The following is a 115,050-nucleotide window of genomic DNA, read 5'->3' on the forward strand; positions in this document are numbered from 1 at the left end:
AGTGATGTTGGTTGAGGGATAAATATTGGTCAGGTCACAAATGTTGTTTATGCCAGTTTTGGGGGCAGTAGCAGATCTTAATTATTTGAGTATAAGATGAAGGAGGTGTAGCAAAGTGTCCCATTCTGATTGGAGGAGAGGCTTGTGTAGTGGGGGAGGGGAGGATTGGTAGTGTTGGGGATAAGTGTGATGTTGCAGGGTTGTATTCAAAGTAAAAGACATATGAAGAGGTCTTTGGCAGTTCTGGCAAGCACATTACATTTTTTTCTGTGCTGTAGCCATGTCCTGGAAATGCTCTTGGCATTGACGTGCTCAGCCACCTTTCTCCATGCCTGCTGACTTATTTGGTATGGCACCTGTCTGCCATCTGAAGGAAAGAACATCCTTCCTGGTCCTAAATTGTTCAATAAGGACCTTCACAGCAGTATCCTGAAATCAGGGTGCCTTGGGCATTGATAGTGTGCCTGCTGCTTTAGAAACCCACTTTTTACACACCACCAATGAAAACTTCACCTTCCCTTTAAGAGGTGCAGGCTGGCTTTAAGAAGTAGCAGGTCTGCCAGATTTGCCATCCTCCCAAATAGCAAGCTGCCTATAAGCAGCACAATTAGCACTGGCAGCCTGCCAATCAAATTTAAACGAGGCCAACCACCAAAATGGATCAGGCCTCCTGTTGGCATGGGGCGGGCGTAGCGATCGCCTTGCCCACTGCCTGCCTGATGTACGCCATTAACGAAAATCAGCCCTATGGTACTTATAAAGAGTCAATTCAATGTTTTCACATGCCTGATAATTTCTTGTGAAATTAGAGCATGGTCTTCACAATGAATAGAACTTAAATACAAAAATGTGAGTTTGAAAAGCTAAGTTGCCAAATCTAATAATTTACCTCGTTCCAAAGAATCTCCTGTATGAAGAACTTGCAAATACTTCAAGGTTGTTGGGCTGACCTAAGCTCAGGTTTAAAGATGTTTGCAAGAGGGACTAGAAAGCTTTCAACATCGATACCACAAGCTGGCAACATGTGGCTAATAACAGGAAACACTGGAGGGCTGTGCTGTATTCGGGAGCCAAAATGGCTGAGGAGAGGTGGCTGAGAGAGAGGAAAGAGAAGAAAGTAAAGAGGAAAGCGTATCAAGTCTCACGAGATAATACTGCGTGAGTTTCATCATTTGACCTTGTGACTTACGTCTGTATCTGGATTTCTGGTCTGTAGGTCTTGGTACCCACAGCCATTGGCTCTCATTGACTCCCGTACTGCATGACTCTGATCAGAAACTCGGCAAGTGGTAAAAGAATCTCATTTAAGTTTCTGACAATAGAATTGTATGATATTCATACCAAATGTTGGCAATAGTCTAAACTACCAAATTTCAACTGTCTCGTTGTTACTGAATTGAGCTACAGGATGGAAATGAAAATCAGGCAGTTTCTATACCGGACGGCCAATCCACAAAGTCTGTTTTATGTCTAGGTGGCAAGTTGAAAATCTACCCTAATGATATCAACATGCACACACTCAAATGGACAGAGTGTAATAGCAAGGCTTCACCAAAAATAAATAACCTGACATGGCACATTACAGATAACGAATCAGCTTGCAAAGAATAACAATTAATGACTTAGCCTTGGATGGATTATTTAGCAGGTCAGCTCATGCAGTGCATGGTAGTGAATTATTTAACAGATAATACAAATACTGAACTTATGAGCTTCTGGCTGTCATATAATTTGCTGTGCCTGAGGCGACACAGTCCTGGGTCCCTCCTTTCTAGAGGCCCATTTAATGATTGCTACCATTGAAGGCAATATACCCTTCACTATAATGATTCCTTTTGGGATATAATTGGGGCCAAACTTCAGTTGTAGTCATTTCTTTCCTGGTGATATTCACTTTTTCTCCTTTAAATCAATGTAGTATCTATGGTCACTTTAAGCTTCTTAGATGGTAATGTTCTTTCCTGCTAAAATTATAGGTGAACGACCTCAAATATGAGCTCTCGGCTTGCATGTGAACCTTGCCTCAAGTAACACTATTATTTTGTTAATTAAGCTGATATCATGGGGCCAGCTTTATTCAGGAACTGTGAGTTCTCAATTGGACTATATTTCTAACAGGAATCGGCATGTCAGGGGAACTCAGATAGCAGCCATAGGATACTTTGATTGGGTGAATAAGAGAGTCCTGAGAAAAAGTCACAGTACTCAAAGGGCTGATGTTATAGTGGCTTGAGGCTGGTAGCTCTTTAGAATGACAAGTTATACTACAACTAGCCACCCCCTAACTAAGCTGTTCCAGTAAAGCTACAACACTGGCATCTACCGGACAATGTGGAAAATTTCCTAGGTATGTCCTGTCCACAAAAAGCAGGATAAATCAAACCAAATACCACCCTATCAGCCTACTCCCAATCATCAGCAAAGTGATGGAACATAGGGACAGGAGTAAGCCTTTCAGCCCCTTGAGCCTGTTCCACCATTCAATTAGATTATGGCCGATCTGTGCCTCAACTCCATTTACCTGCCTTTGATCCATACACCAAAGCTAAGAAAAATCTGTCGATTTCAGTCTTGAAAATTTCAATTGAACTAGTCTCCACAGCCTTCTGGGGAGAGAATTCCACATTTCCACTACCCTTTGTGTGAAAAAGTGCTTCCTGATTTCACTCCTCAGTGGCCCCTTGTTTTGGATTCCTCCATCAGTGGAAATAGCTTCTCTGTATCCACCCTATCAAATCCTTTTATCGTTTTAAACAGCTCAATTAGATCACCCATCAACCTTCTAAACTCAAGGAAATACAACCTAAGTTTATGCGACCTGTCCTCATAATTTAATCCTTTAAGCCCTGATATTATTTTGGTAAATCTGCGCTGTACCCCCTCCAAGGCCAATATATCCTTCCTGAGGTACGGTGTTCAGAACACAGTACTCCAGATGGGGTTTGACCAAGGCTCTGTAAAACTGGAGCATAACTTCTTCTCTTTTGTATTCCAACCTTCTTGAGATAAAGGCCAACATTCTATTAGCCTTTTTGATTACTTTGGAAGAAGTTGTCAGCAATGATATCAAGTGGCCCTTACTTACCAAGAACCTGCTCACCAATTCACAGTTTGGGTTCCACCAGGACCACTCAGCTCCAGACCGCATTACAACCTAGGTCCAAACATGGACACAAGACCTGAATTCCAGAGGTGAGATGAAAGTGACTGCCCTTGACATCAAGGCAGTATTTGACCGAGTGTGGCAACAAGAAGCCCTAGTAAAACTGAAATAATTGGGGATCAAGGGGTAAACTCTCCAGTGGTAGAGTCTTACCTAGCACAAAGGAAGATGGTTGTGGTTGTTGAAGGCCAATCATCTCAGCCCCAGGACATCGCCGCAGGAGTTCCTCAGGGAAGCGTCCTGGGCCCAACTATCTTCAATTGCTTCATCAATAACCTTCCCTCCATAATAAGATCAGAAGTGGGGCTGTTTGCTAATAATTACACAGTGTTTAGCTCCATTCGCAATGCTTCAGGTATTGAAGCAGTACATGCCTGCATGCAACAAGACCTGGACAACATCTAGGCTTGGCTGATAAGTGTCAGGCACTGACCATCTTCAACAAGAGAGAATCTAACCACTGCCCTATACCATCACAGAGTCGCCCACCATCAACATCCTCGAGGTCACCATTGACCAGAAACTCAACTGGACCAGCCACATAAATGTCTTGGCTACTAGAGCAGGTCAGAGGCTGGGTATTATGCGACGAGTTTCTCCCCTCCTGACTCCTCAAAGCCTCTCCACCACTTAAAAGGCACAAGTTAGGAGTCAGATGGAATATTTTCCACTTGGCTTAATTGGTGCAACTGCAACAACACTCAAGAAGCTCAATACATTCAATTTAAAGCAGTCTGTTTGATCGGTACTTCATGCACTAGTCCAAACATCCACCAGCATACCGTGGCTGCAGTGTGTACTATCTACAGGATACACTGCAGCAATTTGCCAAAACTTCTTCACCTTCCAAACCGTCACCACCTAAAAGAACAAGGGCAGCAGGTGCATGGGAACACCATCACCTCCAAGTTCCCCTCCAAGTCACACACTATCCTGACTTGGACATATGTCGCCATTCATTCATTGTCGCTGTTTCGAAATCTTGGAACTCCCTACCTAACAGCATTGTGGAGGACCTTCACCACACAGACTGCTGTGGTTCAACAAGAAGGTCCACCACCAGCTGCTCAAGGGCAACTAGGGATGGGCAATAAATGTTGGCCTTGTCAGCGGCACCCACATCCTGAAAATGAAATAAAAAAACGTGCATTTTTATACTGCCTCCCATATAACAGAATGTCCCAAGGCACTTTATAGGGCAGCTAGGGTCTTGAGCAAGAAGAAGGCAAGAATTATGGAGTGGGGGAGAGGGGCAAAAGTAGCTTCAAAGAGAAGGAAAAGGGTAGCAATATGGAGGGATTTAGGCAGAGGGAGTTAAAATTGCCCGGGTCTCATGCTGAACATGTCATGGGGGTTTACTGCCCGCCCTGCAGGCCTGATTCCCACTGGGTTAAAATCAGGGCTTTAGTTCGTAGGCTCATGTATGACGAATGGCCACTTGGGTGAGTTATCATACTGTTGCCATCATCTGTAGAACCATATTCCAGCAAGAATCACCTACTTAGGAGGAGAGAAAATTGGAAAATAATATTTGACTTCAATGGAGCATAAAATCAGGTGGGTTTTAAAATGGGCATCCGACCTGAACCTGACCGTTTCTACTGGGCAGGTTAGTTTAAAATTACCCCCATAGTATCACACTAGTGTTCACTTTCAAGGTATAATCATTAACTACTGATGTGTACTGGCTAACATTGTAAATTTTGAAACATGCCTCTGGGGTTTGAGTCCTAAATGTCGCAATGGCAAATCAAATTAGGAGTGATGTGTTGGTTAATAATACAAAATAGAAATATCATAATGTGATATATAAGCATGCAATATAGATTATATAGAGATGTATGCATTATAGTTGACGTATTATAAGATAAACTCAATCGTTTATTTCTATGGAATCTGCTGCTTAAGAAAAACAACTTGTGACGCAGTAATTTGATACCATATAACTTCATGTCCTACATGACTAACAGCTCCGTTACACTTTAACCTACATCACGTTGCCTTTACCTCACTCATCGTGCCTGCAGCATAATAGTAAGAAAAGGAAAGAAAACAAAAGGGCACTGTTTTAAAAATAACAGTTCAGTAGCTGCACTGAGTTTAAGACAGTAATTCAATTTCAGGATTTTGCATATGTTCATAAACAACTCAAGCTTCACTTATGGTGTTATCAAATCTGTTTGATAGAATTACTTATATAACATACTGCCAGGTATCTATTGTCATATATGTAATTAACTACCAGACATTCCATTGCTTTATATGTACCTCACCACCCAGCCCTCTGTTATCCTTTACGTAATTTACTGTTAAGTTTTATGTTATTGTTTTTGTTTTTTTACAGGGACACTACTGACTTTTAAAACAATAAATTATCCTGATTAGGTGGCAACATTGAATTCTGAGCATAGTATATAAACAGAAACTTACTAAGAACAAACAAAAGGACTTTGAACTTGGTACTTAAGATATCAAAGCAGTGTGAAGAACAAAGGACGGAATTATGCAATTAAACAAGCAATATTTGAAATTAGTACTGATGAAATTGCAACTCCTGGAAGCAATATTGTACAATGTTTTACTAACATGAAAGAACAATCAGCTTCAAGATGTCCAGACTAGGAATAAAAGAATAGTCAAAGTTCTTCCTCATCATCTTCAAGGAGGAGTTGGAGTAGATACATCCCTACGAGGGGGAAAGGAAGGGCATCCAAAGCTAGAGCTCCCTGGATGACTAAAGATATAGAGATCAAAATGAAACAGAAAAAGGAGGCTTATGACGAATGTAAGGTTCATTATACAGTAGAGAACCAGGCTGAATACAGAAAGTACGGAGGAGAACTAAAATAGGGAATAAGAGGGGCAAAGAGAGAGTATGAGAATAGATTAGTGGCTAACATAAAAGGGAACCCAAAAGTCTTTTATAAATATCTAAATAGTAAAAGGGTAGTCAAAGGAAGCGTGGGACCAATTAGGGACAAAAAAGATCTTCTTGTGGAGGCAGAGGGCATGGCTGAGACACTAACTGAATACTTCACATCTGTCTTCACTAGGGAAGAGGATGCTGCCATTGCAGCAGTAAAGGAGGAGGTAGTAGTGATACTGGATAGGATTAAAAATAGATAAAGAGGAGGTACTTAAAAGATTGGCAGTACTCAATGTAGAAAAGTCACCCGGTCCAGATGGGATGCATCCTAGGTTACTGAGGGAAGTAAGGGTGGAAATTGCAGAGGCTCTGGCCACAATCTTCCAATCCTCCTTCGATATGGGAATGGTGCTGGAGGACTGGAGGATTGGAAATGTTACATTCCTGTTCAAAAAAAGGGGAGAGGGATGAACCCGGCAATTACAGGCCAGTCAGGCTAATGTCGGTGGTGGGGAAAGTTTGGAGACAATAATCCGGGACAAAATTAATTAGCACTTGGAAAAGTATGGGCTAATAAATGAAAGTCAGCATGGATTTGTTAAAGGAAAATCTTGTTTGACTAACTTGATTGAGTTCTTTGATGAAGTAATGGAGAGGGTTGATGAGAGTAATACGGTTGATGTTGTGTATATAGATTTTCAAAAGGAATTTGATAAAGTACCACGTAATAGACTTGTTAGCAAAATTAAAGCCCATGGGATTAAAGGGACAGTAGCAGCATGGATACAAAATTGGCAAGGGGACAGAAAGCAGAGAGTCGTGGTGAATGGTTGTTTTTCAGACAGGAGGGAAGTATACAGTGGTGTTCTCCAGGGGTCAGTATTAGGACCACTGGTCTTTTTGGTATATATTCATGACCCGGACTTGAGCATAGAGGGTATAATTTCAAAGTTTGCAGATGATATGAAACTCGGAAATGTCGTAAACAATGTGGAGGATAGTAACAGACTTCAGGAGGACATAGACTGGTGAAATGGGCAGACACGTGGCAGATGAAATTTAATGCAGAGAAGTGTGAAGTGATGCATTTTGGTAGGAAGAATGGGGAGAGGCAATATAAACAAAATGATACAATTTTAAAGGGGGTGCAGGAACAGAGAGACCTGGAGGTGCACATACACAAATCTTTGAAGGTGGCAGCACAAGTTGATAAGGCTGTTAAAAAACCATATAGGATCCTGGCTTTTATTAATAGAGGCATAGATTACAAAAGCAAAGAAATTATGCTAAACCTTTATAAAACACTGGGTAGACCTCTACTGGAGTATTATGTTCAATTCTGGGCACCACAATTTAGGAAGGATGTCACGGCCTTAGAGAGGGAGCAGAAGAGATTTACTGGAATAGTGCCAGGGATGAGGGCCTTCAGTTGTGTTGAGAGACTGGAGAAACTGGGGTTGTTCTCCTTAGAATAGAAAAGGATAAGGGGAGATTTGATAGAGGTGTTCAAAATCATGAATGGTTTTGACAGAGTAAATAAGGAGAAAGTGTTTCCAATGGCAGTGGTAACCAGGGGACACAGATTTAAGATGATCGGTAAAAGAGCCATTGGGGACATGAGGAAACATTTTTTTATGCAGCGTGTTGTAATGATCTGGAATGCACTGCCTGAAAGGGTGGTGGAAGCAGATTCAATAGTAACTTTCGAAAGGGAATTGGATAAATACTTGAAGGGAAAAAATTTACGGGGCTATGGGAGGGGGATAGGACTAAGTGGATAGCTATTTCAGTGCGCCGGCACAGACACGATGGGCCAAATGGCCTCCTCCTGTGCTATACCTACTATGATACTATGATCATTGCTCTCCAGGGACCATTTCTATAAAGTTCATGTAAGGGACTGTCTGGTGATAACAAGATGAAGCTCAGCTGCAATGCCCTCTGCGGACAAATAGCCTGTTAATACATGATCTGAGCTCGTACATGAAGAATGGTGACTAGAGAAAACTGCTGTCACATCTGGAACACCGGCACTAAGAAGTAAAAAAACTGGGAAAAAAAATTGCTGGAAAAGAAAGAACTTGTATGTATGTAGTGCCTTCTTACATTCCAGTGGCATAGTATCTCGCAAAATGTACCTTGTATTGAAATTTCTTTTCCAATAATAAAACCAACAAAATCAGACAGGAATTGTCTCTGACAAGATATTTGGTAAAATCCAGAATTCACATGAGCAGTTGTACAAAAATACGAACAACAGAAATCTAAACCTTGATTTTCCTTCCACACTTTTTTTTAAATTTTAGGAATCTATACATATCTAAGAGTGCGTAACCTATGCAATTTAATTTAGATTTTTATCAATATTTTAATCTTTCCAAACAAGGTAGCCTTTCTAATGCCTTCCCAAACCTATTGTCCTTACAAATCTTCATCTGACCAAAATGCTGTAAGTTGTAGAATAGATAATTGCAGTCTATCTATTGAAGACTTTTTCTGCATCCAAGAAGATAGCCACAACAGTCTGGCCAATTGCAGAATTTGTGAATTAAATGCAAAATTTATTGGAGGTGTTCAACAATGAATGCTTTGTTTAAGAGGCTGGTACACCCTATCTGTCTCAATGTATTGACCTCCAGTCTTACATCGGTCCCTTATGGAATGGGGAAGCAAGAATTTCCAGTGTAGGGAGTTTCTGCCCTCGGCTCCGCCCCCTCTGACATGGCATTATTATCATTAAGAAGAGGGTATAAACTTAAAATGAGTATTAAAAGCATAAAGGAGGAAGTTAAAAGAAATGTTTTCATGCAAAGAGTTACTGGAATATGGAATGTGTCCCCACAATTGGCTATTGAAACTAGCCAATCACGGCATTTAAGAAGGATGTGGATAAATACTTGTGAAGGAAAAATATTAAATGGTACAGCAAAAGAAAAAGCAAACTGAATTAGTGCAGTAACTCTGATGTGGAGCTGGCCCAGGTACAAGTATGTTGGGCCAAATGGCCTCCTGTATTCAAATTTCTACGATTCTACCAAATCTAAACTCAATCCTGTCCTCACCCAGCATCCACACCTAGTTACTACTGGATAGTGATCAGGTGTAGGGACGCTGACTAATTTTCCTGTCCATAATTGATGCAGTGAGGCCAATTGTAGCACCCTAATTGCAGCCGCAGCTGAGATGAGGTTGCTGGATTTTCTGCTGTTACCATTGGTGTTTTATCTTTAATAATTTGATCTAGAGAAAAACATCTGCTTTGAAAAACGTACCATGTCATGTACTCAAGGCTGACTTTTGCTTATCTAAGGCCTAAGGCAAATGGCAATTCAGAGGGCCCTTGCAATTCTAAACACTATGCAATCAGTGTTTGTAATTGCATTACTTTATGCTAGCCACCATGAACCAGAATAAAATCATGCAGTATTGTCAGCTGCATGAGATCAAATTCAATTACATTTAATTTGTGATTATGAACAGAATGTATGTCAAAGAGCACAATGCTGATTAATGAACAGCTTTGATTGACGTCGCAGGTTAAAGTCAGAAACAGTGCTTTTGTGAAAACAAAATCATGCTAGCATCATCATTTGAGTGGCTTTGAGGAGTAACCTGTGCTTCACAGTGCTCAACCCAGAGAACTGATCAAGCTGTGTTCATCAATTATAATCAGGCACTATACTCTTGGAAGGTGGAAAAAATAAATTATTTTTCATTTGTTCAGCCTGCACATACAAATAAGATGTTATCGTCAGGAAAAAAACACCTGGGAATACTGTCCCTTCAAGGCATTTGTGCTCTGTGTGATCACATAGGGTCAATATGGCGATGTTTGGCACCCACAGCACCACTTACATTGAGTGGCGGTGCCTGTTTTATCAGATACTGGGGCCTGAGGTTCGCTCAGTGCTGACTGCATGTGGGCTTCTAGTGCAATCTGGAAGCACTTGTGGTGCTGACAATCTATGCACCTGTTGAAACACATTATGGAAAACCACAGGTATGTAGCCTGTGATTATCCATCCATTTTCATCAAGGCCCCAAAAGAATTGTTAATAAGGTCACAGTCTCATAATGCAGTCAGAACATCTGAACGTGGCTACAGATGCACAGTGCTCATACAAAATGGGTGCTGTATGAGAGACATGGTCACTTTGTTCGGCCTTTTCTCTCAAAGTAGGCTTATTCTTCCTTTCACTCTGAGAGTATCTGCTCAGTTTGGGTCCACCGATCTCAGTGTTTCTTGCTGTTTTGTTGTGTTTCCAAAACTGAACTTACTCTGAGGTTCTTAATGCTGTACTCTATTAATTATCTGTGACTGTTTCATTAGGGAACTGTCATTGTGTGCTGCCTCAGTATGAGTTATGGATATCCATTTGAGCAACCCTCTGTTTGCAGGTTCTAGAGGAGGAGGATCAGAAGAGACATCCAAGATAGGTACATTTGCACCTTATGTGATGAAGTAATGTGTGACTTTAAGCTGTCATGCACGTGTACAGACCAAGGCGATTGTACCTGAACATATCTGAAGGTATGTGCATTTAGAGGCAACTATTTGCCAGGGAAACCATGACAGAACTGCAACCAGACCTGGAAACTGTATCTCTGCCCATGGCTGTCAAGGTAATTACTGCCTTGAATTGTTATGCCACTGGATCCTTCCAAGCAACAGCAAAAGATATATATCACATTTCCCAATCTGCAGTGCACAGTTGCATCGTGCATGTCATTGATGCCTTGTTTTCCCAAATCAGTGATTTCATCAATTTCCTCATGGAACCAGGAAGTAACACAAAAGAGTCCTGCACTATTACCATCTGGCTGGATTCTCCAAAGTGCAGGGAATTATTGGTATGCATATAGCCATCCTGAGCCTACCCCCAGTGCCACCCCCTTCACGAACAGAAAAGGTTCCACTTCTACTTAAGAAAGGTGGGAGAGGAAAATCAGGGAATTATAGACCAGCTAGCCTAACATCTGTTGTTGGGAAATTACTAGAGTCTATAATTAAGGATAGAGTGACTGAGCACCTTGAAAATTTTCAGCTGATCAGAGAGAGCCTGTGTGGATTTATAATGGGTAAGTCACGCCTGATGAACCTGATTGAAATTTTTTGAAGAGGTGACTGAAGTAGTGGCCATGGGAATGTCTATGGATATTGTTTATATGGACTTCCAGAAGGCATTCAATAAAGTCCCTCATTAGAGACTGTTGGCGAAAGTTGAAGCTCATGGAATTAGGGGCAAGTATTGACCTGGTTAGGAAATTGGCTGAGTGGCAGAAGACAGAGGGTATGGATAATGGGTAGGTGTTGGGGCCTCAACTATATTTATTAACGACTTATATGACGGGATAGAGACCCACATATCCAAGTTTGCCGATGCGCAAAGATAAGCAGCATTGTAAGCAGTGTAGATAGAAGCATTAAGTTACAGAGCGATATTAATAGATTAAGTGAACGGGCAAAACTGTGGCAAATGGATTTCACTGTAGGCAAGTGTGAGGTCATTCACTTTGGACCTAAAATGGATAGATCTGAGTACTTTCTAAATGGTGAAAAGCTCGAAACAGTGAAGGTCCAAAGAGACTTAGGGGTCCATGTACATAGATCATTAAATTGTCTTGGACAGTTACAGAAAATAATCAAAAAGGTTAATGGAATGCTGGCCTTTATATCTAAAGGACTAGAATACTAGGGGGTAGAAGTTATGCTACAACCATACAAAGCCCTGGATAGACCACACCTGGAGCGCTATGGAGGGAGTGCAGCGTAGATTTACTAGAATGTTACCTGGACTCGTAGCGTTGAATTATGAGGAGACATTACACAAACTAGGATTGTATTCCCTAGAATTTAGAAGATTAAGGGGTGATTTGATCGAAGTTTTCAAGATATTAAGGGGAATGGATCGGGTAGATAGAGAGAAATTATTTCTGCTGGTTGGGGAATCTGAGACTAGGGGACATAGCCTAAAAATTAGAGCCAGGACTTTCAGGAGTAAAGTTAATTAACACTTCTACATGCAAAGGGTGGTAGAAGTTTGGAACTCTCTTCTGCAAATGGCAGTTGATGCTAGCTCAATTGTTAATTTTAAATCTGAGATTGATAGATTTTTGTTAACCAAAGGTATTAAGGGGCAAAGATGGGTATATGGAGTAAGTTCACAGATCAGCCATGATCTCATTGAATGGCGGAAAAGGCTCGAGGGGCTAAATGGCCTACTGCTGTTCCTATGTCCCATGAATGTTCAGCTGGTCTGTGACTAGGGCTGGTTCTGCACTCTCTTGCTCCCAGAGGAGTGGCACTCGCAGGAATCCATAGAGGGAAATCATGGGCATGTAGCATGTACCTGTAAGGACTGCCGGTTAGGCTGCATGTAGACCTGGTTTTCCTGAATGCAGCCAGTGCTGGCTGCCTCAAAGAAAATCAATATTGCAGAGGGGGCTTCAAACAGGTATTAGGCCCCTTTTTTTCATATGCACAGGCCCTAATGCCTGTAACAAACTTGAGGCCTGGAAATTGATTTTTTTTGTTTCTACCATTATGGCGGGTGGTACTCGCAGGAATCCATAGAGGGAAATCATGGGCATGTAGCATGTACCTTTAAGGACTGCCTGTTAGGCTGCACGTAGACCTGGTTTTCCTGAATGCAGCCAGTGCTGCCTCAGGGAAAATTAATATTGCAGAGGGGACCTCAAACAGGTATTAGGCCCCTTATTTTCATATGCACAGGCCCTGATGCCTGTTACAAGCCTGGACATGGAATATTTTGCCTCTACCAATATGGCGAGTGATGCACTTCTGCCTCATATTGAGCGTGTGCTTCCTGCCTGCAATACTGGAGGCTTAGGAGGCCATGTAACGCTTAAAAAACAAGCACTTGCAGCTAAATTTTTAGACCATGTTGTCTTATGTTATGTAAAATACAATATATAATCAGGACCACTGGTTTACAGTGATTAAATAAATCAAACTGTCCTTTTATTACAGAGTGTTGTCAGAGGGCTAGTGATATTTCTGGGCTAAAATTCAATAATTATGTGCATATTTGCATAAAACCTGTAGTCTTGATTACAATTGAAACTGAATTTAACCAAATATATCTTAACTTTTTAAAAGATGGTTGGGAAGATGTTTCAGGAGGTGCTAGGATGGTTGTTTTGGGATCTGAGAGCTGGGTCATGGGGTGTGGGAATATTTGGCAGGTGTGAGGGCCTGGAAAAAACGGGAAGGGGGCTTGTAGGATGTGGAAGCACTGTAAGGTAGCAATCATGGAGTTTGAGAGCACCGGGACAGAGTACCAGGGTTTGGTAGGAGTGGCTGCATTGAGGAGAATTCTGGGGAATCTGAAGAATGGAAGAGCAGTCCTGGAGTGTGGGAGAGTGGGTGTAGCAGAGGATTTGGAATGGGCAGCATTGCGATTTCAGTGGTGGTGTGTGGAAGCACTGGGGAAGGGGTTTGTTGGGTGAGGGAACAGAGGGAGAGGTTGCAATGTATGACTAACAAAAGCACAGTGATAGGCATTTTCTTGGGGGTGGGTCAGCTGTGGGGAAAAGGTATGGGTGCTTGTTAATGGAGTATGGGTAACAGTAGAGTACAGGGAGGTGGGGGGCAGATAGGTTGAGCCTGTGATAACAGAAAGGGTGGCCTGGTTGTGATGACAACGGAACGGGAGGTGGTCTGTTCCTGGCACGTGGTGGGTATTTCTTGAAAGGTTTTCCCATCAATGACTTGGGGAAACACATAATTTAAACAATCCAGATGACCCTCTCAAGCCTCTATGTATTGGCACCTGTTATGTATAGCATTCTCCTGCAAGAAGCTAGAACGGGTACACTAACTACATTAATGTGATTTTGTGAACGTACTGCATGCAAGGACAATAGAATGAAAGAGGGTTGTGGAGCTGGAGAAGGTTACAGAGGTAGGGAGGGGCGAGGCCATGAGGGCTTTAAACATGGATGAGAATTTTAAATTGGAGGCATTGAGGGACTGGAAGCCAATATAGGTTAGTGAGCACAGGGGTGATGGTGAGAGGGACTTGGTGCAGGATAGGATGTGGGTAGCAGAGGTTTGGATGAGCTGAAGTTTATGGAAGATGGGAGGCCAATCAGGAGAGCATTGGTGTAGTCGAGTCTGAAGGTAACAAAGGCATAGATGAGATTTTGGTAGCAGATGGACTGAGGCAAGGGTGGAGACTGGTGATATTACGACAGTGGAAGTAGGGGGTATTTGTGATGGAGACAATATTGGGTCGGAAGCTCAGCTCAGATTCAAACAGAACACCGAGGATGTGAACAGTTTGGTTCAACTTGATGTTGCCAGGATACCTATGGAACCTGACGCTATATTTGCGGACAGTCGCAAAGGTGCTGCATTTAGATGATGAAGTGGAGGGAGTAAAGGATAGATCCTTGGGGTACTGGGGAGGTAATAGTCTGGGGTGGGAAGAAAAGCCTTTGTTAGATTATGATCGGATAAATAAGAGTGGAACCATGTGAGGGCAGTCCCACTAAGCTGAACAACGGAGGAGCAGTGCTGGAGGGAGGCAGTGTGGTTGACTGTGTCAAAGACTGCAGAGAAGATGAGGATGACATCTGCATGACATTCGCAGACACAGAGTATGTCATTTGTAACTTTGGTTTGGGTCATTTTGGTGCTGTGGTAGAGCAGAAATCTGATTGGAAAGATTCAAATTGTATTGCCAGAAAGATGGCCACCGATTTGGGAGGCAACAACATGTTCAAGGACTTTGAACAGGAAAGGGAGCATCGAGGTGGGGTGGTAGATTGCAAGGAGGAGGAGGGAGAAAACTAAGTTCTTATTTAAAACACACACATATTAGGGCACAACTATCTAGCTTCCCAACCAGTGGGTTGATCCAGGAACAGTTGTATGATGTAACTATACAGTAATTATTTATTTCAGTTTTTTGTATCAGTGTGCAATATTGAAAAGTGTTTTCTTTATATCACTGGACTCTCTAAGACATAGACAAACCTGTGCTCCATTCATTATTTACCTTTCAAATTGTTAATTGATTATGATTTGGGGACAGACCCACTTTTTCAGTATATGCACACAGAATGCAAATGGGAATTGGAGAGACATGCCTTGTTGTAAACTAGCGTATGTTAACAGTATCTCTCCTCAGGTGCTGTCCCCCTCTCCTTCAAATCTGCTGTCACCCCCCCTCAAAAAACCCACCATTGACCCCTCTGTCCTTGCAAGCCAGCGCCCCATCTCCAACCTCCCTTTCCTCTCAAGTCCTTGAAGTGTTGTCGTCTCCCAAATCCGAGCCCATCTTTCCAGCAACTCCATGTTTGAATTCCTCCAATTAGGTTTCCGCTCCTGCCACAGTACTGAAACGGCCCTTATCAAAGTCACAAATGGCATCCTATGTGACTGTGACTGTAGTAAACTATCCCTCCTCATCCTTCTCGACCTGTCTACAGCCTTTGACATGGTTGACCACACCATCCTCCTCCTACGCATTTTCTCCGTCGACCAGCTGGGTGGGACTGCGCTCACCTAGTTCCAATCTTATCTATCCAGTCATAGCCAGAGAATCACCTGCAATGGCTTCTCTTCCCACTCCCACACCATTACCTCTGGAGTTCCCCAGGATCTATCCTTGGCCCCCTCCTATTTCTCATCTACATGCTGCCCCTCGGCGACATCGTCCGAAAACACAACATCAAGTTTCACACGTACACTGACGACACCCAGCTCTACAACACCACCACCTCTCTCGACTCTTCCACCGTCTCTGCTTTGTCACACTGCTTGTCCGATATCCAGTACTGGATGAGCAAAAATTTCCTCCAACTAAATATTGGGAAGTCCGAAGCCATTGTCTTCGGTCCCCACCACGAGCTCTGTTCCCTAGCCATCGACTCCATCCCTCTCCCTCGCCACTGTCTAAGGTTGAATCAGACCATTCTCATCCTTGGCATCCTATTTGACCCTGCGATGAGCTTCTGACCACATATCCGCTGCTCCATCATCAAGACCGACTACTTCCACCTCCGTAACACCCCCGTCTCCACTCCTGCCTCAGCTCAACTGCTGCTGAACTCTCATCCATGCCTTTGTTACCTCTAGACTTGACTATTTCAATGCTTTCCTAGCCAGCCTCCCATCTTCAACCCTCCATAAACTTGAGGTCATCCAAAACTCTGCTGCCCGTGTCCTAACTCGCACCAAGTCCCGTTCACCCATCGCCCCTGTGCTCGCTGACCTACATTGGCTCCCGGTCCGGGAATGCTCCGATTTTAAAATTCTCATCCTTGTTTTCAAATCCCTCCATGGCCGCGCCCCTCCTTATCTCTGTAACCTCCTCCAGACCAACAACCCTCCGAGATCTCTGCGCTCTTCCAATTCTTGCCTCCTGCGCATCCCTGATTTTAATCGCTCCACCATTGGCGGCCGTGCCTTCAGCTGCCTAGGCCCTAAGCTCTGGAATTCCCTCCATAAACCTCTCCACCTCTGTACCTCTCTCTCCTCTTTTAAGACACTCCTTAAAACTTACCTCTTTGACCAAGCTTTTGGTCACCTGTCCTAATATCTTCTTATGTGGCTCGGTGTCAAATTTTGTTTGAAAATCGCTTCTGTGAAGCACCATTAAAAGTGCTATATAAATGTAAGTTGTTGTTGTATTCCTTTCACTCTTCATCTTAAATTTATCTATAGAGTCACTGGAGGATATCAATGATCATGCAATATTTGTTCCAGGATAGAAAGAAAACAGTTTCTACTCACAATCTTGCATTTGTCTATTTTAAAATTGCTCTAACAGTATTTTGTACCCTTGCAAAGTGTTAGGAACATCATAGTTACTGTGTGGGATCATTGCTCATAACTTGTGCTGACTACTAATGACTTGCATGTAACACAAGACTGCCTGCTGAATTTGTTTTTATTATTGAAAGGAAATATAATCCTGATCGCTAAAATGCTAAGAAGAATGGATAACTTAGATATAATCAATTTATTTAACTTGGACTGTGAGCATACAGCTAGAGGATATGTGTGGAAATTCAACTAGCCTTAAATAAGAATTGAAATTAGAATGCTTTTTCCCCAGAGCTGCTATATTAATTAATACCGTTTAAATATAACTGGATGAATAACTGATTAGCAATAGAGTGAGGGGTAAAAGGATAAATATAGTCTGAGATAATCAAATACTGCTTGGGATGATGGTTCCTGAACTGTTGTGACTGTGGAAATGTCATGCCAAGGAAAGCAACTGGTCTAAGATACAAAATGTATGACCACTTGGCTTTTCTCCACGGCATGATAGAAACCAGGAACTTTGTATACGGAGAATTATAGGATCAAATTCAAATCCTATTGTATCCTGGACTTCTTAATGCATTATAACCGCCACCACCAAGTTGTGAATGGTGGTGGACAATTAAACAACTAACGGGAGGAGGAGCTCTGTAAACATCCCCATCCTCAATGATGGAAGAGTGCAAAAGACAAGGCTGAAGTGTTAGCAACCATCTTCAGCCAGAAGTGCCGATGATCCATCTCGGCCTCCTCCCGATATCCCCACCATCACTGAAGCCAGTCTTCAGCCAATTCGATTCACTCCACGTGATATCAAGAAACGGCTGAGTGCACTGGATACAGCAAAGGCTATGGGCCCCGACAACATCCCGGCTGTAGTGCTGAAGACTTGTGCTCCAGAACTGGCTGCGTCTCTAGCCAAGCTGTTCCAGTACAGCTACAACACAGGCATCTACCCGACAATGTGGAAAATTGCCCAGGTATGTCCTGTCCACAAAAAGCAGAACAAATCCAATCCGGCCAATTACCGCCCCATCAGTCTACTCTCAATCATCAGCAAAGTGATGGAAGGTGTGTCGTCGGCAGTGCTATCAAGCGGCACTTACTCACCAATAACCTGCTCACCGATGCTCAGTTTGGGTTCCGCCAGGACCACTTGGCTCCAGACCTCATTACAGCCTTGGACAGGGACAAAAGAGCTGAATTCCAGAGGTGAGGTGAGAGTGACTGCCCTTGACATCAAGACATCATTTGACCGAGTGTGGCACCAAGGAGCCCTAGTAAAATTGAAGTCAATGGGAATCAGGGGGAAAACTCTCCGGTGGCTGGAGTCATACCTAGCACAAAGGAAGATGGCGGTGGTTGTTGGAGATCAAGCATCTCAGTCCCAGGACATTGTTGGAGGAGTTCATCAGGGCAGTGTCCTAGGCCCAACCATCTTCAGCTGCTTCATCAATGACCTTCCCTCCATCATAAGGTCAGAAATGGGGATGTTCGCTGATGATTGCACAGTGTTCAGTTGCATTCGCAACTCCTCAGATAATGAAGCAGTCCGTGCCCCCATGCAGCAAGACCTGGACAACATCCAGGCTTGGGCTGATAAGTGGCAAGTAACATTCGCGCCAGACAAGTGCCAGGCAATGACCATCTCCAACAAGAGAGAGTCTAACCACCTCCCCTTGACATTCGATGGCATTATCATCGCCGAATCCCCCACCATCAACATCCTGGGGGTCACCATTGACCAGAAACTTAACTGGACCAGCCACATAAATACTGTGGCTACAAGAGCAGGTCAGAGGCTGGGTATTCTGCGGCAAGTGACTCACCTCCTGACTCCCCAAAGCCTTTCCACCATCTACAAGGCACAAGTCAGGAGTGTGATGGAATACTGTCCACTTGCCTGGATGAGTGCAGCTCCAACAACATTCAAGAAGCTCGACGCCATCCAGGACAAAGCAGCCCGTATGATTGGCACCCCATCCACCACCCTAAACATTTGCTCCCTTCACCACCGGCACACTGTGGCTGCATTGTGTACCATCCACAGGGTGCACTGCAGCAACTCGCCAAGGCTTCTTCGACAGTACCTCCCAAACCTGCGACCTCTACCACCTAGAAAGACAATGGCAGCAGGCACATGGGAACAACACCACCTGCACGTTCCCCTCCAAGTCACACACCATCTCAACTTGGAAATATATTGCCGTTCCTTCATCGTCGCTGGGTCAAAATCCTGAAACTCCCTTCCTAACAGCACTGTGGGATAACCTTCACCACACGGACTGCAGCGGTTCAAGAAGGCGGCTCACCACCACCTTCTCAAGGGCAATTAGGGATGGGCAATAAATGCTGGCCCTGCCAGCGACGCCCACATCCCATGAATGAATAAAAAAAACCACCAAGTTAAAAGTCTCTGGAGTCTGTAACCTTATTAGTTTTGGAAGGCGTGGTAATCCTAGTATTGAAAATTGCATCACACGCTGGGGTGGAGTTTTGCCCAGTGGTGAATCTATGAAAGTGATTTTGAAGCTCCGGCTCAAGGCTGGCCTATATCGGGTCGTCGTGGCTGACAGATGGGCAAGTGTTCCTGGGTAAGGAGCAATCCTGCTTCTCCGGGCCCCACAAAAATAATTTCAAACTTGCCTTGGCTGGGCTTCTTCTGCTCCATCACCCCTGGAACTGGTCAAAGTGTTAACAGGGTGGTAAGGCTACCGATCCCTTTTTGAAGTCCTTACTGCCCTGTTAACACCAGGAGTAGCAAGTGAAAATGTTAGTTAAATATATTATGATTCTAGGACTTTTACTGTTCCCATCTGTGAAAATGGACCCCCTCCCCCCAGTGGCCTTGATCGTCGGCTAATAATATTTGAGAATACAAGCCATCATTCTACCCTCTGCCCTGATCCCGTTTTCTCTATAAATCTGCACTTGGTTAAAGGCGGCGACTCCTACCAACAGGTCACAGTGCAACGGTATGCTTTTCTAATGAAACCCGTAACGAGACACCGGGTTGCCCCAGTGTCATCAAACAAAGACCAAACAAAAGTGCCCCGTTTTTAGAGGGGCACAACTAATGAAGAACTAAAGCATAAAACAAAAGAAACTTATAAAATTAAATAATATTAATTCCAGTGTCCACTATGCCCTTCAGTTTCTGCGGTGCCTACAGTGCAACTGTATCTATCGGAAAGGTTTTTTTTGTTTTCTCTCGGAAGGTTGATGTGGAGGGGTGGCTTGAAGCTGCCAGAACAGCTGGAAATGCGTGTGCGGCGGCGGGAACGAGCACGTATCGCCTCGTGAACGGGCGCGCTCAGAACGCCGTGTTACAAACTGGGCTGGGAAAGGGCGTGGTTGGCGGCGGTCTCGTTGAGATTCCTGTTCGTGGTGGTGCTGCTGCCCAGAGATGGAGCAGTGTCGAGCGAGGTAGCGCAGGAGCACTCACGGATAGGGAACGAGGAGAGAAAGCAGTGCATACCCGGGGACAAAGACATATAGCAAGAGAGATAGGAGCCAGCTACATTGCACTGCCTACTGCCTTCGAGCTCTGAGACTATTTTTAAAAAAAAATAATAGATTTGAAAGGTATTTTATATATTTCATTAAAAAAATCGAAGGAATACATACAATGAAGAGCGAGAAGAAACCAACGCGGAAATGGCAGAAGCTGCCTGGGAGAAACACATTCTGTTGCGATGGCAGGATCATGATGGCCCGACAGAAAGGAGTTTTCTACCTCACCGTCTTCCTCATCGTGGGAACCAGCGCCTTGTTCTTCGGCTTCGAGTGAGTAACAATGATCGGCATGTCCAATTTCTTTTTGAGGGAGGTGGAAGGATTATAAGGACGTGGACTTTTGAAAGTAGCGAGAATCACATTATTTAAGCAGGAAAATCTGTGTGTTTGAGGGGGAAAAAATCGGAGTGCAGCATGAATTGCGATTAAACCCATCCTCGTTGGTCACCAACGCGTGCAGCTTGCGTCTGATTTACATGAATTTTAAATTGTGTTGTGTGGAATTGAAGCATCCTGCGACCACTGTACTTTTGTTAGCAACCTGTCAAATCTCAGCTTTTGGATGCAAGTTTCTTTATTTTCTAAGAAAAAGAAACCTTGGTATTTGTTTCAAGAAGTTAGCGATCTGTTTCATTTTTTACTCTTTATAAAAATTCACTTGATACCACTGTGACCTTGGCAATTGTGATGTCTTTGTGTATTTTAAAATATGTTTGAATAATTTCTAGATTCTAATATAACCATGATGTTGTAAATTGTTGCTTTAGTTAACGAGATGCAAGCCTAAATATAGACAATTCTTGTGTACGGGGAATGGAGAACAGCAGGACAGCTCACTAATTCTCATCGTGGTGACGTTTGCGATGAAAAGCATTTTAATTTGATTTCCTTCATGCTGTCGTATTTGGCAAATGCAGATAAAATGGTTTGCCAAATACTTCAGTTTGCAGTGTCCCATTTAAATGAGTTATCTTAGAGTTTTTATTACAAAATACAAATTTATTCGCCTTCCTTTTTGAAGATATTGTTTTAAAACTTTCAAAGCTGTTTTCTTAAACGATTCAACGGATTGCTTCATGGTTAAATGCACAGAGGTGTGCTGAAAGTCCTCGATTTGTTTCCTGGTCTATTTTAGTTAATTTCAGCCAGGGTAAGAGTGGATGCATGACAATTGGCTTCTGTTTGCCTGGTTATAGAAAGAACAATGTCAGCCAGGTGTCTGATTACTGACTGCCTCTCCCACCCCCCTCACCCCCAGATGGACAGTGCAGGTGTCTAGATGTCCACTGAGATCTCAGTAGGGTTGACCTGATATGCTTTCTGGTCAAATAGCCTGCTGACACTTGAAGAATGGGCACTTGGTTGATATATTGGAGGCTCGTCCTACTCTGTGAAATTCTACCTAGTACGTTCAGGAAAGGAGGGGAGAAAATAAGGATTTTTTTTTTCTGAATTTGCAATCCATTTAAAAAAAGAATGCAGCAGGTCACTGGGTTTAGTTAACTGGACCAATTTGTGTGTTCTATTCCTCCATTACAATGAGCAAATCTGGAATCAGCCAGATTGTGGAGTTTTGTAATCAAGTTGTTGTACATTTCTGTTTCCCTTCCCCTTTGGTCATTACTCAGGAATTTACAATATTGATTTTTGTTTAGAAAATAAAATAGTCCAGAGTCTTGGATTAACAGAATTGCTAGAGTTATGTGCTGATGGTATTGCTTTTAGATTTGCTCATTTCATGTATGTAAGACCCTAACCTTGGTGCGTACAGATCAGGAATGGTATAAACTGTGACGATATAGATATTTCTCTATGTAGAGGGAGGGAATGAGAGCCTTCACCATTGACTTGGCCCACAGAGTTGCTGTACAAGAATAATCCATAACAGAGATTGTGTGTAAACAACTTGGCAAAACATTTGAGGAAAACCATTAAATAAAGGATCTTAGAACAAGTTCTATTTGTGGAACATTTTTTGGTACTTGGTGGTGCGTCAAGTATTTTGAAATAGGTGGAGCACTGGGTAGATTCGACATAAAGCGTGCTTTCATCAGTTTCAGTTTTGACATCCAAGTACTCCCTGTGATCTTCCCACTTCATCAGTCCACCTCATGGTCTCCCTAAGCAAGACTGCCCCAAAATGGCAGTTTTAATACTTTTCAATTAGATTAATATTGGCCAAACTAATTTTGCATAAAATCCTTAATAATCAATATATTTCCCTGAAAATTCACTTGTTTGCTTCTATAAACAGCCCAAATGAGTATTTCCCAAATTATATCCAGCTCAAGTAAGCCCACCTGAAGAGGTGTTCTTTGCTTCAAGCAGTGGAAGCATGCTAAGTTTAAGCTCCATATACAGATAAATAAGATGAAAAAAATCATGTATTAGTGGTTATTGTGTTCCCTCCCCCGTTAAACTACCTTGGAATATTAATGGGACAGTTTATGAACTAACTGGTATTTGAGTGCACAAACGCTGGTCCTGAGCGTAAATAGGATATTATGGCTTGGATTTGAAACTAGGTATTCAATTTAAAAATTAGTCTTCTAAAAATAGTCTCTAGGTCCAGTCATCAGAGCTCTGCTGTCTGTATCCTAGCCTATATTCTCATGCTCTTATCACCCCTGTCCCTGCTGAGTTCCATTGACTTCCTGTCCCCACAGTGTGTTGACTTTCAAGTCCTCATTCTCATTTTCAAATCCACGCATGACCTCGCGCCGCTCTACCTCCGCAGTCTTTTCCAACCCTATATGCATTCCAGCATTCATTATCTATTCTAACTCTGGTTTAATGTGCATCTCTTGTACTCCTTTTCTCCATCACCCCCCCTCCCCCATCTTTTGTTGCAGAGGATTAAACCTGCATTCTGGAATTCCCTTATTCAGCATTGCTATTTCTCTCCAAAAACCTTTTCAAAACCATCAATTTTGACCTTGCCTTTGGTTGCCTATCTTCTCCTTCCTTGCATCCTCTGATTTTCTGTGAATTGTTTTTGGATTTTTTTTCTCTGTGAAAGGTTCTATGTTAGTGCAAGTTGCCACTGCCCATGTCATTATTTTGCCCTACCTCTCTGCACCCTCTTTCCAGGTCAGCTGGAGTGACATGCAATATAAGCTCTTTGCATTTGCTGCTGTATCACATATGGCTTGAGGGAAGGGGTAACTGGGAAAATAAACCTTCATCCTGCTTAGTCTTTGTAGTAAATGTGTATCTATGTTTTAAAAGGTTAAAAAACAGACTGGTGGTGCAGCATAATAAATATTTTGTTCCTTCCTATGTGTTTTGCCAAATGGTAAAATGATGTTAAATAGCTAGGAACTAATTGGATTCCAATCACCTGAAGTGCTTCCAACGTGACAGTTCACCAATTAGCCTTGGCAATGGGGTTGTGAACCGTAAAACAGTAAATTTAACATTATTAATCCAATTTATTGGGCCCAGTTTGCATAGAATACAATGTTAGCGAGAGGGGTATTTGCACGGAGTTAAAACTGTGGAGACTATAATTAGAGTAAATGGGAAGTGATGATGTAAGTGTGAGATTTTATGCTTGGTTAGGATTGCTTTGCAGCAGGATTTGTGAATAAGTGAAAGGGATGTCATGCTTTTGATCAAGTTTGTGTTTATTTGGACTTTGAATCTCCTCTTTTGCCCAGATTTATTGCAATACCACTGTGCACAATGAAGTTTGTTTTTTATTTGACAATCCAAAGAGACTGTAAACTTGGCTTTTCATTCCACAGAATAGTAGTTCAAAGCGACAGGGTCCACGTATGAAAATGCGATACCCTCTAGTTCAGGCCTATGAACTGGTGTCTTATAAAAGCGGATAAGAAATTTCTATAAAATGCAAATAGGCAGTATGTCATGGTTTAGAACATTGTTGGTTTGTGCTCTCATTTAAATAATGCTGTAAAATGTACAATTGAAGTACCATTGGTGCTCAGTACATTATACAATACATTATCTGTAGGATATTATACAGCATTTTTTTTTGCTGTTGAATTAGGTTTTAAACCCCTGATGGGTTCAGAGTGCAAATGCTGCTTTTTTTTTACAACTGACCAGTAGTCACGTAGTTTGAGATCAAAATGCAGGTTTTATTGACTTTGTTACTGCAATTCCACACAAACATTTGATAAAACGCACCAAAAGCAATATTTGGGCAGAATAATTTTGAGACTTGTGCTATTTATAAAGCATAAGCATAATGATAAAGCTAAGAGCAAGATACAAAGTACTGATTTAACTACTGAGGTCATTAAATATTAACTTGTTCAACAACATTGCATTTCGCTGTTTGGTTCTCCTGAATATTTTAATTTATTTACATGTTTTTCTTTGGTGAATATTTATTACCCCCCCCTCCAACACCCATCATGTTCATTCAGCTACAGATAACTTGGGTGAGTGGCCTGTGGATTGGAACATGACTTTGTGCTGATTCATTTGGAGAAATTGTTGCAAAAATTGCCATAACTGTATTCATCTTTTAAAAGGTCAGACACTCTGTGGGTGACCTACTGACTAAATGCACAGCAGATGTGGTATTGAGGCAAATAAACAATGTTCAATCCCTGGCCTATACTGAGGGGGTTGGAGTATAAGAGTAAGGTGGTTTTGCTGCAATTCTTTAGGGTTCTGGTGAGACTGCACAGTTTTGGTCTTACTAAGGAAGGATATACTTGCCTTAGGGGTGCAACGAAGTTTCGCTAGATTGATTTTTGGGATGAAAGAGTTCTCCTATGAGGAGAGATTGAGTAGAATGGGCCTAGATTCTCTGGAGTTTAGAAGAATGAGAGATGATCTCTGAATCATATAAGATTCTGAGGGCTTGGCAGGGTAGATGCTGAGAGTCTAGAACGAGGGATCGTAGTCTCAAGATAAGGGGTTGGCCATTTAGGATTGAAATGAGGTAAAATTTCTTCACTGAGTTGTGAATCTTTGGAATTTTACTACTCCAGAGGGCTGTGAATGCTTAGTCGTTGAGTATCTCCAAGGCTGAGATCGATGGATTTTTGGACACGAAGGCAATCGAAGAATATGGGGATAGGGCGGGAAAGTGGAGTTGAGGTCGAAGATCAGCTATGATCTTATTGAATGGTGGAGCAGATTAGAGGGACCGTATGGCCCACTCCTCCCATTTCTTATGTTCTTACCTGATCTCGAGGGTGAGACGGTTTTGCTTAGCGTGCCTAGGCATTGGAGGGGGAAAAAAATCAATCCCGGGATCCTGCTGGACATTTGGTATACTTCCAGGAGCTTGCCAGCGTGCGTAAAGTCGATGTCTGTGCTGTCCAGAGAGGAGGCAAGGAAAGGGAAAAATTTGCGAAGGGGGGAGAGTGTCTACAATTTAAGTAACAACAAGTCCATTGTTAGACATTTATTTTCAGGATCGCTGTCTTGAACTGATCGTGTAGGCAAGCCCTCATTCTGTGACTCATTGTGTATCTTTGTGTGCCCAATATCTACAGAATTTGCCATGACCCCAGGGTCGAGTTTTTAAAAAAAAAATCTTCATTACAGTAATTTGGCTATGCTTCTATCTGATGCCCTTATGATCTATCTTGACTTTGGAATTGGTAGAATAAACACTTCACTGTACAGTTGTTTGGGCTACAAACTGCCCAACAGATTTATTAACCAGTTTTAAAAAAAGTGTAGATTTATAGTAGTTGCAGGCTTAACTATCCCTCTTCGGGTGATACGAAAATAACAGTGCATCTTGTAAACTGGACGAGATGCAAAGTGCCTGAGTATTAACCTTTTTGTTTTGATGTTTGTTTCCTAACTTCACTCCTGCAAGTTCTGGCTCTAATTTTTAGGCTATGTCCCCTAGTCCTAGACTCTCCAGCCAGCAGAAATAGTTTCTCTCTATCTCCCCTATCAGTTCCCCTTAATATCTTGAAAACTTCGATCAAATCACCCCTTAATCTTCTAAATTCCAGGGACTACAATCCTATTTTGTGTATTCCTTGTAATTTAACCCTTGAAGTCCAGGTATCATTCTAGTAAATCTACGCTTCACTCCCTCCAAGGCCATTATACCCTTCCTGAGGTGCGGTGCCCAGAACTGAATGCAGTAGTCCAGGTATGGTCTAATCAGGGCTTTGTATAGTTGTAGCATAACTTCTAGTCCTCTAGATATTAAGAGCAGCATTCCATTAGCCATTTTTATTATTTTCTGTACCTGTCCATGACATTTTAATGATCCATGTACATGGACCCCTAAGCCTCTTTGGACCTCCACTGTTTCGAGCTTTTCACCATTTAGAAAGTACTCTGATCTATCCTTATTAGGTCCAAAGTAGATGACCTCACACTTGTCTACATTGAAATTCATTTGCCACAGTTTTGTCCATTCACTTAATCTATTAATATCTCTGTAATTTTATGCTTCCATCTACAGTGCTGCCTACCTTCGTGTCATCGGCAAACTTGGATATGTGGGTCTCTATCTCGTCATCTAAGTCGTTAATAAATACAGTGAATAGTTGAGGCCCCAACACAGATTCCTGTAGGGCATCATTAGTCACATTCCTGCCCATTATCCTTACTCTGTCTCCTGCTGCTCAGTCAATTTCCTAACCAGGTCCATAATTTGCCCTCAATTCCATGAGCTTCAACTTCAGTTAACAGTCTCTTGAGGGACTTTATCAGATGCCTTCTGGAAGTCCATATGAACAATATTCATAGACATTCCCATGTCCATTACTTTAGTCACCTCTTCAAAAAATGTAATCAGGTTCATCAGGCATGACTTCCCTTTACAAATCCATGCTGGCTCTCTGATCAGCTGAAAATTTTCAAAGTGTTCAGTCATTCTATCCTTAATTATAGACTCTAGTGATTTCCTGACCACAGATGTGAGGCTAACTGGTCTATAATTCCCTGGTTTCCCACTTACCTTATTTAAATAGCGGAGTGACTTGCAATTTTCTGATCTTAAGGAACGGTTCCTGAATCGAGAGAACTTTGGAAGATTATAGTTAGGGCTTCTGCAGTCTTCTCGCCTACTTCCTTCAAAACCCTGGATTGGAAACTATCTGATCCTGGGGATTTGTCAATCTTTAGTGCCATTATTTTCTTCATTTCTGTTAATTTGCTTATGTTAATTATGGTGAGTCCCCATCCCTGATTCAAAGTTAGTTTCCTTGGGGTGTCCAGCATGCAATCCTGTTCCTCCAGTATAAATACTGACGCATAGTATTTATTTAACACATCTTTCATTTCCTTATTTTCATTTACAATATCACCATTACTATTTTTTTAAGGGGCTCACATTGCTCTTGACCACCCTCTTTTTCCTAATATTGTAAAAAAAATGTTGGTTTTGATATCCGTTGCCAGTTTGTTTTCATACTCCCTTTTTGTCGCTCTTACTATCTGTTTTGTCACCCTTGCTGTTCTTTGCATCTCTCCCAGTCACCAGAATCTGTGCTATTTTTTGCACATAATGGAGCTGACGGATGTGGAGGAGTTGGCAATGGAAATAAATGGAGATGGAAAGACTGGCAACCCGCAAATGGCTGGTGATAGAACTTTAACTTCTTCCACATGTGATGAATTGATTTTATCAATGTTTGAACTGTTCCAAACCTCCACTGTAGTCATTGGAAAGATTGTCATTTTTCCAATGAATAATTAATAACTGTTTCTGTTGTGTTCCAGGGCCTTCACGCCTTCAAGAAGAATCTGCTGAAATGGAAGAAAGCGATTCTTCAGAGGATCTCATTCCTTCTGAGGGTGCACCATCACAGGACAGACAGCCATGCACCAGCGCAGCTAATCGCACTGTGATGGGTCCTGTTAGACAGTTAGTTGTGTTTTCACCTGGTGATTTCAGCACTCACAAGTGAGCTTGAGCAGACACTGGTGGCAGGGGCAGCTGTGGAGCGTCGGAGGGCGCACTCCTCCAAGCTCTGCTTAGCTGGACACAGATGCTGAACCCTGGAGGCCATCACTGAGAAGGAGAATGTTGGAGGTAGAGCTGCACCTTTGTGAGGTACTGGAAAACGTGCCACGCGCACTCCACAATAGCGGAGAGGATGGAGGAGTCCAACTCCATCGCTAGTGGATTTGTGGCGTGGGTAAATGTGAGAATGTCTGCAATGGAGAGTGGCAGCCTCCAGTGAGCTTCAAATGAGTCCACACGGGTCATGACAACGGTTGTACAGACTCAGGATGCCAACATGTCTGCCGCCTTAAACAGGCTGACAGAAACCTTATCTGTGGCCTTACAACGTGGTACATCTCACCAACTGCTGTCCAGCAGAGTGGTGGGAGTGATGTTGCGCTGGCCCGGAAGAGGGATGATGGCGAAAGGGGACATGGTATGGAAAGGGCCCTTTCCCCCCCGCCCCAACTAGTACCCGAAATGCTGCCTCCTCTCCCGATGGCCGAGTCTGCCCCTATGCAGGTGCAGCAGTCTTTAGCGGGGCCCTCACAGGCTCCAAAACCCAGAGGTCGTAGGCCGAGAGCTTCTCAGCAGTCAGGGCACGTATCTGAGCAATCTGCCACTACTTCTGCTGAAGCCACATGGGATGCACCATGTAGAAATATTAGAAAGAGAAAGGCTAAGCAATTGTAGTTCATCAAGGGTAAGCAGAAGGGTGTGTGACGAGATGTCATGTTCATTTATATATTTTGTTTGTTATGGCGCATTAAATTTAATCATTATCACCACTGCCACATCTTGGCCACTACTGCGTCTTGTGTGTGAATTTGTCCTTTCATTTGCTTCATCACGAATGCCAAGACATGTCAACATCCATTGGATGGGTGTGCAATGGGTGTATGTGTGGTTGAAGGATGGTTTTGTGCAAAGGGAAGTGGGGGGGTGAGGGTGGTTGTTTCAGGTGGCCTGAGCAGCTCGCAGTTTTCAATTTGCACATCTCGTTATGAGAATCTGTTCGCGATGAGGGAATCACGGGCAGCAATGTGCATGGCTGCTCTAGCGATGGGTTCCCCATATTAATTTTCCTCATCTTCAATGTTGCTGTCAGCTGAGGATGCTTGATGAGTGCATTCGACTTCCTCCACCTGTAACCCTCTCTGCTGCGCTGTGTTGTGTAGGACGCAGCCCACAACGATTATTCTGCACACCCTCGCTGTTAAGTATTGAAGGGCTTCCCCAGATCTACCCAAGCGTATCTTCAACATTCCTATGGCTTGCTCAGTGACACAACCGGTAGTGATGTGGCTCTAGTTGTACTGCTGTGTGCCTCATTGGTGGGGTTTCTCTCAGATATCACAGGGTAGCCCTTGTCTCCAAGAAGCCAGCCCTTCAGTCTGTCTTCTGTGTGGAAGATGTCTGGAATGTTGAAATCATGCAAAACGAATGCCAGGGAACCTGGTGCACCCTGTAGAAATCTCTTCTGGTGGTCGCACACCAGCTGTGCATTGATGGAGTGACATGTCTTTCGGTTTATGAACAGTCCTGGCACATTTGGAGGTCCTTGAATTGCTACGTGTGTGCAATCGATTGTTCTGCTCCCATGGGAAGCTGGCCAAAGTTGAAACCTGTGTCGTCACAGGGGAAGTTGACGTAGTTGGCTGCCCTGGCAAACAACCCATCCGTCACCTGTCTTATCCACTCATATGCAGATGACTGACACACCCTGGAGATGTCACCCTGTTGCCAGGCCCAGCTGGGAGCAATTCTTCCTGAAAGAGGCTTCAGATATCTGCAGCCACCTGGGCCACTCGATCTGCACCTTCGTATGCACTGCTCCTCAGAGGTCCAAGAAGCTCAGCCTCTGCCTGTACACCCTCTCATGTAGGTGGTGCCTCCTGCGACGTTGGCCCCTCTGTTGGCCTCCTCGCTGCTCTTCTCCAGGTCCTTGTTGCGCATCTGTCTTGTGTAACTGCAGATCCCAGAACTGCACGATGTGCCTGTTATGGATGGTGATGTTCCTCCTCCTCAAATGCACCTTGGAATAGATCTATTGCGCATGCCCCCCCCACCCCTGCCATCCTAATCTTGTCAGTTTGAAGGGCTGCAAAATGTTGGTAAATTTGTCTGAACTCCCAGCCAAACATTTGCCGGAGAGAACTGAGTGCCCAGCTGCAATACCTCACCTTTTATTGAGATGTGTCAATCACTGGTTTAAAGAGCCAAATGAGCTCCGGCTACAACTCGCCTCTGTTTCAATGGTGAGTTTCAGAAGCCATTGGAGACATGCTCTGCAGAAGTTTCTGTAGAAGAATACACAAAAAGTTAAGTACCTTAAGTGTTTGTTTAAAGTACCTAAATTGCCCCTTTAAGTATCGGCCCGCCGGCTTTAAGTGGGGATGGGACTTCTGGGTTCCAGTTGCGCATCCTAACACGCCTGGGCTAAACTCGGAAGTGGACACGCTGGAGCTGGAATGCAGTCCCGCTCCAAAAATCAACTATTTTTACTGTTAACCTGCTTCCAACCCACCCATTCTTGGGGGAAACAATCACCCCCAATGTGTATATTCTGGAGCTGTTCTATGCAAACAAGCTGGGTGATTTTTGAGTGTCAGCCTGGTCTTTAACCCCATGTGTACTGTGACAAAGGAAGGCCAAAATCTTAATACATTCTAGACAAAAATGCTCCATTTTTGTTACCGCTGTGTCATATTGCAATTTGTGTAATCAGTTGTTTTCACATGTCATATGTTTATATTTCAGGCTGTTTTTCAGATATCCGCTTTTGTTGAGCTTTGTTTCTTGCTAGTTTTCCAGATTGGCATGTATAAGTTTACTTGAGGAAGGAAAGTCTAAAGTCGCAGTTTTGTGGTCCTGGGAATGAACAAACGGAATGGAATTAATTTCTGTTGCTCGTTCTAGATGTTGCACTAGAACAGAGACAATGTATTTGTGTAGTAAAATCCTTCATTTTGAGGGTCTAACTGTGTAACAAGTGAGTGACATAACTCCATTTATTGCATTGTAATTGAGATTGGTTTATATAGTTTACCCCCTCTTATCTTGCCTCCTGAATTGTATTGTGATTGAGGTTGCCTAGCTATTGCAGGTATTTTCATAATCTCTAAGGTGCTTGTTGACAAAACCATTGACCCTTAATGGCAGAATGCCAGTTACATCAATAATTGCCCGGTGAACAGTACAAGGTAGAAGCTTTTGAGGTTATGGTGTTCCTTGTAAACAGTCTGTAACAATTACCAGGAATGTGTAACATAATGTTTAATATAACGCACTTCCTGAGGTTATTAGCCTCAACATAAGCAAGAGCAAGTATGTAGTTAAGGTGACATTTTAGTCTGCTCTTTTTAAAAAAAATAAATTGAATTTGGATATTAAAAAATGGAAATGTTCAGTAAATCAGTCTGCATCCAAATGAAAAAAGATAAGCTAATGTTTCTGGTGTGGCCTTTCATCAAACTGGCATGGTCAGGAAGGAGATCACCTTTCTATAACTGACTTTTTTTTAAAAAAAGAGGAGAGAATGGGTTGAAGTCAAGAGTAGGGTTGGCAGTCCTGGGACTGTGGGACATGGCCAATTTTAAAGCCATAAAATCCCAAGATTCATAGTTTCACAATCCAAGGATTTTGCGATTGTAGAAGTGAATTGACAAGTTTAGGACTGATAGTAAGCACGTTGTTTCATGCAAAGAGTAATCAACACCTGGTAGGGGAGGCAAAAACTTATCGAGAGGCAGTTAGACACTGATGGGGAATCATAAGTTTCTATGGAAGGATGAGCTACATAAACCAAATGGCCTCCCTTGTCCACTTTATTTTTGTTCTGTGTTAAAACATCAAGGTTAGTCCTTCTTCCCCAGCCCAGCTTCAAAGCTGACTGTGATAGCAGCAACAGCAATGTGATGAAGATCAGGATACCATCATTGACTCACTTTTGTAGGAGGTGAGCATGTATTTTCAGCAACTGGAGTACTCTACAGAACTTCATTGTTGTCTCCTTTCTGATGTTGCTTTCTGAGGAACTCTTACATTGTTGCAAAATGAACAGCTCCTTCGGATGCAGTTTAAAAAAATTAATAGATTGCAGTATTTACTTTTGCGGGTGGTGGGGGGGGAGTTGCAATGCATGTGACTGGTGTTTGATTTTATTTTAAAAACTCCTTTTATTGACTATGCAAGGCAATGGTGAGTTGTTTATTGTTAGTGTGTAGTGGAAATAGGATGGATGGACAGAGGTATGACTCTTTAGTCTCCTAATCTGAGACTAATTAATTATTTCCTGAATGTGCTGAATCTGAATAATGTGTGCTGCAGCTGAAGGCAAGTTATGCAGAACCGACCAGAGAGGCATCATATTACCACTTCTATGTTTTAATGTGTTTTTTGAATATAAAAATAAATTTTCATCTATCTTTAAAGACTGTTATTTATGTCAGATTTCCCCCCCCCCCCCCCCCCAGCTCCCACACACACACGTTGTCATGAGTCCCAGTTATGCTTCTTATCCTATGAAGGCAATTGGGGATCCTTGCCCATGAATATACAAGTTTGAAACCCATAATCCAGTTGGGTTTGGGTAATGTCGTAATCAACTTTTGGGTTATAAATAGCAACTGAATGCCAAGGTTAGATACAGCTTTGAGCTTGCTCTTTAACTCCAAACAAAAATGAAATATTATTTTATACCAGTGACAGCTGACTGTACTTGCTATGTCCTTAATGCCCTTTAGTCAGCAGTACAGGGCATTACCAGGTTCTATTCTACAGTTGGTCGTTGACTTTACTGTTTTCGGTGTATTTCAATTTTATATAATACAAACTGCAATAGAAAGGCAAAGTTGGAGAGAATTCTCTATAATTGCCAACTTGTGAAATTTTCTAATTAGGAGGTTTGTGATAGCACATTTACTGTGGCTATACTTAAGCAATTGGTGTACTGCATAATATACTGATTTTAATAACCAATTAACATTTGTAAAAGTGAGTATGGTTCTTTAATCTTTTATGTAAGTGACTGAAGTAGAATTTCACTGATTGTTGTGTGTAATTAGACTTACAGACCACAAGGCCCTAGGTTTCATCCACTAAGTAAATTCAGCTAAGGCAGCAGTATGTGCGCTACACTTGTTTCTTAGAATCCTTGCTTTAGGGTGAAAAAAAAATTGGCCAGTGACCCTCGCTGGAAGTGCATATTTGTGAACATCAGTTGATGACGAGATCAGGCTCGGCTGTTATGCTTCCTGCTGCCAAATAACTTGCCATCGCTCAGTTGAGTTCACGTGAAAAATTATTATTTAGGCAAAGTACTGAGGGTAACTGGCCCAAATTAGATTGAGGGAAGAAATTCCTTCGAACATATTTGTACAGGAAATGTGGAGATGAAGGTTGACGAAACTGAGTTTACATTGAATAGTCATACAGCTTTAGTTGGTCTTTCACATCACTTGTGTCCTTGCCATATTCTTTTGAAGAACAGTTGTCTTCCCCACTGCTTTCAGAATAGACTTGTTTTATCCCAAGCATTTTTTTGTAACTTTTCAACACTGACTATATATAATGTAGAATTGGATGTCAAATTTTGGTGCACTTGCTAAGTAATTTAAACTTTTTTTTCTCACCTTCCCTCTCTTCTGTCTTGAAAGTGCTGAATATGGGAGGAGACAAGCCCCTGAGACTCAATCTACTATTGCAGGGGGATTAAAAAAATTACATTTGAAACTTCTGCAAATCAGATATTCTTGGATGGGGGAAGGACCAAGTAAAACATATAAAACTTAATTCTAAACTTTATGCTGGAGGGTACAGGACATTAGAAGAATCCTGGTCACTGAGGCGACCCCTGTATTGGAGAGGAGTCATTAGGATTTCAATAGAATGTAATGGTAGCATTGCTATGTGAAATACTTAACATTGTTTTCCTTTTGATGTTTTGCTTTGAAAATCTTTTTTTGATATATTCTTTTTATTTTGTTTCCCTTGTCAGTCTGTGTCACCATTCTCACTTCTGTTACTGGTTGCTGTACAAAGAGGTAGAGCTTAGTAAGACTAAAACTGCTCTGTGAGCTATAATACATCATTTATATTTTACGAAGGAGTATGGATAAGTCCACCTCCATTAGCATGAAACGGATTCCCAAATTGCGCTCTCGTTGCACTAATGAAAGAAATCAGGCTAAATATAAACAGAACATGCTGGAAATGCACAGTAGGTCCATCACATCTGAAAAGAGAAAAGCATGCTAGTGTTTCAGATGGGGGACATTTTGTCAGACGTTCTTCTGTAACAGGCTGTCAAGAGTTGAGAAAACAGACCAGAGAAGCATCTTTTGTTCACCCTTTATCACATGATGAAAATGCTTGGCCTCCCACTCTTCCCAATGATATGACCAGGATTAATAATGTGCTTTTATGAAGATCTGGTGTGAAGTCGCTTCATAGTAAATGCACCCATGGTAATCTTCAATTTCTTGGTTATTATTGTTTTACCCATATATGGATATTAAATTTAGAGAACATTAAAAAAAAATAACCTTGTGATTGGCTGGAGGCTGGCTGTACGAGGAAAGTGGTGAACTCCAAACTATTTACTCTTTGTTGATTCTGTATTCTGCATTCCTCAATCTGGTTTCCTGCAGAGATGGCAGGATGTTTTTTGGGACAGGGACTTTACCATACCACCATCGTGAACCTCTTGTAAATGCAGTTTCTTCATTGGAGGATGCACTTGCAGGTGGAGTGAACTATATGCTTCCTCTGCCCCATTGAAGTAATGATTCTATAAGTGCAGGCAATTGGGACTAGCTTAGTGGTATAAACTGGGCGACATGGACATGTTGGGCCGAAGGGCCTGTTTCCATGTTGTAAACTTCTATGATTCTAATGAAGATCAGTTTATTAAGAAAGGTTGACAAAATCATAAGATGTATGATCCCATAGATTTTTAAAAATAATTTAGAATTCAAGCATATAATTTTATAGTTAAGTGGAGTTAATACTGTAACTTTCACTTTGAAATTACATGATTGCAAAAGGATAAACATGGGTTTTATTTATAGGTTGAATAACATTGTGCTAAAGCATAGGTACCTTTTTTTAAAATTGAGAAACCCAAGTCCATAGTGCAGGACATAATCAAGGTTGAAGATATGAAAGAAATCAAGTGGTAGTCATCAAGTGACACCAAACTTGACTTTTCCAAGTTGATGGCATGGGTGTGACTGAAGTGGGTAAGTGTTGGGGAGATTCTGTGCAAGTAACCACTTAGTGTTATAGAACAGGTGGTCATGCAAACCGCTGCCCATTATACATGCCACCTGATTTTTCCTTTCCGACACATGCATCTGATCCGCTACTGTCAGTTTTACGGCCCCGCTGAAGTTGAAAGTTCAGCCCTATTTCATTGAGTTTGTGGTAATGCACCAATGTACAATGCTATGGAGTCTTAAATTTTGGATCTGAGTAGGAAAGTTGATCAATGACATTTTGCATACCTCTGGCCACCTGTTTGCAGACAATGTGACCAATGACCAAGAGCAGTCTGTGCTGACCAACTTGGTTGCAAATTGTAAACAATTTTACAACACCAAGTTATAGTCCAACGATTTTTATTTGAAATCTACAAGCTTTCGGAGGCTTCCTCCTTCCTCAGGTAAATGTCAGGAGCTCCTTGAAGCCTACGCATTTATACATCATAGAACAATACATGGTGTTTACACACTGCCCCTGCAACTGCCCGTTGCCAAGGCAATCACCGTGTTCAGACAGAGAGGTGTCACCTACAGAACCCCCGAATACGCATTCAACAAAAAAACAAACAGGAAAATAAAACAATTGTAAACAATTTTACAACACCAAGTTATAGTCCAGCAATTTTATTTTAAATTCACAAGCTTTCGGAGGCTACCTCCTTCCTCAGGTGAACGATGAACACCTGAGGAAGGAGGTAGCCTCCGAAAGCTTGTGAATTTAAAATAAAATTGCTGGACTATAACTTGGTGTTGTAAAATTGTTTACAATTGTCAACCCCAGTCCATCACCGGCATCGCCACATCGAAAATAAAAGAGAGAGAGGCAGAAACATCCGGAAGGCAGAGAAAGCCAGCAAATGACCCATTATATTAAAAACAGATAGCTTTTGTTCGCTGGTGGGGTAACGTGTAGCGTGATATGAACCCAAGATCCCTGTTGAGGCCGTCCTCATGGGTGCGGAACCTGGCTATCAATTTCTGCTCGACGATTTTGCGTTGTCGTGTGTCTCGAAGGCCGCCTTGGAGAACGCTTACCCGAAGATCGATGGCTGAATGTCCCTCACTGCTGAAGTGTTCCCCGACTGGGAGGGAATCCTCCTGTTTGGCGATTGTTGCGCGGTGTCCGTTCATCCGTTGTCGCAGTGTCTGCATGGTCTCGCCAATGTACCATGCTCCGGGGCATCCTTTCCTGCAGCGTATGAGGTAGACAACGTTGGCCGAGTCACAGGAGTATGAACCGTGCACCTGGTGGGTGGTGTCCTCTCGTGTGATGGTGGTATCTGTGTCGATGATCTGGCATGTCTTGCAGAGGTTACCGTGGCAGGGTTGTGTGGTGTCGTGGACGCTGTTCTCCTGAAAGCTGGGTAATTTGCTGCGAACGATAGTCTGTTTGAGGTTGGGTGGCTGTTTAAAGGCGCGTATTGGAGGTGTGGGGAAGGCCATAGCGAGGTGTTCGTTGTCATTGATGACCTGTTGAAGGCTGCGGAGAACATGGAGTAGTTTCTCCGCTCCGGGGAAGTACTGGACGACGAAGGGTACTCTGTTGGTTGCGTCCCGTGTTAGTCTTCTGAGGAGGTTTATGCGATTTTTCGCTGTGGCCCGTCTGAACTGTCGATCGATGAGTCGAGCGTCCTATCCCGTTCTTACCAGGGCGTCTTTCAGAGTCTGTAGGTGTCCATCGCGTTCCTCCTCGTCTGAGCACACCCTGTGTATTCGCAGGGCCTGTCCATAGGGGATGGCCTCTTTGACGTGGTTAGGGTGGAAGCTGGAAAAGTGGAGCATCATGAGGTTGTCCGTGGGCTTGCGGTAGAGTGAGGTGCTGAGGTGCCTGTCTTTGATGGAGATTCGTGTGTCCAAGAAAGAAACTGATTCTGAGGAGTAGTCCATGGTGAGCTTGATGGTGGGATGGAACTTGTTGATGTTATCGTGTAGTCTCTTTAGTGATTCTTCGCCGTGGGTCCATAGAAAGAAAATGTCGTCGATGTATCTGGTGTATAGCGTTGGTTGGAGGTCCTGTGCAGTGAAGAAGTCCTGCTCGAACTTGTGCATGAAAATGTTGGTGTATTGGGGTGCAAATTTGGTCCCCATGGCTGTTCCGTGTGTTTGGGTAAAGAACTGGTTATCGAAGGTGAAGGCATTGTGATCCAGGATGAAGCTGATGAGTTGTAGGATGGCGTCTGGAGATTGGCTGTTGTTGGTGTTGAGTATTGATGCTGTCGCAGCGATGCCGTCATCGTGGGGGATACTGGTGTAGAGTGCCGAGACGTGGGTACTGAGTTTTTGTAGGAAGTCTGTAGTGTCGCGACAGAAGCTGGGGGTTCCCTGTACGATGGGTTTCAGGATGCCCTCGATGTATCCAGAGAGGTTCTCACACAGGGTTCCGTTGCCTGATACGATAGGACGTCCGGGTGTCTTGGCTTTGTGTATCTTTGGGAGGCAGTAGAAGTCTCCCACGCGGGGAGTACGTGGGATGAGAGTGCGTAGGATGCTTTGAAGGTCTTGATCAGTTTGTTGAGCTGGTGGGTGTGTTCTTTGGTCGGATCTGCGGGTAACCGTCTGTCGTGTTCCTGGTTGTCCAGTTGTCGGTATGCTTCTTTGCAATAGTCCGTTCTGTTCTGTATGACTATGGCTCCTCCTTTGTCCGCTGGTTTGATGACTATGTTGCGGTTGGTCTTGAGAGCGTTGATGGCGTTGCGTTGTGCTCGGGTGACATTCTGGACTGTCTTCTGAGTGCGCCTGATGAATCTGGTATTGACGCATTTCCTGACCGCTTGGGCATACATGTCAAGCTGAGGGCAGCGACCCTCCGGAGGAGTCCAGTGTGACTCTTTCCTCTTCAGTTGCTGTACCGCGGATCCCTCTGCCTGCTGTTCTGGATCATTGATTGTCTCATTGGGTTCGCTGTTGAAATCTTGGGGTTTGTGGTAGAATTCCCGGAGCCTCATTCTCCTGATGAATTCCTCTGTGTCCGCCGCGAGACTAACGGGGTCCATTTTGGTAGTGGGGCAGAAATTGAGCCCTCGGCTGAGAACTTCGATTTCGTCTGGTTGAAGGGTGTGGTCGGACAAATTGACGATAGACTTCCCTGTGGTTGCAACCGTGGTACCAGGGGAAGCTTGGTCGATGCTGGTGGTGATGCCGAGTTTCTCAAGCTTCCTGCTCTTGGTTTTCATGTAGGCAGCGTAGTTTCGTTGTCTCGTCTGTTTGGCGGTATCTCGTAGCTGGTCTGCTGTGTCCTGAGTACAGGTTAAGAGTACGGACTCTATCTTAGTTTCGAGGTTGCGGCGTCTGCTGTAGAGTTGGTGTACGAGATGGTTGCGGAGTGTGCGAGAGGTACGACGGCTGAGTCTCTCATTTATTCTTCTTCAACTGCAACTTGGTTGCAGTTGAAGGAGGAGAATAAATGAAGCGGAGAGTTGCTCTGCTTTAATTTAGTATTTTCTCAAATTGAAACTAATATTTGAGTCAATCGTGTGATATTAAATGTGCTGCCTCAAAATGGCATTAATAGCAGCATGGTCATGCATAATATACAGCTATTTAAAAGTAAAATAACAGCATTGTGATGTACAGCGCTACACTACTTAGTGCACCAGGAATAAAATGCAACTGTGTGAAGGAATACAAAAGTGAAAATCAGTTTCTCTGCTTAAGCTTTTTTTGACCGAGAAATCTTCTTTCATGGACTTGCTTTCTGGTAACCATGAAGCTTCTCTGAAAGCTACTGGGATTTGAACTAATTTCAGTCTGGATCCTTTTGTGAATTCTCCTAGGTGAATGAGGTTTGAACAGTTGCTGCCCACAGGAAAGTAACCTGACCAGGCAAAATATGGGCGAAAAAAAAATGTTCTGAAGTTTCCCTTGTTTTCTTTTTTGAGTTGGCAATAAATTTAGTAAAACATCCCCTCAGAAGATTAAATAAAGTGTAGTTGAAAGGTTCAGGATAGGGTAGAGTGCTTTTTGTCTATGGAAGACTCGTTAAATAGACTGGCACATTCCATATTCCATGCTTTTATGTTCCTGTGTAGCAATCTGATACGGTGTGTAGTCTGTGTCCTTCTCCCTCTCTCTGTCGCACACACACAATGGTTAAAGATGTAGAAATCAGTCAAATATTCTTCATAAAGAAAGTAGAATCCAGTCAAATCAGTGTGTTTTGCACTGCTCCATATCTGGTTTTGCACTTTTGCCTCACCAACCATTACTGTATTTTTAAGTTCTCGTATGTACATTTGGCCATTGTTAACACTTTGGTTTGGGTAACTCTACGCAGAAATAATAATGCTAGTGACCAGACCCCCCCCCCCCCTTCAGCTGATTTGCTACACCTTTAACTGATTTTTGTGAAGACTTTATAGTTTCTGATTTTTTTTTCTGCCGTATTTAGTTTTTTGTAATATTTTACATTGTTGAGCAGGGTTCACAGCAAATTTGGGAGGTAAATTGGGTGTGATACAACACTGCTTAACCAGTTTAATATTTACAGTGTTCATGGAAACCACTTCATTGTGCAATATAATATCGAAAGCATACCATTCCTTAGCCTGAACCTGTTTAGGGTTACAATATTTTCTTGCCAATTTGCTCACTTATGTTGGTTAAACATTTACTACCTTCATTTAACAGTAGGTTTTAAAAAAAATGTTATCTGGCAAAAGCAATTGCCTTCTGCCCTTTTCTATGCTCTTGCTGATTTTTGAAAATTGGGAACTCCATTGAGTGAGCAATTTATAGGAAGTGTCTGAGCGTGAACTTGCTGCATATTGCCACACAATATTTACTGAGGACGTGAGCTAATGGGTTAGTAATTGTTACTGATGGCTTTAGCACCCCATTAGTTGCATGTCAATTGGCTTTTTTCAAAAAACCTAGAAGCCCAGCTAATCTCCTGACTAACATCATTAAAAATACTATATTAACATTAGGACTTGTGCAGTATTGTTACCAGGATTGCAGTAAAGGTGTGATGTGTAAAATTTTCATATTGTGCCCACTTGAATTGTGAAACACCAGACAGTACAATTTATAAATTTTTGTTTTTCCAAATGTGGGTTGTGACTGGAGAATATTTTGAGCTGTAATAGGAGGGTGACGTATTGTTGATTACAGGTTTGGTAATGGTGGGAGCAATTTGAGGTTGGAGTTGAGACATCCTTTATTAAGTATAATGGGTTCAGTATGGTTTTCCTCCCAGTGTATCAACGTTGATTTGCTCAGTATACCTGGTACTAATACTACTGTGATGTGGGGGAAACCTTTTTCCATCCAAGGTGTGTGGCAGGTGTAAAATACAATCTTAAGGATGAATTGAGTATTTGGCACAATAAAGGAAAATGATATCCAAATTCTTTGCCTTCATAAACTCATATCAATTTCTTTGATAATAGGAACTGGTGTCAAATTAATTTTTTATGTAACCTGAGAGATGAGTGAATATTGTGGTATAAAGCAAGGACTTTCAGTAAGGTTGTCTCTTGTTAATTGAAACGCACCATGGTGGATTGGATGGTGCAGTGAGTTAAACACTGGCCTTTCACCTCTGAGACCTGTATTCAAATCTAGCCCCAGAGACAGGTGATTAAAGTCTCCCTTTTCTGCTGAGTGAAAGGGTCTTGTGTAAAATGAAAATGAACAGTATCAAGCTAGTTTTCACTGAAATATGGGACAAAACTGCTAATTGGCAAACTCGTTCCAAGGCTACAGAACCGTTGGTGTAGGAAATTGAAATTTACATTGGTGCTGACCGAGGTGCTTATCTGAATTGGAGCAGAGGCATGTTGCTGGGATAGATTAGAGGGAGCTTTACTCTTCATCCTACAGTTGCTGTACCTTGGAGTGTGACGTTGGGTAAATTGGAATAGAAAGTGTTACATTTCCCAGCACTAAATGAGCACAAAACTATTTATCTTAAAAACAAAAAAAACTATAATGGAAGCAATTATCAGTAATAATGTAAGGGGAGAAAAAATCTCAATGGAAAGTTCGTAAATTCGGAAGTATCCATTTAAATTAAAAGATGCTAAGGAGAATTGGAAAAAATAACTTGTATTTATATAGCACCTTATCACATCCTCAAGTCATCCCAAAGCCCCTACCAATGAGTTACATTTTGAAGTTTAATCACTTGTATGGGCAAACGCAGTAACCAATTTGTGCGAAGCAAAGTCCCACAATGCAAAGTGTGCACATTGCTGAACTTCAGATCCCATATTCTCCATCACAAAGACCATGTACGTGCACCCTGGTAACATTGCCCCCATCAGCCCCAACCCCAGCCCATCTGCAGAAACCCTCATCCATGCCTTTGTCACATCCAGACTCTAGTATTGCAATGCTTTCCTGGCCAGCCTCTCATCCTTCACGCTCCATAAATTTCATCCTCATCTTTAAATCCCTCTATGGTCATGCCTCTCTATATATTAGGAGTTCTCTTCCTAATCCTCTCAACCTCTCTCTCCCTTTTTAAGGCCCTAATTTAAATCCACCTCTTTTGCTAAGCTTTTGGTTACCCCTCCTAATATCTTTCTTTGGCTCGGCATCCATTTTTTTCATAACACCTCTATGAAGCGTCTTGGGACATGTTTCTATGTTAAAGGTGTTAAATAACTGCTGGTGGTGGTTGAGGGAGGAATATTGGACAGAACTCTGGGAGAATTGCCTGCTCTTCAGTAGTGCCATGAAATCATTTACGTCCACTTGAGCAGGGAGACGGGCTTAGTGTCTCAGTGCTGCATTAAAGTTTCAGCCTAAATTATGTGTTCAGGTCTGAAGTGGGGCTTGAACCCACAACCTTCTGGCTCAAGCGAGAGTGCTACCAACTGAGCTAAAGTGATCATTATTAGTTGTAAGGATTTAATGCCATCTCTGGATTATGAACTACTTGAGCTTTGTTCTTCTGAATAACTACTTTGATTAATCATTATGTTTATGCATAATTAATTCCGACCCATCTCTTTCCATGCATTTGTGTAAATAAATTAAATAACAGTGACTTGATTGATTGTTGTTGCAGTTTCTCTTGAGCTATGTGTAGTGGTTGATCATGATTTCTAGATATTAAAGGGATATGGGGATAATGCAGGAAAATGGCGTTGAGGTAGAAGCTCAGCCGTGATCTTGTTGAATGGCGGAGCAGACTCGAGGGGCCGGATGGCCTACTTCTACTTCTATTTCTTATTATCCCTGTTATACCTTTTTTAAAAAAAAAAGTTAAGAAAAAATTAAAATGTGTATTTGAAATTCTATTCTGCTGAGGATGGGATGAAAGTTGCAATATAGAGTCCAGGCAGCCTGGAACACTTACTCTCCTTGGCAGAGATTGTACCTGTTTCTGCAGGTCTTGTCTGTGTTTGCCAGTACTCCTGTGGAAAAAGAAACTTTGGGCAGTAAGTGCAAAAATTTTAGGCAGGGAAATCTGTTGTAATTTGAATTGCTTGAGCTCTGGCACTTGGGAAGCTAGCCTGCCAGTTATTTACAGCTATAAACTTATTATCCAAACTGCAGTTACTGGCAGCATACACATTGGGGCAGATTTTAGGAAGGACAAGCGGGTGCGTTCGGGGCGGGGGGGAATCCCGGAGCGGGTCCGGAGCCCGGCTCCAACCCGCCCACTTCTGGGTTCCCAGTGACGTGTTCGGGTGCGCGGGCAGCTCCTGCATGTGGGACTCCCACTGGCAATTAAAGCCGGCAGGATGACAATTTAAATACAACCCCAATTTGTGTAATCTCTCCTCGTAACTTAACCCTTGAAGTCCGGGTATCATTCTAGTAAACCTATGCTGCACTCCTTCCAAGGCCAATATGTCCTTCCGAAGGTGCAGTGCCCAGAACTGCTCACTGTACTCCAGGTGCGGTCTAACCGGGCTTTTGTATAGCTGCAGCATAACTTCTGCCCCCCTTGTACTCTAGTCCTCTAGATATAAAGGCCAACATTCCATTAGCTGCCTTGATTATTTTCTGCACCTGTTCATGACACTTCAATGATCTATGTACCTGAACCCCTGAGTCCCTTTGGACATCCACTGTTTTTAACTTTTTACCATTTAGAAAGTACCCTGTTCTATTCTTTTTTGATCCAAAATGGATGACCTCACATTTGTCTACATTGAATTCCATTTGCCACAGTTTTGCCCATTCACCTAATCTATCAATATCGCTTTGTAATTTGTGATTTTGTGAGCGTGTCTTCCATTCCCACAGACTGTTCCATGCGAATCATCTTACTTTGCTGAGAGGTTGAATTGATGGCGCAGAATTTCACAAAACTTCAAAATCAAGTCGACGCCGCGGAGCCCGCAGAAAATACATTTGTTGTTTTAATTCGGAGGAGCTGCAGAGAACACTGCCATGCCGCGATTCCTGGCCCGTATTTTGCATATTGGCTTTTTAGGATAGAGGGGAAGAGGGTGATAGAAATCTGAAAAATTGGCATCGCTGCAGGACCAAATATTTGTAAGCTTTCCTGCCGTCTTATTGTGCAGTTGGTGATGAAGGACAATACCTTTTTTGTACCTGATATTCCAGAGATGAAAATACGCAAGACATGCAGGTTTTTAAACAACTGAGTATGAATGAGTGAATACAGGACTTTGAAAATTGAAATGGTTGCTTTTCAGGGTTCCCTTTACCCTGAGAACAATTAACTGATCTTTCCTTTTGTTGCCTTATCTCAACACAAAGTTCCTATTATTTAGAAGTGAGTAAAAAGATCTTTGAAACATGTGCTTTTTTTAAAAAAAAAAGCATGAAAATATAATAGTGCTGCAGGACTTTGGTTGAATGCAACAGCGTCTGAAAAGAAAACTATATCTTAAAATATTTATCACATTTAAATTTTACTTTGCCTTTTTTTTAAAAGGAATTTTTTGTGAAATCCATGTGGGAGAGAGCTTTTAGTAATTCAGCCACTCAGTTGATGGAATGTGCTTTATTTAAAGCTGTTCAGGCAGTGATATGGCTTGGTATAATGTAGTATATTTTTTATTTCATATAAGTTCTATTTGCAGGCATTTTTGTGATTTAGAATTTTAACAGAAAACTGGTTGAGCAACTAATCTGAAACCATGACTCCTGCTGTGATAGTTCAGCAAACACTGGAAATATAAAGAACTTCAGACGAGAGAATGATTTAACAATTTGCTAATTGGAGAAAGGAATAGAAGGATATGCTGATAGTTAGATGAAGTAGGGTAGGAGGAGGCTCGTATGGAGCATAAACACTGGCATAGATTAGTTGGGCTGAATGGCCTGTTTCTATGCTGTAAATTCTATGTAACTCTATACAGAACATGGTTACTTTGGTGAGATATTGGCTCTTGTAGAACCAGGAGTCTTAACCTGCAGGAGAGGAGGAAAGAAAATGGGGATGTCGGAGTGCGGAAAAACTTGCATTTCCAAATGTGTAAACTTCTACGTTGAGGCTGTAATAGACACTTAGTGCCCCAATATCAGAATGTCACAAATGGAAGTATATGTCCTAAATGATGTAAGCTGATTTTATTGCACCTTACAATAGGAAGTGTGCCTTTCAATTGGTGACATTATTGTAGACTAGTTTGGGTGCCTCCTTAACTTTGCAGAACCTTTTTAAGTAATAAACTTTCCATTAATTTAACTGTCCAGTGGCTCTCTTGGGATCTCTTCTACAAAGCTAGAAGGAGGTCTAGCTTTAGAAAACAAGTTCTAAACAAGGGGTTCCAGTTGCACTTTAGTGACTCAGTTTGACAGTTAATTTTTCTTTTGCACAAATTTTGATTTAATTTACCCGACATCTCCCCCACTGCCCCCATTGATGCTGCCATTAAGCAAGTTGGTGTGTAAGCAGGACAGCCCTTGGAGTTTCCTGGTCTGTAGGCTCTGTGCTATACTTTGGTGCACTTATCCACTGAGCCAAAAAGACTGGTTTGGAAAGCAGGGAATTGCTCTTCTATCTGGAGGTGTGTAATACTAATGTCACATTAGCTTTCTACTGCATGTGTGATGTTGTCGGGGAATATTCCCTGTAGGTTTCTCTGTTTACGATTGAAGTAACTTATCCATCTATGGCTTCTGAGGATCAATTAGTAATCATGGAAAAAGTTTTTGATTTATAAACAGATTGGTGTTTGTTTTTTGACACTGAATTTCCCCTCCCAAAATAAATCTACTTTGTTTGAATAATGCTGCAGCAGCTCTGGCAAGAATGAGTACGACTTCAAGGTGGTTTCTAATGGTGCTGCTGATGGCAAAACTTGAGGACAGCAGTGGATGCCACAGCTATCATCTTGTTATCCTCTTGGCCAGCATGAGCTCCCATCATGCAAACACAAGCCAGCAAACCTTGCATTATTGGCTGACACTAGCCTTTTCACTGAAATCAGAGGGGGGTCAGTGAACGAAAACTTGCAATCATGACTTTTGAACAACTGTGCATGTACAGTTGATTCAGTGTTTCTGCCAGTGCTGTGAAATACATCTCATGATGTAAGCAGAATAAATTCCAGAGCCCTAGCAACTTGTGCAGAGCTGTTTCCAGTTCAACTCAGTTGTTATTGACCCACTGTTTACCAGTGGGTTTAAGGAATTTGTGTATTTAAGTCATCAGAAGCGTAGCCTACACTTCATTATCAAAAAGCCACGTTTTCCATCTATTGTCTTCATTGTTAGACAACAAAAGTAATCGATCACGTTCAGAAATGTAACACAAAGCTTCCAATTCTGTGGCCAGCAAAACCTAGATAAAGGCTGAGTGAAGCTGCTACTTCACTGTCCATGCATTAACCAGTGCATATGTGTGTGTGGTTATTACTTTGTTTACAAGCTTGACTTGTGCTTCAAAATCTAGGGCCCAGAGATAGTAAAGAGGGCTCAGAGTTCATGTTGCTGGACAGATAAATAATTTGGGCCTTGTTTATAGTTTGTGAGTTTGATGAAGCTTCTTTTGCACATCAAATTAAATTGTGCTAGCCTTTCTCAGTAATGAGAAGTAGCCTTTTTTCACAAATTGGGTGGGACAAATAAGTCTTGTACACGGCTAGGCATTGATTTGAAAAAGCCTATATTTAACATAGATACTTTTTTAACAAAAAATGTGACCTTGGAGAACCTTTTACTCCCCCTCCAGGTCCCTTTCCTAAAGATGGTGACTCGTACTGGGATACTGGCCTGCATGTAGCAGTTGTCTTCTGATACATCACATAAGTGGCTATTTTTGTCACATGAAAGCTTAAAGTAGGATTTCCCACAATATTATCACCCACTTTTGGGCAACTTCTGGATGGCTTGGGAGGGAAACCTAAACTCAAATACCAACATTTTACTTCCACACCCGAGTACTTCTGGTACCACTTGCTGGATGACGATCGGGAGTAGAAACCCTTTTTCAACCTCCTTTCCTCTCTAATCCGAGAGCATTCAGGCCAATTGTAACACAAGGATCAATACTGAAATCTATTTTTCTGTTTATATTTTTATACTTATTAGACTGAGGGCTTTTAGTGCTTCCATCGTGCCCCCCCACACATCAGGCACTTAGTGCTTCCTATCAGGCTCTCCAAAGTCACCATAGCACAATATGCCTCAACCAGAGCCTCGAGCACCCCTTAAGCCACCATTTTCCACACCAGCCATCCTGTAGTTTGAATGACATTTTTTTAAGTTGAAGTCCATCAAAACTGGTTGCATTGTTTTACCAAAATGAGTGGAATTTTGACAGTCGGACTTGGCAACACATCACATGATGCATCTATCCATTAAGCTGGAAAATGGGCCCTACACTTTGTTTTTACACACTTTTTAAACTAACTTGTGACATGATGTGCAGTGATCAAGATTGTGGCAACTAAGTAACCTTGGTGAACAACAGCAAACCCATCCAGCTTGCTAAATCTCTTCCCCCATCTTCAAAAGCCCACTCAAAACTTGCCTCTGATCCATACCTTCATCTGACACCTTTTGGTCGCTTCCCTTAACTCTCCTTCTAACTCTTGTTCAGTGTCTGCCCCAGTTCACTCTGCTCCTTCCACCTGGGAAGTGCTGACATTTGTTTACATTAAAAGCGACTGTATAAGTGCATGTCCTAAAAACGTAGTTGTTGGTATAACCCACTTTGTTGTTTGGTTAAATTCTTTGGTTACAATACAGGAACAAAGTTGTTACCCTGGATGACGCTGAGCTTTAGATCAGTAATACTTCGAATCGCAGTGAGGGTCATGGACCCAGAAGGTGATACTTGCGGAACTTGCTGTCTGTTTTCACTTTGCTTCATTCCAGTTTTAATTGCCCAAGTGGGGAATTGCTGAACAGAGACTGGTGTATTTCGCTGCAAGGAAATCTGGGGGTTGGGTAGGAGGGAAAGTTGTGTCTGTGCAGTTCCTAGTATTTCTTGGTGCCCCCTCTCTGTGCTTTGAGTATCAATGTTCCCAACGCTGAGTAATATACCAGATGAAATTACCTTTCAATTTTTGTCCCCTCAATATTGTGAACAATGTCTGTTTTGCATTGTCTTATTGATTAAAGGCTGACTTGCCTCAATGTTTCAATCTACTATTGTGGGTCTTTGGTTCATATCATTCTGATTGCTAGGTCAAGGAGCAGTAATTTTTCTTCTGTCAATTTTATGCCTTCCTATCCCTTCTAATGAAGGTGTTAACTCCTTGCTGCGTACAGTTCCATTGGACATCTGTCTCCCTCCAGCCATATGTGATGCTAGTGTTGGCAGGCTGTTCTACCTGGAGGGGACGTCGCAGCAGATCCTGTCCACAAAGTTACTGAATAGTGATTGAGTGGGGACCGGTGCTGATTTTATTTTCGCCCTCTTTCCCCCCCCCAGCACTGAACAGTTAACGCAGACCAGTAATTGAATCAGCAACTTTCCTCATCTGTGTTGTTTACTCAGCCTTTACCAGCTAAACCATTGTGACAGTCGGAGTAGTTCTACGGAAAATGGAAATTTAATACTTGAATACTGACTCAGGTGTATCAAAATACCTCCGACTCTCTGTCTAGTGATTTAACAAAATTCTTCTTGTTTCCATTTCTGTCACATATAAAGAGCTCATTATTTTAAATCTTAATATCGCTTTTCATTGGGAAACTTTGATGTTCCTATTTACTGCCTTTTTGAGAATTGTAGCAATGTTTTGTATAAAAATTAAGAAAATGCTCCATAGTTTAGTACACTCTTAACTTGCTAATTGCTATTTTTTTAATATAGGAACAGATTAGAAGTTTTCTAATTAAAATTTTGAGGCGAGGCACAACTGTGATGTTGCCATCCCTCATGGTTGAATAGCTTGCTGCCAATTGTGGCCTACCTCTTGCATAAAGAGTGGCATCTTTGGCGATGTATCAAAGGGCTGCCGAATTTTACTCTGGCATGAGATATGAGATATGAGAGATGTCTGTGATCATATAAGTCCAACTTTCTCTAATTTTGGAAACAAACTGATGTCCGCATCCACGTAACAGTGATTAATTGACTTCTTGTGGCGCTCAGATGAGACCTCCAATGTCAGCCTTGTATGGATGTCCTTAAAAAATCACTTGGAGCTAAAAGTCATGGGAGGTAGAGTAGCCTGCAGTTAGAACTGTGCTCACTGCTTTATTGTATTAGTAGATTTACAGAAAGCATATGTATGTCACCTTGCATATATTTACACCTTGTGGCAATTGATGCAAAATATTTTGGACCTGTGGCCTCGGCTAAATGCTTTTGTGCTAATGTACCAGGGTGACTGCGTCAGCCATTGAGTACAAGGATGCAAAATTCTGTTTTGCATTGATGATGGTATAACTGGAATATGATCTTAACCTGACTCTAGAGTAGAATTATATGAAACCCCTGGGTGAGGCTATCTTGCACGACTTGCATTTGACACTGCATTGCACATAGTACAAGTCCACTGCATCGTCAAGCCAGATTTTTAAAAGCTCAGGATCTTTGGACCACCTGAGCAACTTGTAAATTGAAACAGACTGGTAATGTTCTAAGACAGCGAATGCTCGCATCTGCATTCTCAACGTTTCAAATTTACACTGGGTAGAATATGCTGCCCTGTCTCTGAAAATTCAGTTTGAAGTGAGTCAGTGTGATCCAGTACTGCCAGACTGGAATCAACTCGTTATTGGTCTCAACACCTTATATGTATATCGCTGACAACTGCCCTGATTTCATCACATTCTCATTTTCATCAGGGTGTCCCAATTCTTGAGTGAAATTCAGTCTTTTTCCATCATCCTGATCTCAAATCTTAAAACCTCCTCAAAGCCTAGAATTAGTGGCCCCTAAAACTTTTTTGTTTTCTTATTGGAGTTACAGAATTGATCAGTAAAACAAATCTGAAAATCTTAATTTGTTATTTCTGGACTTCTTAGAATTGTATTTTGATGCTATGTAGTTTAAGGCCTAAGATGTTACACCTTCTAAGGTGTGGGGCAAGAGAGTGACTGGCATCATATCTGTACACATGCAAACTTCTTGCTTTGTACTCAAATTTTGTATTTACAAAACGGCAACAAATCACAGCTTGAGATAGGGAACATATAAATGAAATGTGAGGAATGAGGAACTACGAAATGGAGCATAAACAGTCAGCAAAATACCAATAAAAGAAAGGAGAGGGCAAACTAATCATATGGCTCCAAATATTTTTTGAAAATCTTTTTGGCTGACACCTTAGTTTCTCCACTAAGCTGAGGACTTGCTACTTTAGGTTTTGCAATATAATAGACAAAAGAATTGCCAAATTTACAATAAAATGATAAAACTTATCAATATAATGGCATTGTCTGTGTTTTGAAATGCTTGTAAACATTTGCTGTTAAAGGCCTGTGCCTCTCTGAGAAGCCTCAAGATCAGTTCATAGCATTTCTCAGACCTATCACTATTGGCTGAAGAGACTCAAAGATAGCAGACTGCAGCTCCCTGCGTGCAACATTTTTTGATCAGAATATGCCAAGATTACTGTTTATTGATGGGGAATTATTGAGGACAAAAATCCTTACGGAAACCATTTTTAGGAGGATTGAAAACAATTTTTTTTGTGTATAAAACACCAAAACAAGGTTAAGTTTTAACTTGCAACTTTTTCTGGGTTAATTTTCCTGCAAAAAAAATACTAGTTACTATTTCCAAAATTGAATTAGCAATTGAACCTTTGGTTTTCTACACTTGAGTACGATGGCTGGGTAGTGTAGTTCAGATGCTAACTGAAGTTGAGAAGTTAATGGGGAAATACAGTATGGTTTGAACTTGGCTAACTTGTCACCGAATCAGTCCGTTTTGCTTTAAAGTTTGTGCTTGTATGATAAGGTTCTGTATAAAGATTGGCTATTCTGTACTTAGTCTATGTAAACTGGCAGACTTAACAGCTGCAAACTCCATCTGTGTCTCTGCCAACATTGAATCAGATTTTAACCCTTAGGCTACTGGCAGGTGCAGGGAAATTCCTGTCTGTGGGCGGACAACTTTTTGCAGCATTGTCATGCGTAAGCTACAAACAAAACAATAGTAAAGCTTTTGCAATATCACAAGCATATTTCTCAGCGAATTGAATGATGTGCTGTTTTATAACAGTAATATGTAACACTATGTTGTGTAATGCACAATATATAATCATAGTCACTGTTTTATAGTAATTGAATAAGTCAAATTCCATTCTTGCATGGTATTCTGAGATTTTTGTTGGAGATTGAATTCCGTGACTGTCTTTCTGTGAAAACTATAAATCTGTGTCCTTTTTTATGCTTCAGAAATTAGTGATCTTTTATTTTAATATTTCATTAACATCCCTTATATTTTTGAACACTTAAGAATAAATAGCAATCTGTCCAAGCTTAGAAGTAAGTTTTACCCTGTGGACGGAAGGAAGTGTCCTGCCTCTGCAACCAAGAAAGCCTGGCTTCAGGTGGCAGAGGAGGTCACCAGCAGCAGCAGCAACATCTCCCGCACTCTGGTCTAGTGCAGGAAGCGTTTCAATGACCTAAATAGGTCAACAAAAGTGAGTACACTTACTGATTCTCCTGCATTCCATGGTGAACATCAACCTCCGCCCCCGCCAACTGATTTCTGCACGGCCAAGACTACTACATCACATCACGCCTCACACCCGCTTAAGGCTCATCCTCAACTTACCTGCACTTCCTCACCTCCCCATTAGCCAACCCACCACTACCACTCAACCCAATCCTCATCCAATGTAATGGCTCTGTCTCATACTCACCCTCTGATGCATTTTTTTCACGGTCAGCCTCACCCAAAGCAATGCATTCATCGGCTGGCTACTTCACCATCACTCACTCACACGTCTGTACTTTCTCCCCTTTGAGGAGAAGAGAGGGCAAAATGCACTCAAGAAGGCGTGGACTGGAGGGGGGCCGCAACAAATAGTGGTCCTCACAGACGTGGAGCAGGAGGTGTTGGAGATTAGCTGCACCCTCGAGTGTGTGTCCAATGGGGACACAGACTGGCACCCCACAAATGTCTGGTGACGCAACTTTAACATTCATCACACACAACGTGAATTGATGTCAACAATGCTTGCCATGTTGATCACCTCAGTATGCTCATTGCAACATGATACATCTGTGATGATGCTTACTATTGCCTTCTGTTCTCTTACAGGCCCTTTGACTACCACAGTGATGGGAGGGGGCGATTCCTCAGAGGAGCTCCCGGCATCTGAGGGCGCACTATCACATCATAGCGAGCCATCCACCAGCACATATACTCACATCTCAGGCCCTAGTAGTCAGTTAATTGGGCTGGTACCTGGTGATTCACCACACACCAGTGAGCACGAGCAGACACTGGTGGCAGGGGCAGCTGTGGAGAGTCCGCGTCGGTGGGCGTGCTTCTTTCCAGGCTCTGCTCAGTTGGATGCAGATGCTGAACCCCGGGGGCCATCCTTTAAAAGGAGAAACAGCGCGATACTGGAACAGGTGCCACGCACACTCTCCACAATAGTGCAGAGGGTAGAGGAGTCCAACTCCTGCGTTAGTGGAATGGCGGCACAGGTAAGTGCAGGAATGTCTGCAATGGAGAGAAGGTTAGCCTCTGTTGAGCTTCATGCACTGCTCACGAATGAGTCCATTCAGGCCCTAACAACGGCCGTTCAGACTCAGGGTGAACAACATTCTGCCGCCTTAGACAGGCAGACAGATACACTAGCACTGGCCTTACAAGGCATCACACATGCCCTCCAAACTGTTGTTCAGCAGAGTGGTGGGAGTGAAGTGGCCCTGGCCCATGGGAGGGATGATGGAGAAAGGGGACATGGAAGTGGGGATAACACTCAAAGCGCTCCCACATCTCACCGGTTGCCCCCCTCTCAACCAGTACCGGCAATGCTGCCTCCTGTCCAGGTGGCCAAGTCTGCTCCTCCCCAGGTGCAGGTGGAGTAGTCTTTGGAGGGGCCCTCATGGGCCCCAAAACCCAGAGGGTGTAGGCCCAAAGCATCTAAGCAGTCAGGGCATGAACATGAGCGACCTGCCACTATATCTGCTGCAGCCCCAGGGGATGCACCACATAGAAGTAGTCATAAGAGAAAGGCGAAGGTTTTATGAGCTTGAAGGGTGTGCACAAGGGTGTTTGACAGACTCATGTTTTTCATTTATGTTTGCTTTTTGTTAAAGTCACATTAAATGTTATGATTGTCATCAGTACTGCCACATCTTGCCCATTCTTGGCTGGCTTTTGTGATGGGCCCCTTTCATGAGGTTCATCATGAACGGTGACATTTGATGCCACCCATTGGGTCACTTTACAGTGGGTGTATACGTAGTTGCAGGACTATTTTGTGCAGGGAGGGGAGGGTGGCCTGGTGTGGGCGCAGCTCTTTGCAGGTAGTTTGACGACTGGACTCTTCACACTTCCTGATGTTAGGAGAACCGTTCACATATCAGTGACTCCCTGGCCTCACGAGCAGCCAGGTGAGCTGCTGCTCCTCCTCCACAATGTGGATGGCAGATGTGGATGGGGCCTCCTCAAGTGGCACCCCTCTCTGTTGTGCCATGTTGTGCAGGGCACAGTACACGACTAATGCGTCCCACTCTATCTGGTGTGTATTGAAGCGCTCCCCCAGAATGATCAAGGCACCTAAATCGCAACTTGAGCCCCCCTATAGCATGCTGAATTGTAGACCTGGTGGCGACGTGGCTGTCGTTATATCGACACTATTATTTGGTGATGGGGTTCCTCAGGTGTCATGAGCCACGTATGCAGGGGGTATTCCTTGTCCCCGAGGAGCCAGCCCTTAAGGGTGTTCGGTGTGTGGAAGAGGGGTGGGATGTTGGATTTCCTCAGGATGAAGGAATCGTGGTGGCTGTCAGGGAATGTGGTGCACACGTGAAGGAATCTTTTGCGGTGGTTATAAACGAGCTGAGCATTAATGGAGTGATACCCCTTTCTGTTGATGAACAGTCCTGGCTCGTGTGGAGGTGCTTGTATTGCTATATGGGTGCAATTTATTGCACCCTGCACCTGTGGGAAGCCAGCCACAGAGTGGAATCCCACTGCCCCCTCCATCTGGCTAAGGCCGTCCATGGGGAAGTTGACATACTGCAAGGCTCTGTGAAACAAGCAGTCGGTGACCTGCCTTATGCACTTGTGAGCAGACAACTGAGAGACCCTGGCGATGTCCCCGATGGTACCCTGGAATGATCCGGAGGCGAAGAAGTTGAGGGCAGTGGTGACTTTGACAGCGACGGGTAATGAGATGCCGTTCGGCCCAGCCGGGAGCAACTCGGCATGAAGGAGGCTGCAGATGTCTGCAACTATCTGCCGACTTGCTCTGAGCCTCCGTATGCACTGCTCCTCAGAGGTCTAGGAAGCTGAGCCTCTGTCTGTAGACCCTGTTGCGAGGGTAGTGCCTCCTGCGACGTCGCTCCCTCTGTTGCCCTCTGTGCTCTTGCGCAGGTGCCTGTGGTGTAGCACTGTGTTGTGGAGCTGCAAGTGGCGGAAGTGCTCGCCGTGCCTGGCGAGGCTGGTGATGTTGCTCGTCCTCGGATGTAGCCATGGCGCCCCCCCATCCTGATGGTGTGAGTTTGAGGGGTCCAAAAAGTTGTTAAATATGTGTGAACAGAAGAATTGTGAGTGGAACGTAAGAATTTTCAGTGAAAACACAAAGATCTCGCAGCCTAAAGTTTGTTTGAAAGAACTGAGTGCCCTGCAGCAAGAACTCACCTTTTCTCCCCATTTGTCAAACGAGCATTTGAATGTCCAACTGGCTGCTGGCTGAAATATGTCTGGTAGAACATGGAGTGTTTCCCACAGCACTAGAAACATGCTGAGGATGTTTAAAAATGGGACCCCTGCCTCAATGTGGACAAAATTAAGTAGTTCAAGTATCTACATAAGTCTCTTAACTATCATCCTGCCGGCTTTAATTGCCAGTGGGACTTCCTCATTCAGGAGGTGCACATGTGCACTCAGACGCGTCAGTGGGGGACCTGGAAGTCTGCGAGTTGGAGCTGGGTTCCAAACCTGCTCGGGATTTCCACAATTTTCGAAGCCCCCCCCCCGCCCCCAACACACCCACTACTTCATTGGAAAATTGACCCCATAATGTTTCTTGGATTCATAATGGGTTTTTTTTTAGATTTTTGCCTCTCCTGGGAGATTGCATGACTAGAGGATGGGTCAGTGATGCACATGGGTGCATCATGCCTGCATGGGGCCAGGTGGTCTTTTATGTATGTTGGTAAGACATTTTACCCTGTCTGTGTCTTCTGGATCCCACTGTCTGGAGGTGGGAGCAAACTTTCATTTGCTCACCATCAGCTTTAAATGTAAATTTTCAGCCAATTGCAAGCCCAGACTTGCAAAACTGATTAGGTTGCATGATAGACATCGCACCAGTAAGAGGACTGGTAAACGAGTATATGCATTGGCAGCCCCTGGAGCCTAACTCTGCCTGGTCGAGTAAATTGCAAACAATTTTACAACACCAAGTTATAGTCCAGCAATTTTATTTGAAATTCACAAGCTTTCGGAGGCTTCCTCCTTCCTCAGGTGAATGTTCGAGGATTTCATTTCCACAACATTCACCTGAGGAAGGAGGAAGCCTCTGAAAGCTTGTGAATTTAAAATAAATTTGTTGGACTATAACTTGGTGTTGTAAAATTGTTTACTATTTTTGAAGGCACGGAGTCGTGCTTTGTGGCTTGATAGGTGTTGTCTGTCCTTTTGTTAGCTTGCTCAAGTGGCCATTTTTCATGTGAGTCTAGACGGTGAGTGTCAGCAGAGTCTAGACAGAGTGTCAGCAGATTATTTAACCATGGCTGAGCCCAGTCCTGTCCTCACCCAACATCCATGTGCACTTTTCAATAGGCATCACTGGGTAATATAATCAAAAATGGGAACCCTACCTGTTTTTGCTTCCGCCTTTCCGAAAGGGATCAAAGCCAGTTGCTGTGTCTCCCACTGTGGCTAAGATCAACTAACTCAGCATAGGCTGAGGATCAAACCTTATTGGCTTGTGTGGCTCAGTAGAACACTGGGCAGTGAACTTTTCTATTTGAAAGGTGCCACTATAGCACTATCTGATTCATAGTGGTGTAACTGCAGTACACAATAACCAGGCACTAGAACAGCTTGTTTAAGGGGGGCTATTTATTTAACAAACTATGAAAACTTTCTAAATTCTCTAATCGGGAGCAGAATTGCAAATTTCATAGCCTTTTATAATTAGGTGGTGCTTGCAAGATTCAAGTTGATGGTGGCTCCTGTTGACCCTCAGAGCTAGTAGCACAATGTAGTAAGCAAAACTTGTCAGCTATTTTGTACGTTCTTTGGCTTGAAGTGTGTCTTTTTAATTGTTTGTGATGACTCCCAGTTCAGAGAGAACATGGGTTAGACGTGGGACTAAGCTGTGTTTGTAACAGTTCAGTAAAGTGCTTGAAAATCCATCTCAGAAAACCAGTCTGCATTGTGCCAGGTGTGACATTTTCTTTTCTCATGAAGGCCAGCCTTGTGGTTTCTGACTCATGTTATTTGGACTGCCTGACTCCAGTTCCTAATAAAATAATACACAACTAGTTATATATGTGCATAAATTATGTCACCAATCTTCCCCTTCTTCCTTTTTCATGCTCTTCCCTAAAGTGAGAGGGACAGCTTCCAATGCAAATTTGATTGTGCTTGTGAATAACAATTTAGCACCTTTTTTTAAAAAAAAACACTTTATTGTATAAAATCTGATAAGTTACCCATTGTATTCCATTCAGACCAGAAGGTCCAAGTTTGGTCTGTGCTGAATTAGCATATCTCAGCTGGGGTAGCAGTTGGAGTGGTGTTATTACCCTTAGAGGAGGGGAAAATTGGCCAGAATGCTTCACTTTTCTTACTGAAAAGCGTGCATTTTTTGATAGGATTAGGCTTGGCTGTGACTCCCCTCCAACGTCAAATATGCTTGGTTACAATTCACTTATGAAGAATAGCTACTTTGGCAAGATATTAAGATGATGCCAGTAGCAGTAAAACCGTACTCCAGCATGAGGCAGTGGCTGTGACAGAAGGAGGAGAAAATTGGGCAAGGGGAATGTATGAGTGCTGAAATAGCATAAAAGTTTTTCATGTAAATGTGCAGTTTACCAGGCTGCTTTAACTCGTCAGATTCTGTTTTAATTAAATTTCAGATTTGTTTATGCTTAGTTCCAGTTAAACATATTATAATGAACAGTACGCCAGTGGCAAAATTAGAAGTACAGAATGCTATCTATCATTGTGTGTTCTCTTTCTCTCGATCTCTCTTCCACCCCTCCCCATCCCAAGTGTGCTCTTTTCTGCAAGTTAGGCTTTTGAGTGTAAAAGTTCTGCCTGATTTCTCTTAGTTTAAAAATGGGGAAATTATAATTGCCTCCATTTGTATTTAACTCTACCATAGAGAAAAATTTGCTTCTTTGTATTGTAATAAAAGTGGTTTTAATCATAAATTTTGCATATCAAGTCATTCCCATTCACCACCTACAGCTTTAGTTTTAAAGAAAACATGGGAGAAGGAACTATTAATTGCAAATGGTTATTTGTCAACAGGGATACAGTTTAGGCCACAGTGATCTAAATTACACAATGTTGATTTTCAAGTTGAACAACATTTATTGTATCAGAAATGAGCTGGACAGTCACCAGAAACTTGTGACTTTGACATTTCTACAAATTAAAAATGACTTGCAATTAAACATCAGTGACAGTGTTTCAGGGTAAAGAAATCTTTTCTAAAAATGCAACATTTCCAGGGGAGTAGTGTTAGATTATTTACTGTAGGAATAGTCTTCCTTGTTCATTGAGAGCAATCAATCTCAGCCTCCATATAAACTTCCAATATTGTCTTCATCCCATAGGGACTCCGTCACTGCAAGAAATCAGTCTTTGTTTTGTCATTTTCGTTAGCTGATCTTCTCTCGTTGCTGTGTGCAAGGCCTCTTCCTAAACCACAATCTTCATTCTTTAACTAGCAGAAGTTACGTTGCGTCTCAAGTGAGTGTTGGCCTGCTGGGGATTAACAAAAGGTGCTTTCTACCTGCTGTTTAGTGATGGTTTTCCAGTTGCCTAGATTAGTATGAACTTTTGTTTCCAATTACATAGAAATATGTGCACATCAATATCTGGTGCTTCTCCAATTGAAGAAACTTGAAATGGAAGATCATAAATGAAGCTGCGAGGCACAGTTTTCACTGGGAACCATTGATAATGAAAACACCCTTCTCTTCCTGACAGAAAGATATGGCTGGTCTCAAAGCCAAATGTCCTGTACAGTGTTTGATGAGGGCTAGCAAAGTAAGAGTTTTAAATGTTAAAATGTAGATAACACAAACCTGTAGGTACACATAGCTCTGACCATGCATTGTACTGAACTAGATTCAAATCCAGGTGGGAGTTCACTGTTGAATGAAAGGTTTGACTTTACAGGAGCCCTTCAGTGTGGACTCTGGATATTCCCAACTGCCTTTGCCCAGGAGTAACCTGGAATGGGGCATGGATCTGAGCGATGTTGCTTGCGGCCGGGGAGAATTTGCACTTTAAATTTCCACCGAAGCAGTGGCTCCCCATGCTCCGTGCCATCACCCCCCCCCCCCCCCCCCACCCCCTCCCCGACTCCCACAACCATTGCAGAGAGTCGGGACGGGCTCGTGTGTTGGGCACAATAGTGTGTGGGCGGTGGGAGGGGGCGGTGGCGCTGGAGAGTTGGAGGCGCAGGGTAAGTGTTTCAGGGGGAAGAATGAGACACTGGGGGTCCGAGATAATTGGGGCTTGAGTGGTGGGTGGGGGGGGGGGGGGGGCGGCGTGTGGGTAGAGGAGGAGAGACAGACTGGGGGATGGGATGAGCATGGGACCAGTACTTTCTAGAGAGCCATGAGCAGGAGCAGCAACATGGTGAGTCGAGTGGCGCATTAGATGAGCAGCCTGTAAAGGGCGCCCTGTGTGTGATTTCTCTTTTTGTTCAAGTCTGTCTGTGCCGGCCGGTTTTGATGTGTGAAGTCCGAATACAGGTAGGCTCTGACTGAGGCTACCAGTGCAGAGTTGTCATCTTCACACAGAATCTGAGTCCAAACCAGAGTTTAAGGAGAGAGATTGGGCCTATTAACAGTGGCATTGATCAGAGACTTGAATTGCACCTTGTACAATGCAGGGAGATTCTGACTGTAGTTTGAGTGAATATTAGCAGGTTATAGGATTACTACTAGTTACAGGTAGGATATCACCAATTACTACCAGTTACATATAGACTATCATGAGTTATTGTGTTACTGTTGGTTATAAGGGGAATCTAAGTGTTACCAGTATTAGTTAGCAGTGCAATGTCTGTGTTGCTATTAGTTACTGGTGGAATCAAAGTTCCTCCCACCCTTGGTTCCCCCCATGAACCACTCCCCCACCTTCGGTTTCCCTACTTCCCTGCCCTCTGTTTCCCTTTTTCCTGCTTGTGTTTGGCTTCCTGATTCTCTGAACTTCTCGCACAACAGTTACTGGCCCAAAACCACGAGTGAAGATACTCCACTATAGGGGACCAACCTTTTATAAGGTAAATGCAATAACGTTTGCCGATGTCATGTGGTCAGGTGTCACATGGTCAACATCACATGATCAAACCTCCAAGAATACCTCCAACCAGAATTTGCAACCTAGCCCAAGGTCAACAAGCAGAAATAGCAGCGTTGTCTAGGATTGAGACCTTGGTTTGCTGGTATTTGTAAGGAGAAATTGCTGCGATATCACATACACAACCCTGTTACTTTGGTTTCAGCACCAGCTATAATCAAGACAATGCTTTTCAGATGCAAGAAATATAGTTGCTGATCATTTTGGAAAGCATGCTTTGATAAGCTGATGCTCTGGAGAGCCATACTCTCAAGTGCCAACTTCTTAAAGTCAACTGCTACATCTGATTGAGTCTAAAGAGCAATTGAGGGGTCAAAGGTCACAAAACCAGATCTCTCTATCTTGCAGAAAGTTATCAGAATGTCGTTTTCTTGGATCTTACAAGGAATTTTTGTGATAAGGGCAACAATAGGGAAGTAAGGGTGGAAATTGCGGAGGCGCTGGCCTTAATCTTCCCATCATCCTTAGATACAGGGGTGGTGCTAGAGGACTGGAGAATTGCAAATGTTACACCCTTGTTCAAAAAAAGGGTGTAAGGATAAATCCAGCAACTACAGGCCAGTCAGTTTAACCTCAGTAGTGGGGAAACTTTTAGGAACAATTTTTTGTCCCGGATTATCAACAATTGCTGGAACAAGTGTGGATTAATTAAGGAAAGCCAGCACGGATTTGTTAAAGGCAAATTGTGTTTAACTAACTTCATTGAGTTGTTTCAGGTAAGAGAGAGGGTCGATGAAGGCAATGCGTATGTGGACTTTCAAAAGGCATTTGATAAAGTGCGGCATAATAGGCTGCTCAATGAAGTTGAAGCCCAAGGGATAAAAGGGGCAGTGGCAGCATGGATATGACATTGGCTATGTAACAGGAATCAGAGTAGTGATGAACAGTTGTTTTTCGGACTGGAGGGAGGTATAGAGTGGTGTTCCCCAGGGGTTGGTACTAGGAACACTACTTTTCTTGATATATTAATGACTTAGACTTGAGTGCACAGGGCACAATTTCAAAATTTGCAGATGACACAAAACTTGGAAGGGTAGTGAACGGTGAGGAGGATAGTGATACTGTACTCCAACCCCCTTTTTGTTGCAAGGGGGTTGGAGTACAAGAGTAAGGAAGTCTTACTACAGTTGAACAGGACTTTAGTGAGATCTCACCCTGGAGTACTGCGTACAGTTTTGGTCTCCTTATCTAAGGAATACTTGCCTTGGAAGTGATGCAGTGAAGGTTCACTAGATTAATTCCTGGGATGAGGGTTGTCCTATGAAGAGAGGTTGAGTAGAATGGGCCTATACTCTCTGGAGTTTCGAAGAATGAGAGGTGATCTCATTGAAACATATAAGATTGAGGGGGCTTGGCAGCGTAGAACTAGGGGGATAAGGGGTCGACCATTCAAGACTGAGATGAGGAGGAATTTCTTCACGCAGAGGGTTGTGAATCTTTGGAATTCTCTACCCCAGAGGGCTGTGGATGCTGAGTCATTGAATATATTCAAGGCTGAGATGGATAGATTTTTGGACTGTAGGGGAATCGAGCGATATGGGGATTGGGTAGGAAAGTGGAGTTGAGGTCGAAGATCAGCTATGATATCTGATTGAATGGCGGAGCAGGCTCGAGGGACCGTATGGCCTACTCCTGCTCCTATTTCTTATGCCCTTATGACTTCAAGAGGACATAGGCAGGCTGGTGGAATGGGCGGACATGTGGCAGATGAAATTTAACAGAAGTGTGAAGTGATGCATTTTGATAGGAAGAATGAGGAGGGGCAATATAAACTGAAGGGTACAATTCTAAAAGGCGTGCAGGAACAGAGAGATCTGGGGGTATATGTGCACGAATCGTTGAAGCTGGCAGGGCAGGTTGAGAAAGCAGTTAAGAAAGCATCCAGGATCCTGGGCTTTATAAATAGAGGCATTGAGTACAAAAGCAAGGAGGTTATGGTGAACCTTTATTAAAAAAAAACTGGGTTTGGCCACACCTGAAGTATTGTGTGCAGTTCTGGGCACTGCACTTTAGGCCTTGGAGAGGGTGCAGAAGAGATTTACTAGAATGATTCCAGGGATGAGGGACTTTAGTTACATGGATAGACTAAAGAAGCTGGGGTTGTTCTCCTTGGAACAGAGAAGGTTGAGAGGAGATTTGATAGAGGTATTCAAAATCACGAAGGGTCGAGATGGATAGAAACTGTTCCCATTGGCGGAAGGGTCAAGAACCAGAGGACATAGATTTAAGGTGATTGGCCAAAGAACCAAAGATGACATGAGGATAAACTTTTTTACACTGCGAATGATTTATGATCTGGAATGCACTGCCTGAGGGGGTGGTGGAGGCAGATTCAATCGTGGCTTTCAAAAGGGAATTGGATAAGTATTTGAAGGGAAAAAAAAATTTAGGGCCACAGGGATGGGGTGTGGGAGTGGGACTAGCTGGATCGCTCATGCAGAGAGCCGGCACGGACTCAATGAGCCGAATGGCCGCCTTCCATGCTGTTAGAATTCTGTGATTCTATGATAACGAAGTAGACAAAGAAACATCCCACTCAAATAGCTTGGTAGACCATCAGGGTACTGTCCTGGCTACAAAGGGACTTGTGAAGTTCCAATTATTCTGATGTGCATGGTTTTAAGGTGGGGACCAAGTCCTGTCCTTATGTTCCTGACAACCATTGCATTTCTGTCCATTGTGGCAGCACTCTGAAATTCGAAGATCAGCATAGCCGCTCGATCTGCTCAAAGTTGAAGTCTGTTAATGCACCTGGAGATGTGTGGTTTTTTTCACCATACTTTGGATCATTAATGGGCAAGTTATTTTTTGTATGAGATTGTGATACTGCATTTCACAATCAGTTTATTGAGTGACTGTGACAGAGGATAATTAAGAGTACAGCAACAGTTGCAAATGGACATCAAGTGTCAATTAAGAGGATGTAAATGAGCAGGAATCCTCACAGGGAGGTGAGGGTTATGGAAGGGCAAAGATTTGTCATGACATTTAAAATGGAACCATAAAAATAGAAATTTTTCCATCACCAGCTTTTTGTTTACTTCTGTACTCTTAGCCCATGACTCTTCTATTTCTTGCTACCTTTGTGGGAACTAACTGCCAATTGCAATTACTTTCTGACTTGAATCCCACGCCATCTCCACACACTATTTTAATCCTCAGAGGAGATAGGGTTTTCTGAGTGTGAATCCATTATTGATTGCATTGTATGTGGGATGTTGATCACAGGAATCACATTCGAGTTGTCTGATTTTTAGTAGGCTGTACATTGAATAGTGCCGAACCCAATGTGAAGATGATGCATGCTACTCTGACTTAAAATCAGAGATTGTGTCAATAACCCACAGTTACTGCTCTAAAGCAGATCATTCTTCATGCACATGCACACACCTATTACTATGTAGTTTAGCAATAAAACTTGAACATAAGCATTTTTACCCTGCCTCCAATTTATAATGTGGATAGATCAATTTGTGTATGTTATTTTTAAAGGGGAGGGGAAAGCAGAGGAGTTGTTAAGCCACCATTGATTCCTTCCAATACCGGTGTAATCTGCTCCTGAATATTTAATGACCTCTCTAACCCCTTTCCCTTATATTTGCCCTCCTCAGGTGTCCTTACTTGGCTATTCATCTTTCCCCTGCAATTCCAGTGTTTGCAATTGTCCTCTTCATCTTTGTGATGGCCATGCTACTGCGAACCAGTTTCAGCGACCCTGGTGTGCTCCCACGTGCTGAACCAGACGAAGCTGCATTTGTGGAGATGGAAATAGGTAGGAAAGAAGAAATGTAAATTTTGACTTGTATTCATTACTTCATAATATTTTCATTACACAGCAAAGGAGAAAAGGTAAATTTCAGAGAACGGAGTTAACCTTCAATTCATAGTTTGCCAGACTACTTTAGCATATTTATGTATTGTCCTATCTCTGATAACCTGGGTTCAGGATTGAAAGCTTTGTAGTAATAAAGGCCCTCCTGTAGTTCGACAGTTTTAGCCCAGTACCCAGTAGAATGGTTCCTCAGTCCATTTTAAGATGCACTTTGGCACTATATGGGCAAGCTCAAAGAGAAGGCATAAAGCTTTTTTCGGTGGTGGGGGAGGGGGTAGAGCGGAGAGGGATTAAAGAGTCTAGCAGCTTTGTAGTAATAATTCTACATTGTACCTGACCCATGATAATACTTGCAAGAAAATTTGTAATTTGAATTCTACCGAGTACAATTCATGTATTTGTAAAGCTAGTACTAATTGTATAAAGAACTGATGAATTATACAACTCTGTTCTGCTTGTATTTGGGTGAATTTGTAAGTGCTGCACTCAGTATATGACTACACCAGGCAGCTTTAAATTAATGAAGATGGAGCTGGTCATTCAGCAGAAAGATCCAACAGATTTTTGGTGATTACTAGGTGCATAATTCATTCATTTAATTCAAATGTATGTGAAGGTGTTGCCATGTTTTAATTTCCTGTGAGATATAGAATAGGTGCGGCAAGAAGGGGTGGCTCTTTACATGTCCTCAAAAACTTGAATGCAGGCACTTAATCCACCACGTGGGGTAATTTAATTGTTTGGCACTGACCTATACTCCGTCTGTAGCTTTTTTTTACACAAATTGAACATTACTCAGACAATTTAAATTAAGCATTAAAGAACCCTAACTTTATAAATTCCAAAGTCTGACCTATCTTGAAAAATATTTAAATAATTAATTGTGAGAAATAGAAGTACAAAATAAATTGCTCTAATGGCTTAGTTAGTAAGTGCATTATGTGTGGTGTAGTACTTAGTCATGCAAACCAGGAAAGAAACCAAAAAAGAATTTGCATTCATGTCGGAAGGTCCAAAGTTAATTCCCAGTTTGTGCTGAGTTAGCTGATCTCAGCTGAAGTGATAACCGGTTTGGTATGATTTAGCCTTTGTGTCTGCCAGATAAAGGAGAAAATCAACCAGAGTTTTCACTCTCTTGATAGTTCAGTTACCCTACTGGAAAGTGCTTTTTATATATTTCAGGTGAAGGCAGGATCAAACTCAGCTGTTATACCCCAAGTTTGAATGATTAAAATTTGAATTATAAATGGCAACATGTAGCTTAACCAATGACCAAGTGGGTAAAGGCACAGTCTGATATAATGTAACATCTGTCTATATGGAGGTTACAGATTTGATTCCTGGTTTGAGCTGAGTTAGTACAATTGTAAAGGAAATCAGCCAGGATTCCCACTTCAGAGCACTATCTTGTGGTTCCTGATGAAAAGTGCTTATATGTGATTTTTGGGAGATGACAGGATCGGGCTCTCTTGTGATGTTCCTCCAGCAGTTGAATAGCCTGCTGACTCTCATGGTCGAGGCTCATATATAATAGGCACTTGGATGAAATACAGGAGGGCTATGAATGCTGGTGGAATTCTACCACAAGAGGAGAGGAGGGGAGGAAATGGAAGAGATTAAAAATGTTGTTGGGGTTCCTACAATTTGTATTGGACTGCATTTAATGTAATAAAATGCCCTAAAGTGCTTCACAGGTGAAATCTGACACTAAAAACAGCTGGGGGAAGTTGACAAAGTATGGTTGAAGAGGTAAATTTTTTTAAGGAGTGTAGCAGTGCAGAATAGATTAGGGAGAACATTGCAGAGTGTGAGGCTAAGATATCAGAGGGCTCTGTGACCAAAGGTGGAGCAGAGTCTGGGATCGTAGAGGAGGCCACAGTCAAAAAAGTTGAGTGCACACCCCTGCCTGTAGGGCTGCAGGAGTTTGGAGGTCAGTGAGATAAAGCTGTGGAGAAATCTGTAGATGAGACAAGGATTTTCAACTTGATGCTTTGGGGGATAGAAAGCCAGTGGAGGTTGGTGACTAGCAGTGCTAGGGATGAGGGCTTGGTGCAGGATAGGAAACGGATGAGATTTATGTAGGGTACAATTCAGGAGCCTGCAATTAAGAGTGTTTGAGTAGCAAAACCTGCAGGGGATTGAAGTGGAGTGGTGGGGGTGGTGTGGGAAGAAGGAGAAGGAGGGTTTTCACAATGGTTTGGAGGTGTAAATAGGCAGTTTTAATGGTGGCTGTAATATAGTCATCTTGGTGATTTGGATATGTGATTTGAAGCTCACCTGGGTTAAACAAAACACCCTGGTTATGCGCCATCAGGTTCAGCCTGAGCGAGCAGCTCTGAAGGAAGATGGAATCTGATTAGGATGCAAAATTTTTGGTGATAGCTGAATGGAATAGTTTCAGTCTTGACATTGCTATATTAGAAAGCAACTTCCATGTGAGAGTGCAGTGATGGCTATGGAGTCAAGGGTGCTGGCAGAGGGATAGAGCTGGGTGTTTTCGGCATACATATGGAAATTTATTTCGCCTTGTGGATGATGTCATAAAGTACAGCTTGTAGACGAGGTACAGAGGGCTAAAGGAGGAACCTTGGGGCAAACACGAGGTGACAGTGCAGGGATGGGAGGGGAAGCCAAGGCAGGAAATGTGCTGACTGTTTCGAAACAGACGATCTTGTATGTAATCCCACATAATAGTTCAGTGCTGTTGAGGCTGCAGTAGCCATTCTTTATATTGAATCCTTTCTTTAAGTAATTATACAGTAAGCTACGTGGACTAGACTGGGAACTGCGGCATCTAAATCTTCAGGGTTTTGGCTGTTTCTGTGTGGTCGTGTGTTAGTGAGTCTTTTGATATCTGAGAAAGGTAACTGCATTAATGTTTATGTTTTAGTTTGAAGAACTTGGAGTCTGTTCCAGTTAAAACTTGTAATTTACATTATGTACCAGAACTTACATTGTACAATGTACTGTTCTGGGACTTGTAAAAAATATTGTGTTCCTGATCATCTAGTACTGCTTAGTTTTTGTTTCGTAGTTGGGATCTTCTTATTTAACTGACCTTAGAGTTGCAACTTTCTTTAACTTCAACCGAAGCAGCAATAATGGAAGAGTTATATTATTCATTGTTTTCAACTGTAAGCTGGGGGGCATTTTAATTGGGTTAAATTGGTATCATTTTAACTGAAGACAGGAATATCTTGCCAATTGCATTAATTAACCCAAATTGTTGGGGTTTTATAGTAACTGTGGGAGCCAATTCCCATGGGACCAAACTGCATGTTCTGTCCTACTCCTGTCATTATTCTCCAGTATTGCCAATATTGCACATGAGGCTGTACACCAATGTTCCCAAAGCTAACGCTCTCGCCTGTACCAATTCAATTGCAGAAATATGGGGCTCAATTTTAGCCCCCAAGATCCAGTGGGGTGGGGGGGTTGCAGACAAATCTATGTTTTTGTGAGCGGGCAGACATCCCGGCTAGAACCTACCCATTTTTGTGTTAGACTCGGCAAATCTGTGTGCGTGCGCACAGCAGTCACCAGGAAGTCCCGCTTCCACTTAAATCCGGCAGGCTGATACTTAAAGGGGCAATGTACCTCAATGAGGTACTTTTTAAAAAAAAAGTGTCCAATACATAAAATGTAAAGATTTTAACCTTACCTGGGCAGTTTTCCCATCGCTTCTGATTCACGCCTGTGAAAGCAGGCGGGAGAGGCTGGATCAATGAAAAATACAGTAAATAAAATGACATTTTCCATTTTAAAAAAAAAAGTTAACAAACGTACCTTAAAACCGATGCTGCCTGGGCCACCCCCCCTCCAATCTCCGATGTCTCCTGGAAACCCCCCATCCTCCATCTCTCTCCCAGTGGCCGATGAGGGTGCTCTCGCTCTCTCACGCCCCCCCCCCCCCCCCACCCCCAACCCCCCAATTCCCCTCTCAGATGTGCAGCTCCTCTCTGCCGGGCATGAAACCTGGAAGAGGCATCAATTGGCCACATTGAGACCCACCGACTTCTCCTGGGTTTCGCACCCGAAAATCCACCCCCGCTCTCCACCCGCCGGCATGCCCATGATGGTCTTGCATGCTCTTCCTCCACCCTGCATTTTCTCTTTGTCGAAATCAAGACTCATTGTACAGTTTCCTACTCTAACTTTTTTCCAGGTGCCTCAAAAATTGTGGAACTCTTGCATCGCTCAGCTATTCCTTCCTCCTAAATCTTGGGGTTTTAAAAACCCAAGGTTGGCATGACTAATTGCTACTTCCTGATTGATTTATCTCATCTTCTCTTCGACTCTTCACCTTTGGTGTCCTGTGTTATAGGCCTTGGCCTTTCATGTTGCTTTTTCCTAATTTAAATAAAATTACAAATTTACAATTGCTCTAAATTGATTGATTACAATCTCTAACCACTGATGACCTTTGTGTGTTTCTATACAAATGGTTTTCCTAAATCTTCCTTGGCCTGCCCCTCTACCCTTCCCCCTCACAAAACATTATTTGGAGTGCATAAAGATACAAATATGTCTTTTGTTCTCAAATAGAAGAATCATCAGAAAAGGTGGGGGTGGGGGAAATCTTCTTTGCTCTATCCTTATGTATCATTCATTTTAATCCTGGACAATATTTTTAATATGCATGTTTTTAATGTTGCACCATTCTGTTATTTGTAGGCTTATAACTAGGAGATACTCCGTTCAAACTGTCTCCCGATCTGCGCTGGTTAAATATTAGTGGAACTTCCTTTTTTCTCTTTGTAACAGGAGGCACATTTGCACAGATCAGGGGTTTGTAACAGCTTAGCACATTCTACTCTAAACAAGTCAAAGGCACATCTACTGATTGAACTGATGAGTTTAACTATGGCACTGAATATGATAGGGGTTTTTCACCGAGCTTGGAAACTTTCTAAATTATTAGGAATTTGTTCAAATCTATTCTCCAATTTTACTAAGCCTCTTTGAAAATTAAATGTGGCTCAAGATTTGGGGATCATCACATGGAAGGGAGGAAGAAATTAAATATTTTAATTTTTTTTATAGAAAAGACTAATTTTAAATGCTATCCTTTGAATTTAAACAGAATAGACTACAATTAATAACTTAGTTGACTTTGCAAGAATCTCAATGCTGATGAAATGCTTCTGCTGATTGGAAGTGACTTTCTCTCAGTCAGTCATCCGTGTGAACACCTGCCACCCTAGGCAAGCCAAGAAATTGGAACTGGTGACTTACTGGCACAAGCGCTGGGAGGGTGGTAAAATGGGTAATGTGTGCTTCACAATTTCTCCTAGACTTTTTTTGCAGTTGTTTATTCTGATCAAGATTTCTAGAGGAATAGTCCATTTTTTTTTCTGTCATTTCTCTCCAATTATGATGTCTTCTTATCCCATTTTATCCTGTTCTTTTTGATACCTATTCCTGCTTGGTTTCCCTTCTCACTGGGGTAGATTTTTTACTTTACCTGGGGCAGTAATCAGATGGAGCAGATCGCCTGGCTGTTATAGAACCTGCCTGATTTTCAATCCATTAATTTACAATGGCCGGGCGATTCGCCCAGTTTCTCCTATCAACCATTTTTGTATTTTTTCCCCCTCCTGTGCAGTAACATATTTTTCTCAAAGTCTATAGGTTTCTTCTTTCCTTTGTTTAATATTCATTTGTGGTGGTGGTTCGTTGGTGGAATAAACAACCCTTTTCTGGAAAATGTTAGCAAGTAGGTTTCTTTTTGAAGCAAATTGAACTTGGTGGTTGGAGCTTTTTTTATTGCTGACCTTCCATTTTGTGTGACCTGCTTCAGTAAATTGCTTCTTGCTGTGGGCCACAGTTACTCATACTTTGAGAGAATGTCTGCATGAAGCAGAAATAATGCAGTTAATTATGGATAGGCTTTTTTACACAGCGGCAGTTTATTTTAATTGCATGGGTGGCCGACAGTGCAATGGCTCTAAAATGGTACCCTTCCATCAAACTTGTCATTTATTTAACATTATTTTGCCTGCTCAGTGAAGCATTAATTCATAGAAGTAAAAAGAGCTTCTGTACATGTATATATTTTATACAGTTGAAGGGGCAGCATAGTCAGTGGTACAAATTGTGAACTTTGGCTTCTGGTAATTGTGTGTTTGGAGGGAGGATGGGAAAGTTTGCATGTTAGACAGCTGTTTTGCATGATTGAGATCTGGCACATTAACGTTTATTGACACCAGCAGTGTGTAGCAAAAAAGTCAATTCATTGTGCTTGTGGTTTTCCAAGCATTATTTTTACAAAATAATCCTTGAAAATTCTCTGTTCTTCTCCCCCCCCCCCCCCCACCCCCCCCCCACCCCCCCCCCTCCCCAATTCAATTTAAAACTATAAATGCTGTGTGTTAGCTTACATTTTATAAATTCATTAAAATGCCTCTACATATTTGGACTAGGTCTGCCTTATTGCTGGTTTGTTTTTTGCAGACTACTTTCTCTCTCTTCCTTCCCCCCACCCCGGCCTCATTCCCTAAATTCTGTTAAGAATGGATTTCACTTTGAACAAGTTCTTTTTTTGTTCCTTAAACTTTTCCTTGGTAATGGGTACTCTCACCCCTTGAGTCAGAAGGTTGTAGGTTCTACGACTTGAGCACACAATTTAGGGAGACCTGCATTGTTAGAGGTGCTGTCTTTAGAATGAGATGTTAAACTGAGGCACCATTTACCTGCTCGGGTGGTGGTACAAGATGCCATGATGCTTTTCAAAGAAGAGTAGTGAGTTTTCCCAGTGTCCTGGCCAACGTCCCTCCCTCAATCAACATTGCCAAAACAGATTAACTGGTTATTTTTGTTGTTTGTGAGACCTTGCTGTGCCACAAATGCCTACATAACAGACTTTTACACTTCAAAAGCAATTCATTGATTGTGAAGTTTTCGGGACATGAAAGAAGCTTTCTTAAATTAGCCAAATTACTAGTACAGAAGGGAAATATTATCACCACCATAAATCTGGGCTCTTCTGATGACACAGTATGTAAATGCACTGTATAGTGTGGTAATGAGCCTTCCAGATTATAAAGGTTTGTGGTGGTACCTGATTTTAGCTGGTGTAACAGTGCTAGCAGGATTCATAACAACACAAGAATTAGGAGAAGGACTTGGCCACATGGCCCCTCGAGCCTGCTCTGCCATTCAATAAGATCATGGCTGGTCTTCGACCTTAACTCCACTTTCCTGCCCGATCCCCGTATCCCTTGATTCCCCATGACCCCAAAAATCTATCTATCTCAGCCTTGAATATACTCAATGACTCAACATCCACAGCCCTTTGGGGTAGAGAATTCCAAAGATTCACAACTCTCTGAAGAAATTCCTCCTCGTCTCAGTCTCAAATGGCCGACCCCTACTTCTAGACTCTCCAGCCAGGGGAAACAACCTCTCAGCCTCTACCCTGTCAAGCCCCCTCAGAATCTTATGTTTCTAAGAGATCACCTCTCATACTTCTAAACTCCAGAGAATATAGGCCCGTTTTACTTTATCTCCCCTCAAAGGACAACCCTCTCATTCCAGGAATCAGTCTAGTGAACCTTCATTGAACAGCCTGTAAGGCAAGTGTATCCTTCCTTAGATAAGGAGACCAAAACTGTACACAGTACTCCAGGTGTGGTCTCACCAAAGCCCTGTGTAATTTTAGCAAGACTTCCTTGCCCTTGCCATTCAACCCCCTTGCAATAAAGGCCAACATTCCTTTTGCTGCCTTAATTACTTGCTGTACCTGCGTGCTAACTTTGTGTTTCTTGTACGAGGACACCCAAGTCTCTCTAAACACCAACATTTAATAGTTTCTCACCATTTAAAAAATATTCTGCATTTCTATTCTTCCTACCAAAATGAATAACCTCACATTTCCCCACATTATACTCCATCTGCCACCTTCTTGCCCACTCGCCTAACCTGTCTATATCCCTTTGCAGACTCATGTCCCCCTCACAGCTTACTTTCCCATCTAGCTTTGTATTGTCAGCAAACTTGGATGCAACATTACACTTGGTCCCTTCACCTAAGTCATTAATATAGATTGTAAATAGCTGTGGCCCAAGCACTGATCCTTGTGGCACCCTGCTAGTTACAGCCTGCCAACCTGAAAATGACCTGTTTATCCCTACTCTCTGTAATGACTTGTTTATCCCTACTCTCTGTAATGACCCGTTTATCCCTACACTCTGTTCCTGCTGTGTCATTGTCCAGTTTAAAAAATAAAAATGTACATCCTGCTGGTGGATGTTGATCAAGGACAGGGTTGGGCTTGGTTATGCTATGCCCAGATGTAGAATAATATGCCCACAGTTAGTGTAAGCTCACGTATGAAGAAGAATCGTCTCATGAAGGTACCAGAGGGCCGCTGCACTTATGAACTGTATGGCAGCACAAGTCGATGCCTTCAGGAGGGAGGGGAGGGGAAATGGTCAGAAAATGGAGAACTTCAATTCTGTTCCACAGTAAGACTTCAGGAAATCACCATATTGTATTGGGAGCATAGTCAGAACAAATTTGCTTTTTTGAATCAGAATTAGCATAGGAGCAGTCATTTCTGATTTGGATCATTTTAGCTTAAGTCTACCGTTAACTGCTAATTTTGTTCCTATTAAGGATATTTAGCTTCTTTTAAAGTAGTTCAGCCAGGACAATGGGACATGGGTTTAAACTGGCAAAAAGCAATTTTATGACTGATGTTGGGGGTCACTTCATGGGAGCAGTGATCAATAGCTTAGATAGTCTTCCATGAGAGCCACAAGTCTCAACATTATCTTTGTTAGCACCATCTAATGCATCAATGTTCTTGAGGCAAGATGCTCAAGAGAAACACAGGAAACTGAGAAGGGAGATCTGGGAGCGGTGTGGGTGTGGGGGGGGGGGGAAAAGAGAGTGCCAATTCAAATTTGAGAGTTGTGGGGGGAGGAGGGAAATGGTAACAGGTTGGACTTGGATGAGGGAAGGAAAAAAACTGTACCAGCATAGATTTTTATTTTTGGTGTGGGGGGGGGGGGGCAGGAGGGAAGAGAACAGTTTCTACACAGGCTGGGAGGGGGCTGCAGAATACCCTTATGGACTAGAGAGTACCTGCATAGATTGGGGGGATAGAGTGCCAGCTCGAACTCTGGTGGGAGGGGGAGGAAGAAAGGCTTCCAGCTTGACCTGAGAGGGAGGCAGAAAAGTGTCGTATTGATTTGGGGTGAGGAAGGAAAGTGCCACTGTGAATTGGGAGGATTGGAGGAAGTAACATGCCTCTGAACTGAGTCTGCTGGATGGGATAGAATGTCTCCATCTACTGAGGAGGAGGGGTTAGAATGGGTAGTGTGTTTAAAATGTTGGGGGATTAGAGGGGCTGAAAGTGTCTTTTTTTTAGCTTCTGGAAAAGTGATAGACTGCTCCAAGTCACTTTCTAAAAAAAAAAATTAGATACCTATCAGTTAGTGAAGTATAAAAGTGTCCACAATTAACCAGAATGCACCATTTTTTGATGTAATTTTTTTTTCTGAGAAACGTATTCTTGGACCCCCTAGAAACATATGTATCAACAGGCATGGGGAAGTGGGTGGGGATAGCATTTAAAGAGTATGTACTATTGTAAATTTTACCCACACCCCAGAAATGGTCAAGGCAGATTTGAATCCTCCATTTGTTATTGGGCAATTTAAAAAAAAATCTTTCAGTAATAGACCATTTGCTGCTACAGAGAAAGAAGTTTTAAAGCATAAAGAAAAATAAGTAATTTCTAAATTTCACAGAAAATAGTTTTCAATAAATTGAGCAAATAAATGTCCTGTGCTTTTCAGATTAAATATTGCAATTGCTTCATTTTCCAGTGTTTTGGAATTTACAAATGGTGCGAAAAATCCAGATTTTCTGGAGGGAGTGGAGCCATGCCCCAGATTTTCCATCCACCACCCCAAGAAATTAAATCTTGTATCTCTTCACCCTAGTAATGCCTTCAGGCTCTCAGTACTTATGCTTTTTTTCCTTCTTCGATATATAGCTTTGGTTATAAGCCTGTGGCCGCATTGCACTTTTTCAGTGTAATTACTTGTTTTTGAGTTGTCAGGTTTTTGGGGGCGATCAGCTTTTTAAAAATTGTTAGTCAGGTTTTTAGGTTGCCATATATGAAAACTTAAAATAACTTCTTTTGACTTCTAGATGAAAGACTGAGTTATAGCTTAGTCTTTGATTAGTTTTGTTTACAGCTGAGCGTGAATTGAAACCTTTGAGTGATCAATAATTGCACCCAAATCCTTTTATATCTTGCTAATGGACATTCCATCCTGTGTAGTTTGCTGATTCCTGTTTCAAGTAGGCATTAACTTCATTTATCTTCATTAAAATCCCTCTGTTATAATTGGTCCTGATCTGTTTGAATGCTGTTTACTTCCCTTACATTTGTCACATGGCCAAATAGTGTTTAGTTTTCCTTTTTTTTTAACAAGTTTCACCCCTCCCTTCCCCTCCTGAGGGCATTGACTACTTGTTGGAGAACCAGATTTTGTGCAGCTCTCAGAATTTGTTCAGCATGACTAAGATTTTGTAATAAATTAGTAATCATGTGGAGAAAATAGACTTCACTACAGCACAAAAATGAAAGTTCTATCTTTGTGTAACTTGGAATATATATGTATTCCTTATGCTTAATCTGCTTTCATCGTCCAACAATACTATAATGAGTTAATACTTGTACAAAAGAATGATTCTAATGTTACCGATTGAGCTGGGTGCTATAGTGATGGAGATATTTAAATTCTCCCTGCAACTCCCCCCTCTCTGGCACAGTCGATAAATGGAGTATATAACTGAGCCAGATTCCATATCCCAGCTCTGATTCTATATTTGAGATGTTGAGCAGATGTGGCAGAAGATGAGGAGCTTTTAGTCTCCACCATCTTCAGCTGCTTCATCAGTGACCTTCCCTCCATCATAAGGTCAGAAATGGGGATGTTCGCTGATGATTGCACAGTGTTCAGTTCCATTCACAACCCCTCAAGTAATGAAGCAGTCCGTGCCTGCTAGACCTGGACAACATCCAGGCTTGGGCTGATAAGTGGCAAGTAACATTCGCACCAGACAAGTGCCAGGCAATGACCATCTCCAACAAGAGAGCCTAACCACCTCCTTTTGACATTCAATGGCATTACCATTGCCGAATCCCCCACCATTAACATCCTGGGGGTCACCATTGACCAGGAACTTAACTGGACCAGCCATATAAATACTGTGACTACAAGAGCAGGTCAGAGGCTGGGTATTCTGCGGTGAGTGACTCACCTCCTGACTCCCCATAGCCTTTCCACCATCTACAAGGCATGAGTCAGGAGTGTGATGGACTACTCTCCACTTGCCTGGATGAGTGCAGCTCCAACAACACTCAAGAAGCTCGACACCATCCAGGACAAGGCAGCCCGCTTGATTGGCACCCCGTCCACCACCCTAAACATTCACTCCCTTCACCACCAGCGCACAGTGGCTGCAGTGTGTACCATCCACAGGATGCACTGCAGCAACTCGCCAAGGCTTCAACAGCACCGCCCAAACCCGCGACCTTTACCACCTAGAAGGACAAGGACAAGGACAAGGGCAGCGGGCACATGTGAACAACACCACCTGCACATTCCCTTCCAAGTCACACACCATCCCAACTTGGAAATATATCGCCGTTCCTTCATCGTTGCTGGGTCAAAATGCTGGAACTCCCTTCCTAACAGCACTGTGGGAGAACCTTCACCACACGGACTGCAGCAGTTCAAGAAGGCAGCTCACCACCACCTTCTCAAGGGCAGTTAGGGATGGGCAATAAATGCTGGCCTCGCCAACGAAGCGCCACATCCCATGAACGAATTAAAAAAAAAAATTACTGGGTGTGGGAAAGAAAAGAAATCAGCTAGGGTTCCTGCTGCAGTTCTCTAGCCCGTGACTCTGCTGGAAAGTGCACGTTTATGAATGTTGGGGGATAACAGGATCTGGCTAATCTGCCGATACCTGCTTTCAAAGTTCACACATGTAAAGTGGCCACTTGGGCAATGTACCAGAAGGTGACTGAGGCAGTACCCCAGAAACAGTCAGTGTCTTCAGGAGAGGAGGGAAGACGAAGACTAGTGATGAAATTGTCTGTGTGAAATCATTGTGTTTTTAAAACAGATAGTTGTGACTGGCTACTGTTTTTAGTCTCGATAATCTAGTTAGTATATCTTCAACAATGTAAATTATTTTGGATCTAGATGAGTGAAAATCTGAGTGCTGATTTCTAATCTGGAAGTTGTTGGTGCCAGTAACACAAACTCCACTAAACCATTAAATGTATTACTTTGTTCTTTACTTGACTTTTTAAACACAAAATAAAATTGTCACTGAAATTTTAAATATTTTTTGTAATGTTGCCTAACAGATATATGTTTACCATAATCTCCAGAGGCAGCCAATGGGAATGTCCCAGCAGGCCAGCGACCGCCACCAAGAATCAAAGATATTCAGATCAACAACCAGATTATCAAATTGAAATACTGCTACACATGCAAGATATTCCGCCCGCCTCGGGCATCCCACTGTAGTGTCTGCGATAACTGTGTTGGTATGTAGGGGTTTCATTCTTTTGAAATGTGTGCTTAAAATAATATGGGGATTCTGACTAGAGATGGAAGTAAGTTGCCTCATTAGACTGTAGGAAAGGATTCTCCCACTGAGAGATAGCTCCTCTTTCAAGATACTAAACCACTCAAAAGCTGCTGCAAAATCAAATGGAGTGGAGACTATTGTTATTCAGTCACCTTGTGTCCATGTTCTACAATCAGGATTTAGGATTCACGTCAAAGGTTCGTCGTTCCCCGTTTTCACCTTCTATGGTGCAGGAAGTTGGTAGGTGAACTGCCTCTGTTCTCAACATTCTTTTGACATCAGAGACCAGGATTTTAAAAATTTCTTTCCGGTGGTACCGTGTTACTTGGGTATCTTTTTTTGGTTTGAGTAAGACATTCTGCCTGCTGTCACCAAATGGGACTTATAATTTGTGCAACTATAATGGGTTATACACATCCACACAGAAGCATCTTTAACTGAGTACTGGTACCCACAGCTATCATTGGTCCATTTCATTGCACTGTGTATAGCCTGACATTGTGCACACCAAGTGGAGGGCAGTGGAAGCTTTTACAGTGGGTAATTGCATGCATTGTTTTCAGGGAGACAAGAATTTGGTTGTGTGGCCATATTGCAATGACAGCCACCGTTTACCAGGTGCTGGCACTATCATCTTTGAAGGTTGAGCTGATGAACAAAAGCTGTCAATTGACAAATGTAGGTAAACATTTACCCATTAAAGGTTTGTAATGCAACATAGGAGCACTGTGCTTTACAAAATGTCCTTGAAAACTGAAAGCTACACTATTCATTGGAGTAGAAAAATGTATTTGTGAATCATGTAAAGACTTCAATGCTGGTTTTATTGTGAAACTAAGATTATACATGATTGTATGACTGTGAAAAGGCTGATGGGAATTCTAAACTAGTAGTGCACACAAGAAAGTGGGTTATTGAAAATAAATTTTAAAGCAACTAAATGTATCAATTGCCAATGATATAGAAAAGTAAAACAAGCTTTTCAGACTATATTCCTACCACTAATGCAACATACAAAACTCACTTTTTCCTCCCATTGGCAAGGAGAGATGCTAAACACAGGACGGGGCCACTTGATCAAGATACTGGCACCTGTAGAATTGTATTGCAGCATGAGTGATTTTAAATGAGGGAAGAAATGTAGAGGCAAGGAAAATTGGAGGGAGGGATGTCTCCCATCTGCTCTTCCCCTTCTGGTGCCCAGCTCAGTGCTACAAGTGGCCCAGAAGAACATAATCAACTGAAATCGTTGCTTTTGGATAAGCGGTGAGGTACCTAATGTTTTTTGCTCCACTGGGCTATCACAGACAGTTGATGCATGTTTTCTATCTCTTCAATTTTAGATGCTCCAAAAAAAAAAATAGTTAATGAACCCAACCCAACCCGAACCACATTAAGAGCAAAACTTAATGTCAAAATTAAATTAGTTCACACTGGTTTTGTTTTGGGTTAATTACATTGAAATGTGGTTTCTTTTAAATTCTATAATTCACATTGATTGAAATGCAATTCTGCTTTTTATCTCCATTAGAAAAAGCCTCCTGAGTTTCAGGGTTGCAAAATGAATTCACATAGAAACATAGAAAACGGGAGCAGGAGTAGGCCGTTCGGCCCTTCGAGCCTGTTCCGCCATTCAATATGATCATGGCTGATCCTCTATCTCAATACCATATCCCGCTCTTTCCCCATACCCCTTGATGCTTTTTGTGTCTAGAAATCTATCTGTCTCCTTCTTAAATATATTCAGTGACTTGGCCTCCACAGCCTTCTGTGGTAGAGAATTCCAAAGGTTCACCACCCTCTGAGTGAAGAAATTTCTCCTCATCGCAGTCCTAAATGTCCTACCCTGTATCTTGAGACTGTGACCCCTCGTTCTGGACCCCCCAGCCAGGGGAAACATCATCCCTGCATCCAGTCTATCGAGCCCTGTCAGAATTTTATACATTTCAATGAGATCCCCTCTCATTCTTCCAAACTCAAGTGAATACAAGCCGAGTCGACCCAATCTCTCCTCGTACGACAGTCCTGCCATCCCAGGAATCAGTCTGGTGAACCTTTGCTGCACTCCCTCTATGGCAAGTATATCCTTTCTTGGGTAAGGAGACCAAAACTGCACACAATACTCCAGGTGTGGTCTCACCAAGGCCCTATATAACTGCAATAAGACATCCTTGCTCCTATACTCAAATCCTCTTGCAATGAAGGCCAACATACCATTTGCCTTCCTAACTGTTTGCTGCATCTGCATGTTTGCGTTCAGTGACTGGTGTACAAGGACACCCAGGTCCCTTTGTACATCATTCTTGCATTGTAAATGCTGGGGTGCCTGTCATAACCTTCTGATCCATATCATTCCAATTCATCCCTTTGCTAATATAGAAGGAAAATTACACTTTTATTTCCCCTTCATTATGGTGATGACAATTGCTGAGGTATAATTGTAAAAGCAAACCCCCTCCAAAAAATAAAATGGCACTACAGATCATAATGTCTTAAAATTTGTCGGTAAGCTGAACTCAAGTGGCTTTATTTTTAAACAGAAATTGTAAGTAGGTCCAGCAGAAATGTGACTGAGATCTACCTGGCTTTTTTTTATCTAAGTGTTCCTGCTTCACAGTTGGTAACAAGGGAGCATAATTTGAACTAGACAGTACAAGTTACAGAAACAAGTGTGCAAACTTTTTAATTTCCAATGTTTTTTTTTCCCTCCCAGAACGTTTCGATCACCATTGTCCTTGGGTTGGAAACTGTGTTGGAAAGAGGAATTATCGTTTCTTTTACCTCTTCACCATATCATTGTCATTCCTCACCGTCTACATCTTTGCTTTTGATATTGTACATGTAGCACTGAGTAAGTAACCAAGACAAAGTTATTACGTTTTTATAATGTTATTATCCAAAACATTTGCAGTAAGATGAGGCTTTTAAAAAAAATCTGATTAATTGGTTCTTTTAAGGGATAGGTCGATCCGAATCTTGCTCTCTTTCTCTGTGTAATGAGGCCAAAAGAAAATCAAAGAATATTGATTGGAATTTAAAAAAAATTATGTCATTAATTTTATGCTCAAAGTTTGCTGTATTAGCAATGAGGAATGGAACTTTCCTACTTGGGCACCCAGTATTTGCATCAGGCACTGCCAGGTTATATTCTGTCCCAACAATATACATTGGATCATCGACTGCACCAATGTGGTGTATTTCCATTTCCCGCACCAGCCAATCCGTGGCCGAGGTGAGATTGCTAATTTAATACCAAAATAGGGACAGTTTGATGTGGCCTGTGTCCATTTAAAAACTGAGACTGCCCAAACTAATTGTGCATAAAATTCTTTCAGGCAACAAAGAGACTTTTGCCCCAGGAGTGGGAGGTTACTTTGTGACCCACGATGCTGTTCTGTTTCATTTTTCTCTTCCCCCTCACTTCCTCTTCTCCCATTTACCCTCCCCATTGAAAAGTTGTCAGAGTTAACGAGGCTGTTGCAAATGTTTACACAGTATTTGGTAGCACAACAAAGCACCTATTTTGTATTAACGTGTCGGTTTGTTTTAGTGTCCATGCCGCGCAGTGTTGTTTTTCCTTCCAGGTAGCACTGCAGGCAGGGATGGCGTTCGGACCGTGCGACCCGTGGAATTGCACAGGGCCCCAAATGGATCAAGTTATACATTTGCCTAGTAAAATGTAGGGGCCCCAAACCAAACCTTTCCATGGGGCACCTGCAAGGTTACCGCAGCCCATGACTGTCCACAAAATAATTTGTCTTGCAACAGCCCTTGTTTTTAACTAGTAAAGGTGTGCCACTCTCACTTGGTCACATGCCAGCTAGGTCTTAATTTTCAGCCAGTTACAGGCTAGTTTTTCCACTGTTTTCCACCTGCAAAATGGCTAGATATGGCAGGCAGAAGAAAATAAGGCAAGAAAAGTATTTATATCATCAAAAAAAAATTATTTCAAGGCAGGTAAAAATGCTTTATTTTACCGACAGCAAGTGAACATAGAGTAACAGTTGTCAACAAACTTCACATACATTTTGCAATTTTCACTCTTTTCTCTCCTTGAAAAATGAGAAACAAAATAATAACCACATACCCTGTCCCTTTCGTAGATGACTGACTTATTTTTGGCATTATTTTCCTAGGCTATTTTTAACTGCAAAAACTGACCTCCTGCAACTCAGCTTCCAGCTCCAGGACTAGGCTTGCATCTCTGTCTCCTGTTTAAAGCCAAATTGATTTTTCTGTGCCTTTTTCCTTTTCTCTATGTTCTTCAGATGTGAGAGACCTGTCCCTCTGAATTCTTCCTGTTCAGTAGACCTGTCAGTTATACTGGTACCTCTCCTCTTTCTCTTCCCATCGCACCCTCTCCCCCTTGCGGTGTGGGTCTCAAACCATCTCTTGCTAACCTCAATGAATAGAGGCCATCCTGGCTTAATGAACCTGGAATGAATCTGGTCACCCTATTATAGAAAGGATATTATTAAACTAGAAAGAGTGCAGAAAAGATTTACTAGGATGCTACTGGGACTTGATGGTTTGACTTATAGGGAGAGGTTAGATAGACTGGGACTTTTTTCCCTGGAGAGTAGGAGGTTAAGGGGTGATCTTATAGAAGTCTATAAAATAATGAGGGGCATAGATAAGGTAGATAGTCAAAATCTTTTCCCAAAGGTAGGGGAGTCTATAACGAGGGGACATAGATTTAAGGTGAGAGGGGAGAGATACAAAAGGGTCCAGAGGGGCAATTTTTTCACTCAAAGGGTGGTGAGTGTCTGGAACGAGCTGCCAGAGGCAGTAGTAGAGGCGGGTGCAATTTTGTCTTTTAAAAAGCATTTGGACAGTTACATGGGTAAGATGGGTATAGAGGGATATGGGCCAAGTGCAGGCAATTGGGACTAGCTTAGTGGTATAAACTGGGCGACATGGACATGTTGGGCCGAAGGGCCTGTTTCCATGTTGTAACGTCTGACTGTCTGTTGGATGTGGACTGTGAGCTGCAATATTCCACAAAATGGCTCATCTATTTTGTGCACATATCCAATGTCTGGCTCATTCATAAATAACCCCTTTGTCTCAGTGACTGCAGCAGATTAAAAATTCCCGAATGTGATGCCAGCCGTGGAATTTTTTGAAGTGCAATAACTGTTATGTGGGCCAAAGTGGCACTCATTCTGCACCAGAAGCTTCCCACAAACAGCAGTGAATGAATAATCGGTCAATCCATTCTCGATAGTATTGGTTCAGGGAGGAACATTAGGCTAGGCAACTGGGAATCTTCCTGCTTTTCTTCAAATGCCAGCGTAACGGGCAAGCAGCACCTTTAATAATACAGCCAATGCCAGTCTACAGCTGGACAATATCCAGACTTGGAGTAGATAGGTACATTCATGCCAGTGTCTTAGGCCCAATCATCTTCAGCTGCTTCATCAATGACCTTCCCTCCATCATAAGGTCAGAAATGGGGATGTTCACTGATGATTGCACAATGTTCAGTTCCATTCGCAACGCCTCAGATAATTAAGCAGTCCGTGCCTGCAGACAGCAAGACCTGGACAACATCCAGGCTTAGGCTGATAAGTGGCAAGTAACATTCGTGCCAGGCAATGACCATCTCCAACAAGAAAGAGTCTGATGTGGAGATGCCGGTGATGGACTGGGGTTGACAATTGTAAACAATTTTACAACACCAAGTTATAGTCCAACAATTTTATTTTTAATCCCACAAGCTTTCGGGGGCTTCCCCCTTCCTCAGGCGGTGTGGAAATGAAATTTTCGAATCCTTCGCATTTTAAGATCACAGAACAAAGCCTGGTGATTACTGCCCATTGCCAAGGCAATCACAGTGAGCAGACAGAAAGGTGTCACCTAAAAAGGCCACCGAATATACAAACCCCCAAAAAAAAGAGAGATAAGGAAGACAGTCAATGATCCGTTATATTAAAAACAGATAACATTTGTTCGCTGGTGGGGTTACGTGTAGTGTGACATGAACCCAAGATCCCGGTTGAGGCCGTCCTCATGGGTGCGGAACTTGGCTATCAATTTCTGCTCGACGATTTTGCGTTGTCGTGTGTCTCGAAGGCCGCCTTGGAGTATGCTTACCCGAAGGTCGGTGGCTGAATGTCCATGACTGCTGACGTGTTCCCCGACAGGGAGAGAACCCTCCTGTTTGGCGATTGTTGTGCGGTGTCCGTTCATCCGTTGTCGTAGCGTCTGCATGGTCTCGCCAATGTACCATGCTCTGGGGCATCCTTTCCTGCAACGTATGAGGTAGACAACGTTGGCCGAGTCACAGGAGTATGAACAGTGCACCTGGTGGGTGGTGTCCTCTCGTGTGATGGTGGTATCTGTGTCGATGATCTGGCATGTCTTGCAGAGGTTACCGTGGCAGGGTTGTGTGGTGTCGTGGACGCTGTTCTCCTGAAGGCTGGGTAATTTGCTGCGAACGATTGTTTGTTTGAGGTTGGGTGGCTGTTTAAAGGCGAGTAGTGGAGGTGTGGGGATGGCCATAGTGAGGTGTTCGTCATCATTGATGACATGTTGAAGGCTGCGGAGAACATGGCGTAGTTTCTCCGCTCCGGGGAAGTACTGGACGACGAAGGGTACTCTGTTGGTTGCGTCCCGTGTTAGTCTTCTGAGGAGGTCTACGCGATTTTTCGCTGTGGCCCGTCGGAACTGTCGATCGATGAGTCGAGCATCATATCCCGTTCTTACTAGGGCGTCTTTCAGCGTCTGTAGGTGTCCATCGCGTTCCTCCTCGTCTGAGCAGACCCTGTGTATTCGCAGGGCCTGTCCATAGGGGATGGCCTCTTTGACGTGGTTAGGGTGGAAGCTGGAAAAGTGGAGCATTGTGAGATTGTCCGTGGGCTTGCGGTAGTGAGGTGCTGAGGTGCCCGTCTTTGATGGAGATTCGTGTGTCCAAGAAAGAAACTGATTCTGAGGAGTAGTCCATGGTGAGCTTGATGGTGGGATGTGACCTGTTGATGTTATCGTGTAGTCTCTTTAGTGATTCCTCACCGTGGGTCCATAGAAAGAAAATGTCGTCGATGTATCTGGTGTATAGTGTTGGTTGGAGGTCCTGTGCAGTGAAGAAGTCCTGCTCGAACTTGTGCATGAAAATGTTGGCGTATTGGGGTGCAAATTTGGTCCCCATGGCTGTTCCGTGTGTTTGGGTAAAGAACTGGTTATTGAAGGTGAAGACATTGTGATCCAGGATGAAGTGGATGAGTTGTAGGATGGCGTCTGGAGATTGGCTGTTGTTGGTGTTGAGTATTGATGCTGTCGCAGCGATGCCGTCATCGTGGGGGATACTGGTGTAGAGTGCCGAGACGTCCATCGTGGTGAGAAGTGTTCCTGGTTCAACAGGTCCGTGGGTACTGAGTTTTTGTAGGAAGTCTGTAGTGTCGCGACAGAAGCTGGGGGTTCCCTGCACGATGGGTTTCAGGATGCCCTCGATGTATCCAGAGAGGTTCTCACACAGGGTTCCATTGCCTGATACGATAGGACGTCCGGGTGTGTTGGCTTTGTGTATCTTTGGGAGGCAGTAGAAGTCTCCCACGCGGGGAGTACGTGGGATGAGAGTGCGTAGGATGTTTTGAAGGTCTGGATCGAAGGTCTTGATCAGTTTGTTGAGCTGATGGGTGTGTTCTTTGGTCGGGTCTGCGGGTAACCGTCTGTAGTGTTCCTGGTTGTCCAGTTGTCGGTATGCTTCTTTGCAATAGTGCGTTCTGTTCTGTATGACGATGGCTCCTCCTTTGTCCGCTGGTTTGATGACGATGTTGCGGTTGGTCTTGAGAGCTTTGATGGCGTTGCGTTGTGCTCGGGTGATATTCTGGACTGTCTTCCGAGTGCGGCTGATGAATCTGGCATAGACGCATTTCCTGACAGCTTGAGCATACATGCCACCATCAAGCTCACCATGGACTACTCCTCAGAATCAGTTTCTTTCTTGGACACACGAATCTCCATCAAAGACGGGCACCTCAGCACCTCACTACCGCAAGCCCACGGACAATCTCACAATGCTCCACTTTTCCAGCTTCCACCCTAACCACGTCAAAGAGGCCATCCCCTATGGACAGGCCCTGCGAATACACAGGGTCTGCTCAGACGAGGAGGAACGCGATGGACACCTACAGACGCTGAAAGACGCCCTAGTAAGAACGGGATATGATGCTCGACTCATCGATCGACAGTTCCGACGGGCCACAGCGAAAAATCGCGTAGACCTCCTCAGAAGACTAACACGGGACGCAACCAACAGAGTACCCTTCGTCGTCCAGTACTTCCCCGGAGCGGAGAAACTACGCCATGTTCTCCGCAGCCTTCAACATGTCATCAATGATGACGAACACCTCGCTATGGCCATCCCCACACCTCCACTACTCGCCTTTAAACAGCCACCCAACCTCAAACAAACCATCGTTCGCAGCAAATTACCCAGCCTTCAGGAGAACAGCGTCCACGACACCACACAACCCTGCCACGGTAACCTCTGCAAGACATGCCAGATCATCGACACAGATACGACCATCACACGAGAGGACACCACCCACCAGGTGCACTGTTCATACTCCTGTGACTCGGCCAACGTTGTCTACCTCATACGTTGCAGGAAAGGATGCCCCAGAGCATGGTACATTGGCGAGACCATGCAGACGCTACGACAACGGATGAACGGACACCGCGCAACAATCGCCAAACAGGAGGGTTCTCTCCCTGTCGGGGAACACGTCAGCAGTCATGGACATTCAGCCACCGACCTTCGGGTAAACATACTCCAAGGCGGCCTTCGAGACACACGACAACGCAAAATCGTCGAGCAGAAATTGATAGCCAAGTTCCGCACCCATGAGGACGGCCTCAACCGGGATCTTGGGTTCATGTCACACTACACGTAACCCCACCAGCGAACAAATGTTATCTGTTTTTAATATAACGGATCATTGACTGTCTTCCTTATCTCTGTCTTTTTTTTGGGGGTTTGTATATTCGGTGGCCTTTTTAGGTGACACCTTTCTGTCTGCTCACTGTGATTACCTTGGCAACGGGCAGTAATCACCAGGCTTTGTTCTGTGATCTTAAAATGCGAAGGATTCGAAAATTTCATTTCCACACCGCCTGAGGAAGGGGGAAGCCCCCGAAAGCTTGTGGGATTAAAAATAAAATTGTTGGACTATAACTTGGTGTTATAAAATTGTTTACAAGAAAGAGTCTAACCACCTCCCCTTGACATTCAACAGCATTACCATTGCCGAATCCCCCACCATCAACTTCCTGGGGGTCACCATTGAACACAAACTTAACTGGACCAGCCATATAAATACTGTGGCTACAAGAGCAGGTCAGAGGCTGGGTATTCTGCGGCAAGTGACTCACCTCCTGACTCCCCTTAGCCTTTCCACCATCTACAAGGCACGAGTCAGGAGTGTGATGGAATACTCTCCACTTGCCTGGATGAGTGCAGCTCCAAGAACACTCAAGAAGCTCGACACCATCCAGGACAAAGCAGCACGCTTGATTGGCACCCCGTCCACCACCCTAAACATTCACTCCCTTCACCACCGGCGCACAGTGGCTGCAGTGTGTACCATCCACAGGATGCACTGCAGCAACTCGCCAAGGCTTCTTCAACAGCACCTCCCAAACCTAGAAGGACAAGGGCAGCAGGCACATGGGAACAACACCACCTGCACATTCCCCTCCAAGTCACACACCATCCCGACTTGGAAATATATCGCCGTTCCTTCATTGTCGCTGGGTCAAAATGCTGGAACTCCCTTCCTAACAGCACTGTGGGAGAACCTTCACCGCACGGACTGCAGCGGTTCAAGAAGGCGGCTCACCACCACCTTCTCAAGGGCAATTAGGGATGGGCAATAAATGCCGGCCTCACCAGTGACACCCACATCCCATGAACAAATTTTTTTTAAAGTGCCAGGTAGTGACCATCTCAAGCAAAGGAAAATGCAGCCATCCCCCCTCCCCTCCCCCCCCCCCCCCCCCCCCCAACCTTCAATGGCACTACCATTGCAAAGTGCTCCATCAACATCTTGTGGACCATGATTGACCAGAAGCTCAACTGACCCAACCATATTAACACCATGGCTACAAGAGCAGTGCAGAGCTGGAGTACTCCATGAGTGGCTCACAACCTGATTCCTCCAAGCTTCTCCATCTCCAAGACTCAATTCAGCAAAGTGATGGAATATTCACCACTTGCCTGGATGGAGACAGCCGCAACAACACTCGAAGCTCTGCACCATCCAGGACAGAGCAGTCCACGTGATCAGTGCCCCTCACATTGGACTCTATATCCATTACCGGCATACTGTGGCTATAGTATGTACAATCTACAGGATGTACAGCACCAATTCACCAAAGTTACTTTGACAGTATGTCCCTATCCTGCAACCTCTACCACCAAGAAGGACAAGAACAACAATGTTGTGGGAACACCATCACTTCCAAGTTCCCCTCCAAACCACACATTCCTCATTTGGACATATTGTTGTTCCTTCATTGTCACTGGGCCAATATTCTGGAATTTCCTATCTAACATCATTGCCATAAGGATTGCAGCAGTTCAAGAAGAAACCTCACCACCACAACAGGGCAACTAGGAATAGAAAATAAATGTAATGTCGTTTAATCCAAAGAACATTATCTGCAGTAAATCAGTATTCCCTTAGGACTGCACTGAAATGTTAACCTAGATTATGCACTCAAACCTTTGTGGGATTTGAACCCACATTTTCCCACAGACAAGAGTGCTATCAACTGAGCCAAGCTGGCATGCAAGTTAAACATTAAAATACTAATTCTACTTAGTATCTAAATGTCTAGACATCAAAAAATGTTTCTCAGATAGGGATGCAGATTTCTGAAATAGATTTGTATAAAAGAGCCTCAAGAGAAATGTCTCTTTTGGTATTAGTACCAATAGAAATTGACTTTTATATTAATTCTGACACTGGCAGTTGCCACACCAGATGTAATGTTAATCCTGGAGCTTCCTGTGCAGCCACTGTGGAGTTTAAAATGCCAGCAACATGTGGAACTGTGCAAAATTGATGTGGCTGCTTTGTGGAACGTAAGCATTAAACCTTGTGCCACTCAAACCTGAACGCAGTATTCAAGTTGCATTTGAGGAGGCCAGTATTACCAAACCATCAATAAATTTAGTATCTTTAGTAAGCTGATATTTCTAAAAGCTCTGATTAAAAATTAATGCATAAATATTACTGGTAGTACTGCACAACAGTGGCAGACCATTTTAAAAAGTTTTTTCCATTTTGTTTTGTGACCATTCTGTTTGCTGTTAGTAAAATAAAGCAACCTTCATCAATGTAGCAATTTTGATTTTAGTTATTAGGTTTTACAAATGATGGCGGTTTCACTGAAATGAAGGTGTTAACTGAATCGGCATATTAGACAGACTGTTTTCTCCTGCCCAAATAATTACTTTGCCCATTGATAAATTTTTAACAGTATAAACCATAAATTCATACTTCATGTTATATTCTGCAAATTTGAGATTTTTTTCTTTCATCCTCCGAACAAAATTTAGTCAATAAGCATGACTCTGGTCATTATTGAAGTAATTCCACAAAAGTGCAGATTATCTACTCACTGAAATGCAATTTACACCAGGAGATTAAAACAAAAACCTTTCCTTCCCCACCACTGATAATCTGATCCCTGTGCCTTTAGAACAATTGTAACCTTGTGTCCCAGCCTCTAACGCTGTGCCACTTTATTGCTGCTGTAGGCTTTTCCAGTGCTTAATTGTGTTACTCCCTGGATTTTGATTTAGTATAATGTAGTGGAACACTCATGTTCTTGCTGCTACTCCCACAAGACATCTGCCATCGTTTTCAAAATCCAGGAAGTTGCCATTTTTTTATTCATTCATGGGATGCTGGCAAGGCCGGCATTTATTGCCCATCCCTAATTGTCCTTGAGAAGGTGGTGATGAGCCGCCGCCTTGAACCCCTGCAGTCCGTGTGGTGAAGGTTCTCCCACAGTGCTGTTAGGCACGGAGTTCCTTCATCGCGCTGGATCAAAATCCTGGAACGGCGATATATTTCCAAGTCGGGATGGTATGTGACTTGAAGGAGAACGTGCAGGTGGTGGTGTTCCCACATGCCTGCTGCCCTTCACCTTCTAGGTGGTGAAGGTCGTGGGATGGGAGGTGCTGTTGAAGAAGCCTTGACTAGTTGCTGCAGTGTATCCTGTGGATGGTACACACTGCAGCCACGGTGCACCGGTGGTGAAGGGAGTGAATGTTTAAGGTGGTGGTGGAGTGCCAATCAAGCAGGCTGCTTTGTCCTGGATGGTGTCGAGCTTCTTGTATTGTTGGGGCTGCACTCATCCAGGCAAGTGAAGAGTATTCCATCACACTCCTGACTTGTGTCTTGTAGATGGTGGAAAGGCTTTGGGGAGTCAGGAGGTGAGTCACTTGCCGAAGAATACCCAGCCTTTGACCTGCTCTTGTAGCCACAGTATTTATGTGGCTGGTCCAGTTAAGTTTCTGGCCAGTAGTAACCCCCAGGATGTTGATGGTGGGGATTCGGTGATGGTAATGCCGTTGAATGTCAAGGGGAGGTGGTTAGACTGTCTCTTGTTGGCGATGATCATTGCCTGGCAGTTGTCTGGTGCAAATGTTATTTGCCACTTATCAGCACAAGCCTGGATGTTGTCCAGGTCTTGCTGCATGCGGGCACTGACTGCTTCATTAGCTGAGGCGTTGTGAATGCAACTGAACAGTGTGCAATCATCAGTGAACGTCCCCATTTCTGACCTGATGGAGGGAAGGTCATTGATGAAACAGCTGAAGATGGTTGGGCCTAGGACACTGCCCTGAGGAACTCCTGCAGCAGTGTCCTGGGGCTGAGATGATTGGCCTCCAACAACCACTACCATCTTCCTTTGTGCTAGATATGACTCCAGCCATTGGAGAGTTTTCTCCTGATTCCCATTGACTTCAATTTTACTCTGGCTCCTTGGTGCCACACTCGGTCAAATGCTGCCTTGATGTCAAGGGCAGTCACTCCCACCTCACCTCTGGAATTCAGCTCTTTTGTCCATGTTTGGACCAAGGCTGTAATGAGGTCTGGAGCCGAGTGGTCCTGGCGGAACCCAAACTGAGCATCGGTGAGCAGGTTATTGGTGAGTAAGTGCTGCTTGATAGCACTATCGACGATACCTTCCATCACTTTGCTGATTGAGAGTAGACTGATGGGGCGGTAATTGGCCGGAATGGATTTGTCCTGCTTTTTGTGGACAGGACATAACTGGGCAATTTTCCACATTGTCGGGTAGATGCCAGTGTTGTAGCTGTACTGGAACAGCTTGGCTAGAGGTGCAGCTAGTTCTGGAGCACAAGCCTTCAGCACTACAGCCGAGATGTTGTCGGGGCCCATAGCCTTTGCTGTATCCAGTGCACTCCGCCATTTCTTGATATCACGTGGCGTGAATTGAATTGGCTGAAGACTAGCTTCTGTGATGGGGGTATCGGGAGGATGCCGAAATGGATCATCTACTCCGCACTTCTGGCTGAAGATGGTTGCAAACGCTTCAAGCCTTGTCTTTTGCACTCACGTGCTGGACTCTGCCATCATTGAGGATGGGGATGTTTACAGAGCCTCCTCCTCCCGTTAGTTGTTTAATTGTCCACCACCATTCGCGACTCCATGTGGCAGGACTGCAGAGTTTTGATCTGATCCATTGGTTATGGAATCGCTTTGCTCTGTCTATAGCGAGTTGCTTCTCCTGTTTAGCATGCATGTAGTCCAGTGTTGTAGCTTCACTAGGTTGACACCTCATTTTTAGGTACGCCTGTTACTGCTCCGAGCATGCAATTCTACACTCCTCATTGAACCAGGGTTGTTTTAAAATGTCACATTTTTATGGTATGAATGTGTAAAATATGAATTTCTGATGGGATGCTCACGCTGAAGGCTTGCTTTTTTTTAAACCTGATTTCATCCTCCCAATTCCGTCACTTGTGATGTAAAAGAATTCCTTCTTCGAGTTTCAGATTGATTTAACAAAGAAATCATTGGAACTTAACAGTAGATGCTGCCTGCTGCCTGTTTGGCTTTGGATTTGGAAAAGGTGGCAGCTTTATATAAATGTACTGTCATATGCTTTGACTGCAAAAGATTGTGGCTTGGTTGTCAGCTGTCAGTTGATTCCTTCTCCTACCTCTGGCCTGTCCAAAATATTTTCTTTTTTTTTTACAGGATCTGTGGACAACGGTTTTTTAAACACACTGAAGGACACACCAGGAACATATCCTTTAAGAAATAACTGGGAACATGCAGCTGTGTCTAAAATTATTAGATGTTGTGTAAACTTTTCATGGCTTATAGGATTTTGCAGATTGTGTTATATTGTAACCTGTACCAGGCATCAATTTTTATAATTTCATGTGCAGATTTTATTTTTAAACTATGGGTGAAGAATTGAGTTTCCAGGTTGGATTAGTGGTTTCTGCTGAGTTATTTGATTTCTACTGGTGGTGGTTGGGGTGCAACAATTGGCCTTGAGTTCTATCGTCAGGGAAGGAGAAATCCACCAGGGTTGCCATTCCTGATCCTGGTGGTTGTGTGAGTGGGGGTATGTAGGGAGAACATAATTGGATTTGGGGACGAAGCCCCCATGGTAAATAGCATACTGACATCTAATAGTTTCACACAGCAAGAATGCTGATTTACAGAAGTTGAGTGATAGTGAAAGGATATTGCATCTATAGTTTCAGCTGTCCAGCCACATTCAGATGGCGTTTTTCAGTTATGCCCCTCATCCTCCACACTTGGAAGTGGAGGCACCGCACAGTTAAAAGGCATGAAATTTTCATTGGTATACCTTGGTATTTAGTTGAATCATACATTAAATTGGTCTGCTGAGATAGAGATGAATGGCTTAATTTTTACAAATGTCCAAATGGGGTGGTTGTTCTGCTGCTCAAGTGGAGGATCAGATACCCCTTTATCAAACTTTTCACCAGGCACTTATCAGTTCTTGAATTTGCTGATAGTCAACCCCTACTGTCTCCTTTGGTAGTCCTTTCCACACATTCACCACCCTCTGCATGAAGTAATTAAATCTAAAATGTTTTTTCACCCTCCCTCTGCCAAGTTTAAGCTATGCTCTCAATTTGGAATCTGTGACTGTTAAACATATTGACATTTATCTATACCTTTTTAGTATCCTGAATATTCAATAAGAGAGAAAATAATTTATTATAGCACCTTTTATGACCTCTGGACATCCCAAAGTGCTTCATAACTAATGAACTTTTGAAGTGTAGTCACTGTTGTAACATAGGGAAACGAGATAGCCAATTTGCGCACAGCAAGGACCTACAAACAGCAATGAGGTAAATGACCTGATGACGGTTGTGTCAAAAATTCACAATTCTGCATACAAAGTGCAAATACTGATCAACTGTCAAGTGTGTATTTTCAGATCACTGCAGGTTAGGAATGACTGCTTACAGCAGGCTAACACTTAACACCTTCATGGGGTATTTTTAGCACAACATCCCAAATGGGTACCCTGTTTAAGATAGTGATGTTATGGTACAAATTTTGCCAGTCACAAACTTAACCGGTTAAGACCTATGCTAAAACAGCAGGAATGTCATACATATTAAACGTTCATCCACTGTGATTGTGCACAGTAATTTCTAGCCTCATGTCTATGTCATTTAATTTGAACCAAAAAAACTGTCAGCTGCTTCTCTAGTATCAGTGTTTTTTTCCACAATAATTGAGCATCGTAAAGCAGAAAGGGATGAGGAGCTTCCTGTTCTGCTAAAGGTAGTTAGTCATACTGAGGAATAGTCCAGTTTCAAACTTTGCATAAAAAATCCTCCTTCGAGGCCTTCTCTTCCCCCCGCCCTCCCCCCGCAACTCCAAGCACTCAGCTGGCAAGTGTAGTAGTTAACTGAAGCACGCAGACCAGATTCGATCCCCGGTCTGTGCCGAGTTCACTGATCTCAGCTGGTTGGGTTTTAAACTGCCTCAGTGCTCTGGGCTTGGGTGGGGAAAATCGCCCCTAATGCTTCTCTCCTGCATTGCAACCATTTCAGCTGCTTCAGCGTCTCCTTTATAACTCAGATTTCCTATTCCCAGCATTTTCTAATTCCAGTATATCCTAATCCCAGCTATCAGTTTAGTTGCTCATCAGTGCACCCTCTCCAATGCCTGGATGTCTTTCTTGTAAGAAATGTCCCTCTCTGCCTCTCAACTCTTCTCTTCTCCTTTAAGATCCTCCGTAAAACCCCCCTCTGACCAAGCTTTTCATCTCTCCTCCTTTGGCTCGGTGTTGGCATTCCTGTGAAAGAGCATTGTGATGTTTCTCTGTTAAATGTGTTGATATACTGCAGGGTTGTTACTCCTTGCCCCCTCCCCCATCTACTTGACGAGAGACTTGCTTTAACAGGCTTGCATGTAACTGAGTTTGACTTTTTTAAAACTTTGAAAGATCTCTAATTCTGCTTTATAGGGCATGGACATCAATTATGTAAAAATATAAGATTTTGATACCCCAATAAAATTTCAAATGTTTGGATGATGTTTTGTGATGTTTCAAAACTCCGAAACGGTATGTGAACGTGAGCACAATTTCAAAAGTTTGAGCAGTTGTCAAGAATGTTGTACTGCATATTGTGAATTTAGAAAGGTTATACATGTGGAAAGTTGGCATTGATAGTAAAATGTAACATTATCCATGTTTGAAAATATTAATTGCTCTTGTAACACTTGAACTTGGTTTATAGTTTCTGTTTCTGTCCATGGCCCTATTGGCCTTCTTAGCTGCAAGTCTGTCCTTCTGAATCTCAGGATAAGATTCAGCTAGTTTTGAATATTTAAAATAAAAGAATGTGTGCTTTAAAATGAATATTTTGTGTTGGTGCACACTAAACATGAAGTATTGCCCTTTTTAATTGTAATGACTTTGATATTAAAAGCTGATGTGACTATTGAGTTGAAAAGTTGTATTTGTTAAGGTAGTACTGTTTAAGTAACAGTGATTATATTAATTCATTGTTTGAAAGACTTTGAGACAATTTGTTGTAGAAAGGGCTATATAAATGCAAATATGTTATGACTGCACGAGAGTGTATTTCCTGTTGATTGGACATTCTTTAACTCATCCATTACGGTACTAGAAGTTGTGATCTGCTTCTTCACACTATGGTCTGTGATTGGTCTGTCTGGATTTCACACCTATCTTATTGCACTCAACCAGACAACCAATGAAGATGTAAGTAAAGTATATACAGCAGGGGAATGGGTATAAGTGACATCTGGTTTTGGGGCTGTAACCAACAATAAAATTAACAATAGGCTGATGGTAATTGAATGTGGTTAGCAGCATGGTGATTTATGATCTTAACTTCATTTAATTACCACATAATTGAGGATTTTCTCTGACTAGCTGCATCGCAAATACAGTAACACTGCCATTTTGTTATGCTGTTGCCGAATGCCAATTTTACTTGGCTTATTAGTATTGGTAACATCTGCACAGCACTCTCTCATTTCTGGAAGCTGCTGATCTACAGAAGGTGACTTCCACACCAATGATGTGCATAAACTAAATTGTTCTGGATCCTAAGAACTGCTGTTGGAGCAAGCAGGAAACACAGTCTTCCACTCTATTGGCCTACCAGTGGGTCCAATAGAGACCAGCAGTACACTACAAAAGATAAATTGGACAAATGTTGCACATAAGTGAAGGGCCCTCTGCTTGAGCACATCTTACCATCAACATTAAAACTGCTTCAAGTGGTGTACAACAAATTTATCGATGTAAAAGTAGCCTCTCTTATAACTGATAATTGTTTAAAAATTGTATTTTGTGCCGTTCGTATTGTCAAATTTGATGCTTTCTCTTTTAAGGTAACACTATTATGTAATATAATCTTATCTAGTTTTCTTTTGTATCCTGTTACTTTAAGAATTATGGTGAATGCTAATCCCTGTAGCTGTAAGATTTATGTTAATGCATAAATGTGAGATGTGATAATTATCAAAACGTGAGCTGTTAAATCCAGCTTCCATTTTTTTCAAGCATAGTTTTGACATCTAAAATACAAGGCAAGTTTAACTTTTCAATTGAGATCCACCTTAGTTGAATAAAATTCAACGTGTGGCTGGGTTTAATATTACATGGAGAGTGAAGTGTAGCAGTAATTACCGTGTGTTGGTTTGTTCCCAGTAGTAGCGTACTGCATTTAATTGTAAATAGGTAATGTTACTGCACAGAATGATCCATGTGTTGCACATGTTATGCAGAAGCATTCCATGTTGGTTGAATTGTGTCTGGAGTTCTTGCAGCTGGGCATGTGGTAAAGGGTTCAGTTTTTGTGCTTGTGGGATTTTTATTCTTCCTTTCAATCCTTATAACTGTCTTTCACAGATTAAAGGTTCTTGGTCAGGAAAGAATGGAATTCATAACCCTTACAGCCATGATGGTGTATTAAAAAATTGTTGCGAGATCCTCTGTGGGCCAGTGCCACCAAGGTAAGAAAGCTGTTTTGTACAGTGTTTATTTGTCTTTTTGATTTTATAGTGATGTCAATAACATTGAATAAGAGCAGGGGAGCTCTTCCAGTGGCCTGGCCAACGTTTGTTCATTCCTCAACGACCAGCACCAAAACAGATTAATTACTTATCTCGTCCTGTTTGAGGGACCTTGGCAGTCAATTTGTGCACAGCATGTTTGCCTATATAATGGTGACTACACAGTAACTAATTTGCTGTAAAGCACTTTGGGATGTTCTGAGAATGTGAAAGGCATAATATAAATTTTTCTTTTTGCTTATTTTACAGCTGCAAATTTGTCCTCAATTTCCACTGAATTTTAGAAATCTTTGCAGAAAAATGGCTCTGGAGTAAGAATTTCCTGTTATATTGTCAGTGCGGTCCTTTGGTAATGTTAAACTGAGGTCCTGTCTGCTTTTTCAAGTGGACATCAAAGATCCCATGGCAATATTCAAAGAAGAGCAGGGAGTTCTCCCAGTGCCCTGGCCAATATTCTTCCTCAACCAACATCCCACAGGAGAAAAAACAGATTAACATGTCATTCATTTAATTTGCTGTGTGTGGGACCTTGCTGTGTGCAAATTGGCTGCTGTGTCATGCATCAGAATTTTGTACAAGTACCTCTGGTTTTCTGAGGTAAAGAAAAACGACATGATGTGTTTTGACAGCACTTTAATATTGAACTGAATATTGGGCAGAACGCAAATGTGGAGAATCTACGTTAAATTCTTCTGAATAGATCAGTCTTGTTTAATGCAGTTTCAGGCACTTTTGTAAGCACTCCATTATGCTAAAGGTTGTTGAAGATTGGATTGCCATTAATATGACACCCCATCGCAGTAGCTTCATATTGTGTCCCATGTGTATACTGTTGTATGCTTGTTGTTTAATTTCCTCTCCATCGTTCCCCCTGCCCTTTCCCAATGCTTGTGCACAAAAGGGAATAAAAGTTTTTCATTAATTAGGAATCAATGTCCAGTGCATTTCTTTTTAGTGTTCTTGACAGGAGAGGGCTCATTCAGGACGAGGCTGGTGTTTCAGTCACAGCTAACCGAATTGCAAGTACAGTGCCACAAACTACGGTAAGACCCATGTGATATTTTTGTAGTTCAGGTATCTGGGATACAATTTAAAAATTGGGAAAGTTGGGTAGAACTTTTTCATCCAAAGGTTATTGTTGAATAAGTTACTAGAGAAAACCACAAAATAGACAATATCAATGGGTTCAAGAAGCAATAGGATGCATTTCTGGAAAAAGAATAAGGGATTTGGTGAGGGGGATTCAACTGCATTGTTAGAATGTAACTCTTAACTTGAGCACATAAGCTAAGCTAACATTTCAGTGCCTTACTGCATTGTTAGTTGCTGTCTTTTGCATGAGGCTCCATCTGCTGATTCAGGTGGGTGTTAAAGATCCCATGGTGCTATTGAAAAGCAGTGTCCTGATTGATATTCCTCCATCAATCAATACCACCAAAAGAAAAAACACTTCTGGTTATTCAACTCAGTTGCTATTTTTGGGACCTTGATGCAAGCAAATTGACTATTGTGTTTGCCTACATAAATGGGTGCACTTAAAAAGTAATGAATTGGTTCTGAAGTGCTTTGAGATGTCCTGAGGATGAGATAAGACCGTATATAAATGCAAGTTCTCTTCCCTCTTTGTATTTTTTATCCTCTGAGACTCTCTTACTTTTGTTCTGGGGGGGTGGTGAGCACACTAATAAGGCAAATTTATTGCTCATCCCTAGTTACCCTGAGGATATTAAGATTTGGCTAAATGGTGTGGGATTGGAGTCCTTTGTAGGCCAGACCATGTAAGGGTGGCAGGTTCACATCCCTGAAGAACATTAGTAAACCAGTTGAGTTTTTATCTCAATCTAACAGATTTCATGGCCATTTTGAAGTACCAGCCCACAAATGATCAGAATTGCATAGGCGTGCTCTCTATCTAATGGGCACGCTTTCAGTGTCTCACTCACGCGCTCGCTCGCTCTCTCTCTCATCTGTGTTTTGTACTTGCTCACACTCTCTGCCTGTCCAACTGTCTTTGTCCCACACATGCAAGTTCCGTTTCGCATTCTGTATCACTGTCTCATTAGAATAGGATAATTAAATAGCTCAATATACAGAGCTCAATATAATCACTCAATTGTCCCAATTTCATATCTAGATCTACATCTCTTCCATCCATTTATACCTGTGATTGCTGAATTCCCTGAGCTGCACTGCATGTTCTGAACTAATTATTTTTATTGTTTTCACTACTGAATATTGTGAAATCTGTGCCGTGCTGCCAGTCGACCTTTGCAGTCCACGCCACCATGGCAGTTTCACTAAACAATGCAGGTCACCCAAAGTCTGGAAATTTTATCTAGGAATGTTGGTAGACCAACCCCATTCCCTTTTGTGTTCTTTTAGCTGGTTCTAGTGTCTTTAAAAATGCAGAAGCCATTAATGTGTAACAGTACAATTGACAAAAATCCAAATAATTGAGGGAATTTTATTTCTGTTTAAATCAGATTTATGTTAATTATTGGAAGTGGAAAACCTGAATGCTGGAGTTGCACAGCTGCTCGATCGGTGTCTTACAATTTTTTTTTAGATGCTGTTACAATAATTGTGAATTTACAGCATCCCTTATTTTTTAATTAGTAAATGTAATCTGAGTCAGGAGTGCAGTATAATGGGAAGAAAATGGAAAGAATTTAGTGCCTTGAAATTGAGTGCTAGGATCATATACTTTGGATGTAGAATTTAGTGTAGTTGAACTTGTGCATTTATACATGTTAAAATTTTGACTGAATTTAAAAAAAAAATTATCAGGGCCATTTTAACACTTGCTCCCATCATTTTATTTCTCTTTTTCATCAGCTTAGATAGTTGCATGACTGAATGTGAAACAAGACTGCAATAGCAACCTTTCTTAATTATGTCTCTTTTCTCTCAGGCAAGTACAGCTCCATTGATACCCAATGAGCAGGCGCCAGTAAAAGAAAATCCCTTGGTACCTGGGCAAACCGAACCAGTTGCAAAAGAGACAGTACCATCACCTGGCACAAACACGTTACTTCCGTCTCCACCGCCAGTGGACTTAAATATGCAGTCTAGTACCACAGTCCTGCGAAGAGATGCAGTTATAAAAGAAACTTCATACCGGGGACCTGCCTTTTAGTAAATTTGCTCCTGGACTAGTCCAAAAAGAAGACTCGGTGCACAAAAAGAAGTTGGAAGACAGTTCCTCTAGCTAAAATAAGATGCAAATTGATTTGACACTGCAATTTCCATCTGATCAGTATTGTATATTTTATATGAAGGAGTTTGGGAGAAGGGGGTGAGAAGTAGCGTAAGACTAGGAATGTTAAAGAAAGGGGTCAAACTGCTCAGAAACCTTTCAGGGGCAATTTACCTATTCATGGCCAAATCTGTCCATTCAGATATTAGCATTTGTTATTTTAGTTCAAAATACAAAAATGCAATGTGACAGATGAATTTTACAAAAGAAGTGACTGATAAATTTTCTATATTACCCATACAATACATATCGTAACTTCATGAAAATAACCGGCAGGATAAATATTGTGAATACCTCGTTTGATGTGCTGAGTTTCAGGTGGGTTCTATGCAAAACATGTTAACATGTTTGGGGCTGGCCAGTGTAACTTTATAATGTCACTGATTACAGGTATGTTGTGAGTGATAAGCTATCCATATCTAGACGGTTGTGAAATAATTACCTTACAGAATATGTATGTGTGTGTGTGTGTATGGACGTATCAATGGGCAATCTCCGAGTACATGAACGTGCTATAGGTCAGTAAGCAACATTGAACTTCAAGATACACTTAGATAGGGCTATACTAATTTTTAAAAACAAAATTGTGACTGCTGCCATTGGATGTTGTTTTCATGAAATTACAATCTTTTCTAAATACTATTATGGTGTCACTATTGCTTTACTAGTGGATTGTGAACAGGGCTACTCATACTATGATAGTATGTGAAATGGGCCTACAGCTTAAAATACTTAGTCAGGAGAAATAGATCCTGAGAAAACTAAGCCTCTCCATTCCTTTTTGTTATTTGAAGATGGAGCCAAAGTTCCACAAGTGACACTGCCATGTATTTGTAAAGGGTGTTCAGAGCTCAGTGTGCTAACTACAGAGCTGGGGAGAAGGAAATAGGAAAAAGATTCTGTTATGGCGTGGCTTTGTATCACAAAGATTACTTGTTTTAAATTAACACATCAATTCTACTTGGGAGTACCTGCTATGAATGACTAGATGATTTATGGAAAACAGATATATGGTTCTGTGCCATTCTTTTTTAAAAAAAAGTCTTGTAACTGCAGTAAAGGAATGCAGAGAACTGTTTTGTCCCCCTTAATTGTAGCTAATTAGTCAGTGTTTTATATTGTCCAAAGACTAATTTTTCAGTTTCTCAAGACTACCAAATTTCAACAAGGACCCAAGAGGAAGCTATGTGGCCTTACTCAAAAGGCTGAAATCCCTGAATTCCAAACTACATTGGAACCCTGACTTTAGATTTCAAAGTCCCTAACTGAGGCACAAACACTAAAGCTTATTGGACTGAAAAACATGCTTTGTGCTCCCAACCTCTTAGCAGACTACAGTGCCTTTCATGATACTGGATCAAACCCTTTTGAAATGTGTGATATCTTTCTGGTTGAGATGTGAGACTGTAATGGTAATAAGAATGGAATTGTGGCACCAGTGTAAATGGTAATTCGTTTGAATTATTTCAGTTTTACTGTTGTGCAAAACTCCATTGTTTTGGAATTCAGTTAGCCTGTACATTATTGCACATCCTTACAACAAGTACAGCTGAGTGTGCTCAATAGTTCTAATAAAGTGGTCCTACTCTATAATCCTCCACAGTATGTAGAAAGATCTATACTTCTGAAGCCATACTGACCCAACAAGTATTTGATTTTCTTATATTTGGGCTTCATACTGTTCCAAGTATAAACATGATTCTGTTAACCAAAATCTGGTTCTCTTCTGATTTGAACCTTTCAAATACAAAATGACTCATGCCTAGAACTGAAAATCCAGATCTGATGTTGAATTATTGAGGTATTGAGCATTTATTCAACCAGATGACTTTATGCTATACTTGGTTGTGTAGGAGATTGCTTTAAGTATATTAATGTAATCATTTAAACTGAAACTACATTTTGCAGCACATCTGAAAAAATATTATGAAAATTGATGACCTAGTGCAAAGATCAACTAATAGTCATGCAGTGTCTGACAACCATTTGGGAGCAGCAAAACATTTTTGTTTAAACATTTTTCCCATGTGTTTTCAACTCAATTCTGATTACTTGAGTAAGGAAACTCAACAAACTTTTGCATCTGATAGCCAGTTCAGAATATTTCATAGCCGTTTGTTTCAACATATATGACCTAAACTAGTCCTAATCAATTGAAGATTAGAATGATTTGAACTAATGTCTTAAATGCAGTTTCTAGCAGGATACACTTCCAGTCTGCAGCACTTTAAACTGCCCAATTTAGTGTTATCTTTGGCCATTTGTGAGGGTGCCTTTCTCGAGCAAGAACCTGATATGATTATTGCTTACTCTACATACACTCTGCTGGAGGAGAATTCTCTCTGGAAATGTAATTTCCTCCCAGTGAATTTTATATGTTGGTGACATTGAAGTTTCATTTTATTTGGCTAATTTGAACACTTGCTATGACAAACTAGTTTGTGAGTGCAATACAAAAAAGTGAGTGGTGTGTTAGAGAGGTTACAATAAAATTGGCATGTTATATGGGCTTTGAAGTATGTTATGGTGAGGGGTAATTAATAAAAAGTAAGCAACCTTCAATATTGAATCCTCTTTTTCTACCCGCTGATCTTTGTTCAGTTTTTTAAAAAGTGTCTAGTTAATTTACATTAACATTTGGGTGGAGTAAAGAGTAAATGTGTTGTGGCAGGATCAGTGGGTTAACTAAAGGACTGGTACATATTGATGTGGATTCATCGTCCCTTCCTCACATTGAGTGATAAACCTCATATCTTGTCATTTTGATTTATATGAAGCCTTTCAGGGGCTCCTGATCAGAAATCAGACTTTTATTTTAAGTTTAAACTTCAAAAATTAAAAATAGCGCAGTTGCAGGTGTACGGTAAAGATATGCATTATTTGATTTGATGGTAATGACTTCTAGTGTCTTGTTACATGGAATATTCTCCCTCACTCCTTCTCCTGAACAACCTTCCATCCAGCATAAACTGTGTATTGGCACCTTAGTAATGCAACTGGATGTTAAAAGAAAATCTGCTCAGTTGAAGGTAAGGTTCTAGTGTTTTAAATTCTGAACTGTTCAGTTATAATTTTCAATATTTAAGAAAATACTGACTGCTTTGACCATTAAAACTCAGGCTAAATCTTGGTGCTAACTGGTAGCAATTGATGGACTTGTGCTGTGCAGAACTCTGCTTTTAATCTATAGCAAATTACAATTGTCATTTAAGGTCTACACAAAGGCTAACCTAGAAAACTAGCAAAAGTGCATTGCCATTTATTAAAAAGTTGCTGGCTCAAAAATGGCCCTAAATATGACCTGCAAATACAAGTAATTACACAAATTCAGTGGGGAACGGGCTGGTAACTTAAGCTGTAGCTATAATTGATGTTCCTTCAATTGTATTGGAGGAAATGAACCATATGTACCATAAGTACATGAAAGCCTGAATGGGGTTACAAGTGTTCATGGCACATGTATTTTCTAGCATCTGGAGGCATACTCTGCCAAAAAATGTTAATATTTGACCCTTTATGTGGTGCATTTTCCAGTATTTAAAGTCTACATTGCAATTTTTTAATCGTAAAAGGAAGGGACAACTCAATTTTATTACTCTTTGAAATTTGGGAATTATTTTTATCTTACGGTGTTTTTCGTCCAGTTGTAGCAGATACTGTAATATTGAGAGAAAATGTTTAAATTTTAAAAAAATTAATGACAAATGAGGGATTCAAAACCAGTAGAATTGAGTGCACGGCAACAAATTTAAAAGTGTACACACTCCTTCCAAATGCTGTATCCCAAGTAGTGCAATCTGGTTAATTTCAAACATTTGTCCTTCACTCTCCTTTCCATCTCCTCCTGAGTTCATGCTGGCAATCTCGTTTCTCTCTTTCATATTGGAATTCTCCTAACTTCCCCTTAGCATTGATCATACTTTTTTGTTCTCTGTTTTCCCCCTTCTGCACAAAGTGCCACACCCACCTATGTCCTGTTGCTGCTGTAAGTGATTGAATGCCATTGCTCACTGGGTGGGAATTCCTCATCTCATGAAAATGCCTGCTACATTGTGCAGCAGTACACTGTTCCTGCTTGAATTGCTCAGAGCAGGAACAGAAGCAGTGTTGATGAGAGAAGCCTGGGAGGGGTGCTCATATTCACCTGTGAACAGGAACGGGAAATGCTGACTCTGTCCATGGTGGGGAAATGGCATGTGTGGAAGAGTTTTCAACCCGCCCCCATTTCATCTTTAATTGGTGCTGTTGTAATAACCAAGAATATTGGAGTGCATGTCAAGAAGGAGCTAATTTCATTTCACAATGTTTTTGGTGGCAACTTTTTGGAGTTAAAGTATGTTTTTGAGGCTAATTTGAGCAAGGTTTTTGTTGGGGCAGGATGGAGAGAAAGAGACACACAAACTAGTACTTTTTTTAACCCAGTTTGAGGTAGAACATTGTGCTAAGTCTTCACTTGGCTTAATTACTATTTTGCACCAATTTCAGATGAACCCAAATAAGAGATTTTAATTTTCAATGTGGTAAAAATGGCACATACTTTTTGTCCAGATGTGGTGATGGTTGATCGAGCGAAATAACCAGTTTTGTCTCGTCCTTAATTATTGTTTCCGTTACTAAACTGCCTTGGAGGTTCCTCATTTTATGGATTCCTGGGAGATCTAGCGAAATGACCCTGGGGGACTCCATGTTTTCTCTAATATTGTCACTTTATTTGAATTTTGCTAAATGTATTTAGACACCTGTTGGAAAGTGTATGAATTCAAAACATTATATCCAACACAAATCAGAGCTATTTTAACATTGGACCTGAGAGGCAAGACTTACACTGAATAGGCCTTAGTAATTCAGTAATGAAGGTTGTCATCTTATCAAAGTGACTGTGTTTGGATATATTAAACCTTTTCATAAGGAGCGTTATTTACATTCTATTTGTGCTTTTGGTTAATTTTTTAAAATCTCAAGTACCATATGCTAAAGCAGTTGGAGCTTTTAATCTTTTTATGAAAGACAATTTTAAAAATTGAAAATGTACCTTTTACTCTCATTCTAAAAGTTGTATTAAGCTTCTTAATTTATGAATGGACCACATTCCAAAAGTTAGTCTCAATTGTAAAGAAGTAAAGATAGAAATGGAAAAACTGAGTGCTGGAAATTGGAAATAAAAATAGAAGATATGCAGCAGTAGTCTGCATTTGAAAGGGAAGGTCAGCTTAATGTTTCAGCTGGGTCCTTTCCTCAGAACTTTTCTAAATTGGAGGAGAATTCCTCGATGGAGGACCATATGAATTCTAATGGAGGGCCTCACAGGATATGTTAACTTTTTTCACTCTGACTCTGATATAATCCATTGGTATTTCCGAAACTTTGTGTTTGTAAAGGAACAAACTTCAGACTCTAACTCTGCAAATTTAAAGCTCGCTCTTCGTTTGTCTGCCGCAGGTAAGTGTTTTCATTTGGGAGGAAAAAAAGTGAGGAGCAGTATTCCAGTCATTTGCTGGAATTGAGCCCATTCCTCCCAGTGCCAACCAGATTGGTTAGTATCAGCACTGCAAGTACTCTCTTTTGGCACAAGTATAGGATATGTGTAATCAGCACATTGTCCTCCAACACTTGCTGCACTTTGAGGTTGTGTGCTTATTCTCATGTAAAGGAAATGCATTTTCATTCATTAGCCATTTTTTTAAGAAGTTGTTAGCCTACAGTATAGGGGAATCTGAGTAATCAAATTAAATATGCAAATTGCATTGTTTTATCAACTTCCTGGATGACATGGTGACAAATCAGCATGTCTCTGTTAATTTTAAATAGTTTGTACAGTTATACATATCTGAAAGTAGTGAACGTCTCCAGCATTTAATCTTTTCAGCTGACCGTTCTGATTTCAGACCACTGCCATTTGCTTGTGACTCTTCCCAGCTAATGCCTTCCAATGCCTCCAAAATTAGATACTTGTGTTGGGAGACGTTGTGGGGGTGGGGGATTTTAACAAACTGGACGGATCACAATGTGCATCACATCTGACCATATTTACATTCTATTGCCTTACCTTCCATGATCCTGATAAGTTTTAATATAATTTAAATTGCATTGTAAAAAAAATGTTCTTGGTACTCCGTGTTGCTGATGTAGCCTGTAAATAAAGTGAACCTTTTCCAGGGAAAAGTAGAGGTTTTTTTTAAATAAATGCAGCCAAGTTTTTGACCTTCATTGAAAGAAAGGTGAATTTTGGCAGACATTTTTTTAAAAAGTGTTTTTATAAAATATACTAGTAGTATAACCTGAGGATATATTTTTTTGTTTTAAATGGAGTCTTGAGTATGATTGTATCCTTCATAAAATTATGATAATCTCAGCAGCAACTTTCAGTCCAGAATGTCTTGGCTTATAACAGCTAATGCATCTATGATTTTTTTTAGAAAAATTCTTTAAAAATCAGGACTGCTGTATAACTGCACTTAGAATTGAAGTTTGTGGCATAATGTGTATTGATTGTTCAGAGTAATATTCTCAAAGACTTCTTGAATATATTCAATGTTTTCCTTTTTAAAGTTGGTTATTCTGTTCTACATGTGTATTGATGGGGGGAAAGAAAAAACTTGATATTTGTAGCACCTCAGGATATCCTAAATTGCTTCACTGCCATTGAAGTACTTTGGAAATGTAGTCACTTGTATTGGCTAACAAGCTTCTAACTGTTAGGATACGGGTATGCTTAGTTGTATATTAGTGTTAGAAATATAAATTAGGCAAATTAAATGAGTATGTAATATGTTCGTTTGATGCATACTGATTGGAGACAAAGTGCAGTTATTATGTAAAAAAACTACTGTAGTTTTCCCACTAAAACTCATAAGATGAAGCAGGTCCTAAAGGTCTAGTTTGGATTATACAAGACGCTAAAAACTCAAATCCCTAAATGTAAATCATTTTTTTTTTTATTCGTTCACGGGATGTGGGCGTCGCTGGCAAGGCCGGCATTTATTGTCCATCCCTAATTGCCCTCGAGAAGGTGGTGGTGAGCCGCCTTCTTGAACCGCTGCAGTCCGTGTGGTGACGGTTCTCCCACAGTGCTGTTAGGAAGGGAGTTCCAGGATTTTGACCCAGCGACAATGAAGGAACGGCGATATATTTCCAAGTCGGGATGGTGTGTGACTTGGAGGGGAACGTGCAGGTGGTGTTGTTCCCATGCGCCTGCTGCCCTTGTCCTTCTAGGTGGTAGAGGTCGCGGGTTTGGGAGGTGCTGTCGAAGAAGCCTTGGCGAGTTGCTGCAGTGCATCCTGTGGATGGTGCACACTGCAGCCACAGTGCGCCGGTGGTGAAGGGAGTGAATGTTTAGGGTGGTGGATGGGGTGCTTTATCTTGGATGGTGTCGAGCTTCTTGAGTGTTGTTGGAGCTGCACTCATCTAGGCAAGTGGAGAGTATTCCATCACACTCCTGACTTGTGCCTTGTAGATGGTGGAAAGGCTTTGGGGAGTCAGGAGGTGAGTCACTCGCCGCAGAATACCCAGCCTCTGACCTGCTCTTGTAGCCACAGTATTTATATGGCTGGTCCAGTTAAGTTTCTGGTCAATGGTGACCCCCAGGATGTTGATGGTGGGGGATTCGGCGATGGTAATGCCGTTGAATGTCAAGGGGAGGTGGTTAGACTCTCTCTTGTTGGAGATGGTCATTGCCTGGCACTTATCTGGCGCGAATGTTACTTGCCACTTATCAGCCCAAGCCTGGATGTTGTCCAGGTCTTGCTGCATGCAGGCTCGGACTGCTTCATTATCTGAGGGGTTGCGAATGGAACTGAACACTGTGCAGTCATCAGCGAACATCCTCATTTCTGACCTTATGATGGAGGGAAGGTCATTGATGAAGCAGCTGAAGATGGTTGGGCCAAGGACACTGCCCTGAGGAACTCCTGCAGCAATGCCCTGGGGCTGAGATGATTGGCCTCCAACAACCACTACCATCTTCCTTTGTGCTAGGTATGACTCCAGCCACTGGAGAGTTTTCCCCCTGATTCCCATTGACTTCAATTTTACTGGGGCTCCTTGGTGCCACACTCGGTCAAATGCTGCCTTGATGTCAAGGGCAGTCACTCTCACCTCACCTCTGGAATTCAGCTCTTTTGTCCATGTTTGGACCAAGGCTGTAATGAGGTCTGGAGCCGAGTGGTCCTGGCGGAACCCAAACTGAGCATCGGTGAGCAGGTTATTGGTGAGTAAGTGCCGCTTGATAGCACTGTCGACGACACCTTCCATCACTTTGCTGATGATTGAGAGTAGACTGATGGGGCGGTAATTGGCCGGATTGGATTTGTCCTGCTTTTTGTGGACAGGACATACCTGGGCAATTTTCCACATTGTCTGGTGGATGCCAGTGTTGTAGCTGTACTGGAACAGCTTGGCTAGAGGCGCAGCTAGTTCTGGAGCACATATTAGACAATAGAGAGCTTTATTGCTGCTGCCAGCTACTAATGTGGCAGTACTAATGGAGTGCTGCACTGTCGTTCAAATGAGATGTTACATCTGCCCTCTTGGGTGGATGTAAAAGATCCCATGGCACTATTTGAAGAACAGGGGAGCTCTCCCCGATGGCTTGGCCAATGTTTATCCCTCAACCAACATCACTAAAACAGATTTTCATGTTATTATTATATTGCTGTTTGTGGGACCTTGCTGTGTGCAAATTGGCTACCAAGCTTCCTGCATTACAACAGTGACTACACTTCAAAACTACTTCATTGGCTGTAAAGCACTTGGGACGTCCTGAGGTTGTGAAAGGCACTATATAAATCCAAGTTCGTTCTTTCTTTCGACCTCTTGGAAAATGCTCCATAATGCACTATATACTAAACATTTGTTACTAGTTGGATACTGTGTTGATAGTCAAGTGCTGACTATTAGCAGGCAGTACTCCCAATTTTTTGTTTTGCTAATTTCTGCTGAGCATTGTTGGACCTTTTTATATTTAGAGAATGATTGAAATGTGTTAAATGAGCTTTGTAAACAATTTTACAACACCAAGTTATAGTCCAGCAATTTTATTTTAAATTCACAAGCTTTCGGAGGCTTCCTCCTTCCTGAGGAAGGAGGAAGCCTCCGAAAGCTTGTGAATTTAAAATAAAATTGCTGGACTATAACTTGGTGTTGTAAAATTGTTTACAATTGTCAACCCCAGTCCATCACCGGCATCTCCACATCATGACTTAAATGAGCTTGCATAAGGGTGTTGCTTTTAAATGTCTAGAGAATAAAATGGGGACCTATTTATCTGGAATGATGTAGAAAATAACTTGTTTTTTAAAAAAAACCTTTTTCCTGAGTGGCCTCAAGTTATGAATATTGTAGAGTAATAGAGGTTGTTAATCATTAAACACTTTCTTCCTCCACTTTCCAAATTTTCTTCTGAGGATGCCGATTCCTGTTGAAGTACAGTTTGAGGTCCTGGCAGGCCTCCAATAACTTGCCCAAATCAGCATTCATGTGAGTCTCAGTAGCAAGCATTGGCAGGTTTTTTGACCAGGGAGAGCATCCCAGCTGAGTCTGACCTTGTCCTCATCCAATGCTTACCCATGCACTTTTCAACAGGGGTCAATGAGCAGCAGTTGGGAGCAGAGACTAGCTGAGATTTTTTAAAAATGTACAGCGTTTTCATGCTGCACAGACGGAGCAAAAGTCTCTTGAGATGGCACTAGACTCTTTAAAGCATCGAAAAAGTTAACTAGAGGGAACAGAACTGGATTTGTAAAATTATTTTTATAAAATGCTACCCTTTCCCAGTTATAACATCTTTACATTGATTAGAAAAAGTTAAACATTCTAAATTTCCTATTATATATTATCATATAATAAACATAATGTTAGCCCAATCTGCACAAAGCTTCCAGTTCCACAACCATATAACCATTATTATACATTTTAAAGTTCTATTGCCCTATGAATGGTATGAAGCAAAGTTCCATTAAAATATATTTTAACAAGGCTTCTGTTGGATATTTCAAGTAAAAAGAAAAATCGATTATTTAAATAGTGTGCAAATAGTTGGAAAGTGGAGAGTTTTGTTTTGTAGGAAAGTGTTTTTTGGAGGAGGAGATAATACTGTGTTTGGTATTTCCAAGATAATATAATGGATTGTAAAAAAAAATAATGGTTTGGAGGAAACCAGTTGCAGTCAAAGATTTGTGATTGCCAAATGTTTTATCTCCTCACAGGAATGACTTGTATGTTACTTGGCAAATATATTTTTCAAGTTGCTCAGTTTTTTTGAGGGGATTTTCCTGCTTGGTTTCCAATTACCAAATCATCCAGCTATTGAATAACTGACCATCAAAATTGTTTTTATTTAGACCCATGCAGGGTCGAGTGGAGTGAGCTTATGGTGGAGTGTCTGAGAACAAGTATAATAAGCAGCTGCAGTTTCTTGTGATGGAATATTCTAGGCCAATTATACTGTATGATTTTGTGTTGAGAGGGTTTTGACTTTGCATCAATGCAGAATGTATGATAAACTTGAGATTGAAATTGCTGAACTGCTGATTTTCAAGATTTATCAAGTGCTGTGAGACCAGCTTAAGGTCTTTAATTGGTACATGTAGTATAATTGCTATTGGTGCTATAGGTTCAAGCTCTATTTTTCACTACTGTTGCTGAGGCTTAAATCTAGTCCAGATACTGAGATGTTTTTTTTTCTTTTCAGTTTAATATATTGTGGCGAGTCTTAAACCAGTTCCATGTAATATAGAGTCGATGTATAGTAATTGTTGCTAACTGATAGTATCTTAGTGGGGTCTAATGGAGGTTGAAAAAGAGGGAAGGGGAAAGGATAATGGAATGTCACACTTCTATATGGAGTTGGTGTTTAAAGGACACTCATTCCAAATGAGATGCTCCGTATGCCATTCAGTTTGTGCCATGGCTGACCTATAGTTACTTGATGCTATCATAGTGAGTAAAGCAGAAGCTTGACCTTTAGCCAGCCCTACTTCTGTCGTCTGCTGTTAATGCCATGCATCATTGGTCACACTTTCAAAAACTCTTGGAAAAAAATTAGCACAATTACCAAACTATAGATTACAAATATTATTGAAGTTCCCATTACAGTCATTGGGAGCACATATGGATCTGCTTAAAGGGGTACTGTCAGGGAACCAAAACTCACCTAATGCAGAGCAATCAACAGATTTGCTCATCCAGATGTCAAAAGGCACCTGTCCCAAAAGTTCAGCCCATGTTGCTATTCTGCTGTGTTGCAAACACTAAAGGGAAGTTTACCCCCTCCCCTTATCATTTCATGTGACTTCAAAAGCCTTTTACCTCAGGTTTACCTTTTTTGTTTGATTAGTAAAATTACGTGCTGCTGTCTGAATAAAATGTGTGAAATTAAATGCAAAAAAGAAAACCATTTTGTATTCATTGTTTATAATGAAAATTACTGTTTTAGAAAATTGTTCTACACCTTTTCAATATTATGTTAGTGACTGTTAATTTATGATTTGTTTATTTCATTTATCATGTATTCCTTTTCAAGTAAATTAAAATAATGTATCTTTAACTGTAAATAACAAGAATATGATGTCTATAAATACAGTTCTTGTACTTAATTTATTTCAGGTGTGTGTTTCCATTGTCTTGCACCAGTTTCTTGTTTTGTGTAAGACAGCTACTGTCCACGGTTTCCATAAACTCCTACACACTCGTAACACGCTCTGGCACTCCCACCTGTAATAGATTACGATTTGGGAATGGCATAGCATGCGTATACATGGTGCATGATGGTAAAAACCTGATCACATTGATACAGTCTGTGATTTAAAGTACTGAGACATGTTTTCATTCCTTATTCTACTGAAGTGAATTGGATCAATATTGAACAGTTCAATTTTTGTGAATTATTTGGGAGGGTGACCAGTTGTGCTAGACTTTAACTAATAGTATTCATAGATTGTGATCTGGTTTGATAATTAGGATATCTCCCATAAGTACCCAGTGGCAAGGCTCAACATTTTTTGACATGAGATATAGCCTCTTAAACATAGAAAATAGGAGCAAGAGTAGGCCATTCGGCCCTTCGGGCCTGATCCGCCATTCAAAACGATCATGGCTGATCGTCGAACTCAGTACCCTGTTCCTGCTTTTTCCCCGTATCCCTTGATCCCTTTAGCATTAAGAAATATATCTATCTCCTTCTTGAATACATCTAATGACTTGGCCTCCACTGCCTTCTGTGGTAGAGAATTCCACAGGTTCACCACCCTCTGAGTGAAGAAATTTCTCCTCATCTCGGTTCTAAATGGCATACCCCATATCCTGAGACTGTGACCCCTGGTTTTGGACTCCGCAGCCATCGGGAACATCCTCCCTGCATCTAGTCTGTCTAGTCCTGTTAGAATTTTATGTTTCGATGAGATCACCTCTCATTCTTCTAAACTCTCGTGAATATAGGCCTAGTCGACCCAATCTCTCTTCATACGTCAGTCCTGCCATCCCAGGAATCAGTCTGGTAAACCTTCGTTGCACTTCCTCCATGGCAAGGACATCCTCAGATAAGGAGACCAAAACTGCACACAATACTCCAGATGTGGTCTCACCAAGGCCCTGTATAACTGCAGTAAGACATCCCTGCTCCTGTACTCAAGTCCTCTTGCAATGACGACCAACATACCATTTGCCTTCCTAACTACTTGCTGCACCTGAATGCTCGCTTTCAGCGACTGGTATACAAGGACACCAAGGTCTCGTTACACCTCTACTTTTCCCAATCATCACCATTCAGATGATCTGCCTTTCTGTTTTTACAGCCAAAGTGGATAACCTCACATTTATCCACATTATACTGCATCTGCCATGTTCTTGCCCACTCACCCAACTTGTTTAAATCACATTGGAGCCTCTTTGCATCCTCCTCACAGCTCACATTCCACCCCAGCTTTGTGTCGTCTGCAAACTTGGAAATGTTACATTTAGTTCCCTCATCCAAATCATTGATATATGTTGTGAATAGCTGGGGCCCAAGCACTGATCCCTGCGTTACCCCACTAGTCACTGCCTGCAACCCGGAAAAAGACCCGTTTATTCCTACTCTGTTTCCTGTCTGGCAACCAAATTCTCAATCCGTGCCAGTATATTCCCCCCAATCCCATGTGCTTTAATTTTGTACACTAACCTCTTGTGTGGGACCTTATCAAAAGCCTTCTGGAAATCCAAATACACCACATCCACAGGTTCTCCCCTTTTCCTACTGGTTACAGCCTCAAAAACTCCAGTAGATTTGTTAAGCATGATTTCCCTTTCATAAACCCATGCTGAGCTTGTCCAATCCCTTTAATGCCTTCCAAGTGTTCTGTTATCACACCTTTTTATAATAGACTCTAGCATTTTCCCCACTACTGATGTTAGGCTAACTGGTCTGTAATTCCCTGTTTTTTTTTTTCTCCCTCCTTTTTTAAATAGTGGGGTTACATTTGCCACCCTCCAATCTGTAGGAACTGTTCGAGTCCATAGAATTTTGGAAGATGATCACCAGTGCATCCACTATTTCCAGGGCCACTTCCTTTAGTACTCTGGGGTGTAGATTATCACACCCTGGGGATTTGTCAGCTTTTAGCCCCATTAATTTCCCTTGCACTTTTTTTTACTAATACTGGTTTCCTTCAGTTCCTCCCTCTCACTGGACCTTTGGTTCCCTAACATTTCTGGCAGGTTATTTGTGTCCTCCTTTGTGAAGACAAAACCAAAGTATGTGTTTAATTGTTCTGCCATTTCTTTGTTCCCCATTATAATTTCCCCCATTTCTGACTGTAAGGGACCTACATTTGTCTTCACTAATCTTTTTCTCTTGACATAGTTATAGAAGCTTTTTCAGTCAGTTTTTATGTTCCCTGCTAGTTTACACTCATACTCTATTTTTCCCCTCTTAATCAATCTCTCTGTCCTCCTTTGCTGAACTCTAAACTGCTCCCAATCCTCAGGCTTGCTGCTTTTTCTGGCAATTTTATATGCCTCCTCTTTGGATCTAATACTATCCCTAATTTCTTTTGTAAGCCACGGTTGAGCCACCTTTCCTGTTTTTGCGCCAGAAAGGGATGAATAATTGTTGTAATTCCTTCACACGTCCTTTAAATATTAACCATTGCCTATCCACCATCATCCCTTTTAGTAAAGTTCCCCAATTTATCATAGCAAACTCGCACCTCATACTTTCGTAATTTCCTTTATTTAGATTCAGGACCCTAGTTTCTGATTCAACTACTTCACTCTCCATCTTTAATGAGGAATTCTATCACGTTATGGTTGCTCTTCCCTAAGGGACCCCGCACAACAAGATTGTTAATTAATCCTTTCTCATTGCACAATACCCAGTCTAGGATCACCTGTTCTCTAGTTGGTTCCTCAATGTATTGGTCTAGAAAGCCATCACATACACACTCCAGGAATTCCTCCCCCACAGTATTATTGCTAATTTGATTTGACCAATCTATATGTAGGCTAAAGTCACCCATGATTTATAGTTGTACCCTTCTTGCATGCATCTCTAATTTCCTGTTTAATGCCCTCCCCTACATCTCCACTACTGTTTGGGGGCCTATTGACAACCCCCACCAATGTTTTGTGCCCCTTGGTGTTTCTTAGCTCCACCCATACAGATTCCACATTGTGATTTTCCGAGCCAATATCCTTCCTCACTATTGCATTGATCTCCTCCTTTACTAACAACGCTACCCCACCTCCTTTCCCTTTTAGCTTGTCCTTCCTAAATATTGAATACCTCTGGATGTTCAGTTCCCATCCTTGGTCACCCTGCAGCCATGTCTCTGTAATCACAACTATATCATAACCATTAATATCTATCTGTGCTGTTAATTCATCTAGCTTATTGTGAATGCTCCGCGTATTAAGACACAATGCCTTTGTCTTGTCACAGTCTTGTCTCTATATGGTCCTGTATCTCTCCCCAATGATTGCAGAATGTTTAAACCCCTAGATTTAATTTATTTAGAAAAACATTTTGGATATTGACTCATTTCTCTCTTCCATTCAGTATGGCTGAGTATGTCTGAGTTTGAGGCTTTCTGACCAATAGCATTCCTTGATATTCATAATGAGCCAAAACAGGGAGGAACAGCCATATTTAATACTGAGGTAGATGATACTTGGGGTGAGGGGCTTGCTTGGGGCCATACCTTTTTTTTAAAAAAAACTGTAATTATGGTTGGATATAATATACACTCAAATCCCTCTTGAAGCACTCTAATTACCTTACATCTTCCTATGTGACAACAACTTTACAATAACCTCTCCCATTGTTCAATAGCCATTTCAACTCTACTAATAACAGCTATTAGCAATATGTTCATTTTATTAAAGCCAGTCCATAAAGAATAAATGGCAATTAAAAGTGTGCAGTTTAATCTTGGGGTTCAGCCAATGTTTTTTCTCATCATCAAACCCTTTGAATAAATGACATTTCTATACACTCAACCCTTAATGATAACTAGAAATTACCAAAATGTGTACAAGTAATAAATTAGATCCAAAGCTAGATAAAATAAGTCAGGGAATAGTAGGATTAAATATTAGTTTAATTGGCAAGGTCTAATTGGTGCAGCATTTTAAAAATGATCTCTAACCATGCTACTCATTCAGTCACTTTAAAAATTAGAGACGTTTCACATTATATAATTAAGTTGCACCAGTGGGTGTGATGATAATTAGAGCTATCACCATAATTTCTGAGATTTATTGGAACAATGGCTCCAGTACTTTTATAGGTCCAATAAATGCATCATGAAATGTTACCTTTTAAATTGGAAGTATTGAGACTCTATTTATTGTACCTGAAGAAATAGCATTTACTACTTTTAAATTAATTACTTTGAGAAAGCTCTACTTGACATTTTCCAATTGAGCTCCTTGATAATGCCACAAATGATATGCTTTAGCCCTAAATCCATATTTTTAAACTTTCCCAATTTTTTTTTTAGGTAACCTTAACTAATCACTAGAATTTGTGTAGAAGTTGTTCACTCTCCCTTCCACTTGAAGTACCTTGCCTCTTACTATCTCCCTTAATGGACTGGCTGAGATTAGGAGCACAACAGACCCTTTAAATAGTGTTACTGAAGGGTCCTTCCTCCTTTGTTAGTGCTACGAGTTGCTGGGTGATATTATGATATGGAAAGTCAGACACTGGGGCAGACCAATTTCACAAATGGGTCCTACAACAAGCAGGATCTTATTTAAACATTTTAACAAGGTTTTTTAATACTTGCTGCAGGCACTGTGGATGCCTACGGAGGATCACGATCCAATATGGCTGGTGGAGTACTTCCTGTGCAGAATGAGTGTGCACGTTCTTCCCACGATGTTGGACCTTTAGGCCAGTATTTACACATGTATAACTGGCATGGTGCGATTACATTTCTGGGCCATTGAGTCTCATGATTAGTAGTTTGAATGCTGAGCAACCATCGGGTGGAGCTCGCATTTGAGTGCCATCATTGCTCGGAAAGCATAGAGGATTTTCAGGGTGTCCACAAATGTGTACAACTGGTGGAAACCCTATTTTTAGTAACAATTCTGCTGCAGTTAGGCCTTGAAAGGAATGATCATTACCCATCATTACAATAATGAGTAAATGAGAGGAATGATATTTTCTGGATGGGAGTAAATATGAAACACAAGTGTTGCCAAATATGTTTGTGTGTTAAGGTAGGAGATTAAAGGAATAATTCTGTGAGGATGCATTTTAATGACGCCTGGTCACGGTACAGAAACGACCATTCCAAGCAGTGTTTGACTTCAAGGAATTGATGGTCACTTTAAATGCATATGTTGCAATAAAATACCACATTTTTGCACATGGAACACTTTAAGGGGACTCTTCTGTGAATAGACCTAATCCTCCCCATGCAAAAGAATTACCTATGTTAAAGTTTTTATTTTGTATGTAACCATTACCACTGTCATAGGTGTTCTAGTATAGAACAACACATATTGCACTTGTCACTGTCTGTCACTCTTCAGGTATTATATCATTTTACATGCAAATTTTTGTGTCATATTTTCACTTGCTTTCATATTCAAAACCCAGCATCAAATCATGACCAAATAGGTACAAATCAAACATGAGCAAACCAGTTGGAAAAACTACTAGTGGGGAACTTATGACCTATGA

At 42.1% G+C, this 115,050-nt stretch overlaps 1 protein-coding gene across 1 annotated transcript; it reads left to right on the plus strand.

Annotated features, from left to right (window-relative positions):
- Positions 1-20,011: 20,011 nt before the first annotated feature.
- Positions 20,012-102,814, plus strand: zdhhc9 (zinc finger DHHC-type palmitoyltransferase 9). Its single transcript, XM_067997005.1, has 9 exons — positions 20,012-20,613; positions 63,193-63,353; positions 75,835-75,993; positions 78,751-78,888; positions 90,278-90,326; positions 93,206-93,308; positions 94,467-94,570; positions 95,586-95,673; positions 97,542-102,814. The coding sequence occupies exons 1-9, from the start codon at positions 20,456-20,458 to the stop codon at positions 97,764-97,766; spliced, it is 1,185 nt and encodes a 394-aa protein (XP_067853106.1). The 5' UTR covers positions 20,012-20,455; the 3' UTR covers positions 97,767-102,814.
- The last annotated feature ends 12,236 nt before the right edge of the window (positions 102,815-115,050 follow it).

The sequence above is a fragment of the Heptranchias perlo genome, chromosome 15 (assembly GCF_035084215.1).
Source record: "Heptranchias perlo isolate sHepPer1 chromosome 15, sHepPer1.hap1, whole genome shotgun sequence".
Taxonomy (NCBI): domain Eukaryota; kingdom Metazoa; phylum Chordata; class Chondrichthyes; order Hexanchiformes; family Hexanchidae; genus Heptranchias; species Heptranchias perlo.

Excerpts from the sequence above, each read along its gene's own strand:
- zdhhc9 (XM_067997005.1), top strand. The coding sequence starts at position 20,456 with ATGAAGAGCGAGAAGAAACCAACGCGGAAATGGCAGAAGCTGCCTGGG. Across the intron at positions 63,354-75,834 it reads ATTTGTGGAGATGGAAATAG|AGGCAGCCAATGGGAATGTC; the intron begins GTAGGAAAGAAG and ends CATAATCTCCAG. Across the intron at positions 95,674-97,541 it reads GTACAGTGCCACAAACTACG|GCAAGTACAGCTCCATTGAT; the intron begins GTAAGACCCATG and ends CTTTTCTCTCAG.